This window comes from Podarcis gaigeae, assembly GCF_964106915.1.
Source record: "Podarcis gaigeae genome assembly, chromosome: 1".
Taxonomy (NCBI): Eukaryota; Metazoa; Chordata; class Lepidosauria; order Squamata; family Lacertidae; genus Podarcis; species Podarcis gaigeae.
Genome location: NC_139678.1, coordinates 94,575,896 through 94,720,074, shown reverse-complemented (window position 1 = coordinate 94,720,074; position 144,179 = coordinate 94,575,896). Strand labels below are relative to the sequence as shown.

General features: G+C 42.8%; 3 protein-coding genes across 5 annotated transcripts; 2 read left to right on the top strand and 1 right to left on the bottom strand.

Moving 5' to 3' along the window:
* The first annotated feature begins 51,313 nt into the window (after nt 1–51,313).
* On the top strand, nt 51,314–68,679 carry DDX18 (DEAD-box helicase 18). Its single transcript, XM_083708565.1, has 14 exons — nt 51,314–51,518; nt 53,161–53,346; nt 54,285–54,431; nt 55,229–55,364; nt 56,317–56,417; nt 56,527–56,726; nt 56,806–56,920; nt 57,424–57,563; nt 59,410–59,571; nt 63,117–63,269; nt 65,093–65,206; nt 66,100–66,156; nt 67,189–67,366; nt 68,007–68,679. Exons 1-14 carry the CDS (start codon nt 51,380–51,382, stop codon nt 68,150–68,152), a joined length of 1,974 nt encoding a protein of 657 aa, XP_083564691.1. The 5' UTR covers nt 51,314–51,379; the 3' UTR covers nt 68,153–68,679.
* An 11,240-nt stretch (nt 68,680–79,919) lies between these two features.
* On the top strand, nt 79,920–92,723 carry LOC310832112 (5-hydroxytryptamine receptor 5B-like). Of its 2 annotated transcripts, XR_014558140.1 has the most exons (3): nt 79,920–80,820; nt 87,757–88,582; nt 92,394–92,723. XR_014558140.1 is itself a non-coding variant. In XM_083713652.1 (2 exons), the coding sequence occupies exons 1-2, from the start codon at nt 80,104–80,106 to the stop codon at nt 88,087–88,089; spliced, it is 1,050 nt and encodes a 349-aa protein (XP_083569778.1). In that variant the 5' UTR covers nt 79,920–80,103; the 3' UTR covers nt 88,090–90,085. The 2 variants fall into 2 exon arrangements, 1 of the variants encoding a protein (XP_083569778.1); XM_083713652.1 differs by lacking the exon at nt 92,394–92,723 and having other exon boundaries at nt 87,757–90,085.
* Nucleotides 90,233–137,980, bottom strand: CCDC93 (CCC complex scaffolding subunit CCDC93). 2 transcript variants are annotated; one of them, XM_083708991.1, is made up of 24 exons: nt 137,688–137,980; nt 133,987–134,100; nt 133,296–133,390; nt 131,756–131,867; nt 129,599–129,697; nt 121,619–121,675; nt 119,594–119,694; nt 118,693–118,710; nt 117,161–117,197; nt 115,657–115,749; nt 114,801–114,851; nt 112,936–113,022; nt 107,054–107,170; nt 104,457–104,519; nt 103,490–103,563; nt 102,266–102,347; nt 100,531–100,602; nt 99,083–99,154; nt 98,662–98,770; nt 95,828–95,910; nt 93,357–93,394; nt 92,714–92,798; nt 91,242–91,355; nt 90,233–90,555 (listed from the first exon to the last, which is right to left on the bottom strand). In XM_083708991.1, the coding sequence occupies exons 1-24, from the start codon at nt 137,727–137,729 to the stop codon at nt 90,502–90,504; spliced, it is 1,869 nt and encodes a 622-aa protein (XP_083565117.1). In that variant the 5' UTR covers nt 137,730–137,980; the 3' UTR covers nt 90,233–90,501. The 2 variants fall into 2 exon arrangements, with proteins under 2 accessions (XP_083565117.1, XP_083565118.1); XM_083708992.1 differs by lacking the exon at nt 118,693–118,710 and having other exon boundaries at nt 137,688–137,922.
* Between the last annotated feature and the right edge of the window lie 6,199 nt (nt 137,981–144,179).

The window sequence follows — 144,179 nt, the reverse complement described above, 5'->3', positions numbered from 1 at the left end:
TTACTTAGTTTCTACAATTAGAAAAGTCATCCCCGGATGGGGAAACAATGTATCCTATTCCCAAGGGTTCAAAGGCTGCCTGGAATTACTTGACAGTGAAGGAAAAGCACTATACAGAAACTCAGAAGCACCCTGTTCTTTATCACTTCACATTTCTAAAGGCTAAGTCCTGGCATTTACTCTGAATTAATTTCACAGGAGTACTATTGATTAGTTTACTGGAAGCTTTATGCCAGGGTCCACAAGCACTAGTTGAGGAAAGGCATGATATACCGTAGTTTTCACAGTGAGGTACCTATCCCTTGCTTACACACTAGAAAACATGAATGGCATTCATAAAACAAAAACAAAGGCAACCATGTTGGTCCATAAAGGTGAGAAAGCCTCAGAAACGCTCAGTCAGTCAATGCCTTTATTAAGGCCAACCAAAGTGCAGCAATACAGCTCACAAGCTGGAGAACTTGAAAACTTTCACACTATTTTGAAACATTTTGGGTTGGTGCTAATAAAAAGAAGTTCATTTTGAAGAGTTTTTAAATATAAAAACCTGCACACAGCCATCTCATTTATAAAAGGAAAGATATGTCTTCTCTGTTAAGTGGTTTTTATTATAAAAGGTTCTTTTTCTTTTAAAAAATGCTCTAACAAAAAATTTCTTGTAAGTAAACTTATTTATGTCTGTAAACATCAAGCGATATAGAACTGTTATTAAAGCTGCGTTCTCGACCTTTTAGTTCTGTTGCAAGTATCGCTTTTCTGTGCATCTATGGTTAGATATTACAGTGAATGTCAACTTTGGAGTATGTCCAAAAATATATAAACATTCCTTCTCTCTTTGGCATACAGATATGAATGTTGAGCTGGCACCATTATATTTAGGTGGCTGTTCATGTTCACCAGTGTATTTTGTAGTTTTTGGATGCTCACAAAATTCATCTGAGAATGTCAACATTTACCCACCTTTTGACCTTGCGATGTAACATATGGAAATCTGGAGCCAGTGCTATCAAGGGTCCTCGTGTGCCTGAATCTTCTTGTGCCAAGGAAATATTCAACATTTGTTGATCATAGCAGCCAGGTGTTTATTTGACTTAGGCAGCATTCCTAGATACAGTGGTACCTCTGGTTAAGAACTTAATTAGTTCTGGAGGCCCGTTCTTAACCTGAAACTGTTCTTAACCTGAGGTACCACTTTAGCTAATGGGGCCTCCTGCTGCCACCGTGCTGCTGGAGCACAATTTCTGTTCTCATCCTGAAGTAGAGTTCTTAACCCAAGGTACTATTTCTGGGTTAGCGGAGTCTGTAACCTGAAGCGTCGTCTGTAACCCGAGGTACCACTGAAACTCATTCCAGTGTGGCATAACCTCTGCTACCTTCAGAATCCAGCAGGTGATTTGGTCTTTCACATAAGGCTGATCAAGTTAGCTTATCAAAAAAATCCACAATCAGTAGTCTGAACGACTACAGACCAGTTGCACTGACTCCAATCATCATGAAGTGTTTTGAGAAACTGGTGCGCCGTCACATTATTTCCTGTCTTCCATCAACTTTTGACAACTACCAGTTTGCATACAGGGCAAATAGATCCACGGAAGACGCTATCACTACCACTCTCCATGCTGCTCTGTTCCATCTGGAGCAGCCGGGGAGTTATGTGAGGCTGCTGTTTGTGGATTTTAGCTCTGCTTTTAACACTATCCTCCCCCATAGACTGGTGTCCAAGCTAGAGGCGATTGGACTCTCCAACTCCACCTGTCTCTGGGTTTTGGACTTTTTGTCAGAACGTTCTCAGAGGGTTAGAGTAGGGTCACATATGTCCACAGCCCTTAGCCTTAACACCGGCTCACCACAGGGTTGTGTGTTGAGTCCCCTGCTCTATACTCTCTATACGTATGATTGTACAGCCATTTATTCCAGCAACAAAATCATCAAGTTTGCTGATGACACTACGGTGGTGGGGCTCATTTCAGGAGGGGATGAGTCCGCCTATCGGGACGAGGTGGAGCGGCTTTGTGCTTGGTGTGGAGAGAACAATCTGGCTCTTAATACGACTAAGACCAAGGAATTGGTGGTGGATTACAGGAAAAAAAAGGCGGACATTCAGCCCTTGTATATCAACGGGGAACGGGTGGAGAGGGTGGCGGAATTCAGGTTTTTGGGAGTGACTATCGATCAGGGCATGACTTGGAGCGCAAATACTACTGCTCTGGTGAAGAAGGCCCAGCAGAGAATTTATTTCCTCAGACTTTTAAAGAAGAACAATCTGAGTGAGAGACTGCTGGTGTCCTTCTACCGAGGCTCCATAGAGAGCATTCTCACATACTGTATTTGTGCCTGGTTCTCCAGCTGTACAGCTAGGAAGAGGAAGGTGCTCCAGAAGGTCATAACCACAGCCCAAAGGATTATTGGTCATCCCCTCCCATCTTTGGAAGAACTGTACGGTTCCCGCTGTCTTAGGAAAGCAAACAATATCCTGCAGGATGCATCTCACCCGGGACACAGTCTGTTTGTACTACTGCCTTCTGGCAGGAGATACAGAAACATCAAGTCAAGGACAAATAGACTGAAAAATAGTTTCTATCCAAGAGCTGTGGCCTTCTTAAATGCAGTAACTCGATAGTGTGACCTGGGAGTTTGATGGGTGTGGGTGTGGGTGTGGCTGGAATGTGGTTTGTTTGGTTGTTGTTGTTGTGTTGCTTTTGTTGTTTTTAAGGGATGGCATCCAATTTCGTTGCACTTGTGCAATGTTGCACTTGTGTAATGACAATAAAGAATCTATCTATCTATCTATCTATCTATCTTATCAAGGTGGCCCTGTGCTGCATGTTTTGCAGAGGTGCAGCAGCTCAGCTGGCTAATTGACTGATTGGAAAGAATAATAGAATCATAGAATAGACTTGGAAAGGGCTCTGAGGATCATCTAGTCATGTAATGCAGGAATATGTAGCTGGTCTGAACCCATGACCTTGGCCTTACCAGCACTATGCTAAAGAAAAGTAATCTTCAAAATTTACTTAGGTAGAAGATCTGATTTGGAAAAATACTGAAGCTGTGCCAGCGGAGTACATTTGCGGTTGATTTCCAAAAGCGGTTGGAAGGTATTGAATCGGGGATAAATTAAGCCCAATAGTTTTTTCTCGTTCTTCCATTTTGTACGGAATACGGTTTCTTTACTATTCTTTCCCCACAGCAGAAAATCTGTAAGTAATTTCGAATGCTGGAGAAAAAAAATCAACTAAATAGATGGATAGCTTCACCCAGCAACTGCATTTAGTTATTGTTTGTACAGCAAAAGCAGATCTACAGTCCCATTTTCTTCCCTCCGTAAAGCTTTTTTGCCTTTCAGCACAGTCATTTACTGTAGTTTCCTTCAGCTAAACTCAAATCACCTCGCTTTATTGACTTTATCAGATGGTACTAAGTTTAAGATCTGCTAACTGAGCCATCAATGTTATTGTGTTGCATTTGACTCCATGGTGTCTGAGAGCTCTGCTAAAGAACATTTTCTTTTGGAACGCTACCAAAATTGTCATATGATGAAGGACACTGTGTTTACTTCCTCTGACTATACCTAGGCAAGCACTAAACATCTTTCCCCTTCTTAATGCTATCTAGGTGATGTCTAAAAGGAAATAACATGTAGTTAGACAGCTCACTGCACTGATTTTTTTGGAAAAATCCTTCTAAGCCCATTTCTAGTTTACATATCCAAATCATTTTACTTGGATGTTTTATGGCTTAAATTGCGGGTGGACAGATTCAATAGTCTCAGTAGTCACTTCATTCTCCAGTGTTTCAAAGCAAATATTGCTACGTACTTTGAGTCTCGTAGGGTGATGAGACTCTCTAATAAAGTCAGCACCATCCGGGGTTTCCCAATTAAGGACAATACACACTGGCCCAGCCTGGGATGGGTGAATGTTTGCAAGCTGGCATCTCAGCAAAGAGGCAATGAGGGAGGGAACTCACATGGTGGATCAGGTCTTTGAGCAGCTGGGTAGACAGACCAGGCTATGAATCTTCACAGGGCCAAAAATCATGCAACTGGATCCTTGCATTAACTGATCACTACCGAGCTTGAAGATGCAGTGCCAACCTCCTGAGGACCAAATTTAGTGTCAGGGTAAAGAAGGGAATCTAAGGAAATGCTCTGTGAATTGAAAATACACTGCTGTTTCACGTGTTTATGAGACATGGATGGCTCGCTGCTTACCAGCCAACGCAGATCCTCTATGCAGAATCCACACACCAATTGTGCACAAGCACAAAGCAACACTCGAAAAAGCCCAGCTGCCCATCACATCAGTGAAGAATACCACTGTATTAAGGAACTGAGCGTTTAGAAGACCCTCCAGAAAATGTTTATTCAGCCAGATAAACCATACATCGCTCCTTATCTCTCTTGGGAAACTACAGACGATAAAATTCAGCAAGAGTAGAAGCAGCTCCTTGCAGGGTTCTCTCTTCTGTGCAGCTGTGGACTATGTTGTCTGTCTTTGCAGCTGAAAGGTCTTGGCCAGGCATAGGCAAACCCGGCCCTCCAGATGTTTTGGGACTACAACTCCCATCATCCCTAGTTAACAGGACCAGTGGTCAGGGATGGTGGGAGTTGTAGTCCCAAAACATCTGGAGGACTGGGTTTGCCTATGCCTGGTCTTGGCTGTCTTTGCAGCTGATCACCCTGGGTCTCCCACACTAAATCTAGTGGCTCTTACCAGTGACAATAAGGAAGGTGTCCCTGACTGAGAATCTCCTGATGATTCCTATTTACAGTAAAGGCTTTCGTTAAAAAAATAAAAAGTTCCCATTGATTCAAATTAAGAACAGAAGCCTCCTCTCTCCTGCTAAGGTCAGGGGAAGTCTTTCCATTGATCTGATGTGTCGGAAGATCCCAAAGGGAGGTTAATTGAATATCTGCCTGGTGGAAGTTAGATAGGTGTGTTAATAATTAAGATCCTAGTTTTCAGTTAAAACCTCTCTCCTGTCTGTTAGCAGAAGCTTCGAAGAAATCTTGAGCACAATGTTCTGTATCTTATAATTGCTTGGGAAATATAATCACTGTTAACTTAAGCATTTTTCTTGTTTTGCTCCAGCTTCAAAGAGCCATTGTTGTGAGCACTGTTGTGCTCAGCTAATGCTATGCTTGCTAGGAAATCTGGACTGAATATAAATTAAGGCTGCAGTCCTAAACATACTTTCTGGGGGGGGGGGGAGGCTGCACTGATATAATGGGATTTACTTCTGAGAAAACGGTGCATGGTTTACATTAGTCTAAATGCAAAACAACAGACATACAAGCCAATTAAAAAATATAACAGCATATTAAGACCAAAGCAATCACCAAATCACAGCAACCAAAACAGCAGTGAGAGATAAAAAGATAAATATAGATATGTGTCTAGGGGGTGCACCTTTGTTCACATCACTCGCCAACCCCCTACCTGCCCTCATATTAACTTCCTAGAGCTTTCTCTTCCCACCCGACACAACCACTAAGCACTCATTTCAACTTCCCAACCCTATAATTGATGCCACTTCTCTCTTCCATTCAATAGCCTCACATTGCACCCACTTTTACATTCAACATGACTACTTCTCCCCTTTTCTGTAAACCCCGCCCCCCATTGTATACAGACCACTGCCATGGTAACTTCTTGCATCTTCCTCCTTCACATTGCAAATGCTAAGCAACCCTTTTATCTTATGCCCAGTTACCTCTGTGCCGTGAGAAAAGGCATTGAGGGGGCTGGGCCCCCTTCCAAAAAATATTGAGGGGGTCAAAAACAATTTGGCCACCTAGAGGTAGTGTGCCTGCCCATCAGGATGTTAGATTTAAACCTCTCCATGAGCCCCCAGAATTTTGTGTGTGTGTGTGTGTGTGTGTGTGCCTGTCTATCTATCTATCTACACACACCATTTTGCTAGCACTACCAAATTTAGTTGGATCTTGTGACATAAGGAGGAAGACACCATACCTCCAAACAGAGGATTAGCCACCCCTGACTTACACAACATAAGCTTTTCCTTGTGGTTGAATCTATCAAAAGGGTTGCCCCACTTGCATAGTTTCAGTTTTCTTCTGTTGAGGTTAATCTAAATGCCTTTTCCCAATTGTGTCTCACAATTCCATTTTTCTAAGAACTCCAGGCATGCAATATTATGTTGCTGGGAAAATGTGCTAGCATTTCCCTTTCTGCTCATCACCAGAATACTCTATTGCATTCTGTGAAATGTAGTCACACATATGTTATTGGCACCTATTGGTTAGTATCTGTGATGTCAGTGGTAATCAGCAGCACAACTTTCTCTTATGTATGTATGGTTTAGAGACCTTAAAAGCTGTGCAAATGTATCGTTGTTGTTACCTATATTACAGTTTGCCTGTGCAGAGGTTCTGGTCACAAGACCTGCTCAATTGCAGAGGTCAGAGATAGGATCTGCTGCACAATCAGTGTGTGTCTATTGAACAATGCGCTGCAAATTACTAAGGCGGCAACTTCTGGCCCAGAACTTCTTGGTATCCTTCTGATTAGAAAATAATTATGTAGCCAAGTCCTCATAACTGTACTATTAGGAAAGAAAGTGCAGAAGAGGCCTCAGACTAATCTAGTTTCCTGTTTATGCAGAATGCTTGCCAATAAGCTATCTATCTATATCCTTTTTTAAAAAAATGTATAATTATCATTCCAAGGGAATTAAATCCAGCTGATTGACAAGAGAGAGGAAAGAAAACTTGACAAGGTATTTTTGCATTACAAATCTGAAGCCAGAAGCAAACAAGGTGTTGTGTTCCTGATATTTACTACTCATCTGTGATCATAAATCACATGTTTTAATTAGGGATTTATGCCAGTGATTTAGCAAAAACAAAAACACACACAAAAGAGGCCAGAGAGTGTTTTCCTTCAAATGAGAAGGTTTGGAATAAGAAAACAGAACTAATAATGGCAAATAAAGGAAGAGCATAGAATTTCCATATGCCAGCCCTCAGCCCAGAGCAGCAATCTGGTTATGTCTGGCTAGCGTCAGTTGTTGTGTACCTGGGAATCCATTTGCCCAGCCACCTTTAACTGTTTTCTTTCCAGATCAGCAACATCTATCTGTGGTGCATGTATAGATAATATCCAGCTGTGTGGATGGTGTCCTTCATTGGCTTTCATTTGCCTAGGCTTGGCCCCTGACTACCACAAAACCATAATCTGCTAAGTCAACCAAATGCATGGCAAGAAAATACCATCAGCAAAAGGATCATTGAAATATGTGGCAAGGTTAGCTTTGTTGCTTGCTATAAGAATGTAAGGTGAGACCTGCTGAATTAGACCATCTAGTCCAGCATTGTCCATTCAGTGGCCAAAGAGATGCCTATGGAAAGCTCACAAGCAGGACCTATGGGCAGCTGCATTTTCTTCACTCATGTTCCCCAGAAAATGCTATCCAGAAGCACATTTGAAGTGGTGGTGGTTGTTTTTCTAATCAAGTGGTATATAAATTTTATGGAAGAAAGAAAGAAATAAGAATACTGGAGATAATGTAGCAATTAGGGCTAAGCACAGCCCCCTCCATCTGCCCCATGGCCTCAACCCAGGGATCCGGGTGACCAGCCCTGGTCTGACCTGGGAACCACTCACCCCATCCTAGATACAGTTCTGAAGTAGTGTGCAGGCAGGGTTTCTGTTTACTTGGGATACTTTTTCAAAAATAAAAACCTAATTAAACATACAGCTGGGAGTGGGGCTGGGGAAGGAGGCATTGTACTCTACACATACACACACACACACACACACACACACACACACACACTGAGGCCAGGCCTAGTGAGTACAGCAACTCTTCCTCTTAGATCTTGAGCCAGTGAGGCAGTTGTGACGACTGAAGGTCTCCACCTACCCACAGTTGTTGAAGCCTCCTCCTCCCCCAGATCCTTCCTGAGAAACCTGAAACTCTAGGGATACAACTGTCTCTGCTCCACCCTCTTCATACCTCTTCTGGTTCTGGGAGACCAGAGTGGAGGGGAACTTGTCACAGCAGGAGGGGGACCCTTCTTCAGCAGCCTGTCTTAGTTCTGCCTCTTGGCCTCCCTCCTCTCCAGCCTCCACTTCTGCCCCTGATTCTGAACTGCTCTCTGCCCCAGTGTCTTCCTGCTCACTAAGCCCTGTCACCTCTTCCACTACTCCTCTGCATTCAGTCAGTACATGACAAAGACAATGATCACGCTTCTGGCTCATGCATTCAGACACCACCACATATCCTCAAGATCTAGTGAAATATAATCATTCTGACCAGTCTCTTAGTCCTGGGCTCTGACATTCTTCTAAGAGTTCCATCAACCCTAAGAAACAAACGCACTGCCACCTAGTGCTTTTCATCTCTAAATGTCCAAACGTTTTTGGTTTTTTTTGAAGTAAATAAAATTCATGCCAGTTTTACAGATGGTGAAATCGAGGGAAATTGTTCCTCTGGCTGTTTCCAGAGAATTGCTCTGAGATACAACAATAGCTCTTTGTGGGTGACAGACGTTCTAAATCTGTGCCACTGGCACATACATTCCTCACGATGGCCCTGAGTCTAAATGGGCTGGGCAGGAACTGTGTGGGTGGAGAAGCTGCTAATCTAAACAGAGATGGTAGCACTAAACCCCCTGTAACAAGTGGGATATTTTATTTGAATTCTTTCCTCCACTATTTTCTACTCAGTGTTACAATCTGCAGGAAATCAGCTGTCTAGAACAGGGATGCTGTCCACCTCCAGGTGGTGCTGAACTGCAACTTCCATCATGACCAATGACCAGGGATGATAGCAACATCTGAAGGTCCACAGGTTAGAAACCCCTGCTATAAAAGCATCCCAGCACTCACCTGGTTGGTTAATAGACGAGTCAGTATGCTCAGGTCCCCACCAGGATAGTTATTAGAGGACATATGACCATTCATATTCCCATTACATCTTCCCTTTAGAAATTTCCCTATGCTCCCTGTTCAGCACTTAATTTTATTACTATTGGATTTTCACACTACGCTTCATCCAACACAGCCCAAGATGCCTGCAGAGATGTCCCACATGTACACACATACAAAAAGCAACAAACAGATGCATCAGATCTTCTGATTTCCAGAGAGCTAATTTAGAGATTTTTCTTATCCCCCAGGACATTTCTCAAAAGAAGTAGAAGAATAATTTAGCTGCAGTGATCTGATTGTTTGCTCTGAGCTTCAGAACATTTAAGCAAATATGGCAGTAACATGAGGACGATACAGTTACTGAAACGGCAATTCCTGCCATCCAAGATGCATTGTTGGGAGGATGTAAACAGGGCTGCTGCCTCCCATGTCATTCTTCTCCCAGCTTGCTCAAACAAAAACACCGGCAATCAGGGAATGATGCAATGGGACAGGCACAGCTGGGGAGTGTTGCAAATGCAAATCACAGCAGTTGCAGAAAAGGCAAGACTCTGGTGGGTCTGAGAGAAGTCCCAGAACATTTTGTGAAAAGGCTGCACAGGCACACAAAGAGACCAAAGGAGAAAACATTTACAGTTGAGACTCTGCAGTTGAGGGAGAGAAGGTGGTAGAGAAAGAAGAGAGGTTGCAAGGGAAGCCAGTGAAGGAAGGAAGAGTAAGAAACTAATTCTGGATTGGTAAACCCAGTGGTAAAGCAGAAAGGAAAGAGAGGAGGGTGGAGGATGGGAACCACCAGCTACAGAGAATAGCAAGGGGTGTGGGTAGAGACAAATAAGCTAAACAGAGGGGTCCACTGATGACATGGGGTTCCAAATCCTAGTGGTAAGGGTCCTTCCAGGATCTCTGTGAATTTCAGATGTCGTCTGAGGCTCTGAGGATTCTTGGGACCTTAACAGAGAATTCTGACATGTGTTAAAAACACACATTTTACCTTTAGAATTTGACATATCTCCAACAATTAAAATTGTCCCAAGAGAGTGCACAAATTTAAAAAGCACCTTCTCTATATCCATTGGTTGTGCCATGGATTCTAACATTTTCCTCTTCAAGACACTCTCTTCTCCATGACAGCACAGAAGATATGAACAAAGAACACAATGGCCCTTTGGTGGTAGGCATCCATCCAACATCTCCTAACTAGCCTTAACCATTAGAGTCATCCCTTACCCAATTTTCAGCATACCGGTACCAGCAAGCCAAACCTTCTTACATTGCCTTCTGCACCTATGTACATTACTTGTGTGAGCCAAATTAAAACCACCGGTTACATCATTCTGAATCCAATTGTCACATCACCATGCTCCCTCAGTTCAGCTTGTCCAAAGACGCAAGATTTCTGGGCTGGAATGTGGAGGGTGGGAGTGAAGTGGGGAGAGGTGGCTTCTTCTGCCTTGAATAAGCAAGCTTTTGGATTCTGCCTACCTAAAGATATTTAGCATTCAGCCTGAAGTCTCTAAATTCAGCATGGACCATCCTCAAACTTCCATTTCCTACAAATCAGTCTGTTGAACCTTTTGCTAACTATGAGCTGTAGAACCTACAAACACACACCAATTTCCCATTACAATGGCATAATATGATTATATCCCTCAACACAGAGCTATAATAACAACAGAACACTCCAATGGCCTTTGCTATGCCTCTGATTCTTTTCAAAAGCTTGCATGCACTCATCCATAATCTTGAAGAGAATGTGCTCCATCCTCAGCAGTGCTCATAGAACTGTCAACAACCTTGGCTTTCTGCACTTGGTTTGACATCCAGCTGTGATGCTGACAAAAGCTAAACTAAAACTAAACTGAAAATCTGAGAGATGTTGTTGCTCACTTGTCGACATTTTTTGTGATTAACTACTAGGATCCAGATCCTAAATGTGGCACTGTTTGGATATATTTCACATAAATATTGACACACTTCATTTTTTCTCCTTTGAATGCTGTTAATAATAATAATAATAATAATAATAATAATAATAATAATAATAATAATAATTTGGTATGCTACTAAACCCTGGCTTTTTTTCAAACACATTCATTTCATTAGCAGCACACATTGTACACTGTCCATTCCCATCACATATTGACTCAAAACAGCATGGTAGTTTGGTTGAATATTATTTATTACAGTGATCTAGTGAACTTAGAGGTCACAGAACCACCAAATAACACGTTCTCTTTTCCTCAAGGCAAGTAATTAGCCTTCCTATTGCTAAAGGGCTTCCTGGCTGCCCTGTCATTATTATCCCAAAGAAAGAAAGAAAGAAAGAAAGAAAGAAAGAAAGAAAGAAAGAAAGAAAGAAAGAAAGAAAGAGTACTCACACTTTACATTGTGGGTGTCCTTTGCGGGATCGCGCACAGTGCTAGAGTTCTCAGGGAACTTACTGGCAAACAGGGACTGGCCTGCCTCTCAGTGTTACTATTTGGAGGTTCACGCCCAGCCTCAGTAGTCAAGTTTCACTGCTGGGAGGTGGGGCCAGTCCCTTTTATATAGGGTGTGGATCCGACAGTAGCCAGGCAGTTGGTTCAGGAGATTCACCCACACTACTCTCCCTTAGTTTAATGTTTCCTTGTTTGCAGGTTAACTTTTTCTTCCTGTTTAGCTGATGCTGCTATGGTCTTTGACTGGTTGCTGTTGAAGGACCAGGAAGACATTTTCCTGCATTGGCCCAACTTTGGCGGTTTATAGCCTTAGGTGGAATCCTTTAGTCTTTTCTTCCCTGTAATGGGGAGGGGGAGGGGACTGACTGGAGTAATTTTGCATGCTGCTGTCCTTCAATCCTGGCAGGCTCATTTGGCTGTGGTGGCAACAGTCCCAAGAAGTGCAAGTGGGAGGGAGCTCTCTAGCTGACCTCCCCCAGCTCCACCCATAATGCTTCAGTGCAATTCTAGATCCAACTACCCGGCACCAACTCCTACAAGTGGTGGGCCAGAAAAATAATAATAAAGGGGAGAGCCATGGCTGTATCAATAGTGGGGCCTGTAGGGAGGGGGACTGAGGCCCTGGCAACTAACAGGTGATGCTTGGTGCTGTTACCAGCTACTTTTGTTCCTTGTGTGGCTTCTCCAACCCATCCTAGAACCAAAGCACAAAGGCAGCTTCCTATTCCTACCAGCATCACCAGCTGGATCAAAGCTTCTTTCTTCTTTTCAGTCTAACTTCAGCTATATCCAGCTGAGAACTCACCTTTGTTTTAGAAGGCAGCATGGGATTAGGCAGCATTTATTTATTTATATACCACGATGCACCTTGGAAACTCAAATACAGTAGTAGAATATACACAGTAGCAGAATCTACACAGCCTTCCTGTAACCTTGAATCCATATAATGATTCTATTGCATTAGCCTAACCCTAACCTTGAATCAAATTTCCCCATTCCAGCTCCCACCCCCCACCCCCGGCAGAAGTTCTCCTGACAGGTTCTCTTCTCCATTCGTATAAATCCTCCAGCCTTCAAACACAACTGTACCTAGCACACCCATGATTCTAACAGAGAAGAAATTAGTCCAACAGATGTCATCAAGCAGGCCATTGAAACCTGAAGACACCACTGTTAAAGCTGCAGAGTCTAGGAGGAGCTTGCTGTGGTGGTTCACTGTTTCCAAAGTCCAGCAATCAATCAAACACATTTCTTCGTAAGCTGAGTGGTAGAGACGTTTCTTTCATTCTGTCTCCTCTCTTCATGCTTCCTGCATTTGTTATAACTTCATTTCGTTACTTTTGCTCTTTAATTACTCCTTAAGTGCCTTTTTATTCATGTTCCATTTAATACAATTATACCCAATGCTTTATTTTCAGTATCGATTAGAAGTATCTGTGTCTCGTACATAATGTAGCAATTCTCAGACGTTCTCCTTTCTTATTTCAGGTTTTCTAGATTGCATGCTTAATGAGCTCATCTTTCCCAGCTTGCTACATTGAATTTGAAAACACTTTGACACTCCTTCCCTTTTGTCAGATTACACCTCCAGGTATCTGTTTGCTCTCCCACGCCATTCATTCTTTTCTGGTTCCAACCCATGCTATTACACATCCTTACTAGTAGGCTGCCATATAGACACAAAGACCTCAGGACCACAAGTATAAGAGGCAAGAACTTGAGCTATATGATCAAATCTCAGAACTCGGTCTTAGAAGGTGGCTGATGCATTTGTAAAGTTAGGAAACCAAAGATGATACAACATTCAGTATAATATCATACCTCTCTTTTAGGACTAGAAGCTTGGTATTCCAGCCATGGAATTTGGGCTGCATGCGATATCAACAATGTTTGAAGGAAATAAGTACAGTGGTACCTCGGGTCACATATGCTTCAGGTTACATACGCTTCAGGTTACATACTCCGCTAACCCAGAAATAGTACCTCGGGTTAAGAACTTTGCTTCAGGATGAGAAGAGAAATCGTGCTCCAGTGGCGCGGCAGCAGCAGGAGGCCCCATTAGCTTCAAGTTAAGAACAGTTTCAGGTTAAGTACGGACCTCCGGAACAAATTAAGTACTTAACCCGAGGTACCACTGTAAATTTAGGGTAGAGAAAAATGAAACAGAATTTGAATCTTTAAGCATATGGAAAGTGGGGAAAGGGAGAGTAAGGACAAAAAACTATTATCTATAGTTGCACGTCACCTCAGTCTCCAAATGGTGCGAGATTCCAGGGGTTCCAAGCATGTTTACCCAGGGTCTGTGTTTCCTTTTGGAAATGAGGCATAGCAGAGACTGTTGTATCTTTATTACATATGGTTTATTTACACATATATGCAACCTGAGCCTACAATGGAGGGCTTCATAGCATTAATATTCCAAGAAGGTCTTGCTTCTCCCATAGCTGCAACCTTAGATTCAAACTGACCTCAGCCATGGTTCTGACCCTCTCTTGCACTTGCTGCATTTTACAGACTGCCGCCTTTAGCAGACTGCAACCTTTTTTCCCTAGTTCACATCATGAGAAACTCCAACCCTGAACTGAACTCTAATACTTCAAAACTCTCCTTTAGCTTCCAGACTAACTCTGACTTGAGCGAGGAGCACCTCCCATTTGGCTTTCTTAATGGCTCATCACCCAGGTGATTACTAGGCTGGCCTTCCTATTCCCACAACTGAATCTGTACTGGATCCTGGAATTAAAAGGGGATCCAAGAATTCAGCCTAACTAACCCCCCCCCCCAAAAAAAACCCCTATATATCTGGGAAATTACTGTAGAATAGAGCAAAGCTGAGTAGTTTCCAAAATATATAAGCAATTAGTAAACATTCTCTTATCAATGATTAACAGAGAACTTTTAGGGTGCTTTAAATCAGGCCCTCCATTAACACCTTGGCCAAGCTGGCTGAGGCTGATGGGAGTCAGAGTCCAGCAATCTCTGTGAAGCTGTATGGTCCACATCTGTGTTTTAAACGTAAGATGGCTTCCTTAACAGTGAAAGTGGTGCTAGATAATGCATTCCTGTGGGACCTCCCAGCTCAATCAAGTTCTGATTTAGCTTCATAAAGAATCAAGAACTCTTCAAGACAGCCAGTGCCACCCTTCAGTCTTAATTGTGCTGATGTAATTCCACACAGTCACATTTTCTGGCACAAGTACACAGTTAGATTTAGACATTTGAAGGGAAAAGGCTGTCTCATTCAAAAGACTGCCTGAAAATAGCAGTTGATCAAACTGCACATTCTTAATTATTGACATTTTGCCATAAAATGTTAATCATGCTGGGGGTATTTCAGACTTCAAAGCATTTGATATTCCTCCTTCCATAATGCAGCTAACCTCTTTCCAATCCAATCAATGGATTTTATTCAAGTGCAAGACATCAAAGCTTTGTCAACATTTGCCTTGTTTCACATTAATTTAAATCACAACCCACCACAAATTAGAATAATTTAGCCCTGGGCTGCAACCCTATACACACTTATCTGGGAGTGAGTCCATGGGAAACAGTGAGTTTTACTTCCAAGTAAGTTCTCTTCACATTTCCCCCACTCTCAAATCTGCATCATTTCCAGAATAGGTGATAGGATGTAGGGATTCATATTCTCCCTCCCTCCCTCTGTTTTCTTTTCTCTATAAGGTGTTTCAGACAGGGGACATTCCCAACCCAATCTGGGCATGCAAGAGATGGAACCTGGAATTTTCTGCATGCAAAGCAGATGCTCTGAGCTGTGACCGATTCACAAGGAATGCTCAGATAATTACCTCTGTTTGAATACAACACACTGAGGACAATATTTCTAGGCCATTAAATGGAAGCAGTCAGGCCTCAAGAAGGACTCAAGAGTTTAGCATAGAAACAGGACCAAGAGCTGATTCTCACACTATACACGGTCGGGTTCCCTTCAGGTGTTGCCCAGGAACGACCAGGGATAGTGGGAATTGAGGTAACACAAAATTTGTTGGGCACAACATTGGATGCCCGTGGCTTATAGTTTTCCAGATGATAAGCTTTAGCAGGCTCATTCAGACTTTCCACGTTGAGGGACTCTCGCTTGTCTGCTGAGGAATATCTGTGCTCTAGAAACAATTCATTTATGCTCTAGGGCAGTGGTTCTTAATTAGGTAAGTACTGTGGATCCCTTGTTTTTCAAAAACGAAGCCATGAACTCCCTACTTTTGAAAAATTTGATACCTCTTTGGTAGTTTTCGTTATGTGAATAGTGACACTGGCCCCCGGGTTGGTGGGGTCCACGGACCACCAATTGGGAACCACTGCTCTAGAGAGTTATAGCAGGACAGTGGCCAGGGCTGTTGGCTCTAGGGATAACTAGATGTAAAAGAGTACAACACTCTTTAATTAGTGATGCCCTCTCTGCTTCTATGTCTACTCTGGCAAAACTGTTACAAGGCCCGATAATCTCATCTACAACATCAGAGCCGTGGGGAAAGGAGAGAAGTGGAATCCATGTTGCACTACCAGGATTCCTTTAACTGGTTTCCGCTAATGGAACCGAGTACTTGAATCCATCCCCAGGGGTTCTTTCACCTGATCATTTCCTAATGGGATGTATGCTCTCATATGCCAACAGTGCCCTTCTGCATTCTACGTAGGACAACCAGGCCGGTCTCTACTCAAATGGACACAAATCTGACATCAGAAATGGCAATCTCAACCAATGGGAGAACATTTGGGCCTCCCAGAATACTCTATAACTGACTGTAAAGTGGCCATACTGGAACAAGGAACTTCTGAGGAATACTGCAGTATGAAATCATGGAGTTATAGTTAATCAAGAGCTTCAGGGTTATAACTTGTACAGTGGTACCTTGGTTCTCAAACTTAATTAGTTCTGGAAGTCTGTTCCAAAACCAAAGTGTTCCAAAACAAAGGCGCACTTTCCCATAGAAAGTGATGCAAAATAGATTAATCCGTTCCAGACTTTTAAAAACAACCCCTAAAACAGCAATTTAGCATGAATTTTACTATCTAATGAGACCATTGATCCATAAAATGAAAGCAATAATCAATGTACTGTACTATAAAATAAATAAGACACTATTGTAAATGATAAAAACTAAAATTATTTTTTTCCCTTACCTGCACTGATAGTCATTGTTTGGATGGGGGCAATCAGTCAGTCAGTACCTGAACTGGGTTCCACACAGTCTCAAAAACAAAAATGCAAAATAAATAACAAAACAAAAGCGCCAAACTTAATCCATTCTGGAAGTCCGTTTGACATCCAAAATGTTCGAAAACCAAGGCACAGCTTCTGATTGGTGCAGGTGCCCCGGAAACAATAGCTGACAGCCACATCAGACGTTTGTCTTCCCAAAAAACGTTTGAAAACCAGAACACTTACTTCTGGGTTTTCGGCATTTGAGAACCAAGGCATTTGAGAACCAAGGTACCACTGTAACCTGAATTGAGACAAACAAATTTTATCAATGCTACGTTTGTTACTTGACCTACCAATTCCAGGAAGTCAGTGGGTTTAATGAATGGTGATTATAATGACAGCATTATTTTCACTGTCAGTACTTGTGCACTTATCTGTCTAACCTCACTGTTTACAATATCTCTCTACCTCTGTGTATGTGTGCGCACACATGCATGTGTGCACTTGTGCATCCGCACATACGCACACAGATACAGTGGTAACTCTGGTTACGTATTTAATTTGTTGTGGAGGTCTGTTCTTAACCTGAAACTGTTCTTAACCTGAAGACCACTTTAGCTAATGGGGCCTCCCAGTGCTGCTGCGCCGCCATCACATGATTTATGTTGTCATCCTGAAGCAAAGTTCTTAACCCGAGGTATTATTTCTGGGTTAGCGGAGTCTGTAACCTGAAGCGTATGTAACCCGAGGTACCACTGTATCTGTAACTCAGTATAAAACTTGAAGAAGACCGTAGTCTATGAAAGCTTATGCCAAAATAAATGTGTTTGTCTTTAAGGTTCTATATATGCATTGTAGGTTTTGTTAGAACAGAATAGTGCACCTCTCTGGGAATTCAATAATCATATAGAAGAAAGGATTTCAGCAGGTGTAGTTTGTCATACAAAATTTTTCTTTCTTGCACAGCTGGCCTGTCTTCTTCTGCATCTGGCAACCCTACCAGGCCCTCACTTTTAAAAACCAGTACTGCATCTCTTGAAAACACATCCAGCAGCCTGAACTCACACATTGCAGGGGAAGGTTGGTAGCTATGGAAAATATGTCTTTCATGGAATCTTTCGTGTCATTATCTCTTCTCACTTTTAAAAGGAAAAAAATATTTAGGCTTTATTGATTTTCACTTTACTTTGTATATCCAAACAGATGCCAGGAATACACATTAAAAACAGAGAAAACAAACACCTCTACAAAAAGAAAAAAAACAGGAATCTTTTTAAAAAGGAAACAGGAATCTATACAGCTCAGAAGACAAGCAGCAGTGGTGTAAATGGGTGACACAAAAAATCCAATAAAAAGAAAGTAAAGATAAAACCATATGGGATTAAAACAAACAAACAAAGGAAGCAGGACCTTTGGAATTACTTGTATAATGTGATGGAGGCTTCTATTATTTCCTTTTGTACTGATAAAACTAATAGATCATACAATGAATTGGTTCGATTTTGAAAGACATTTTAAGAACCTACGCTTCTGTGTCCATATCTCTACTAATTCTAGGTGCCCTACCTGGTGGTACCAATCTTTCAGTGATGCTCCCTTCAAATCCTTCCCAGGAGCACAGTTTTGGTTTATGTGAACAACCTGTAATAATCTGCAATATCAAATATACTTTCTTATCAGGGAGGCTTGCCTGGCGCCTTCATTACACAGCTTTAGGCGCCAGGCAAAAACCAGGCGTTCATCTGATTAACATTCTATGGATTTTTGAATGTGTTTGTGGGAGGCAGATTATGGGTTTGTTGTTAATTATGTATTCTGTATTCTCATTTTGTATTTTTCTTTTGTGAATCACCCTGGGATCTTTGGAGGAAGAGCAGTATACAAAAATTAATAAATGATTAAATAATTATTTTAACTCACATGGGAAGGCCCGCCGAAGCCATACGATGATCAATCCTTTTAGCAGATTTCATGATAATAGCTTCATGCAAAGAAGTCAGTACATGATCTGTGATTTGCCATGTGGAAAACAGTCAGTCCTCTCAATTAAACTGACCCTGTGAGTTGCCCCTAAATTTCATGCTGTGGAAATTTTAAGCTCTTGGTGTTTTGCCGAACAGATGGCAACATATTCCAATATACTACTCAGTAATTAGAAAATGGTTGAAGTTTATCCAGTTGAGAGGGAAAACAACATTAGGGAAAGAAAACCTCAACAATTTAGAAAATTGCGGAATTAAAAATAAACCTGAAATTCTATTTTAATGCTACTTTGGGAACTGGAACATTGAGCACATTTAATACAAACAAGCAAACGATTTCCATGATTATTAGTGTCCTTATCACTGAAATAAAGACGAGGGATTGGACTTGATGCCAAGGCTAACAGAAATGGTAGTTCCTCTCTTCTAGCAGGATGAGGGACTGCAGGTGGCAGAGGTGGTGAGAGGATCACCACAGTAATTCCAACTGGTAGGAAGTAAGATGGACAAATACTTAAAGACAAAGTCACAAATGCAGGCAATAAGTTAAAACTTGGAGTGTATCAATAGCTTCGTTCTCATCAGGGAGATGCATAGCTCAGAATAAAGCGCAGGAGTAGGTTCTGATAGTGCCAAGGCATCATATGTTTCCCAGGCTGCTTGACAAACTTTGCTCCGCTCTGCTAAGTGGCAGACAGAAGGCTCGTATGTTTGCTAGTACTTTGGTTGCACTCAAAGCACTGACCTTGTTGCTGTTCATGCAGCTCTGTCTCTGGTGTTAAGGTGTGCCAGGGACAAAGAGCATAGCCGTGCAAACCCAAGTATGTTTACTCTTAAACCTGTCCCATTGAGTTCAATGGGCCTCACGTCCAGATAAGTGTGTGTATAGAATTGCAGTCTATGTGTCATAATCCAGTCATTATGAGGGACAATTCTTCTTTCTTTCTTTCAAAATTTCTATTCTGCCCTCCCTTATAACTTTAAAACTCCAACATACATAGAACAGATTTTTGTAATGATAAATGGAAACCACTTATTGAATTTATGAAATATAAATATGACATAAATATGGACGAATACAATACTTTTGAACGGATGTGTCTCTTACTGCTTCTCTCGTTTTCTCTTACACTCTCTCCTAATAGTAGTAGTAGTATCCTAATTAGAAAAGCAAATGGTGTTTGGGTTATTAGAGTGATTCAGTCGAAGATTGATGCTCTAAACCATTTGTGTGAAATCTAAGCATAGAGTCCTTATGGGATGCACCACTTTAACTCTCAGAGTCCAAACTAGCAGCAGCAGCAGCAACAATTTCATAGGGCTAGCAGCTGTCCATGTCTTGCACAATGGGCACCTTCACCTGCATCCTTTGCCAGTTCCGCATCCTAATATTCCACTCAATTATCCTATGTCTTGATTGTTTGCTTGACCCAGCATCATATGAAAGCCACACATGGCCAGTGTCATGGTTGGATACCTGTCAAAGCTATAGAGCTCAGTTCCAGAGCCTCCTCCTCCTCCTCCTCTTGTCATTGTTGCCTGCTCACTTTCTCACTCACTTTCCTTTTCCTCCAGCCAGTGGTGGGAACCAGGTCCAGGACAAAAGTGAATGGGTGATGGCAGGTTGGAGGAGGTGGAACTCACTGAAGGAATCTTACCTAACAATTCCCACAAATCATGGAGCCAGCACTAAAGCCAGATATAAGAGCATCAGAAGAGTCCTGCTAGATCAAGCCAAAAGGTCCAGCTAGTTCAGCATTCACAGTCACCAACCAGAGGCCTATGGGAAGTCAACACAGTGGACCTAAGCCCTCTAGCAACTCCTCCCATTTGCACTTCCCAGCAACTGATATTCAGATACTTACTGCCTCCAACAGTGGGTATAGAACAGCCCATGTAGCTAGTAGCCATTGATGGCCTTCTTCTCCATGTTTAATCCTCTTTTACAGCCCTCCAAGCCAATGCTACATATTGTGGGAGTGAGTTCCATGGTTTGAACTAAGCACTGTGTGAAGAAATATAGACCCTCCAAGTGTCCCTATTTTCCAGGGACATTCCAGATTTAGAGAGGGTCACCCCGGTTTCTGATTTTTCCTTAGGATGTCCCTATTTTCATTGGAGAAATTTTCGTTGGAGGGTATGGAGTTATCTGACCTCCGAGCCGCCTGAAGGCAATCCTGTATAGGGAACTTGGTTTTTAAAATATTTAATGTTTTATTATGTTTTTATATATGTTGGAAGCTGCCCAGAATGGCTGGGGCAACCCAGTATGTGTGGGGTATAAATAGTAAAATTATCATTATGGAAGGGGATGTCCCTATTTTCATGGGGGAAATGTTGAAGGGCATGGAAGTACCTTCCTTTTGTCTGCCTTGAAGCTTCCAGCATTCAGCTTTCTTGGAAGGCCCTGGGTTGCAGCATTATGAGAGGAAGAGGAAAATGCTCACACACAATGGATGAGACCTTTCTCCTCAGGCTGTACCAGTACTCCAGGCATGTGCTTTTTCCTATTCAATGTCCTTCCCAACCTGTTTGAACCAGAGCAAAAGCTCTTTTCATATCCTAGCACGCTCTCAGCATTCCTACACTGGGACGCATTTCTAGGTGCTGTGCTTAATCCCAAGTGTATAACCTGGTACCTGTCCTAACACTGTCCCCTTTTCAGTGGCATAGGAAGGGGGGTGCGGAGGGTGCGGGTTGCCCTGGGTGTCATCACTGGGAAGGGTGACAAAAAATAACTCCCACACCCACCGCACGCCCCTTTCTACGCCACAGCAGGAGCACTCTCCCCTCGAGTGATTTCCAGAAACCAAAAGCATTGCTCCATCTTTGCAGGCAGAGTACAGCCTTTATGGCTAGTAGACTTCGACAGCCCTCTCTTCCATGAATCTGCCTAAGCTGCCTCCTCCTCTCCATCTTCCTCCCCTGCTCGCTTTGGCACAGTAAGTCTCTGCAGAGGAAAACCCTCTGCAGAAACCGGGAGAGTCCCAGCTCGGTCAGCCAGGCAAAGAGACAGGCTCCCCCTGGAGGTCAGGAAGGAGAGAGGGGATCTTCCTGCTAGGTTTGAGCCGCCTGGAAGATTTCCAAGGCTTGATCTGGTTGAAATGGGCTGAGGCTGCTTGGGACAGGTTTCCATGAGGGCTGCTTTTCTGTACTCTCGGGGGCAGTGTGGGAGTGAGTTAATACTTTTTGCTGGGTCTGGGTTGCTCTGGGTTTTATGACTGCATGGTGGAAGCTGCCTTTGGAGGTTCGTTGCCCTAAAAAGTGGCTTTTGAATCTCTGCAATAAGCCAGAAACCCACCACCCAACCCCATTTCTTCCCATCTCCATAAGCGGGCTGCATTCCTCTCGCCACCACCAACATATGTCCAGCCACAGGCCAGCCGCTGGCTCCTATGGTAGGAAGTAAGAGCAATGGGGGGAGGGCTCGGGGAATTGAGGGGGAAGAGTTTGGAGATCCACACTTAGGTAAGCATGAAGGCAGAGGCGTAACTAGGTGAGGCAGCGGGCACTGGGCCTACAGCGTGCCTGAGCCACACATCTCTCCTGAGGAGGCGGCAGTGGGCAGACTGCCTGCAAGCTCCACACTTCTTTTCCAAGGAGCGTGGGCCTTGCGTCTGCTCATTGCCTCATCCACCCTACAGCTGAGGAGCAGGCTTGGGAGAGGCTCCACGCAGTGCACTCTGCCTTGGCTTGCCCCACCTCCATGGGTGGCTCACTCTGCCCCCGGCTGCAGGGCGCGCACTGCCCCGGCCACCTGAGCAGCTAGCTATGCCACTGCCCCTTCTCTTCCAAAAAGATTCCGTTGTGGTGCAAACTCAGCAGCAACTCCAGGGAATCGAATTATTTGTCTGGGTTCTCCTTTCGCGACCTTTTCATGACAAAGGCTATGCTCATTTGCAAAGGACTCTGGGCTCCCGCATGCTTAAAAGAGCAAAATATTCAATAATGATAAAGCATTGTTTTTTCGCAAGCTGCAGGTGACAGCAACACAGTTTCCCCTCCAGCCATGAATCCTAACTACCCGAAAGAGGAAGCGTTGATTTAAATCCATACAATATCATTTAAACTGTTGCAAGTTCCTCTCTGAGCGGCTAGTTGTTCCATTCTGTGTTTGGTTTTCAAGGCAGCTGATGATAAAACTAATGCCTCAGGAGATTCTTTTGTAATCGCTGCTTTCCTATAACTATTTCTTTCCCCACTTGCTTAAAGCCCGCGTTTCAGAGCCACTCTGCATGCAGACTCTCGAGGAGCCAGGTTCACTTCTAAGCCTCGGATTCAAAGGCTCGAGATAAAGAAGGTTGCAATGACCTGAGAGAACACACTATATTTCCCTCTAATTGCTTTTTGTGTATGTGTGTGTGCTGTTCCTCTTCTCCTTGCCTCCCTCTCCCTCCTATCCGAATGTTTAGTGGCTGAGACCTGCTGGAATTTCAGGGCATGGAGATGCAGGAGGGCCAGAAGAGGAAAGTAATCACTTTCTGGCAAGGTTTTTTGTCAAGGCTGCTTAAACCCCCAGAGGACTCTTAGTGGCAAAGGCTTGGCAAGGCGCATTAGACAGCATTGTCACTGCTGCAGTTAATTCAAGCCTGAAGCAGGGGCAGGCTTAGTGGGGGGAAGAGCAGGTGCTGGGTTTCACTCACACCTCCAGATTCACAATGAAGTGAGGACAGGGGGGTAAGAGGGGGCGGGGTGTGAGTGCCTGTGCCAAAATATGAATGACAAAAGAAAGAAAGAAAGAAAGAAAGAAAGAAAGAAAGAAAGAAAGAAAGAAAGAAAGAAAGAAAGAAAGAAAGAAACACAGAAAGGATTGCTGTGTTCCATACCGCTTCCTCTCAGTTTTTCAGCACTCAATACAGCCATCCTTTGAAATGCACACTTGTTGTGCATTTTTGCAGTGTGTATCCCCAACCAAATAGCATGTACGGAAACGCATAGAATCATAGAACTTGAGAGCTGGAAGGGATCCTGAGGATCATCTAGTCCAACCCCCTGCAATGCAGGAATATGCAGGTGTCCCACATGCGGACCGAACCTGAAACCTCGGTGTTATCAGCACCACGCCCTAAGCAACTGAGCTATCCGACAGCATACTGCTAGGGCAAGCTGTGCATAAAAATGCCTATATAGGTGAAAATGACATTAAAAATGCATGGCATTGTGGGAAATGTGCATATAGGGCCAAAGCAGCTCTTTGTATTTCCACATCACATTTCCACATCCGCTTCCTGCACTCTCCTGGTTAAGCCTTGCTGCATCCATGTTTAATGGGGTAGGGAGGTTCTTCACAGAACACCTAGCTGTGCCTCCCCTTTAAAAAGTGTTGGATGAGCTGTGAGGGGAGGCACTTTGAATGAACTATCTGGGGGAGGGGAAAGGAGATGGGGGAGGTGTAGATGGAGGGAAATTGTCAGGTGGTGGGGAGGACGGTTGGCAAAGGAGTAGACAGGGTTCATGAGCAGAGCAAGGACAGCAGTCCCTAGTGGGTAAAGGACTAGGAAGGGTTGGTGACTGGAACAAACAAGGGTGGCAGCATCTGGTTTGTGTGTGTGTGTTCTGTAGTGAACCACAGGCAGCCAATGTAGTGCAAAGAGCGGGATGTCAGCTGCTAAGAAGAGAGTTCTTCACTGTTCGCTTCTCTCCTGCTCTTCCCCCATGACTTATTCCCAACGGCTGTGTAAATCTGTATGCGGAAATCTCTTGTAAAGCCACCCACTGCAGCCTAATTAATGGAACAGAAAAGTAGCCACATTTCAGTCTCTTCCCTAAGCAACCCTTATTAAATTACCCCTGACGGATAATTCTTCAGGTCTATTATGATGCCTCCTCTACAATATATAAAGCATGATGGCAACCTTTATGCTCAGCCATTAAATATATTAATTGATCGCCTAGCATTTACGCAATTACTCCATTAATTCTAAATAGCATATTGCAGACCTTCAAAGGAGGCGTCTTTTCTTTTTTTCTTTTTTTAGGGCGCCCTGAATTAGGGCGACAGTTAATCTTAAGTATCCTGGGACGACAAAATACGCTTTCTTCTACCTGAATCAATAATCCTTGCCCCTTCTGATCCCTCTTGCCTCATCCACCTTCAGAATATGATGCGACCTAGGAGGATTTTAAGCAGATGTAAGATCACAAACTACAGTGACTGGAGGCAGCCTAGCAGTGGTACATTTCTTTGGTTACAAATGTTCTAGCTTATTCTTAGCATAGCCACTTGGGTGCTGTTGAAAGCAGGCCTTGGACTTCATAGCATCCTATACCTTTTTAAATTTAAACTTGTGGGAGGGAAGTTATTGTTTTGCTGTTTCTGTTTTAACTGTATATTTGTGCTTTTATCTTGCATTTTTATCTTGTGAACTGCCCTGAGATCTTTGGGTGAAGGGCGGTATATAAATCTAGTAAATAATAATAATAATAATAATAATAATTTATTTATTTATTTATTTATTTATTTATTTATTTATTGAAAAAACACGGTGTCCCCTCCCCCCCCCAAAAAAAGGTTGTTGCATAGTGTGGTCCACAGTCAGAGAATACAGGAGTCCTAGTTCAACAACATCTGGAGTAAACTCCATTGGCTACACCAATGTGGGTAAATAGTATCATCAGTTTGCAGAGTTGGAAAGCACCACAAGGGTCATCTAGTCCAATGCTCTGCACCTCCCATATCCCATTCACCCTGAGGAGCCCCAGTTCCCCCAGCTGGGGGGCTGGGAGGGATACACGCCCAATGCCTAAGCCAAGGTCTTCCTACATTTAAAAGTTTCAAAAAGTTGTGGCCAAATTTTACTTCCATAACATGTTGTCATGAGTCATTATTCATTCTGGTGGTCCCTGGGGCCGGGGGGGGGCTCCAACTGGTCATGCAAACACCGGCCTGCGAGCGCTCCAATTGGAGAACAGCCTTTACCAAAGATGTCACTGGTTCTGAAGAAGCTCAAACTCAGGACGAAAGGGAGAAATGCGCTAAGAGGAAGGCATGTTTGGCAAACCCTCACCATGATCAACTCCCGCCCGGAAACCTATGTCCCCACTGTGGAAGGATGTGTGGATCCAGAATTGGTCTCCACAGTCATTTACAGTGGTACCTCGGGTTAAGAACTTAATTTGTTCTGGAGGTCCATTCTTTAGCCTGAAACTGTTCTTAACCTGAAGCACCACTTTAGCTAATGGGGCCTCCCGCTGCCAGCGCGCCGCAGGAGCACGATTTCTGTTCTCATCCTGAAGCAAAGTTCTTAATCTGAGGTACTATTTCTGGGTTAGCGGAGTCTGAAACCTGAAGCATCTGTAACCTGAAGCGTATGTAACCCGAGGTACCACTGTACTGTTAATACTGTGTTTATGGAAGGCAATCTTACTTGGCTATGAGTGATCGCCAAAGAAGAAGAAGAACAACTCCCATGAGCCCTAGCGAGCATGTTTATCTGCCAGAGATGATGGGAGTTGAAGTTCAGCAACATTTGGCAGGCTAAAGGTTCCCCACAGCTGCCATATATAATAGTGGAAGTGCTGCCTGCAGCAACTGAGGTGAAGATTGCGTGTTAAAAACCTCTAAGAGAGCTTGCTTAGGTACTCCACAGCATGGTACCCTGGCTCAATGATGGCAGAGTCCACCTTAAGAAGAGACTGACTTGAAGTGAGTGTTTCTAATAATGTCAATGAAATCGAGAGAAAGAATGATGGCAGAGGGTTGAATGGAGGGAAATGAAGTTATAGTTAATTCTTTCAGTGTGCAACATAAATGAAATGCCTCTTCAGAAATTTAACGGCAGCAGAGAACCACAAATGCGCAAAGGTGAAATAATCAGTCTGCATTTGTAACAGCTACCAAAGGGAAAAGGAAAGGAAAGGATGAAATGTAAAAGGATCCCTTTTCAGTTTTTTTAAAATGAACTGCATTACATATTTTAATGTCTGCATATCCCTTGGGGTTTGTATATTTCGGTCACATAGTTATCCAATTAAAATGAAAACTCAGTGTGTTATCCTTTAGGCGAGGACGGCTGCCAGCTGCAAAGTTTTATAAAGTCTTTAATCTTGTCCATAAATATTTAACAAGAATTGGTTGGTACACAAGCTGAAGAAAAGTACAAAATCAAAGGCAGGAGCTCGGCAATAACCCCTGCATTGTATGGGTGGAGGAAAAATTCTTAGCAATAATATTGCTCTTGTTTTTTAAAAGCAAATTAAAAATATTATTAATATGCATGCAGGGAATTTGCTAGGCTCATATATCCTTTCCCCTTTGAGCTTACAGGCTGCTAGAAGCATTTGCAGAAGCACATTTCCTGGAACAGACCTCCTACTGGTAAAAGTAGTTCAAGGATCATAGGCACATCCCTCAGTACTTGAGAACACCAGCACAAAAATTTAGACCTTTATCCATCGTGGCTGATCAAAGAAACCAGTGGGGAATAGTTGGCTAGCCTATTGGCCAAAATTGTTGAAGGATGGAATTCAACACATGTGTTTGTAACTTAAAATCATAGAGTTGGAGTGCAGTGGTGGCCAAACTTGGCCCTCCAGCTGTTTTGGGACTACAGTTCCCATCATCCCTGACCCCTGGTCCTGTTAGCTAGGGATGATGGGTATTTGGCCACCACTGATCTAGTCCAACCCCCTGCAATGCAGGAATCTCAACTAAAGCATCCATGATAGATGGCCATTCAACCTCGGCTCTAAAACTTCCAAGGAAGAAGAGTCCACAACCTGCCGAGGGAGACTGTTCCACTTAAGTGGCTTATATACAGCTCTCTGGCAAAGAGCCCCTTAAACCAGAAATGGGGAACCAGATGTTACTGAATTCCAGCTATCATCAGCTCTAGCCAACACTGTCAGCATTCGCACAATTGATGGGAGTTGCAGTCCAACAAGGTCTGGAGAGTCCCAAGTTGCCCATCCCTGCCCTAGGCCAAGGGAGGAGAAGGGAAAGGAAGGTTGGAAGCTGTGCTGCACTTAAGGGAAGGGGAGAGTTAATTCACTGTGCCTGAATATGTCACAAGGAGTGTCGAACATTATGATAAACTCTTTACCAAGAGTTGTGTTTTTCCTGCTTCTCCCAGAGCTTTGTAATCAGGGGTTGGTTTTTATTTCAGTCCACGATGCTGCATTATATACCAGCGTCAATTTTGCACAGGAAAGCGGTGGGAAAGTCTGCCATTGCAAGAAAATGGCAGCTGCAGTGAGATGAAAAAAGTTGCCCTTCCTCTTCCAGAGCTGTATTCCAATTCCAATTGTCTGTTCTTATCTGCCCAGAAAGTCATTAATATTTCAAGACTAAGAAGGTCATAGAAGTTCTGGGCTGCAATGTGCAATCTCCTATTACATCAAAGAACAGATGCACCAGTGGCATGCATTTGGGGGCCAAATGTTTTGAGATGTAATTTTAGAGTCCCTGCAAATATTACAAGCTGGCAGAAGGGTTTCTATTATAGCTGCATGCTTCAGAGTTATCAATAAAGACAAAAAGTTCAAGCAGGTTCACAATGGGAAATAGCATACTTGGATTCCATTAGATAAAGCGGAGAAAGAGCTAAAATTACCAGAGCTGACTTTGCTGCACTTTTAAATTGAAAATTTCAGCACTGCTTTGAAGCAGCTAGCAGGGGAGACTTGGGCTTCAACTCTGCTTTCCAGTTCTATGTGTGACCTTGGGAAAGTCCCTTGGGTATGTGTGTGTTTTACACTTCTCTTCAAGGTTGAGGAAGAGAACATTTGACATTCACAAAGGTGTTTTAAGGTCAAGGAGCTTCCTTGAAAAAATGACTTTTTAATGAACTTGCAGTTGCTGCATTCCACTACAGTGTCCTGTTCAACACACTCATACCCCACAAAATATTGGGCATCTGGCCTCCAGGAGGTAATACCGTAAATTGCATTTTAATAATAATAATAATAATAATACAGTACAAAAAAGATATAAACAGATTTAATATGTGTTAAAATGTCAACATATCCGATGCAGGGGTGGGTGTGGAGGGAGGAGATTGTTCTGCTGGAAAAGGCCCTGAAGGGGTCTTCACCTGCTCCCCTCTCTCCTAGAAGCCTTCCCATAGAGGAATTGATGGTAGATCATTGTGCTTTTTTGCAAGAGGCACGAAAGATGTTGGCGCTCCTGAATCTCCATCCTGGTGAACAAGCATCAAACTTGGATGGAGATGCAGTAGAAGATCAACTCAATGAGTTCTGTGGATGGTCCTCTCTGGAGTGTTGGATGGTTGCATCAACAGAGTCAGAACTAACATGGTGACAATGATGTATTGCAGGCAGTTGGTGCAATGGACATTATTTGTGACAGGGGCTCATTGGCTAGCTCACCATAATAATGTGAAATATGGCCCGTATTAACAAAGCACCTTTTAATAAGTGATCACTTCTCATCTATTTTAATCACCTCATCCATTTTAATCACCTGTGACCTGCCCTGAACTGTGTATGGGGGCAGCTGCTCACTATACATACTACTTGTTGATTCAGTGCAAATCTTGTCTCTTAAATCCGAAAGCATTTCTTAAAACACCACAAACCTAAATCTAGAAATGTGATCAATAAACTGTGAATCAAACAGAAACAAGGGATCATTTGTCATATTTAAAAAGGGAACGGAAATGTAATATAAATGTAAAGCCAGAGGCCCATGTCTCTATTTCCAATCTGCTAGTTTCCCAAAATGGTTTCTATGGCAGCAGAAAATGTGAATGTTTTATTTTTATTATTACTACTGTTATTCAAAGAAACTGCTGCACTTAAGAACAATCACTTATTCCATGAAATATTTTGTTTTCTTATGCTATGCCAGAAATGATACAATATCAGGCATTTATATACTGCAATACTGTATATAATTCGACTATAAAAGAAGACACGTCCAAATGTGTTTCTTTCTTTCCCTCTCCCCACATTTTAATTCCCTTTCTAGTTGAAACTTTTACCATTTGTGGAATGAAGGCAGGCATCTGGTTGTTGTCTTATAAACAGCTGGAAGGGAGAACCTAATTTAATTAACAATATTAAGTGAGGAGAAATGGAAAGAGCAAGAAAATTAGTCATGATTTGCCATCAACGCTTCCTTTAGATTTGCAGAAATGAGATTACATTTAGAATAAACAGCTGTGTCGTTGATCATCATCTCCAGCGTTCAAAATTATGAGCCTTTTAGATTCTCCTTTTTTGAGTCTGACAACAGAATTTAGTAAGGGCTACACATTGAGCAGACATGTACGACATCATAGTTGTGAATACATTTCCACTGAATGGAGACTCAAGGCTAAAACAACTTGTAATCACTGTTCAAAATCTAAATATCGCAGATCAAAAGCCACAAGTGACTGGAGATGCCAGGAAATGTATTTACTTAATTGAGTTTATATCTGGCCCTCCCTTGGAGGCTCAGGGCAGGTAACAGATTTTGCTATAAATAACGTAAACGAAAGTGAATAAACTGCAAATTACTCATCTCCATCTGACAACACAGGGGAAAGTCTTCTACCATTTTCGAAGTATGCTTAGGGTAGCACTCCAGCGAATCTTTGGGGAAGCTTATTTATGCAATGCAAATGTGGAGCACTCCTGATACCTCATGCGTAGGGGAATACTTTCTAGCTGGTAGGCCAGATCCTTAAGTCACCTAAGTCCATGGGCCAGTTTGACAGGTAGGTGGGGCTGCCCATCTGTCAGTCAGTGGAGATCACAATGGTGGCAGGTGAAGCCTTATTCTTTGCCTTAGGGGTCAGCAACCTTCTTCAGCCGTGGGCCTGTCCTCCGTCCCTCAGACCATGTGGTGGGCCGACTATATATGGGGGTGGGGAATGAACGATTTCCTATGCCCCACAAATAACCCAGAGATGCCTTTTAAATAAAAGCACACATTCTACTCATGTATAAACACGCTGATTCCTGGACCGTCCGCAGGCCGGATTGAGAAGGCGATTGGGCTGGATCCAGCCCCCGGGCCTTAGTTTGCCTACCCCTGCTTTGCCTGCATATCTGAAATCAACCCACATCAGCAATGACACAGGGCTTTGTAGGTGGAACATAGGAAGCTGTCTTATGCTGTTGGCACTTCCAGTTCCATATTGTCTGCACTGACTGGCAGCCCTGGAAATGCCACGGATTGAACCTGGGATTTTCTGTATGCAAAAACACATGCTCTACCGCTGAGCTACGAGCCTTTCCTGCTGAGCTTTGAAGCCTGGCCATGACACCAACCAGGACAGTTTTCCTTTTATATCTTGCATGTTCATTGCAGCATCTGTGACCCATCCTGAGCCTACTCCAGCTGAGGAATCACAAACCTCTTCCCCAAGCTAGCGAGCCCCACCGGGGCTGTGGGTCCTTGCCTGCCTTAGCCCCCTAGAGCGTACCTCCTGCAATCAGAATAATTCAACTAAAACAAACAAAACCAATGAGGTCCATGCCATGAAGTGAATTGATCAGGAGTGATGGAGTTGCAGTCCAATAATATCTGGAGGGCCACATGCTTCCCCAACCTCTAGAGTGAGTGTGAAATATTGAACAGAAGCAGTGGTCTCTTAAGGTATGACTTTAATGTGTTGTGAATATGTAAGGCCTTGAGATATATAGCCGGATTCCAATACAGATCTTGAGAACAGGAGGGCCAGGCTGGAAGTCTCTGCAGTAATTCCAAGTGGCCATCCTATGCAAAGAAAGGGGTGGGGCAAGATCTCGCCCTTTGGAATTCTGCAGCTGCTTCACTCTTCCTCATGGGTCCTGGGTGGCATCGTAAATTGGAATACTGTATTTTTCGCTCTATAAGACGCACCAGACCATAAGACGCACCTAGTTTTTGGAGGAGGAAAATAAACAAAAAAAAATATTCTGAATCCCAGAAGCCAGAACAGCAAGAGGGATCGCTGCGCAGTGAAAGCAACAATCCCTCTTGCTGTTCTGGCTTCTGGGATAGCTGCACAGCCTGCATTCACTCCATAAGACGCACACACATTTCCCCTTACTTTTTAGGAGGGATAAAGTGAGTCTTATAGAGCAAAAAATACAGTATATATTTAGAAATTGGTTGAAGATATTTTTGTTTAAGTCAGCTTTTACAAACTCAGGGTAGGCTGTTTAAATATATTGCCCCTTTAGTGAAGACTGCAGATTTGTGGGGAGGGGGGTGTATTAATGGTTCTGGTTTTACAGCTATTTTGCTCATCATTCCATTTTGTGGAATGTGTCTTTTGTTTTTATATTCTAATGTGCATGTACATTGCCCTGGGCTCGTCTGGTAGGAGGAGCAATTCAGAAATGTCATAAACAAACTGAATGATATGTCATAAGCATTTTGGCAAATATAGATTTGCCATTTGGAAAACTAAGGGAACCATCAGAAAATGTGGTGAAGGACACAAATGCCAGGAGCTGAGGTTTCTTGGTTGGAATGAGCTGCTTAAATGCCAAATACACATTCTAAATGGATTGGGGGGGGTAGGAGAGGGAAGGCTGATCTGATCTGAAGGAGAGTGCATAGTTGGCAGAGATGAAGACGTTGCAAGGAAGTGGAGGAGGGGAATACATAAAACGCAGCACTGATTTCATTTCCTCGCTTCATGTTACGCATATATATCTCCTGATGAATATTTTCCCACATGGTCTTTCTAGAAACCAGGAAAGAATGGTATTTTAAATATTACTGCAAGCTAAGCTTGACCTTTAAATATTAGCATTTAAATATTAATGAAATAGCAGAAGGAAATCGGATTGACAGGTGTAATACAAGTCAGACAAAATAGCCCAGCAAAATTATATGCTGCTTTGAAGTTCCCATTAGTGATAACGAGGGATGTGCATATACTCCGGCATGCCGATCTGAAAATGGACTTGGGGGAGAAAAAATCCAGGCTGAATAAATGAACAGGAAATTGACTTAGAAGTAATTATTCTTCCTCCATACCTTTTGGGGCAAAATTCTTTAAATTGCACAAGTTCCTTAATGCACATAAGTGGACCTGCTCTGTATTTTTTTTAAGGAAAAGATTGGCTTCTTGTCACATTCATTTCCTAAAATACTATACTCAGAAGGTCCTTTTCATTTCATAAATTCAGTGAAATCTCCATCTTTCACATCAACCCAGCAAACTGTCCCGTTTCTTGTTAATAAATGAGCACCTCTGAAATATGCATGGATCTCAAGTATAGTTTGGCTTTAGTGTTAATAAGGGAACAATCACTCTTGGTTCAATCCACCATACAGTTCAATGTGCTTAAATCCCACAGAAATCAATGGTACATAATTACAGTTAAGAGTGGCCTAGAATTACTCTCATTGGCTGCAGATGAGAAACAATAGGTTGAGAAAGAGAGTTTCATTATCTAACAGAGGTAAGCAATGTTTTTTTAATAATAATTAAAAAAATCATTTTTGGAGGTATCCGATTCAGATCTCACAAATTAACTTCCAGGTCCTGAGTCATTTGCTTGTCCAAGATGTTCATTTTCCATCTGTTAAATGCTCATAGACAGGGGTCACCAATGCAGCACCCACAGGCACCACTACCTTTTATAGTGCCTGAAAAAGGTCCCAGTAATCCACAATACATAGGGGACAGTTTGCTCTATCTTCCCAATTCTTGGTTGTGCTTGCTTGACTTCTACATTGTACACAGCCCCTTAAACATGACCACATTTCACTGAATGTAAAGGCTTTTAAAAGAGGAGAGATGCAAATTACTTTTGTCTGTGAGCAAGCACAGTGGTGGTGGGTGTAGGTGTGTCTCTTGATGGGGGACCTGCTTTGAGGAATGGGCATGTCTGTTCCCGTTGTGATCCTGCATCTTTTTCTCTTCTTTTAGATGTGACAGCCATTTTGTGCAAAGCAACATTCCCATGGCAGACATTTTGTGGCTGATGCCTATGGCACTTTCTCAAAAATCCAAATGTGCCCACTGGCCCCAAAGGGCTGGTGACCCCTTTTTGTTACGGATTTAGTATTGCTTACTGGTTTATTTAATCTTAAAATTTCTGAACCACTCTTCATCCAGACGGATCTCATGGCAATCGACAACAACATATAATAAAAACAAAATGTAATCCGTTCGTATGACAAGAAAAAAATAAAACAGCAACAGCTAAAATCCCCAAACAGACTACAGCCTGAGCAAATAAATAAGTCTTAGCCTGGCAGGGTAAAACACTGTAATCTTGACACAAGTGAAACCTCTCCTGGGTGCTTATTTTGGATTTTAGGTATGCATATGCCTCAGGCTTTAGTACTAAACCTTCTGCTCAGGCTCTCTGTGAGGATTTGAGAAAGGCTGTAATACACCTGAAAACCAAACCCCAGGCACAGAATAGTCCCTGTTGGCTTTAAATTCATGAACTGAGATGCTCCTGCTGAATCAGCGGACACTGAAATTGTGCAACATCTCCACAAATTAGATGGACCAGGTTGATCAGGTTATCTCGGGGCACATGCAATGAGAAACGTCATATGCCTCAATTTCATTCGTAACGTGGCACGTCTGAAATAACTTCCTTCATCCTCGCAATCTCTGTCATGGATTTATTTCTCTTGACTCACATTATTCCAGGCTCAGGATTATTATTTTTCTTTAATAAGTTGTCATCTCACCAATTGAAATGCTAGGTTCTTTTGGACTTTCTGCCTCCTGGCGTGCTATAAAATATTTATTCTGTTGCCGTTGAGAAGATGTGTGCAGGTTTGGATCTCACTTAATTTTGTTTTATTTAATGTCTTGAGGTTTTCCAGGGCATATCAGCTGCCTCCATTTCTAGCTTGCTGTTATTAAGGTCTCAAAGACTCAGTGAGTCCTGGAGGAAAGTATAACATGTCAGTTGCCTTCCCCGAACCTCCCAAAAAGTGAATTCCATCAAGAAATTATGTAATAATTAACCAGCAATCTTTTACATCACCCTTCTGGTTAATGCACATTTATAAAGAATTTTATGGGTATTGGGCACACTGTTGCTGTGGATATCAGGACTTCTGCTTAATGCACTTAGAACAGGAACCTGGGTTCAAATCCCACACTGGTTTTCTCTCAACAAAGTTCAAGTGGGAATACGCCTGGCTTTTTTTAAAAAAAAATTAACCAGCTTTTCATATATATATATATATTTCCTGAATGCTTTTCCTGAAGGCTTGCTGCTACTTAATGCTAGGAAAATCTCCCTCAGGACTGCTGCTCATGGCATATTATGTATAGATATCTGGAAGGTTCCTTTCAGAAATGGATTTAAATATTTAGAAAGCCCTGATTTGTATAGGAATGTGGTTTGTTTAGCCCACTACAACAGCCAGTGTAGTGGTTAGTATGTCCAACTGCACATAGTTGGGTTCAAGTCTTCGCTTACCTATAAAGCAGCCTCTGTGATCTTAGATTAACCAAGTTAACATACTTCACAGAGTTGTTGTAAGAATAAAATAGAACCTATGTATGCAATCCTGAACTTCTTGAAGGAAAGGTGGGGTATAAATGTGTATAATGAGAGCTTTGCCAATGAATGGAAATTGAAGCAGTGGATTCTTTGAATTGTTATTACCATTATAACTTCATTTCTTTGCACTGAGAGAAACCACTATGTTAGTTCTAGTGGGACCCAATCCTGTCACTTTATTCCAATGTATCTGTTCTTCAGCGTTCTAGTACAGTTGACATGCCATTTCTTTTGCTGTAGTACACTGCAAAGGATGTGTCTTTGGTAGTAATTTTCCACCTATTATTATCATATATGTAGCATGAAGTGTATCTGCAAACCCCCCTCCTCAAATTTCATATCTATCCATAGCATGTTCAGAGACATTGCGAGAGCTTCCACGGCCTCACTATGGATCCATTTGAATGAGTTCAGAGACCTTCTGAAATCTGGTGGGTTTTGTAAAGCAGTTTGCAACCCCATTAATCCCTGTATCCCCAGATGTATCAGCAGCCTCTGCTTTCCTTAAGGTAACCCTTCCCCTCATTGACTTGCAACTGTGGTGGCTAGCCCCAGAATTAATACGTCCTAAGTTGCTGTAGGAAAGCTTGCCCATGGCTCCATTGCTCTTTTCTTTACCTGCTACTCCTTCCCTGTCGTAACTCTCTTCATGCTTGAAACTCCGTCCAAATGTGCTATTCTCCATGCTTTTAGCCTCTGGCTCATTCAGCATATCTCCTTCTCCAGCAGAGCTGCCCTGTCTGGGCTCTTCCGGTCTGTTTAACTCACCTCTGCAGATGATCATCGGGCTGACAGTTTGAACTGAGCGTTTCTGCCCCGGCCACTATTGACAGATATGCACAACCAAAGACCAATCCAACATTCTTGGGGGTCAAACTAGAGGTTCACACGGCATACAGCTGCTTATCTTGCTTTTCCCCCTTCAATAACCACAGGTGTGGGGAGCTTGATTCTTACAGCATGTGAAGTAAGGTGTCCCCATGTCTTTAGTCCAAGCCTTCTAGCCACACTGGAGAGAAGAGCCAGCCCAGTATATTTTGGGACCTGAGACAAACCACAAAATGGTGCCTCCCCTCCACCAGGGAAGAAGGGGTGAGTGAAAATCTACATCAGCAACAAGGGTGGGAGGAGGCCAGCCGCACCTCCTATTCACCAAGGGGCCGCTGTAGAGTGGCATAGGAGTGTGCTGCCAAGGAGATGGTAGATCTAGCTTCCAAGGAGTGTGCTGCAATTATTCCCTGGAGGTCAGAATTGCTGCGCCTGTGAATTCTGCCACCTGAGGTATTCACCTCACCTTGCCTCATGGGTGACCTGGTCCTGCTGGGAAGATCTCCCTTTTGGGAGAATGATGTGATAAACCTCTGCATCATATGCTCTGCTCTCTCTCCCTATCTCCTGTCAATATTTATTTTTTGTTCCCTTCTCCTTTGGTCCGAGTAAAACCTATTAAGCAAGTGCACTTGCACACAGAGACACTGAAGCTGTTACAATTTCACCTCCACCATTCTCCTCCTGCTCCCTTTCTCCCTTGCATACACATTTGTGCATATAACACAAGAATGGACTTTTAAGGCTGGGTGGTCAGGAGAGAATTAATGGAGTCAAAAGATTGAAGTTTGACAGACGGTGGGGTGCTGGTCAGGACCTCACCCATGATGCGACAGCTACTGAGGGGGGAACTCCAGAACAGATTCAATGCTCTCCTCAGACCACACGTTGTGGGAGAACATTGTGATAGTTGTCCCTCATTACTGATTTTTTCTTCTTCTCATGGGCTAACCTCTGATAAGATTCATGGCTCCTCAGAAACCTGTTCTTTCATAGAAGTTCTGAAGCCATTGAAAATTACTGTTTTAAGGGGACTGTCCAGATGGTTCTGAATTTAGGGGCTGACATCTTCTGTTTCAGCTCTTTCAGTTGGGCAGGTTCTCCACATGGCTAACAACTGCAGCTATGGAATCAAAGTGGGCCATGCAGCCTACATGAATGGCTCCACTTGCTTTCTTCTCAGGAAGCTGCCTATGCAACAAACAGCCCACCCTTCCAAATCAGAGAAGCTGGATATATTTATTATTATGGTGTGTATATACTCGTGTGTGTGTGTGTGCGTGCGCGCGCACACACACACACACAGGAAATTTGTTGTGCCAGCGTGTAATACATAATAGAAGTGTCCTTTCCTACTGAACTGAACTAGACAGTTCATGAGCTTTTTTCCGACATAGTATTTGTATGATTTAATTTCTGGCTGGCTAGCTTTGTACTCTGTCTTGCACATCTTTTCTGAAGCCTGTTATCCCTTCAAATTCTGTAGAGTTACCCACCAGAACAAGGATTACTGAACAAGTTAAAGCTTCAGGTTGTATTCCCAGACCTGCCTGTCTCTCCATCCTGAATTTTTTAAAAATAAAATAAAATAATGTTATATATATTGCTCTCATCTATTAAAAAACAGTGCCATCTTCTGGTTTTGTCATTAAAGCACCTTTCTGTCAGAAAGAAGCGCTGCTTCAGTTAATGAATGTGTTTGATCTTGAAAGTTAAGCTTGCTTTGAACTTTTACAGGAAAATGCCATTGATAATAAAGCAGTGCACTGCTGAAAGTACATAGGCAGATTTATTATTGTTGTACTACATAGGTTAAGTTTAAGAGCAATGTTATTATAGTCATAGCTCTGCTCTGTACGGTTTTGACAAACTGAAGACACGGTTAGGTGAGAGTTACATAAGTGACTGAGCAGCAACATTACCCAACATAAGAGTCAAAAATTAATTTAGAGAACAGAGGGAGCTTAACATAAAGGGCAGAAACATTAACTAAACAGCTAAATTATGAAAGACTCATTCCCTGCTGCCAACACAATATCCATTGTTATTATATGGTGTCAAGAGCCTTGGTTCTCTTGATTATTTTGAATGGGTCTACACTATCGCTGTGGTTCTGCTTAAATGAGCATCATGGTTTGGCTTAGATGAGCTCAGGGGGTTGACAAAAAGAGCCTTCCTGTTCCTTCCTGGACCCAGGCTTTGGAAGTTGATAATAATAATAATAATAATAATAATAATAATAATAATAATAATAATATATTATTTATACCCCGCCCATCTGGCTGGGTTTCCCCAGCCACTCTGGGCGGCTTCCAACAAAATATTAAAATACAATATTTTAAAAGCTTCCCTAAACATTAAGTTGGAAGGACCAGAGAAAGAATTTGGGGTGAGTTTGCTGAGAGAATCAAAGCTATGCTAGATAGAGCCCCGATAAACCATGGTTTGATGTGGCTTAAAGTGGGTTTTTTATATCCTAAAAAAACCCTAGTCCCACTCACTACTTTGAACACTCGGAACAAGCTGTTAGGGGGCTGGATGCTTAATCTTTTCTTTCCACATATTTGCCTACTCTAAACTGTCTCCAGTGAAGCTGCTATATTTAAGTGCCTCTTGGGTGTTTCCAGGGCCAATGAAAAGCAGACACAAAGGATACTGATGTAGCTGGGTCCAAAGAGCCTAGAGGTGCCTGGCTCTGAGCTTTTAGAATTAAAGTTCTGGAACAAAATGTGTCACCACCTTTCATTGCTTTTAGCCAATGAGTGAAGACAGAGCTACGGTTAAGGAAAATGTAGAGCCCTACAAGCCCAAGGGAAGACACGTTTCAAAATGATCCAGGAAGACTAGGGGTCAGCAACCTTTTTCAGCAGGGGGCTGGTCCACTGTCCCTCAGACGTTGTGGGGGGCCGGACTATATTTTGGAGGGAAAAAATACAAAATGAATGAATTTCTATGCCCTGCAAATAACCCAGAGATGCATTTTAAATAAAAGGGCACATTCTACTCATGTAAAAACACGCTGATTCCCGGACTGTCCGCAGGCCGGATTGAGAAGGCGGTTGGGCCGCATCTGGCCCCTGGGCCTTGGTTGGCCTACCCATGAGGAAGATTCTTATCCAAACAATGGAGGAGAGGCTTCCTGGTTTATTTTGACGTCATTCTTTGATGCATCTCTCTCTCTCTCTCTCTCTCTCTCTCTCTCTCACTCTCTCAGTTTTTACCTCTAGATTCAGCCAGTGGAGAAGGTGCATTTTGAAGGCTTGGGTCATTCTGAAGCTTTTTCAGCTTTCCTAAAAGAGAAATGATTGTTGCCCAGAAAAGATGATTGAGAAGTTGAGGGTTCCATTATAGCTGTGACTGTGCAGTACTGTGCCCACCAAAAGGAAAAAGGTAGCAGCAAACACAGGAATTTCTGCTCCTTTTAACTCCGGTTTAATTTTATGCAAAAACAAAAAACACCCAAGTTATTTTTTTCTGATTATGTAATTGTTTTTAAAAATGAAATAAAATACACTATTGCAAAATTAAAGAAAATCTATAATTAGTATTGTAAAGGACACCACCACTGCTGCATCTGAGGTTTCCTACCTACTTTGATGCAAAATCAGAGCCTCAATTCATGGGGTGGGGGTGGGGTGGGAGGAGCACAGCTGGAGTTAGATCCAGCTGCAAGGAATGACCTTGGAAATAGATCCAGTTACAGATAGGTAGCCGTGTTGGTCTGCCATAGTCAAAACAAAATTTTTTTTCCTTCCAGTAGCACCTTAAAGACCAACTAAGTTAGTTCTTGGTATGAGCTTTCGTGTGCATGCACACTTCTTCAGATACATCTGAAGATGTATCTGAAGAAGTATCTGAAGTATCTGAAGAAGTATCTTCAGATGTATCTGAAGAAGTGTGCATGCACACGAAAGCTCATACCAAGAACTAACTTAATTGGTCTTTAAAGTGCTACTGGAAGGAAAAAAATTTTTGTCTTGGAAATAGAGTTCTCTATAAAAGGAGCTCTGGTGGAAGACAAAGGGGTCACACCAGAATAGCAGGCTGGAGCTCCTCTCAAACCAAAGATGGAGAGAAAACTCCCGGATACGAAGACACCTGGGTGTCCAGTGAGTAGCAGTCAATGCAGGAAGAAAGGTACCACTCTGAACCCCTGGAAAAAGTAAGCGTAGACAGGGAAAAAAATATAAATTAGTGGACCCTTTTACTTCAATGTCTGCTTACTAGGAAGCATGGAAAAGTCATGGAAGGCAGCTGGATGAGGCCCCCCCTTCTTCCTACCTGCCCCAGAAAACAGTTGAACTACCAGGAAAGGAACTGCTTTCCTGAATTAAGTAAAATAAGGACTATGCTTAATTCCTTGCAGTGGAGCTCTTGAGTGGGATTGCAGCCTAGATCAGAATATTTAGAGTTTGATGTAATGCTTAATGAAGGCTGTTAAGTTGCACTTTTCCTGTAACTGTGTCTATTTGTATAAAGAAGAGGAGGGCAGTGGGAATGGAAGCAGGCCCCTTGAGTGGCTTTTATCATGACTTCAAAGTGTCTGGAAATCTTATATACATACACACACTTGGCAGTCCTTGTCACCCTCGGGCCTCAGGTCAGTGGTTACAAAAATGACCTTTTAAACAGCTCCTTGGGGGCCAGAACTAAAAGGAAATATTGGGTCATTCAGTGTTCATAAGGCCTGAGAAGGTTGCTGAGACAACAGCTCACTCTTGGAGAGTTCTTAGCACCCCTAGCTAGAGGGTGCTCTCCAAGGTGCTACTCAGTGGTCTTTTGCACTGCACTGCTCAAACGGGATTTCTGGACTCGCCTCACTTGGTGCCTGCTCTTCAAGGCCCAGCAACCTCATTTAGACCATGGATTTCCCCAAACTCTACATGTTCAGCACACACCCCAGGTCCCCAACTCAAGGGAAGACAGGATGCCTGGTGGCTTTAGTTGTGAGTTTTGCAGAGGAGGCTACCCCATGCTTGTAGGCTCTCTGGATCAATTACTGCGTAGCAGGCACTTGAGTTTATCAGCTCTACATTTGTTCGCACAACACTCCTTCACAAAATGCTTCACCCACTGTTCATAACTACTGAAAGGAACAGCAGAAACACATTTGTCCCCATGTAACTTACCCACCTTGCCCATGTTCTGTGACATCCATAAATCTACAATATGTGCACTCATGTGCACGCTCTCTGTAATACAACACAATCCAATGTTTTTTTAATTGTAGGAGACTAGTCTGTATGTTAGCTGAAACAAGCCAGACCCTATCAAGTTCTATGAAACTAAAGTTTGTGTGCAGCTCTTATTATGAGCTGCCCTGAAATCTTTGTTAGGGTGGCATATGAACACTGCTAAAAAACAGCATACCATAAAAAGTCCCTGCACATTTCCCCCCCACCCATGGGGTGAGAAACAGCTTTCCTGCCTTTGCAATGGGGGAGAAATTTATGAGCCCAGGGAAATATACTTGCATGCAATCAAAGACTTATGAGCAATCAAATGCTGATTTTTTCATCTGTCTTACTCCCACCCATAACACTCTAGCAGGTTGCCTTCCTTTTTATTTTTAAAGCTCCATGTATTATGCATACATTTGGTGGTGTTGGTTTTTTCAGTACTGCCAATTTTGAATTTGGTTAAATACTGTTCTCGGTATACATGATGCAATGAAACCACAAATTCCAGCCCATGAGTGCTAGCTTTTGCCAGAAAAAATGGGAGAGCTATTGTCCTGTACAATCATCTGGTGGAAGGCTGTTCATACAGATGAAATATAAGCACACATCTATGGCAGCCCTCCAGTTCAGATTACATATGTTTTATACCTGTTTGGGTGCGACAATATGGGGTACAGCTCGGTGGTGGGAAATAAAGTAGCATCACAACTATTATATTCTAAAGTCCTGCTGAATATTGCTTTATATAAGTTGCTTAAGTTAAGTCTTTATTATGATTTATTTGGATTGGATTGCTATAAGATGTGTGATCTCGTATATGTTGTTGGGGTTTTTTGTTGTTGTTGTTTTTGCTTGTGAACCTCTTAGTGGTAATGTAGAAAGGTAGTATACAAATTAAAAGCAAAATGAAATGAAATGGAAAATCACCAGAGTACCATCTGATCCTATTCATGTTTATTCAGAAATAGGTCCCATTGAATATATGTATGTGTGCAGGACGGCAATCACAGAACACTAATGGTCTGGACTCTGGTCTGTGCCATCAATCTTGAAAAACACAGTGCTTTTAAGTCTCAGACAAAGGGGAAAAGCTATTGTGCTGACTAAGCCTGCACTGGGTCTAGCCTTTGAACATTAGGAAAAGCTTCTGTAGATGAATAGATATACACCACAAATTGGCAAAATTAGTACAGTTTTGTTGGAACAAAGAACAGTAATTCTTTCATTAGGAGATTTGGAAATGAGTACAGGCACCGCATTCTAGGAAAGCCTTTTACCCCAAAGACAGTTGTATTATTAAGGATCATGTACCTGCCAAAACTGTAAATTATGAGTTGGTTGCCGATTCTGCAGCTTTTGATTAACCCTCTCATTATTCACTTGACCCAACTGCAACAGCGCAGTCTGCACTAGGGGTGGTATCCTAATATGGGGGTGTTTAACTCTTTACGCACAGTGGAAGAAGGAGAGGCTTCATGGAGACAGTTGAAGAATACATTCCAAACAGAATCTGGTTTGAGGAATGCATGAGTCAAGCTGCAGGTCCGATATTTAAGGCAGGAGTAGCCAACATGGAACCCTCCAGATGTGCTTGGACTCGAACTCCCATCATCCATGATCGTGTGCTGGCTGGCACTAATGGGAACTGAAGTCCAAGGGCACATATCAATGGCTCTCACTGGCTAAAGAATGCAAACTTCCCCTCTTCCTGTTCTGGCATGGCAGCAGCTAGGGCTGGTTCACCCATGGGGCAAGGTGAAGTGACGGCCTCAGGTGGCAGGATGCCTCAGGTGGCAAGATCCACAAGAGCATCACCTGCTGCTCCCACACTGGCAGCAACGGCTGTGTTGCGCTCCTTGGGGGCCAGATCTGCTACCTCATCAGCAGCTTCCCCCACCCCCAGCGCTGCTTCCACAGTGGCTTCTTGGCAAATAGAAGTCATTGCTAGGGAGGAAATGGCAGGGGGTCTCCTGGGCTCTGCACCTTCCAGGCATGTTTCAGAGTATCCCACCCCGTGCAGAGACTGCTGTATTTGATTCCCATTTTGGGGTACAGTTGATTTGATTCCTGATGTAGATCTTCACTCACCCCTTCTTTCCCCAGGTTCCCAAATGCACCGCTGGGGGCAGCCTTCAAAGGCATACACATGACTCAAAAATGGCCTCTGTTGATGTGCCCTGTGTCCAGTACCAAAAGGAGGTGTGAAATAGGTCAGTCCTTCCCCTCCCCACTCCCAAAACTGGATAGAATTAAATATAATGATGTGCACTGGCAACACAGATTATTAGGAAGGCAGAATGCAAAAGTGATGAATGGAGCAGGAAGCACACAGGGCTTACCCTTGATCTCCATTTGATATTTCAGTATTGAGCTGAAAGTGTGCTAAGTATGTGTACTATAGGCCCCTTGGCTGCAATGAATGAGTCCAACATTTTAAATAAATCTGGCATGTGCATGCCCTAAGAATGATAGCAGTTATCAACATAGAGGGCTTCCCCCAGAATAATGCCAGCCAGAGCTGTCACTGGAGATGTTTATCATTCAGAATAAATGGGTAACCTAATTTCCTAATGATTATAATTCATAGCATTTATTACCAGATGAGTGTGTGTGTGTGTGTGTGTGTGTATTATTCATATAATAGACCTCAATATCCTATACTGCATATCCTAGTAATTTTAAGAGTCTGCAAAAGAAGCATACATAAAAAGCCACTGGCTGTTGCAACACAGATTCTGAAATCTAATCCAAAGAAATGAAGGGCAGAACCCTTAAGGCAGTGGATGGACTCTAATTAACTTTATCTCTTGCTACATTCTGAGCTGCTATTTAAACTGCCCAGAAGTGTAAGGAAGCTGCTGTTCAATCAAAGGAAATGAAGCTCCATTGTGAAGCCACAGTCCTTTGCATATGCATACAGGGGCGTAGCAGGTTAGAATATCTATTGATTTGCATAACTAGAATGAGGTGTACTCCTATTTTAGCCAGTGGTGGGGAACCTCAGGTCCTGGGAGTGAATTAAGCACTCCAGGCCTCTCTATCTGGCACTCAGAACAAGGCCCAGGCAACGTCACTCCCAGGCCACACCCCTCATTCCCAGGCCACACCCCTTACCAGCCCTGCTTTGCACCCTTGTTGTGTATTTCTGCCTGGCTGGAATGTGCCCTTGAACTCCGACAATGCTTCTTGCTTCCTTGGATGGGGGAATAGTGTGTGTGTGTGTGTGTGTGTGTGTGTGTGTGTGTGGAAACAAACCTACTGTACGAATATAACATTAGCATTCATTGGTTCTGCCCCTGCCCACTGCTGGCATGTGCCCACCCCCTCACCCCAAAGATTGTCAAGAATGGAATGCAGCCCTCAGGCTGACATAGGTTTTCCCTCACTACTCCCTTTTACACAACCCCCCCTTTTCAGTCATTCATTCTTTGTACGATGACTTTGTAGGATTTGTCTGCCTTGTAGCGCTAGGCGGGGTATAAATAACAAATTATTATTATTATAGGCTCCTTTTGCAGCCATCTCATGGTAGGATTATTGCAGATACCATATTGGCCCGAATATAAACCACACCAGAATATAAGCTGCACCTTTAAAATTGGGGGGGGGGGAGAGGAAAAAAGTAAAAATTCCCTAATATAAGCTGCTCCATTCCTCGCTACTCCTGGGTGCATACTGGGCATGGGGCATGTTGCATTGCCTGCGGCCTTTCCCCTTCCTTGCCCTCTCCCTTCCCAGCCTTGGGGGAGAGGACGGGGGACACCTGGAGCTGTTTGCCCCATGCTCCTGGCTGCATACCGTAAGGTCACGAATATAAGCCACACTTTAACTTTTCACGGTTGGAATTTGGGGGGAAAGTGAGGCTTATATTCAGGCCAATATGGTATTAAAATTGTGCAGCATGAAGCAACTGGATGCATAAAACTCCTTTTTGTGGGAAACATTGTCCATTGATTAAAAACTTGACTTGCAGAACTTTCTTCAAAACAGTATGAAAAAAACAGTAAAATTAAACAGTTTCATAACAGTAAATCCAAAGTTCTATAAGATCGTGTGCATGTCCAGCACACACTCAGCATCTTAGAAATAACTTCAAACAGGATTGAGATCAAAACCCTGTCTCTTCCCCATTCCAACCTGAGGCTCCTGGAGTGAGCTCCATTATCACATCTTATTCCCAATTTGACTGGAAACAAAAGACCAAGGCAACTCCCTTCAAAGTGGAGTGTTTGCAATTCAATACCGTAATCACCTGATCTAAGGTTAAACACCAAGTCAGACCTAGCAGAGAACAACTATATAGTGGTAACCCTAACCCATGGAAAAATCCCCATGTTAAACACATTCAGGTATTCTCCATTTCAGTGTGAATTAAAGAATTATACTTAACAAATCTTTCCAGTTTTGTGTGTGTAAAGAGCTCTCCCTGTATACAGATGGGCAGATGGGGTTTCCTATAGATGTTCTAATCAATATACTTGGTTGCATGTTATTCTCTGTGCATTCCTTCTACATGAAATGAATGACTGAAAAAGGCTTATATGAAAGGGCTTAAGAGTAAGTACACTTGATTCTAGAATTCTCATAGGAAAACCAATAAATGTTCTCTGTCTTGTGTATTCCTCCATTTCGAACAGTTTATATGTCTGCATTAGTCATGTAAATAAGGTATGGGCGTCCCTGAACATCACTGTGAATAATCGTGGAATTGCAAAAGCAAATGTATATTAAAACATTGGGTGTCTGGCAACCTTAAATCTGAATTTCAAACAATATCTTTAAATAGAGTTTAGTAGCAACCTTTCTACCTTATCAGCAAGTATAATTTCCAAGAGTCATTATTCTATTCAGTTATAGAAGAGAAAATATCTCCGGAAAGATTTCTGTAAGGGATAAACATTGGAATTCAAACTCATCAGTTCTGATTTGATAAATTGCTCTTGATTGGATTATTAACTGGCACATTTCCAATAAGCTAGAAAAATCAGGTCATAGGAGCAAAGTCGGATAAAGTTCCATCCCTGAAGACACTGGCACTTTCCTCCTGGTGGTCTGAAGGGACCAAATTTTGGTATGTTTACTCTCTCCCTGACAAACCAGGGTTGCTCCCATAACCAGAAATCCTGATTATGAATTATTCAACTGTTTAGTGTTAACATGGAATTAGAATTTACATGTAACACTAAACCATAAATTCAGGTAAACAGGGGAGCGGAAGGCATTTGTGCTGGAGAGGCCAGGAATATAAAAAGTAGCTACACATTTCGGGGTGGGCAATCAGCAAGTGATGGTTTGCAGTGAGTCAGTATGACAACTGCACTGGAAAAACTTTTAGACAGAAATTTAAGTAAGCTGTCCACAAAAGTATACCATGCGCCTGTCTTGACTTCAACATATTCATTCCCCAAGTGCATCATGTGCAGTTAACTAGACCTAAAGGATCACCTTACCCCATAGCTGCCCGCTTGACCACTTTGACGTGCAGAACTGGCACTTTTACAAGTGCCACATGTTTATTCTGCACTTGCACGAAATCAATCTTAAAATGTAGCAGCATCTGCTCTCTGGAATTCCCTATACATTGCCATTAGGCAGGCGTTCAATGCATGGTGTTACGACAGCTGCTAGAAACTTTTCAGTTTAGGCAAGTCTGCCCAGACATGTGATTTTATTGTGTGTATTTGTTTAAAAATGCTGGTTTTATTTTATAATTAATTATATAATAACAGAAATTAAAAGGGCATAACAAACACAATTAGGGGATGTACATCAAAGAAAAAATGTTGCCCACTGAGCAAGATCAAGAAGAGAACCATTTTTATAAATCATAAGGTTCAGATTTCACATATTGATACAGGTAAAGAACTCACTACTACTTAAGTGAGAAGAAATTATCCCCAAATGGCATGGAAATGTTCCAGGTCTTCAGATCATTTTGAGACTTTTAAGTTATGTATTATTCTCTCCCCTCCTCACCTGGTCCCCCCCCTCCCCTGTGTGTGTTTGTTTCAAAAGTTTGATTTTATTGATAATTTCTTACATATATTTTATATTGCTTTATAAACTGCTTAGAAGTTTTTGTTGATTAAGCAGCATATAAATAGTGTTAAATACTTGTTGATTTTATCCTGTTTGAGTCTTGGGGTACTGGCAAGCTGACAAATTAACAAAACAGGCTGAAAAAATACCAAGGGGATAAAATTCACCATCTAACAGAAATCACTGACATGTGTCAACTTAGATAAGATCTTCCAAAATATCATCATCCTTGGCCGTTGGCAAGTTTCCACAGAAATTCTCGATGTGTTGACAGCCACAGGGGAAGCTTCTCTACAGGGAATGTGCGCTGATAGGCCTGTTGGGAGGACATTCTGAGGCAATCTCTGAAACTTTCTAGCAGCTTGTCTTGCAGTTTTGCTGGAGGGCCACTTTGAAGCAGAAACTGGAGTCTGCGCTGAGGCTTCAGGCCCCGCCCAAAAGCAACCTGCTTCCGAAGTGAATGGCTGCAGACACTGTTCATCACCCTGCACTTGCCTCTAGAGATGGCAGCTAGAAGGGGCTGGGTGGTACCACTTAGGGACTTAGTTTGGTCCAGGGGATGCCTGGCACTAGCACTCAGTCAAAAGATGCTGCATTAAGACAGGGGCAGCCAATATGGTGCCCTTGTGGACCACAGGGTGGGGCAGAAGTCCTCACCTGACCTCCAGTCACCTGCACCGCTGCTGCATAGCAGGATGGGGAGCAGCAAAATGGCGGCCAGGCTGGTGTGCTGCACAAGCAGAAGTGCCAGATTGACATGTACACTGCACCAACCTTGTACCTTCCAGTTCTCCATCCTAATATGCTGCAGTGATGCAAGCGACCAGAGGTCAGGTGAGTACTGCTACCCTACCCCACTGCTACTCCCTCCACATATTGCTGGACTATAACTGTCGCTGGTCATGCTTGTGGGAGCTGGAATCTAACAGCATCTTGAAGGCATCTCATTGGCTATCTCTGCAGTAAGGCAGAAGCGAAAAAATGATCTCTTTATAAGCTTGACCTTACTGTGCTAAATTCTTGCCGCAAACTATTCACATGAGCTTGTTCAACAGCAATGAAAGCAACACAACAATATAGTCACAAAAGTTAGCTGGCCCTTCTGGGGTGGGGTTCACCTTTTTCAGGACGAAAACTGAAATTGGCCCAAAATCTTAAGCCAGCTGCACTCCCTCAGCCTGGATTTAGCATGTGTCTATCTCGGTTTAGAAAAATATGAAGACATAGAGTAGTTGTTGGGGGTTTTCTGCATGTGTTTTAGTAAGTGGTCTGGAGGGTTAGACATTACAGAAGGGTCAATTTCTTCAAGCCGACGAGGTTTACCGAATGGGCTTCCCAAGCCCTCCAAATAGAAGAGAGTCACTGCTGTAAGGCAGGCAAGGTTAAATTCGTTGACATCCTCCTGTGTTCCTTTGGGAAAGGATGCTTCAGCAAACTGTCAAGATTTAGAATCACAAATTGTGACAAGTGGTGCTTGAAATGTCTCTCTAAGCCAGATAGAATGAAGCCTGCATGAAGGATTTGCACCTCCAATTAGTGGCTTCTTACCTTCAGTGACAACTTGAAATGCATTCCCAAGGTTACTCTTACAAAGTTGTCACCTAACAAGCCTTACTCATTCCAGTCCTCCCAAACTTTTCTGAAGTCCCCCCCTCCTGCCAAGAGAAAACATTTGTTATGTTTTTCTTAAGTGATCTATAAACTCCAAGGACTTGGTACAAGTTTAAAACAGTTTTTAAAGCATTAATATATTTTAATCATTCATACATACTTTCCCAAATAGAAATCAGAATGCGTGGGAAGAAAAATAAACATGTATTGGGGCTTCATTAAAAAGAACCTGTTTTTTCTTCATTCCTGTACATTAAAACCATCGTCTTTCTGAATTGAGAAGTGGTAATATATAAAAGGTAGCAATAAATTATTCCGATTTCTAAGAACACATCACTGCTGTTGGCTAGTGACAGTGAAAGTATTACAGAATAACTGTTCTGTTTGCACCACCTACTGTCCAAAAACGTATGTGGAACATATTGGCTTGATAGGACTGATGGGAACTAAAAGAAGTGACATTAGAACAAAAGGTCACTCAGTGCCAACTGCTGAAAGAGCAGCTGGAAAATTCAGTTACTTGACCAAGTGAAAAGTAGCTGCTCAACTCTCATCCCAGGAATGCAGCCAGAACTGCTAAATTGATAATCCGATTCAAAGCTGAAAAGCTCGTGTTACAGGAGGTCTGCCTACCACCAGGCACTGACAGTGACACAGATCGGTCCTCTATCAAAAATACTGCAGTGAGACACCTCCGAGTCTGCAATGTCCTTGCATGCACTATTTGCCCAAATTTGCTAGAATAAAGATGCGTTTCTCCTATCCACAGCATGCATGCCTATATTTTGTGGTCCACTTTTCTGAGTGACTCACCTCTCTCGCTATCCTCATTCTGCCCAGAATCCCTCTGTGCTGTTCTCTTCCAACTTCCACTCTGCTATTTCCATGTATCCATGAGCTTTAGAGGGCAGCCCTCTGTTTGAAAGACAGGTTTAAAGAGATTATTTAAAAAAAAAATAAGGAAAAAGTGGGGGAAACCCTAAGAAGGGAGAGCAGGAGCCCTGAAGTTGCCTATCAATGCTTAGTCCCTAGACAACTGTGGAGCGATATACTCTACTTCTACTTCCACTGCAGTAGTTATTTCTAAATTTGATTCTGTACAGTATTCATAAACTGCAAATGTACATATGCACTTTTTATGGGAATCTGGGTCCTCTTTTTTATTGTGCTGCATTTCCTCTGTTTTGGAGATTCATATATCACTATCTAATGAGTTTTGCTTTCAAATCTGGAAATACTTCTTAAAGAGACACAGTCTATACCACATTCTGTGATCTGTCACTGCCTGGTGCTTTTGAAGCCTCATTCCTTAACTAAATAGACAGCAATTTCTGCATGACTGGCCTGGACAAGAATCTCTTCCTGGCTACTGGCACATTATGCCATTTCACTCGTGCCACTGATACCAAGCTGAAGAGGAATGCAGTCTACTTTCTCTGTATTTCTGTTTTCCACCTACCAAAACAAAAACCACCTTGCAAGTTTTGCCTAAGGATGGAGACTGATCTGGATAGCAGCTGCAATGTACACTTTCAAAATCAGAATCTACCACGGTATGTTTCTTTGACCCTGAGGTCTGGGATTCTTTAGCTGTGATTCCTTGAACTGCACGGGTTTGGACTAGATGACTCTAGGGGTCCCTTCCCCTCTACATTTCTATGAGCCTATGAAAAGCTTCCTGACTATTCTGTGATACTTTTGTTTGGTCCTAACAACCACAAAGTTCCCTTTGCTTTTCGGAAGGGAAGAAAAATTGTTCCTATAATAAACATAAATGATTCATTAGCCTGCATCAACTTTTCCATGAATATTAAGAGCGCCTCCTGCCAGTATATGTCTGAACTTTGAACAATATTGTCCTTGAACCAGTTTACATACCTCAGTGGCGTAGCGTGGGTTGTCAGCACCCAGGGCAAGGCAAGTAATTTGCACCCCCTAACCCGTGGATTTGCGCCCCCTAACCCGTGGATTTGCGTCCCCTAACTCCCAGATGTTGCGCCAGGTGCGGCCGGGCCCCCCTGCACCCCCCACGCTACGCCACTGACATCCTTCTCTGGTGCTTTATTTGCATACTGGGGCCTGCTTTGTTACATAGCTGGGGCTTGAAGATACGAACTGACACCTTGTAGCTGGGTTCATCTGCCTAGCAAAAACGAGGCAGTCTTGCAGATATTTATTATTTGGCATAATTTTTTTGTGGGTAAAAACCCACTTCATTAGATGCATTGAGTGTGATCTACGCTTACGGGGGCATAGAGAATAGAAAGGTTAAGGTTAAAGGGCATCGAAATGCAAAAAGCGAACGGCGCTCAGATTGCATGCAAAATGACCATTGGCAGCAGCAGCAGCAGTCGGGGATAGCACAGGGCATCTTAGCATCGCTAAGCAAACCGGCAATGCCGTCTTGGGTCCGCAAAAGCAGTCCAGTGCGTGTGTCTGTCTGCTCAGAAGTCAGTCCCGTTGAGTCCAACGAGATTTGCTCCCGGGTAAGTGTGTCTGTAGCACCAGGGACTTGAGCGGACAGGTGCAGAATGTGACTTTGCTCTCTGGTTCAACTGCCATTGAGAGACGGAGCTCTGAGGAAAAGGAGAAGCGGGGAGAACCCTGCGCGCTTTCACTTCCCAGCTGCCTGCGCTTCTTCCTCCGAGCCTCGAGAGGCCGCTGCAACCGGACCCTTTGGGGCGGAAGGAGGGAAGCGAATGGGCACCGGAAGCTCTCGTGCGCCGGCCTCCGCCGCTTCCGGCTGCTCCTTCCTTTTTCCTGCCTCCCTTTCCCTCTGCGCACGTGGGGTCGGCGGTGGCGTTCGGTCTCCGCAGCCATGGCGGCCAATACCGGGAACCTGCCGATGCGGCTGCTGCGCAAGAAGCTCCACAAGCGCAACCTCAAGATTCGCCAGCGCAACTTGGCCCGGCAAGCGGCGGGGGCGGCAGATGGCGCGATGGGCCCCGGGCCCTCCGGTAAGACGGCGACCGGTGGGGAGACAGGGACACGGGCGCCCCGAAGGGAAGCTAAATGGAAGGAGGGGAGACCAGGGACGGGCTTTTTCTGTTTCATCTGTGCGTTGGTGTATTGGGTTTCTACGCTGCCCTTCTTCCGGGGGTCACAGATCGGGTGGCTGTATAAAGACGCAAAAAAGTACATAACGGTGTAACGAGCAAAAACAGCAACCCCCTCCCCCAACAGCTTAAAAGGGTAATAGATTATTGAGTTAGCCAAAGGCCTGGGAAAAGAGGAATGTATTTGTCTGGCGACAAAAGGATCCCCTTTTGTGTGACGTGGCTCCGTCACACACACATGTATTGTGCCCAGATCAGACTCTCGTGCGCCGGCTCCGCCTCTTCCGGCGCAAAGACAGTGTGTGCCTTTGTATTTAAGAACGTGAGAATAGCCCGCTGGATCAGGCCAATGGCCCAGGTAAGTTCAGCATCCTGTTCTCAAGGTGGCTGGCCAATGGGCTGTGTGAGTAAGCAAGATTCGAACACAAGAGGGCCCTCCTGTGTTTTGGGGCAACTGGTATTCAGATGTTTGACTGCCTCTGACCATGGAGGCAGAGCATAGTCGTCATGACCAACGGAGGCAGAAGCAGATTCCCCCAGGAATTTGTCTAATCCTCTTTTAAGGACATATGGGTTGGTGGCCGCCTCCGCCTCCTGTGGGAGCAACTTCCGTAGTTCTAACTATGCACCGCATGAGGAAGTGCTTTCTTTTGTCTACCCTAAATATTCCAACATTCAGTTTCATATCATAAGAGCATAGGAAGACTGCCTTATATCAAGCCAGACCAGCTTGCTCAGTATTGTGTACACTGACTGACAACGGTTGTCTGGGGTTTCAGGCTAGAGTCTCTACCAACCCTACCCGGAGATGGTGTTGGGGATTGAACGCAGGGCCTTCTGCTTTCAAGGCAGATTACTCTACCCCTGAGTTACTCTACCCCTGAGCTGTAACCCTTCCCCAAGTTCTAAGAGTTCTAGAGTTGTGAGAGAGGGAGAGAAACTATGCACTTCCTCCATGCCATGTGTAATTTTATAAACTCATGTCATGTCACTCACCTTTTCTCTAAACCAGAAATATCCAACTCCCGAGAGACTGTGACCTATTTGCAGTATAAAAAAACTGGCAGTGATCTACCCATTGTCATTGGAGGCAGGAGGAGTGTACATAGGGTGGATGGATTGCACAGAGTTGTAGAGTTGTTGAACTTTTTGGGGGGGAGGATTGCACAGAGTTTTTTAGCTTTCCCCTCCGTAACTTTTTGTACACGATAAGGATCCCGTGATCTACTAGGATCAGCCAGGGATCTACAGGTAGATCGTCATACCGGTAGAGGAGTCATTCCATCCCCTTGATTGTATTTGGTTGGCATTCTCTGAATCTTTTCCAGCTCTACAATATCCTTTCTTTCTAAAACATGTGCACACTTTTTGTGAGCAAGAAGAGGTTGTCCATTGGGTCCAATAGAGAGAGTGTATGCACCAGTAGTAATTAACTAGAGAAGCTATGAATGTGATCTGGCTCTTAAAATTCATGTGTGAAGTTGTTGTTGTTTCTTAAATGGTGTCAGACATTGCTTTGATTTATTATTGTTTGTCTCATTAGGAGCAACAGTTGAGGGCATCGCAGAAGACTTTTCCATCTCAGAAGCAGCAGCTGAAGAACAAAAAACAGAGGGTGTGGAACAGACTAAAGTAACACCAAACAATGGTGAGGCTGGAAACACACAGCCTGAGTTGAAAAAGAAGAAGAAAAAGAAGAAAAGAAAAATTGTGGCTGATACAGAAAATGGTATTATATCTCTTACTTTTATCCAGTTGTAAAAATGCCTTTTATGGGGTACTCAAGTGCCCAACAGTTGCCTATTAGGTGCTTGGGAACCACAGTGCAAGGGGATTGCCAGTCCTATGTTTGTAAGTTGCCTTGTGCAGTTTCAAAGTTTACCTTGTCTGGTTTCAAAGTTTAAAGAAGTAGCACAAGTGCCTTGCAAGTGTGAAGCTTCTTCAAAGAGCAGCACTGGGAGGGAGAAGCAGCTTCTGTTGAATGGAAACCTTTTCCACCTCCTAGAGCAAGGCACACTCATCAGCTGATGGGCAGTTGGGAATGCACCTTGCCCCAGCAAAACAACAATCAAGCCCACTTTAAGATCTGATTGTTCCTTTGAAGGCAGAGCCTTACTTGGTCTGCAGCTGATGTCATGTGTAGGGCAGATGGGGAGGCCTCGTAGGCTAAAACTGGTTCTCCATGATGTGGGAATGCGGCCAGTGGCTAATACCATAGTGCTGTCTTGTTATTTTCTAAGGTGCTACTGGAAGGAATTTTTTGTTTTGTTATTTTCTGGGACTTTTTAGTTAGTCCATATTGGAAGAGCCGTAGATAAACTGGCTGTTCATCTGATTGGGCAACACAATTCTGCCTTCTCTGTTTTCTTCTTCGTTCTCTTCTGCTTTCTAGGTGACTACTCCACATAGTGCAGAACCCGCTTTTCCCTCCTTTTGCAGCTTAGATGCAGAAACGTTGGTGGTGGCTTATATGTGGCATAAGTACATTTTTGTCCATAGTTTAAATGCCAAAACCAGAGATCAACAATGTGGATTTTTCCCCCTAGCCCTTTCAATGAATGTACCAACTACACTGACTGCCGTATAGATTCTTGCTGCAGACTGCTAGTTCATATGTACATGTCCGGTATTGGCATTGATTGATTTCCGTGCATTGTGTATACACAGAAACCAAGAAAGCAAAAATGGAGGAAGAATGCACTGAGGAAGAAGACACCTTAAATGGGGAGCCAAAAGAAGAAAGTAGTGAAAGTTTGGATGAGAAAGAAGTGTCTGAAGATGCTGATGGACCTGCTTTGCCTCTAGGACTAACAGGCAAGCTCCTCACCCCACCCCCCCACTTCTTTGTTCTGTTTCTTGTTTAGTGAGATTCTGTATATCAAAATGTTCAGATGGTACTGGGTTTTCTCTTTTTTTAGTGAACGTTAAATCAATTGGTAGTTTCACTTACTGTCTGTGGACTGACCCTTGGGAGTAAATTTCATTGAACAGTGAGATTTATTGGACTGGGCTCCAGGGCTCTGGATTTTGATTTCTGTTCATCTTTGAGATCAAGTTATCCTTGCTTTGGCACCCGGCTGCAACACTAACCCCTGGTCAGCAGGCTTGATGGAGCAGTGCAGCCTAGGCTATGTCTGTGGCTCCAGCATTCACATTGGTTAGAGTGGAAGGTGGGGTGGGCAGAGGAATGTCCCTTTACAGTGCCAGTTCCCAGGCTATATGATTGTACGTAGCATTGTAGCCTTAAATTGCCCAGACATGTGGAGCTTTCCCATGTCAATCTGCACAACTCAAGCCAAGAGATATATGTGTAACTCTTTCAGGCATTGCTGCAATGTGGCTTTCATATGTGGAAAAAAATTAAACCACCTCAGCAATACGCTAAGCTTATTTGGTGTTCAGATGATTCCAGAGAAAGTTGTGTGTACTGAGGCTAGGAATGCTTAGGATAAAGCAGCTGGATAAGTTAGCTGTCATCAGAATTTTCTGTGGTGTGCAGAAACGAAATTTGATACTGAAAGACCAGTTTTATTCTACTTTAATAAGGGTTTGTTGCTATTTATTTTGGCATGTTGTCAATGGAAACTGACCAAGATCATTTCTGCCTTCAGGTGCTTTTGAGGATACGTCATTTGCTTCCCTTAACGGCCTTGTCAGTGAGAACACGTTGAAAGGAATAGCTGACATGGGCTTTACACACATGACAGAAATTCAGCATAAAAGTATTAAGCCACTTGTGGAAGGCAGGTAAGAAATGACTTGTGGAAGGCAAGTGTGTTTTGTATAGACTCTCTCTCTTTTCTTTTTTTTTTTGTAGTCGTATCAATGGCAACTAGCCACGATAGCTGTGTTCTGCCCCCACAACTGGACGCAGCAATGCTTCTGAGCACCAGTTGCTGGAGATCACAGGAGGGGAGAATGATCATGTGCTCGGATTCTGCATGTGGGTTTCCCTGAGGCATCTGGTTGGCCACTGAGAACAGAATGCTGAACTAGATGGCCCATTGGCCTGATCCGACAGGGCTCTTTGTATGTCCCTATGAATGCAAAGTAACTAAGGAGATAGTTCTCGGATAACCACAGAATGATTTCTCCTCTCTTCCCCACCCCACGTGCTGTTAACTGGGGTTGCTATCTTGTGCATACTAGCTGGATAAGAGCCCAGTGAATACAGAGGTAATCGTTAGCACCGACTCCCAAACACACCATATGGAACAGGGAAACACACATCTGTAAGGGAAAGGAGAGGAAGAGCAGGGCCTGTTTGCACAAGGAGCAGTCTGATATGCAAATAGGGCATCACAATTGGATATCACCCCATGGGACTTAATTTGAATAATTGCTTGTAGGATCAGGCTGCGTTTCTTTCTATCTTATTGCTGGGTTGTGAGCATTGTATTAAAGCATGCCACGTTAAAATCAGTTAAGTTTGTGGTGGAAAATCAAAATAGTGACAGCTGAAAGTAGTCCCACTTATGTATTTTGGAAAACAATTTTCTGTGTCATGTGTAATAATGTAGTTTAGGCTGCAACCCTATACCTAGAAATAAGCTCAGTGGGACTGACTTTTGCCCAGGCATGCATAAACACAAACTCTGGGCTTATTTATGTTTACCTTCAAAGTTATTCTTGTTTGACTTTAAATTGTTTCAGCTTTCCTGCTCCTAAATTCAGTTATTCGTACTTATTTTATCTGCAGAGATATTCTAGCAGCTGCGAAAACCGGCAGTGGCAAAACTCTGGCATTTCTAATTCCAGCCATAGAACTCATCTACAAGTTAAAATTCATGCCCAGGAATGGTAAGATTTTCTGCATGGCCTTCTCACTTGAAAGTCTGAAGATAAATTTGGGGATAATTGTTTGCCATTATGGTCTCCTTTCTGCCTCTTTCCCTCTGCCCCCTTCCAGGAACGGGCGTCCTCATCCTTTCGCCTACTCGGGAACTTGCCATGCAGACCTATGGTGTCCTCAAAGAATTGATGACTCATCACGTCCACACTTATGGCCTGATAATGGGAGGCAGTAATAGATCTGCCGAGGCACAGAAACTTGCAAATGGCATTAACATCATTGTGGCAACTCCAGGCAGGCTTCTGGACCATATGCAGGTAGGAAGAGGAGTGCGTAGCTCAGGGCTTATTTTGTGTGCCTTGTGATAGCTGGTGACACTGTTTAAATGCCTTGCAGAATACTCCAGGGTTTATGTTCAAGAACCTGCAGTGTCTGGTGATCGATGAGGCAGATAGAATCTTAGAAGTGGGATTTGAGGAAGAAATGAAACAGATCATTAAGCTCCTACCAAGTAAGCCAAACATTCAAATTGTCCTCATTCTTTCTTTCTTGAGATAGCAAGGAGAGCGGCAGTCTCAAAACACTTTATTTTTATTTTTTGCAGTTCTTGCTCACTTCTTCAGTGTCTTTTGCGTTTTCATTTTAAGCACTGTACAGAATTTTAAATGGACGTGCCTTCCTTACAGCTGGCTTAATAGTAACATTTACAGATTAATCCCATGCATATTTACTTGGAAATTACTTCCACTGTGTTCAGTGGATCTTACTCCCAAGTAGTCATTAGCACTTGCTAATAAATAAATAACGTTTTTGGTGTCCTTCTACTTCAAAACTGGACTGCTGTGAAACTATTTGGCTCTTAGTTGAAAAAAACCTGTGACTGGTTAATTTTAGAAATATCCAGGTTATACAAAGAGCAAGTGTGTTTCTCAAAGCATTCGTGTGTTTTATTTCATTCAGTCTGTTGCTGTAATCCATTCAATTGAAGTTGCTTCCTATTTTTCTCCCTCCCAGAGCGTAGGCAGACCATGCTGTTCTCTGCTACACAAACCCGTAAAGTTGAAGACCTGGCCAAGATCTCTCTAAAAAAGGAGCCATTGTATGTTGGGGTTGATGACAATAAAGAGACAGCAACTGTAGACGGGCTTGAACAGGTAACTATCAAGTGGTGGTGGTGGAAGTAGTAGTAATAATAATAATAATAATAATAATAATAATAATAATAATAATAATAATAATAGAAAGATACATTAGCTTCTTAGCAGAGTTTCTTTCATTTTTACTGCTGTCCTGGACACTCATTTCTCTGCTTTTATCAGATTTCACTTTCTCCAGGTGCCCTTTGTTTTTCATATTGTTCTGGTTCTCATGTAACTCTTAAGTTATGGTTTAAATCAATTGTCCCAACCCGGCTCAGTGCCTTAACCAGGATTTATTCACCATGACTAAACCACACTTTTAAACCATGGCTGCTTGTTGTTTCATAAGCTTTTATTGTTGACCACACATATAGTTCCACAGACATGCAACTAGCACAGGCATAGGCAAACTCGGCCCTCCAGGTGTTTTGGGACTACAACTTCCATCATCCCTAGCTAACAGGACCCATCAGGGATGATGGGAATTGTGGTCCCAAAGCATCTGGAGGGCCGAGTTTGCCTATGCCTGATCTAGCATCTTCATTGTACAGCTTTTACCATATGCTGAAGCTGTAACTTCACTCTGGACTTTGGACTGTTAATACCTGTTATTTCGTGGAACCCAATGTTTGCTGAATTTGTATTGTTCTGCTCTGGTTATAATGTTGTGCTTGTGTACTGTAGCATATATAATTGTATATTATATTGCTGTATCCTGCCCTAGGATCTTAGTAAATAAGTGCTACATGCAAACCCAGACATTGAGATCTGCATCCAAGTTCAACCAATGTACATAATGTTTCTAATTTTGGCTTACAGCTGATCACTTTTTTCAAATATTCATGTATTTTCCATAACAAACCTGATTCCTATGCACCTGCACTGGCATAATTACAGCTAAGTGCAGCTTTGAAATAGTGTGGACTCCATGCTGCTGCCTGAAGATATTAATTGTCTCCTATCTCACTTGGAATGGTCTCATACCAGATTTAGATTGGGCTTAGGTTTATTAAATTTGTATATTGCTTCCTACTAAAGTCTCAAAACAATTTACAATTAGGATAAAGAGGATAAAAACACAGTCACATTAAAGGCAGATGCTGTCCAAGCAATCGGAGGGGGAACCATCTTTGCCTGGCACCAAAAGGATAACAAAGTTGGCAGCGACTAGCCTTAAAAAGTCATTCCTACAAAAACTGCAGGAATAGATGAACATTAGTTGGGGTGAACTTTAATTGTACTCATGCAGATTCTCTTTATAGTCCTTTTTTTTAAGGAAAATAGAACTTAAGGGGCTTAAAAGTAAAACCCACATTTCACTGACATCTTTATTCAGGTGGCCTGACATTTTCTAAGGCCATCATTTTTGAACATGTTCACTGGAAAATCCCACTGAATTTAGTTGGATTGCTGGCAAATGTGCATAGGATGGAACTATAAGAAAACGTAACTGTTTTCTATGATGGGATGTCTTTCTTCCTGCAGCCCCCAGTCTTCTACAGAGGGTTATCCAACCCTCCGGAGCAGATTTTGCCATCACGGGGGGGGGGGGGGAAGCTGCAGAAGGAAGGGGGATCCATTCTGCCAGTGGTGCCTTTTCTACTGGCAGATGAATAGCATTGGAATCGGGTTTGTTTGTTTTTAAAACCCCTTTTTGATCCCTTTCCTTTAGTCGATGGGAGTCAACCACACACCTTCACTTCTGATCAAATTTTTTCACAAGTAAGAGATTAGGAAATGGGTTATCAGAACACACTTCTTTAGGTGCATTTTGGTACAGTGTGCTTCCATTTGGAAGTTGCTAGAAATAGTACTATAGAAGCCTATAGGTACATAAAACCGTTTTCCCAATCATTTTTAGGGTTACGTAGTGTGCCCTTCAGAAAAGAGGTTCCTCCTGCTTTTCACTTTCCTCAAGAAGAATCGGAAGAAAAAACTGATGGTGTTCTTCTCTTCATGTATGTCTGTGAAGTATCATTATGAACTTCTTAATTACATTGATCTCCCAGTCCTGGCCATTCACGTAAGTATATGTTTTGGAAATGACAATCTACTTTGAAACTGGCAGTGTTTATCCATGACTGTTTTGATCACTCAAGATTTATTTTGGGTTAATATACATAAAGCTGATAATCTGATAAACCAGAATCTAGCAGTAATCCGTCACTTGTGAGTTATTGCGTGCTCCCTTTTCACTGGCTGCGTTCAGATGTAATGCATGCTGATATATGCTGCTTGAGTACTCCCACAATCTATTGCCAAGGTTCGTTCGTGGCTTCCCTGCTCATTCATGGTTTCTTTGAGAGAAACAAACCAAAAGGGCTGGTTTAAGCAATGCTAAGCCAGCTGCTCCATAGTTTGTTTTTCTGCTCAACTAAAGGATGGTGCTGGTGTTCAGTTAAATGAAACATGTTTTAAGCAAACCAATAGCTTAGCGGTCATTATGATGTGATGGATGTTATAAGCCAGCCGTTCTCAACTTGTGGGTCCCCAGATGTTGTTGAACTACAACTCCTATCTCCCCTAGGTAGCAAGGCCAGAGCTCAGGGATGATGGGAGTTGTAGTCCAACAACATCTGGGTATCCACAGGTTGAGAACCACTGTAAGGCATTTTGACAGTGTTCAACCAGTACATTTACAAAAATTTTGGCCAGCTAAGTGCCATCTTTAACTGACAGCTGATCTCAGACTTATGGGACTTCCAGGGCACACTGTGAATAATTTCAATAGCCCCTCTTTTTGCCAAGAAATTTACCCTGCTCTATGGGACGCGGGTGGCGCTGTGGGTAAAAGCCTCAGCGCCTAGGGCTTGTCGATCAAAAGGTCGGCGGTTCGAATCCCCGCTGCGGGGTGCGCTCCCGTTGTTCGGTCCCAGCGCCTGCCAACCTAGCAGTTCGAAAGCACCCCCGGGTGCAAGTAGATAAATAGGGACCGCTTCCTAGCGGGAAGGTAAACGGCGTTTCCGTGTGCGGCTCTGGCTCGCCAGAGCAGCGATGTCACGCTGGCCACGTGACCCGGAAGTGTCTCCGGACAGCGCTGGCCCCCGGCCTCTTGAGTGAGATGGGCACACAACCCTAGAGTCTGTCAAGACTGGCCCGTACGGGCAGGGGTACCTTTACCTTTACCTATGCTATCATGGGGACGCAGGTGGCGCTGTGGGTTAAAGCCTCAGCGCCTAGGGCTTGTCGATCAAAAGGTCGGCGGTTCAAATCCCCGCGGCGAAGTGCGCTCCCGTTGTTCGGTCCCAGCGCCTGCCAACCTAGCAGTTCGAAAGCACCCCTGGGTGCAAGTAGATAAATAGGGACCGCTTACCAGCGGGAAGGTAAAACGGCGTTTCCGTGTGCGGCTCTGGCTCGCCAGAGCAGCGATGTCACGCTGGCCACGTGACCCGGACGTGTCTCCGGACAGCGCTGGCCCCTGGCCTCTTGAGTGAGATGGGCGCACAACCCCAGAGTTTGGCAAGACTGGCCCGTACGGGCAGGGGTACCTTTACCTTTACCTTTTTATGCTATCATGAGACCCCTTTTGCATCTACAGCTGGGTGTTTTGAGCCAACTTGCAAGCTTGAATAATGCATGTAGCTTTGAAGTTACTGTAAATTGCAGGTGGCCTTTTATGAAGCCTGAGAGTGCATAACAAGAATGTCAGCATCTCGGCAAGATTTCGGCAATGGAGTCATAAATTAACCTTTAAATGTCATCAGCAGAACCTTTCTCTTAAACCTGCCTTTAAAATGCTTATGTGAAGAACTCGGTTTTGTCAGCAAGGTTGAAGTTGTTTGTTAGAATGTTGTTAGCTGACAGTTAACCATTTTAAGTGTGTCTGCATTAATGTAGTAAAGTGATTTTCCCCCCAGTGCCCATACTGTGGAAGAAGCAAAGCACCCTTTGTTTCTTCTTAAATTAACACAAAAATGACTATTTAGGTAGAATTTACTAAATTAACTGCAATCCTGTGCACTTTTTAGAAAGCAAAAAAAAAAAAAAAACTTTTTCATTCTCTCCCATAAACGGACTTTTTTCTGTTTTGTTTTGTTTATGTTTACAACTGATGCAGTTCATATTCTGCCAGTTTACCAAACCTGGAAGGCCCTGAGTATTTCCAGTGAAATGTGTCATTGCAACAAAGAACATCAGGGCAGATTTGTGCAACAGTTTAACAACCATTCAATGGCAGAGGTTTTTTATTTGTGGTAGAACCCATTCCTGTGTATGGGTTTTACTATAACCTCTCTAGAATACAACTCCCATTAGCACGCCATGCTGGCTGAGACTAATGGGAATTGTAGTCTAAAACATTTGGAGGGCACTAGGTTGGTTAAGGATGTTTTATTGTATGAGCTGCTGCTGGTTTTCTTTACACCCCAAAACAGGTTCACCCAAAAAGGTGTACCATAGATTTATGTGGGGTCAGGGAGAGGAGAATGCAGACTTAACCATGCATTATTGGACAACGTCTCTAACCATCTACCTGGAGATTTTTATAGTTCAATACTTTTTGAGTTATTTTCCCACTGAAGTAGAAAGTGTGATATACAACATAAAGTCTTGAACTGCTACTCTCGATGGCTATGCTCTGCCTCCCATGTTGGAGTGTGGCTCTGAATGCCAGTTTCTGGGAATCGCAAGTGAGGAAAGTACTGTTGCACTCAGGTCTCTCTCACAGTCTTCCTACTGTAAGGTAAAGGTAAAGGGACCCCTGACCATTAGGTCCAGTCGTGACCGACTCTGGAGTTGCGGCGCTCATCTTGCTTTATTGGCCGAGGGAGCCGGCGTACAGCTTCCAGGTCATGTGGCCAGCATGACTAAGCCGCTTCTGACGAACCAGAGCTGTGCACGGAAACGCCGTTTACCTTCCCGCCGGAGCGGTACCTATTTATCTACTTGCACTTTGGCGTGCTTTCGAACTGCTAGGTTGGCAGGCGCTGGGACTGAGCAACAGGAGCTCACCCTGTCACAAGGATTCGAACCGCCGACCTTCTGTTCGGCAAGTCCTAGGCTCTGTGGTTTAACCCACAGCGCCACCCGTGTCCCTCTTCCTACTGTAGGCTGCTCTTCTTGCATTTTCTCATAAAAGCAGTAATTGCTGCCTTTTTCCATGCTGGACATTTCTTCTGATTTTATGTGGTGGCTAAAAGTGTAAACTGACAGCCAGCAATTCTCTGATCTAAATCTTGCCTTAGGCATGGATTTGCTGGAGTGTTTTTTTGCAAACTGCAGAGCCTTGGCATACTGGCTGCAATATGGGGATAGTAATGCAGGCCTTTCTTTACAGGATTCTTGTAAGAATTAAAAAGCACTATTTATTTCGCCGTGCATAATATATCACAGGTTATTTCCCACACAGTGGTGGTTCTGACACTTGTTCACACCTAGTTATGGCTTTGTAATGGATTTGGGGTTTGTTTGGCAGTATAAATTTTGACATAATTCTGATATATTTGTAGGCAGGTTGCTATTCATGCAGTGTGATGCATGTACATTATAGGGATATCTTGGCTTTCAGGCTCTCTGGAGAATCCCATAGTTGCTTATGAACCTCATCATGAACATCTCACTTTCTTCTAGGGCAAGCAGAAGCAAACGAAGCGCACAACGACATTTTTCCAGTTCTGCAATGCAGATTCTGGAATTCTCTTGTGCACAGATGTAGCTGCTCGAGGACTGGACATTCCGGAGGTTGACTGGATTGTTCAGTATGACCCACCAGATGATCCAAAGGTAGTACGATTTCCTGAAAGATGTATGTTTTCAGAGGAGCTGTGGATTTAACTCACCTAAGAAATTCCCCCGTGTTCCTGAAACTAAATGAGACCGCAAATCTTAATATATTTATTTATGCATATTTATAACATGCACTTATAATATAGCAAGGTGGCATACGGCGTATAAGAATAAAAATCAATAAAATCCCTGCTAAGCTTGACTTCACAATTTAACATTTAAATTTTATCCATTACATTTCCTCCAAGGAGCACAAGGTGGCATGCATACGTTTCTGTCCCATACAGTGATTATACCCAATTTCATTTTGCTTCTGCAGGGTTTCTGTATCCTGTATGTTCAGACTGTTTTCTGAGACCCTTCAGAATGTTGTCCCCCCCCCCTTTTTGGGGGGGGGAATTATTTGCACAAGATTGCTCTTCTAAGGAAACTTTAAAAAGATAAAGGAACTAGAAAATCTGGTATATAGTGAGCAGAGAGCACCATTCTGCATATGGCAGAGCTCCTCACTCCTCTGTGTCTACTCAGCTGTTCTTTTCCTTCCCTTCCATCATCAAATCCCTATGCTGAACCAAAGATCTGCTTAAGTAGCAAAAGTCACAATGCTAGTACCAATAGTTATTGGCATGTGGGGTGGCTTGCATCAGCGCAGAAACAGCAGCATCCCAGGAAGAGAGAGGCCAGACTTTCACGCTGCCTTCCAGTTAAATTGCTTGTTGCTGCATGATCAGTTTGCTGAAACATGCATGTAGCTTTCAGGATTGGAGCAGGATCCATGCTGCAGGTGTTTGCCTTCCGGTATGTGGAGACCAGTAACAGGGGGATGACCAGGGTGGGAGCAGATCTGGCTAGCATGTTCCTGTCCTCACACAGGCAATTCTATAATGGTGGGCATGGAATGCCTGAATAAGGCAAGAGTATTGGAATCATGGGACGCGGGTGGCGCTGTGGGTAAATGCCTCAGCGCCTAGGGCTTGCCGATCGAAAGGTCGGCGGTTCGAATCCCCGCGGCGGGGTGCGCTCCCGTTGCTCAGTCCCAGCGCCTGCCAACCTAGCAGTTCGAAAGCACCCCCGGGTGCAAGTAGATAAATAGGGACCGCTTTCTAGCGGGAAGGTAAACGGCGTTTCCGTGTGCAGCTCTGGCTCGCCAGAGCAGCGATGTCACACTGGCCACGTGACCCGGAAGTGTCTGCGGACAGCGCTGGCCCCTGGCCTCTTGAGTGAGATGGGCGCACAACCCCAGAGTCTGGCAAGACTGGCCCGTACGGGCAGGGGTACCTTTACCTTTACCTTTTATTGGAATCATAGCGATGTTCAAGAGCAAGTTAGAGTGGCATTTAGGTGAGACATTGGGAGCCCAGAAGGAAAGAGCTGGTTAATGTGCTGCTGGCTGCCTGAGCATGCAAATGGTGACAGTAATGAGGAGCAGCAAGAAATAAAGATCATGAGCAGTGGTGGGTCCAGGGTGTTGGGACCTTAGCAGCAGCCAGAAGATGCTAGCTTCCAGCTGCGTCGGCTCCAACCAAGAAGAGTCAAGCTTCCAAACTCCCCCCCCCCCAAAAAAAACCCCACAATGCTTTATTTTTCCCATTGTGTATACCTTTCCAAAGCATCCATGCTTTTCCTCTTTTTTTTTTACTAATTTATTTTGTCAAAGCTAAGTCCACAACTGAAGTAAATAAAAATTTCATTTGGGGAATAGGAGACTTTTATGTAAGTTTAGTTGCGGATCTGTTTATGTATGAGCGCCCTTTGCTGTGCCTCTGTTTACTGTAAAAAAAAAAAAGTCAGTTACTCTTGCATTGTTTCTTTTTAAAAAGGAATACATTCACCGTGTTGGTAGGACTGCCCGGGGTATAAACGGAAGAGGACATGCTCTGCTGATTTTACGTCCGGAAGAACTGGGTTTCTTGCGTTACCTAAAGCAAGCCAGGGTAAGTCAGTGTGGAGCAATGCAGCTAACCTTTAATGATTAATCAAATAATTTCTACCTGCCTTAATTGCCTAAAGAGTGTTTAACTAAATAACCTTAGTAGAATTGCAGAGCGGCTGCTGTAATGAAACTGCATAATTTAGAAGAAGCTTTCCATCATATGCATGTGGAGTTTAAGGGAGTAGAGAAAATTTAACACAAGCTATGGATGCACTGCTTTGATATCCTGGTTCTTGGTCCCATCGCATATCCAGCAGTATCAGAGCAAACAGAATCAGCTTCTAATTCCCATGATGCCAAGGATGGTCATAAGTTGTCAATAAAATTGTTTGTTTTGTATGTTTTGCATAGAATGGTGGGGGCTTTGATGGAGGCAATACCACCGTGAAGATGTCAGGGCAGTGCTGCTGCATATATTGGTGGTAGCCCACAGGGGGTTCATATAAGCTTGTTTCCCCACCATAAAATGACTCACGAACACATCTTTTGCAGGAATTATGCAAATACAGAAACTTCCATGACACATTTGCACAGGAATGCATCAGAGTAATTGTCCCCTGTTGGGTATAGAAATGTGAAATGTCTTTGGTTATGGGGGTGTTTCAGAATGCGATTACAAAACAGCTGCTCATGCTGTGTATGAACGTCCATTCCTCTCTGAAACATTTTTGTGTTGAAATTGCTCTCTGGATTTCTGTCATCACCAAAAAAACCCTGCTTTATTTACACTAATTTAGCAAGTGCAGAAGAATGGGATTTGGGGTGAACCTCCATATGTTCTAGACAGCTGCTATTTGTTTTTAGTGACAGTTCTCTGAACTGATGTTTGAGCAGCACCTGCCTTTTCAGTATCTTCCGCATATAATGTAACAGTTTTCTTAATTATTCTTTTAGGTACCATTAAATGAATTTGAATTTTCTTGGTCCAAAATTTCTGACATCCAATCTCAGGTAAAATACAAATAAAAGTGTTTCTGCCACTTGCATTCTTAAGCTTGCTTCACCTATTTCTTTGGAAAAATTTGTACCCCACATATCTAGGTAACTAAAAATAAATACAAAAAGCAAACTAATGAATAAATCATAATAGAAGAACACACAGTGCACAAATTTGAAGCTATTGTGAGGTGTGAGTGATACTAAATTTGGATGAATTTTAATCCTGCTACATTTAAAGTAACCATAGCAACCTACTTATAAAACGAACATAGCACAGTGTGTGTCTTATGTATGTTGAGGCACCTGAGTGGTACCCTTATGGTCTTTCTTATTAGTGTTTATTTGTAGCCTTTCAGAATATTTATACGTCCTCATGGAAGGATTTCTAATAGAAAAGAGAGTAAAATAATAACAGTTCCCACAGGGCAGTTGACAGTATATGGCCTGAGGGACTCAGGGCAGGCAGAGGAATGGGCCATAGCTGGAACAGACCCTGGTGTCGTTTTGCACTTCCTCCCACAAGAATTTCACTATGGATAAAATGACAGCATGTGAGTTTAAACTGAGTTGACTGCAAGATGTTAATATCAGAGAGGTTGACATTGGGGCTTGATTTTAGAAGCCTTTCCTCTATGGCATTATATATTTTTAAAAAACCTGGAAGTGGAAACATGCTGTGTATATTTTTAGCAGTAGGTAAGATGGAGACCAGGATATATTTTTTTCAGAGACCTGGTAAAAAGTCCCACTGTAGAATGTGGAGTTTTCACACTTTATTCTATGAAGGAAATTTATACCTAATTTTCAAATTCTATAGCCACATATTTTTGTTAAAAAAAAGGAAAAGAACAGTATTTCTTGATATTGAGCTTGCATTGTTAACTCTGAAAACTACAATTTGATAAATGTGTGTACTATTCCAACTGTATTGCTCTATTCTTCCAAATGATAAATGTCAATGTCAGTTACCTGCAAAATGTTCCATTTCCTCATTTATTAGATGACTGTATAATTGAACGTTCCCTCTGCCTTTGTAATTTTCAGCTGGAAAAATTGATTGAGAAGAACTACTTTCTTCACAAATCTGCCCAAGAAGCTTACAAAGCCTATATAAGAGCTTATGATTCCCATTCTCTGAAACAGATCTACAACGTCAATAACTTGGATCTGCTCAAGGTTGCACTCTCTTTTGGCTTCAAGGTCCCACCATTTGTGGACCTTAGTATCCTTTTGTTGCAAAGTATTTCTTCCCCTTTCTATGATTCAGATGTGTTGGGGTCGACTGTTCACTTGTCAGTAAACCAGTTTGTGGGCTGGTAGTAGATCTGGTTCAATGGCAGTTTCGAAAATTCAGAACTGCAGGTGTATATTTTAAACATGACATTTTCATGTGTAAAAGAAGGTGGAGGGCATGAGCTTTCAGCGTGTAGCGATAGCACTACTCTTAAGGAGGGCCTGCCAGGGCAAATGATTATGGTCTGCTTTTGTTGTTTCATTCCATCTTCTTTGCATCCTAAAATGCCCATTGACTTTGTGTTTACATGGACCAGTTATTCTATCCTTTGGAACACGACTGCTTCAGTCACAAGCTTGACATAATAATGGTATCTAATAGAGGGCTAACTTTGCTCTCCGTAGAAAAACTTAATTGGAAAACTTTGAGTGATGGCAGTCACTAGATAAATTTCTACAGGTGTTTTCTTCTCCCTTGCCACACTTGCAACCTAGTTTTGAAAATGTACTGCTAATGCTATGATTCCACACATCCCCCCAAAAGAGGCCTTGGTGCCATCCTTAGAATTTTAATAGCTTAAGCTAATTACATATTTATGAACTTGCATTCCTTGACACCATTTTCTCAGATGTAAACAGCAGCCACGGGAAGAGATTGCAAAAAAGAGGTGGCGGTGGAGGGTTTGGCTATCAGAAATCAAAGAACGTCCAGAAATCCAAAATCTTCAAGCACATTAACAAGAAACAATCAGATAGCAGGCAGTTTTCCCGCTGAGGTGCTTGTTCCGTGTTCACAGAAATGGCTTTTGATCCTTCAATTAATTACTCTGTTCTCTGCAAAGCAAGGTGCATCCAGTATAGAATTTGGTATAGACTTTGAAGCACACACTTTTAGGACACAGTCCAGTCCTCTGTGATCATTGTACCTATGTATGGAAGATTCCTTTTAGCTTTTCCCACTTCTTCCAGCCTATGCTCACATGAATTGGCTGCAGTTCTCTTACCCGGGAAAATAGAATGCCTCTTCCTGTGTCCCCTATTCCCCTCTGCAGTGCAGGATATTAGTATTCTTGATATACGTCTTGGCTGACCCTTTGCGGGTCCTCCGGGAGCTAACACTGTGGCTACAATGGATTGGAGCTCAAGTCTCTATCCACTGATACTATGTGGCACTTTTAAAGGGGTGCTCTATTTTCTTCCACGGACTCCCAAGTGATTTGGCATCTCTCGGAATTTTTAGGCTGTATGTACACAGATTTTGCAAGAGGTGATTAATACAATTCTTTTTTATGTACTCTTTAAGTTTTTGTACTCAGACTCTTCCTTGTGTTTTCTTACAAAGTAAACGTAGGTTGTCTGCCTGCTATGCTCTTTAGAGGTTTGACAGCCCACTGGGGCCATGCTTAGAAATTGTAGGTGATTATTCCCCCCACCCCACCCGGTCCCAAGTGGCAATTCCTTTTTCCTCCAAAGCTTCAAAAGCCTTTTTGTAACTTTTGGAAGTATAAAGGATGTTTGAAGAAGAGAGAACCTTTATCTGAGACGTGTATAAAGTGATACCTTACCTTGAATTGAAAGCTTTGAATAGGTTTAGGGGTATTGCGCTCTGTATGAATTTTTGAATTGAGTTTAAATGGTTAGAATTCAAAAGGTCAACCAAAATTATATATCATCGTGTCACACGAATAAACCCCTTTGGAGTTCTGGGCGCATAGCGCACTTCTCAGGCTATTGGTTCTGCCACCAAAGCGGATTCTTTCCTTTTTGTCCCTTTTGGAATAGGCTTCAGGCCCCACAGCCATGTTCCATTAGGGCATCCAGCTTGTGCATTTTAACTGCATGAACTGCCTTTTTCACATGGCAGCAGGAGAGCAACATCAGAAGCAGCGAGGTACTTGTGAATCCCAAGTGGTTGTGTTTGCAGTAACATTGAAAGTTTGCAGTAACATTGAAAGCCAGGTTTCCTACTGATTTGTTGCTTATATAGTAATATATATTGTATTGGAACAAGCAAGTGGGAGTTGTCCTAACCACACTCTCGCAACTGGAATGTCAGTTTTGAAGGCTCACCCAAATGCTCCGGAGAGTTGTGGGAACCCCTGATCTGGAGTTGTGATGAACATTCCATTGTGCAAGGAGAAATCCTTGGAGCGAGAAGACATTTGCTGTAGAGCTATGTTGACTTCCACCCTTGGGATGGAATTCAACAAAGCGCTAAGTGGAGGAACAAGGTCTGGTCATGCAAGAAGACTTCCACCTTCTCTTCCCCCCTGTGCCCTCAAATCTATTCTGGTGGCTCCCCCAACCCAGTTTTAAGTTGGGGTGGGGGGAGAATCCTGCTGAGTAAGTGAACCTCATTCCAGTCACACAACCGTTGAGTCTTCTGAGGGATGCTCAGTTGTTAGAGGTCTAATAAAACCATAGCTACCTGTGTGGGAGATGGCTAGAATAGCAACAGAGGGTGTATGGCTGCTCAGAGAGCTTGTTCCAGGTAAGAAAACCTGGAGAGTATCTCCAGGCAAACTAGCAGAGCAGTTCTGCAGAGTTAGGGTGTTCGCCCTCTCAACACCTATTCCTGCCTCAAACAAATGGGCTAGAAATACTTGAGGGTTTAATTTGCAAGGCTGAGCTACTGTAAAAGTGTCTTCCTATTTGGAAGACTTGACTCCATAAATTCACTAGATTCACAGGTGCCTCTCACTTGATTGTGCAGATGCATTTGACTTCACCTCTGCTTTTTACTTACGGGACGATTTACAAAATTCTGAAAACAGTTTCATGAGTCCCAAGGGACTTTTAGCTTTTATTGAACGGCTTCTTTCCTCGTGCTGCATGGCAAGCTGCTTTTGAAATGGAAACCCTTACATTGAGAGTTTCGGCTGCGATTCAGTTGTTTGAAGAAGAAAAGGAAAAGGGTCCACTGGGCAATTGTAAGCCTTAAGCAGCTCTTTGAATCCCACTTAATGTATACAGTAGCTTGCAGATAGGATAACAGCTTAGTCTGTTGAGCTCTGGCTCTCATATGAGTAGTATCACAGGAAGTTGTAAATACTATAAAAATGGACTGGAAATGTAAGGTTTCCTGTGCACTTTTCCCATAATCAATCTTATGGGTATTTAATAGACCTCGGCCATCGCGCACTCAAGGCTTGTCTCATAAAGGTGACTGATGGTTTGCACACTAATACTGTATTTCTTGAGGAATTGCCTCCCACTCAGAAAACCTTGACGAGGAAATTGGACTTTGTAAGCCGGTTAAAGGGAGGTTATCAAAATGGCTGTGGGGAGATTTTAAAAACAACCCCACTATAGACCCATAAAAGAAAACACAGTTGCTTTGCTGAAGCTTCCCATAATAGGAATTGAATAAGCCAGGCATGATGCAGGCACATCTTATAGAATGCTACAGTCCTGTGCTGCTTTGTGCAGATATAGAATAGCAATTACTTTCAAAATCATTCAAGATGAAGTGATACAGATGGGAGATTTATTGACCATGCAGCCAGAGTTTATCAAGTTGAATACTCTATGCCTCTCTATGGTTTCACAATAATAACTGGGGGGAGGGGGGGCTTTAAGGCCATTGCAGATTACCATGACACACAGATTGATAGTTCACTTTTCCAGATGAGCTAAATTACCATATTGGGAGGTCTGATTATGTCGATGGCTTGCACCATCTGAAACATTTCTTTAACCGCTCCCCACCAAAAAACCCTATTGAAATGTACTTCTTATGGGTGCATCCAAACAAACAAGAATTTGAAAAGATCTACCACTCACTTGTTGGGTTAGTGCAGTTTTCAGCATATTCTGTAATGTGAAATTCGTTCAAAAAATTCTACTTGCACGCTTTCATGTGAAAAAGGGCATGTTATTAGAATTGTAGAGTTGGGAAATTCTATTGAACCATAGAATTGTGAAGTTGGGAGGGACCCTGAGGGTCATTTAACCCAGTCCTTTGCAATGCAAAAATATCAATATTTGGGCCCCCATCCAATTTGAAACCGTATCAGACCCTGCTTAGCTTTTCAAATGTGCTAGCAGTTTTATTGCTGCGCCACTAAAGGAATACAAACCTTTGTGACTAATTTGGTTTGAAATGTCAGGCTCATCCCTTTTCCTCCTGTTCCACTTGGTTGTTCCACTTGATTATTGGAGCCTGTTCCCTATTCTCTTCACTGCTATTTTTGTAGTGCACATCCACTTGTTAAGCACAGGTCTATTTTTAATGACTTTCAGGGGAAGCTAAACTTCATCCCAGAAGTTAGTTATCCTATGAAGAATTCTTGGGGTTCCCTCATCCCTCCAGTTAGAAAAGTTACATCTTGAAATTTCTGTTAGCAACGACTCACAAATAAATACTTCCCTCTCATGTCACATGTGAGAGTGAGCCATTCACTTGAGTAGTTAGTTGTGATGTGAACTGGAGCTGACTCAAAGAGTGTAATAACTGGCTCTGTTTTCACAGTGGAATACAAGATATCACAATAACATGGTGGAAGCAGCCAAGTTCAACAGGCCCTTTATCATGCTGTCTAGCTTATCTGATTGTATTTTGCAGAGGCGCTACCAACAGGAGAGATTTCTGGTCATATTCAATGTGCTAAGGAGATGGTTTGGTCAGCAGAAGCATTTCTGCTTGTCCAACAGAAAGGTCTCCCCCCTCCGTCCTCCACCCATTGTGCTGGGGTTTCTCCCAGTGTTTCCCTCTATCGCCTCCTCATGCTTCAGTCACTGGACAGCTCCTAACCATAGTGGCAAAACGGCAGGAGTCAGCATTATTCTTCCCACTGATTTGATTACATTTCTGTCATTTTGAATGAAATGTGTTACAATAGTTTCTATAACCATATACTGCTGCATGTGCTGGTCAGTTACACACCTCTAATACACATATGCACTCTGTGCTGGTTGTAGTTCTTCATTAAGCTGAATTCTGTGACGTATACAGTGTGCAAATTGGCATAAATGCATTACAGGCTTGTTAATATTTAGAGAGGCAAAAACTCAGAAACCCACCTAAAGCTTTATTGAGCCACCTTTCTGGGATTTCAGCAGCTGTTGCCTAAGTAGATTTTTTTTTTTAGCCATAAGAGCTGGTGGCTTTCTGTTGCTTTTTGCCTTAAAAGAAATCTGAGGTTCTCATGAAGCAGAATTATGTGCCTACTACCTCAAACACTCTTGAGGAATATGCAGCACATACACAGATTCTGACAGTGGGCAAGAGATCCTGACCTGAGGCTGAGGAGTAGACAACATGTTGAGATGCTCTGGAAGGCTATGCTTTGAGAATCAGCACAACCTTCAAAGGCAATTTTGCTAAGAACTCTGCTTAGCAGAAAGCGCTTGGAACACTGTTTCAAGGCTGGAACACAAAGAAACACTTTGCCTGTTGTACAAGTAGGATACTTCCTATTGGCTAATACAGGGGTGGTCAACCTTTTTATACCTACCACCCAATAATGCATCTTTCTTGATGGTAAAATTCCCTTACCGCCCACCAGTACTCGATGGAAGGAGGATTCAGCTTGTCCCGTAGAACCCCCTACCGCCCACCTAGAATCCTGAAACGGCCACTAGTGAGCGGTAGGGACCAGGTTGACAACCCCTGGGCTAATATGTTACAGACCTCTTTGCCCCTTCAAAGTCCCCATTCCTCAATTGATACTGTGAAAAGTACCAAATAGGAGCCACGTTAGATTGAAAATTAGGTCGCAATCTTCTTTGGGCAGGAATATTTGGTTGTTACTCTTAAGTACTGTGTCTCTCTAATGTTGCAGTGTCTCATCCAGTCTAATAATAATAATAATAATAATAATAATAATAATAGCAGCAGTTGGAATTTCCTTATACCAATCTTTAATTAATATCACTGATTTGAAGCCTAAGATGGGCCCTATCCTGTCCACATATTTCCATGGCCTGGTCTACTTTGAGGCTTGCTTTCTAATACTGGAGGTTTGTATCTCTGGTGTAGATTTCCACTCCATTCTGGTGTTTCTGTGAGACATGAATAGCTGGGGGCAGTAAACCCAAGCATTGCACCCCTGGGAGCAATATTGGCTGAGAGAGATTAATCCTTTGGCACATGACGTTTCCGAAGAAGATCCAGTCATGTCCTAATTTTTTTTGCCCCCAACTTGTCTTCATCTGCTGGATCCTCTTCAGCCACACCTTGTAATGCCGCCTCTCTAGATGACAGGGCTGCCATAGTGCTTCCTTCCAAGCCAGCTCTCCCCTGATATAACCAAGTCTGAAACACACTTGGCTCCTCTTGCACCTGCCTTTCCTCCCATTTACCCTCTACAGCTCTTTTGCACAACCTGTCTTCAGTGGTGTAGGTTGTTGCTGTTCGGCCTCAGGTTACTCTGTGATTTGTAACCATAAAACAGTTGGGGAATTTTTTTTTTCAGCCAAAGATCCATTGGTGGGAGAGTGCACATGCCAGTAGCGAGCAGGGCTGGAAGCAAAAGTGGGTGGGACAATTAAAGTAATTTCTACCTATGTATGGTAGGCTAGGGACATGGGTGGTGCCGTGGGTTAAACCACAGAGCCTAGGACTTGCTGATCAGAAGGTCGGCGGTTCGAATCCCTGTGACGGAGTGAGCTCCCGTTGCTCAGTCCCTGCTCCTGCCAACCTAGCAGTTCGAAAGCACGTCAAAGTGCAAGTAGATAAATAGGTACCGCTCCGGCGGGAAGGTAAATAGCATTTCCGTGTGCTGCTCTGGTTCACCAGAAGCTGCTTAGTCATGCTGGCCACATGACCCAGAAGCTGTACGCCGGCTCCCTCGGCCAATAAAGCGAGATGAGTGCCACAACCCCAGAGTCGGTCACGACTAGACCTAACAGTCAAGGGTCCCTTTACCTTTACCTATGGTAGGCTAGTTTCTACACAGTCACATACTTCTCTCTATCCTCCATCCAGGGAAGCAGGAGTCAGTATCACAGTTCTAGGACACCTTTCAAGCAGGCAAAAGTGCCTGAGGTCATGAAGTTAGGCTGGTGAGGGTTCATGGCCTGCAAGAGCCTGTGGCCTGGGGACAATTCCAAGAGATACATTTGGCCCCCAAAGCCTGAGGTTGCAATTGGCAAAGGGATCTATTATGATGCTAACAACATTTAAACAGTGCTTGTCACATTAGTCTCATCTTGCATCCCCCAGAACCCATCTATAATGCTGAGGAGTTGGGTACGTACACTCCTGAGATATTTGTTACACGGTTGATAAGCTTGAATGTGCTTTCTCTCCAAAACGATAGCGTTAGCAAAACTTTCTCTGATTAGAAACAAACAGAGCTCTGCAGAGTCATCAGTTTGATGAGAATAGCCTGTTGTGCACTGATGGCTTTTTAAAGGAAATTCCCAGGGGGGATTTTTTAACACACCCTTGTATCTGGCCTCAACAGCAGTAAATGGGCTGCTTAACCGTATCCTTAAACTATGCCGATTTCCACTTAAGTGAATGGGCACCAAGAGAAAGCCTTAGCTTACGAAGAAAGCTATTCCACCCTCCCCCAAACTTATATTCTCATTGTCTCAAGATGCTGGAAAGTTTTACACTATCTATAAAAGCCTTGAAGGGTAGTTTTCTGGTTGTATATGCACTATGCCTTTAAAGCACATTCCACCCCCACAGAATTCTGGGCACTGTAGTTTACCCCTCAGAGTTAAGAGTGCCCAGCAACCTTTAACGAACTGAAGTACCCAGAACTTTTTTGAGTGGGGTGGTGGTGTTTCAAACGTATTTTAAAGGCATAGTGTGCAGGCCCCTGAAGCTACCACCTTGCAGAAGCTGAGCTTGTCACTGCAAGGAACCGCATGTGTGCCATTTTGGGCACCATGGGGGAAGAAAGGCAGGACATGAATAAAAACAAAATATATGTATTACATTTATAAACATTTCCCACCAAGGAGCTCAGGATGGTGTACACCAGGCTTCCTCAACCTCACCCCTCCAGATGCTTTGAGACTACAATCCCTGACCACTGGTCCTGCTAGCTAGGGATCATGGGAGTTGTAGGCCAAAAACATCTGGAGAGCTGAGGCTGATGAAGCCTGGTGTACATGGTTTGACCCCTCTTCGTTTAATCCTCACAAAAATTCCATGAGGTAGGCTACACTGTGAGGTCATGACTGGTCCAAGGTCACCCAGTGAGTTTCATGGGTCACTCTGATGACCAACGCTGATGCATGATGGGAGTTGTAATCCAAAGGCACCTGAAGGGCCACAGGTTCCCCATCACAGATTTAATTCATTTCCCATTCTTCCATAGCTGAACTGGAAAATAAACAAGTGACAAGGAGGAAATGTTCGTTGGTTTGTTCATTTTGTGTGCCACCCTTCATCTGTAGATCTTGAGGCAGTTCACAACATAGAAATAATAAATAAAAAAGAAAGAAAATGAAATGCATAATAAAAAAGAACAAATGAGACCCACAAACAAGTAACCATCTCTTCTGTCTCTCCCCCCATTTATTTGTTATTTGTTAGAGAATTTATAAACTGCTTCCCAAGAAATGTTTCCAAAGTGGTGCATGGCCACTTTTTAATTTAGAAAAATACCCACAAACCTATATAGCAAAAATGAAATAAAGAAAACAATATTAAAATGGGGTGCTGTGAAGCGGTATCTTCAGCAGATTTGCTGATCTTGTTCTAGTGCATGAAGGTCAGCGTAATGATCTTCAGAGGGCAGAAATTGGAGATTAAGAAGGCAAAGATAAAACCCCAGTGAAAAATATTGACTTGGTTGATGAACTGCATGATTTTATCATGATTTGAAGTATTTCCCCCACAAAGCTTTGCAGGTTGGGTTCTGAAAGTGAGAAAAGAAGAGCAATCCCATGTTTTCGAACTATGTGGCAAATAATATCTCAAACCAATGATTCCTTATTTTAATATTACTTCAGTACCTTTCTCAGAATTTCAATAAACGGTGGAACATCTCATAAGTCGGTTCTCAGCCTTCCCAACATGTTATATGCATTTTGTATCTATGTTACCTTCTTTGCCCTAGCACTACATTTTCACACGCACCAACTCACAAAAGGTTTTTTTTTAATGAAGGTACCCATTTTTCATATATATTTTTCTCATGAACTGATGCTATCTCTGTCATGCCTCTCCCCATTATCTAGAGAAACATGGGTTCCGCAGAAGGCATGCTCCTGCTCTTTTGCCTTCACTGTTCATTCTTAACACTTCCCACCTTTCAACAAAAGAAATGATAAACAGTAATGAAAAAGTCGATTGTATCAGCTGCCAAGGCACCAAGCTCCTTTGGACAGACCGGAAATTGAAGTGAGGCTGTTCCACAGATTATTGCTTCAGCCACTGCAGAGAAAAAGCGAATTCAAACTGTAATTCTCCTGTGCCTAATAAGAGGCAACATTTTGCATAATAGTAATTGCAAATGCAATGCGAACAACTTATTTCCTCCCTTCTTTTTCTTAATTGCTTTGTGGAAGAAGTAGGACCCACCTCTCTGTATTTCCCCCCCCCCCCTTCCATTGCCATTAAGTGGGCCAATTTGCTTTTCCATTACTTATAATTTATGAAAATCTGGACCTCATCTAGATCTGTCTTCTCTCTCTCTAAATTACAGCCTTGCTCTTGAGATGCTGAAGCCGGTTGCCATAGCAACTGCAGCATGATTATCTATGACGATAAACGCAACTTTCTCAAAGGACATTAAACAGTTCTTATCGAGAAGAAAATAACAACAGTGTCCTGTGAGATGGCCTCTCACGTAGAAAACCAATTGGGAGACTGAGGGAGAGGTGACTTCCACAGATGCAATTACTTCATCCCACTCACTACAGCTAGTGCTGTTGCTCCTGTCTCAAAAGTCAACCCTATTAAAACTGTTCTTGCCCTTGTTGTTGCTATCTGTCCCTCTAATAACCAACTTCGGTGGTTGAATGCCAACCAAGTTGGAGTCAGAACGGGGCTACTGAAAAACAAGATGGAGGGATCAGCATCTTGTGAACATGAGGTGTGCAGAAGTACAGGGCAGCTTTTTTAAAAACAACAACCACCACACACCACCACCAGAAGCAGGCAACTCTTTCCCCATATAAGTTCTATTGCCTTACTGTCTTCACAGCTTTTGATGGCAACGGGCTTTACAATTTTTGCTTCACCATTGTGGAACCTCTTCCCGCAAAAAGAAGAAATAAAAGGAAAACAATCTCTCTTCATTGTGTGTGTGTGTGTGTGTGTGTGTGTGTGTGTGTGTGTGTGAAGGTGCCTTGCCTCTAGCAGGCACTGGGTTGAGAAAAAGACTGCTTCATATAGCTGTTCATGGTCTTTGGGGGTCTTGTGTTAACATCATATGGTGCTAGTTTTGAGAATTATTTCTTTTGTAATGGAACTTTTTCGAAAAGCAGCATAAATATTTAAATGTGAAAAGTGGTGATAGCAAAATGGCTCTGGCAGTTCAAAAGCGGATTGTTTGGATTATTATGAATTACTAAAAATCAGCTATATTTGTAGAAGTGACTTAACCTAACTGCTTTCATCTATGGTCCTGCCAATGTTCCAGCTGTCATTAGCCCCAACCCGGAGGGGCAACGGCCAGGGTGGATGGGAATTGTAGCTGGATTCTGATGGGTTATTGAATATTGCTTTATTTGATATAAGTTGTTTATTTTAAAGTTATTGTAACTTTTATATTGGGTCAGATTGTTACTATTAATACTTCATGTTTTATTATTATTTTTAAATGTGTTGAAAGCCACCCAGCCTGGAATAAAGACACTCCATGGAATTCCCACCATAACAGGTGAAATTACTTCTAATGTTGTTGGCATCCGTCCATCTCAGGAGACAATGGAGGAGTGTGCCTTTGGAGGGGTGAAGCCAAGCTGTTAGAAGGTTGCAGCACCTGCTGTAGAGACTAATACAGGAGAGACATGTTTTGTTGTAGCTGGGGCAAATTAAGGCATCCAGTTTTTGTAGATCAGCATGGGATTGCACTGCAAATCCCCCAAGAGTCTAATTTAGGAAGAAAGGAAGCATAGGTATAGCCCAGGATTTATGTAGGGGGCGGGGCAGGCTTTATGTTGGGGGCAGAACCTCAGTTAGTTTAGTATTTTTTTATGGATTTCCTTGATTTATAATCAAGTAAATTTAGTCCCCTGCCTCCCCCCACCCCCGGCTACGCCAATCAAAGAAAGGAAGGATTAAACTAATAAGGAAACCATTTTCTTGGATGTCTCCCTAGCATCTGAAGGCAGCCTTGTTTAGGGAAATTTTAATGTTTGATGTTTTATTGTGTTTTTAATATTCTGTTGGGAGCCGCCCAGAGTAGCTGGGGAAACCCAGCCAGATGGGCAGAGTATAAATAATGAATTATTATCATTATTATTAGCACAAAAAGGCTGCACTAGTTGAATTTCTTCCTGCCTATCACAGTGATTAGGCACTGGGGCCAGGTCAGGTGCTTTACATTACTGTTATATGACAGACCCATAAGATAAGATAGTGGAGGCGGATGTGTAGCATGTGGTGGGGTGTGTGTGTGCTTTGCCACTCCCTGCAGCTGGGGAAATAATCTTTTGCCAGGGACCTTGGAGAGCTCTCCTAGAGGCAGTGCAGTCAGTTTGGAGACTGCTCTTTTCACCCGCTCCTTTGCATCCCAGTGCCGGATTTACGTATAAGCTAAACAAGCTATAGGGATGCGGGTGGCGCTGTGGTCTAAACCACTGAGCCTTGGGCTTGCCGATCAGAAGGTCGGCGTTTTGAATCCCTGTGACGGGGTGAGCTCCCGTTGCTCGGTCCCTGCTCCTGCCAACCTAGCAGTTCAAAAGCACATCAAAGTGCAAGTAGATAAATAGGTACCGCTCCGGAGGGAAGGTAAACAATGTTTCCGTGTGCTGCTCTGGTTCGCCAGAAGCGGCTTAGTCATGCTGGCCACATGACCCGGAAGCTCCCTCGGCCAATAAAGCGAGATGAGCGCCGCAACCCGAGTTGGCCACAACTGGACCTAATGGTCAGGGGTCTCTTTACCTTTACCTTAAACAAGCTATACTTTAGGGCCCCAAGTGGGGCCCCCAAATAAATTTAAAGAAAAAACTGGATGTACATTTCCAAAATATGAGATAAACATATAAAATAAAACCTACATACAGCAATAGTGTTTTGTGTTGTGTAGGCTCCTATGGTCTAAGTAATGGGCCCCGCCTGCTAGCCTGCTCCCTCAAATATCACTGGTTTGCTCATTTCTATATCAATTACTTTGATAAAATGCATGCTTTGTTATGTGCAAATGGCTTTAGATACCTATTAGGTTCATAAATTACCATACAGCATATATTCAACACACAAAAAACCAGCGGTACTTTGTTGTTGACAAACTGGACAGCTAGACATATAAAGGGCCCCGTTACCTTCAGTAGCTCAGGGCCTCATCAAACCTAAATCAGACCCTGCGCCCCCCCCCCCGTAGGAAAAGCAAGGCGCGCGCAGCAGCAGCAATAGCACGTGGCGCTGGCAGCGGGAGCGGCCTTTCCGAAGGGGGCGGAGCGAGCAGCTGCTGCGCTGTGCGCGGCTCGGCTGCCGGCCACCTGCCCGCCGGCGGGAGTTTCCCAAGCACTTCGGAGGAGCGAGGCGCGTTGATTGGACCCGCCGCCTCCTCCGCCCGTTCCCTTTTCCCTCAGTTTGGCGCGCCGGGAGCTCTATGCGGGCGGCGGCGAGCGGCTGCTCTTCCCGCCAAGCCGGCCATGCCGCTGAACGGCTCCTCCTCCTCTTCAGGCGCCGGAGGAGCCAACCGCACCTCGTCCTCAGACGACGGCGAGCCCCTGTCCCTCTTCCGCCTGCTGGTGCTGAGCCTGCTGGCGCTGCTGACTCTGGCCACGCTGGTGTGGAACCTGCTGGTGCTGGCCACCATCGTGCGCGTGAGGGCTTTCCACCGCGCGCCGCACAACCTGGTGGCGTCCACGGCGGCGGCCGACGCGCTGGTGGCGGCGCTGGTGATGCCTCTCAGCCTGGCCAAGGAGCTGTCGGGGGGCGGGCGGCGCTGGCGCCTGGGCCGGGCGCTGTGCCACGCGTGGGTCTGCCTCGACGTGCTCTGCTGCACGGCCAGCATCTGGAGCGTGGCCGCCATCGCCCTCGACCGCTACTGGTCCGTCTCCAGGCACCTGCGCTACACCCCGCGCGCGCGACGCCGAGCCTCGGGCGCCCTCATCGGCGTGGCGTGGGCGCTGGGCGCGCTCCTGGCGCTGCTGCCGCTGCTGCTCGGCTGGGGAGGCAGCTCGTACAGCGCCGAGCAGCAGCGCTGCCAGGTCAGCCCCGAGCCCGCCTACGCCGTCTTCTCCACCGGGGGCGCTTTCTACCTGCCCCTGGGCGTCGTGATCTTCGTCTACTGGAAGATCTACAAGGCGGCCAAGTTCCGCGTCGGAGTCAGGAACGCCGTCGGGCCCCTCCCAGAAACGGGGCAGGTAAAGCACAGCCGGGGGGGGAGGATTGGTGCGCAGGGAGGACGGGACGGGGGTGCGACGTGATATGTGAGGCCACCCTCGGATCTGTCAGGGGGTGGGCTAATGACCTTCCAACTCTACAGTTCTGTGGGGGGAGCAGGGGGTCGCACGCAGCATAGACAGTAGGGGTGGTTGAGCAATAGGGCGAAAGGTGGGTCCGAGAAGTTTAACAAGCATGAATCTAAATCTGCGTTTCACCAGCAGGCATCCAAACAATTCAAGGTTTGATTGTTGAACTTGGCCGTTGAGCAGGTGTAGACAGCAGTAGCTGCAAGCCAGGGTTATTTCCAACCAGCGCAGTTCAGACTTTGGTTTCATAGCTCCGGAATTTCAGATCTTTTCAAAAGCAACTGAGGCTGGGAAGGAGAGGCATTCATTCGCCCTTTGGAAAAGTTGCTTCAAGCAGCCTGAAACTTCTATGCAGCCTTGAATGAAAGCTGCTTTTTTTCTTTCGGAATCAAGTTTTGAAACTTGCAAGCTGAAAGATGCAAGCTGGAAATTTGCAGCTGGATGCAGCTGGAAATTCAGGGGGCCACAGTGAAAAGGGGAGGAAGTGTGTTTATGCAGAGCTTTTGCTTAGCTTCTTAAGTGTGAAGTGTAGGTTTTCCAAGCCTGCTTGGAAGTTCTCTCTGCTGCGGAGAGTATCTACCTCTAATCCCAGGTGTGTGGGTTCTGGAGAAAGTTACTCAGTGTTATTTATGCTCCGGGGTTAGCTCTAACCTTGGAAAGAGTTTCTAGAACAGCTGTCGGGGCTTCTGGGTGTATTAGAAACAGCAAAAGTGAACATCAGGACAGAAAGGTTCAGCTAGGAATAGCTGGAGGATGAGAGTGGAGTGGCACATCTGAGATGGAAAGTAGATAAATGCAGGCATTAGACAGCCAGTGTGGCAGGATAAATGGGGAGGTGCAAAATTACACAGCTGGTTTGAAATCTGTTTTCGTCTTATGCGTTGCTTTTTTTTTTTTCTTCTGCTGCAGCCTCAAAAGGTGATGCTCATTGTGTGAAGAAAGAAACCATTGTAAATACAAATATTTGGTGTGCAGTGCTTCTAAGGTTTTACAATGCTTTAAGATGAGGCAAATAATAGTTTCCACCATTTTATCCTTTGGCACAACCCAAGTGGAAAAGAGCTAATATTTTTATTTATACACATGCAGCCCAATTATGTACGTGTTTACACAGAAGGAAGCCCACACCATGTTCAATTAAATTGAGTCTGCTGTAGTCTTCATCTGCAATCCTAAACACACAGTGTCACTGAAGGCAGTAGGAATAAATTTATGAGTTTAGGATTACGCTGTTAATCCTCAAGGGTCTTTAATAGTGTCTGTCTCCCCTTTCATTTTTTTGAGGGGGTGTTTTTTATTATAAACCATCTTGGGACTCATTCTTTGGTAGGAAGGGAATTACAGTGGTACCTCAGTTTACGAACTTAATCAGTCCCGGAAGTCCATTCTTAAACCGAAACCATTCTTAAACCGAGGCGCACTTTCCCAAATGAGGCCTCCCGCTGCCGGTGCCCTTCCACCGTTCAGCTTCCGTTCTTAGACCGAGGTAAAGTTTGCAAACCAGGACACTACTGCCGGTTTTGCGGAGTTCATAAACAGGGCTGTTCTTAAACCAAAGTACCACTGTATCAATATCGCTGGCATGCACACATCTCCCCCAGCTCTCTGCACTGTTTTGGTGTATTACAGAATGGTTTAACTATGTATTGAATTATTCTGTCACGCATGCTTGCTTGTGGCAAAGAGTTTGTAAATGAAGTCTTTCTCTTAGAGTCATCATTTGTCTGTCCATCTATGCATCAGCAGCTACATAACCAAATCCACCTGCGTGCATTTCCTAACTCACAGCCACTTGTGAAGATGAATTGTGGGGGAGGTAGAATATGCAGGAATGAACTTTGCATGTCACGTAAAGGAGATAAGAGAGGAGAGTGGGTGGTCAGGCCTGTTTAGTACAGCCTCCTCTTTCCTAGCCAGCCAGGTGCTTCTAGAATGTCTACAAAGGGAGCTGACTTGCTGCATGGCTCTTTCGCTGCATTCCTTAAGCGCCTGGTATTCAAAGGCACACTGCCTCTGAATAAGGAGGTTTTATTTAGCTATCATAAGAAATTGCTGTTGATAGAATTGTAGAGTTGCAAGGGTGCAATGCAGAAATCTTTCACCCAATGTGAGGCTTGAACCCACGGCTCTGGGATTAAGAATCTCATGTTCTGCCGACTGAGTTATCCATATTAATATGTACTACCATTTCTCATGCTGGTCACAGTCTCCATACCATTGAAGTCAGCAACAAAAGTTTACATTGTCTGGGCTTGATCTTCAGTGCCTGTCATTTCAGTTCATAAATGATCCCAGTTGATTTCCCTATAGCTTCCTTGCACGGCTTGATGTGAATGATTGTGACAGATTCCAGCTTTAATTCATTCAAGTGTGTCCAAAATCCATGGCAGCAATTTGCAAGTTGGGGGGGGGAGGGGTTAGCCATGCTAGTTGGTTTCAGCAAAAAGAACAATGATACTTGTAGCAAATTAAAGACTAACAAATGTATCCTTGCATGAAGCTTTTGGTAACTATAGTCCACTTCATAAAATGCATGAAGTGTTATCTTGAGTTACAGATATATATAGATATAGATATATAGATATATAGATATAGAGATACACACACACACACACACACACACACACACACACGGTATTGTGTGGGGGGCAAGAGGATGGAATTGTTTCTTTCCAGGGGGCGATGACTGTAAAACCAAGAGGATTTTTATTTTGTTTTGTTTTTTGGCTTACTGGTATAATGATGCAGTTGTTATCAAGAACAGTTTTGGGAAACTCCCGCTGTTAATTACAAAACTCTCATTGCACTTTTCTGCATTACAGTCCCACCACTACATGGGCAGCCCAGAGTAATACTGCATTCATGTGATAACGTGGCTGTAGTCCACAAAAGCTTAACCTTCTGACGTTTTTTAAAATTGCATTTCCTATGTTATTGGCTCCATAATTTTCAAGTTTGCAATCGTTTGCTTTTTTTGTAGGCAGAGAAAGAACTTTGATAGATACCATTTTTGTGATATTAAAAATGAAATTTGTATAATGCTGTGTCTGGAAATAAAATACACAGACACAAGAGAATGTTTGTGCGCACACATACTGAAATTTGTGGGTGCAGTTCTTGGGATTAAGCCCCATTGAAAAGTAGTGGGACTTATTTCTGAGTAAACATGCACCATGTTACTAATGTTTTGGTAAGCTGCAACTTGATGTGTGGGACAAAAGTCTTCATTTCTTAAGGCAAGTACTTAATAGTACTTGAAAAAAAATTCTTATCATATTAAGCAAGGGCGGAGGGAATTGTGGATCGTAAACCCCAAGGGGCCCTTAGATCTTCATCATGTCACCACGTCGGAGGGAAAGGTGCAGCAAAGATAATGGTTCTGCCTTTATTAGATTAGTGTATTATCATGGTAAAGCTGTTGCGTGTTTTGCAACTTTCAATTTATCTGAATGTGTGAATTGGCACCTGAATATAACGGTTACATTTTGGGGAATGCACATACTGTATAGATCTAGTTGTTGCAAGCACATAAACTCACATTTATGTCAAAGTAACCCCAGTTGAATTAAATGGGCCTTCTATGTAAATGTGGATAGGATTACAGCATAAGTCTCTTAGCATCCTTGATTAGGAAAGCGCTCCACTACCCCCAGTCCAGTTTCCTTTCTTGATAGGCAAAAGGTCCTTATATACAGTCCCAACCCAAAATGAATTTCTTTATTTTAAGCCTCTCTTTTTATTTCATCGTGTGCACACCATTGTCTTGAAACCTTTTTTTCGTGCTTGGCTTTACAGTGGAGCAGTTTTAATTATAACTAACAATGCCAGCTACTAGTGCTACTGATGCTTCAAGTGAGCAGAGTGATAGTCATTGCATTCTCTTCTAGTGCAATCAAATTTGCCTGGGCAAGGACTGCGAAGCTGGGTTCTTCATTTTCCTGGTATTCTGATATGATCTACGAAGGAGATTGATTAGTCACATTCCAGATAGAAATAGGTTATTGACATTCTGCACATTTTTGCAAATATGTTTGTTGGAGTTCTTTATTCACTGTGTCCTTGTTTCAATATTGAAATAAAACATAGAAGGAATGGACAAGCGATAAGAAACATTGAGCCAATGTTATCTTTTTGGGAAAGGAAGAGGTGTTGTGCAGAGTTAACAAGACTTGGGGTACCTGCAAGCTATCGCTATTTCACAGGAGTGGTTCAAGCACACATAGGAACTTTAGGCTTGCACGTTTTAAATGGATTAAGGAGTTCTATTGCCCTAGTGCAACAAATCCACTTAAAAAATAATAACCCCCAGACTTTCTACTGTTAGGAAAGTGACAGGGAAACACAATGAAAAGTGTTAGATGAACAATTGATTAATGGGGTGATGTATAAAAAGCCTGCCAGCAAATCAGGAATACAGGACATATGCTCATTGCAGCAAACAAATCAGAATGAATACTCAATAAAGACAGGATATAATCTAATCTCCTGATTTGTGCAAGCAAATCATGATGAGTGTTCAATAAACAGGTTGTCTGGAGGGGCCCCTAATCTTTGCACACAGAAAATCGATTCAGTTTTTTGTTTGTTTGTAACTGTGGCTTCAACCCTGTATCTGCTTGGAGGAATGGGGGGGGGGGAAGGCCCCCTTAAATTCAGTAGGACTTGCACATGCAACAGAATTAGGACATAAAATGGACAATATATTTTGTTTTAATGTAGTCCCACTGCCATCAATGGGATCACTACAGGTAAGGTTGCTAGCAGGATAAGGTTTGCTAACATTCCTGGCAATTAATCATCTGCAGGGCCAAGCCTTTTATGTTAGGATCAAAGTAGACCAGGGTTCTCAGTTCTGGTTGCCAGGACTTTTGATGCAGGTAGAAGCAAATACAAAGGAGAGGAGGCTGCAGAAAAGGGTCCAGGATGACAGGAAACACCTGAAGCAGCAGGAAGAACAAATCAGTGAGGCAGACTATATTTACTGCATGTCCTGGAGGCAGTAGAGTCTGAAGTGAAACTGGCAGGTATCCTCCCAGCCCCACTTACCAATTTCTGTTACTATAGCAATTTCGTTTTTTCCCTGTGCAAGTTCAACAGAGAAGCATTTGCTTAGGCTACTAATATAGATCCAGGAGAAAGATCTGCAGTCATTGATTTATTGGTTGAGAATCATGAGAATATCAATGCAGAGGAGGAGGAATAGACAAATAAATGCCCTTCTATTTCTTAGCATAGGTTTCAGAGTCATGCCTCTCACCTGTAGGGAAAGACTGCACTATCCACCCTGATGACTGATAAGTGACTTTTTGCTCACACTTAGCCTTTCTGGGGCTGCTACCCTCCTCTCATACTATAGAGGTACAAAACAGCCAGGCCCTTACAGATGGAACCCTGAGTTGGGCAAAGCAACATTAAATGCCTTTTAATTTCTTACTTCAGTGATAACGATTATGTTTTGTCCATTCCTTTGTAGTTGATGACTGAATAAAGCTGAGGACAGACAGAGCATTCTTTAGGCCAGAGCAGTCCCAAAACGAGCTGTACCTCATGTTGGGTCTCTGCTGTTTGTCAGTAAAGCCTCATACAAAGAGTAAGATCCAAAAAAGGCTTCTCCTTACTACCCTGCTGCTTCCCCTACATGGGAGCATCTCCAGCTGATTTGGTGGGGCTGAAGTGGGAGAAAGACCAGATGTCCCATTGCAGGAGTGGATTTCTGTTGCACAAGCAGGTGGAAATCATTGGATGTCACCCGGAAGCCCTTAATTGGAGCTGGGTTCAGCACCAGAGCTTCTCCTCAATACTGTTCGTCAACCAGTATCAGGCAAGTCCTGCAGTGCTGCTGCTGCTAGTGGTGGTGGGTGTTATAGCTTTCCAGTAACATTTTCCAGCAATAGTAGCCATTCAAAGAGCAAACAGATGGGGTCATTCCAGTGTTGTGTGTATGATTCATGTCAGAGGGTGCACCGTTTTGAGGCAGACTGGTGTATTCTTTTTTTGGATGGGGGTCCACAGGGAAGGGTTAATTGATTTTAAAAAAAATCTTTCTGCTTTCTCCTGTAGATGTTAGCCTCTGCTAGATCAAGCCACCCTGGGCTCTCATGTGATGATGGTCAGTTCAAAGACATCTAGCAGTGGAAGAACTGGATAGAACCCATTTTGTTCATTCTATGTTTTATTCCATTGGTTATTGATGCTGCTGTAGTACCCTGTCAGTGGGGTGTGTATGTGCTTTGGACGGGGGATACATTTCTAAAGGCTAGAGGAGAGAGGGCCAGTTTTCCTTTGCCTCCCCAATCTAGCCAAATGTTGGATCACTGTAACGAAAGTGCCAAACAATATGACTAGGATAAAAAAAGCCCATTTATGTGCAGATGTTCACCTGGGGACATTGCCATTTTTGCTTTTCTTGTGCTGCGTCAGATGTTCCTTTGCATTGCTTGAGAGCAAGGGGAATAGGTTTAGGGCAGAATGGCTTTGAAAGGCATAAATCCATGCACAAGACCTCACCAGCCTTTGGATTCAGACTTATTTGAGGTAGTGACTTATCTGAGCAGTAGTTTGTGCTGTATGTTGCAGGAGTGAATAATGGGGCAACGTAGTTCTGTCCTGATCTGTGTTTTTATTGCCTCCCTCCACCCCAGCAGAAGTCTTGCAACACACACACACACACACACACACACACACACACACACTGGTTGAAGTCTAGATTTTGTGCTTGGACACAGCTGGTCTGTCATTTGAAAAGCAGTGAAGGGCTGTGTGTGTGTAAAAATCCTTTACTTAAACAAAACTGTCTTGGTAATGATTCCTGTTTGCTTTTATGTCAAGGTGAAAGAAGCTTCTCATCAGCCGCAGATGGTGTTTACAGCTCGTCATGCGACTGTCACTTTCCAGACAGATGGAGAAACATGGAGAGAACAGAAAGAGAAGAAAGCGGCTATGATGGTTGGCATTTTAATTGGTGTGTTTGTACTTTGCTGGATTCCCTTCTTTGTCACAGAACTAATAAGCCCCCTCTGCTCCTGCACCATAGCACCAGTCTGGAAAAGCATCTTCCTCTGGCTTGGTTACTCCAACTCCTTCTTCAATCCTCTGATTTATACAGCTTTTAACAAAAACTACAACAATGCATTCAAGAACCTTTTTGTGAGGCAGAGGTAAAAAGAGCAATCGGGGGGGGGTGCATGGCTACCAGACCTATTGGATTGTACTAAGCTCATTTACGCAAATTTTGTTTGCTAGGTAATTCCGTTTGCATATTTTGCTTGACTGTGGGAATTAAGCAATAAGAATGGGTGATACAGTATATCAGAAACATAGCCCATTACACACCCTCCATTGCAATGCAGCCCAGTTTTCTAGAGAAGAAATCTCTAACCATTGCAAAAGTCCTCCTGCCCAGTTGGCTGCAGCTCCCTATATGAAAGGCAGCAAATAATTTCAAGAACCCCACTCCGATCACAATTAAGCCTGTGCAACAAGCTGTCCTGTGTTGCCTTGTAAAGGCTAGACCGTATTTTAAAAGTTGTTCTGCTCATTTGCCAACGGCCAGTTTTAGTGTCATCAATAACTTTTACTATGAAACATTTATGGCGGGCGTAGTAAGGCACCAAAAACAAGAATTCCAAGGCACTACAATACACAGAGCCTGGAGGTAAGTAAAGTGTCAGCAACAAATAAAACCCCTAACAGTATTTGTTTGCTTTAGTAATTCTTCAGATATGAATCAGGATAAAGATCACTGACTGCTAAGATACAAGAATCATTGAACTTGGGTGGCCGAACTTTTAAAACTTCAATTGCAGCAAAACTAAGCAAAAATAATCATGTGAAATGACACAAAGGAAGTGTTGGGTTAAGTAGAGGATGGAGGCAATTTTCTGAAGACTACAGCAGGGGAGCATTGAAACTAACCTCCCAGATCACAAATCCAGAGCCTTCCATTCAAATCAGTTGTTTTGGGGGAAATATAGATATGTGGAAACTTTCCTTTAGTAGCTGCAAATGACCCTATTAACTGGACGGGATTTTCCTACATGCAGCCAGCATGTGTTTTATGTCTTAGCCCTGTTACCATAGTGCTAAATGCATTTTATGGGGGAAATCATAACTCTGAACATTGAATGGTAACTGGGGAGGACAGCGTATCGCTCTGCAAAGAGCGGAAAACATATTGCATCAACTGGTTTCCTTCAGAGTCATTTAGTGGTTACCACCATACTTTGGCAAACTCTTGGTGTTCTTTTCTTCCAGAAAAATATTAATGTGTATTTAATTAACAATAAGTGCAATCTTTTCTTGCAGCATCACACATATGTTTTACTATGCTGGGATAAATGTGGTAACGTTCTTTTACTCAGCTGCATGTTCAGCTATTACCTCAGTTTTAAGATCAATGCAAAGTTGGCATCAGGCTCTTTAAAATGAGTCTGATAGCTTAGTCAGTATAAAATAACTTAATTGTCAAATATATTTTAAACAACAACAGCATGCAATATATACTTTGGTGACATCAATGCAGACCGAATTCTCAAGCTTTAAACTATTGCCTAGAGGTTCCAGGCTACCTCAAGATCCTAGTCTCTCCAGGAGCAGAGACTGGGAGGTTTTTGTTTTGTTTGTTTTAAATCAATTTACTGGTACAGGAAGAAACATCTGCATCAGCTTGGTTTGAAAACTATGCCTATATCAAGTCCTCCCACCATTACCTGCTGCAGACTCTCAATATCCACACGTATTAAGCTGCTTGTTGGTCAGACAACCCTTCAAAAAGGCATATTACGCAATGTAGGGGACTGCAGGCAGGTGTGTCCCTATCGTATGAAGAATACAAGGAAATACAGAGATCTAGTGTGTGACTAGAAGTGCTGTCTGCTTGTTCAGAGGGAACATCTGATTCTCCTGCTTGTATTGTTTGGTACCCCACATACACCACCACCCCATTGCAAAAGGAGCCCTACTGCCAACTTTGGAAGCAGGGGCGCTTGGATTCAGTCAAGGCATTTGCACTTTTTTCAGCCCATTTATCTCTGCAGTCTGGGTCCCCTTTCAGTCTTCAGCTAGCACACGTGTTGTTTCTAGAGTGAACTCAGGATTTAGAAAATTCTAAAAGAGAGATCAGGTTCTGTCATTTGTGCTGAAGGTTTCTATGCTTTGGGCAGAATTTCAGATGCCAATGTTGTAGCTTGTCAGAGAAATGGGCAAAACATCAATATCTGCACTCATCCCTGTTAGTGAAGAAGTTTTTTTTATCATGAATAGAAGAAGAAAAAAGTTTAGAAAGCAAGTTAGTCAGCCAAACAAATTTGGAGCTTTTGATTTATACATATTTATTGTTTAACACATAATATATGTTTTCTAGTGCACATGAAACGTTAACTAGTGCAAAGGTAAATCATTTACAAAACAGTGTCACTTTACTTTCTATGTGTGTGCATATATAAAAAGACAATCAAATAATATTTCTGAACTGCTATACTGCATTAAATCTCAAAAAGGAATACATCTAGTTATTGGGCTGGATCAGATTGAAAATGAATTCAATCATATAAATGAATTGCTGTCTGAAGTTCTTCAAGAACACTTGTCTTTCAGCTTGGATAAAAGCATTTCATTTTTGTGGCATTCCTGTTGATAAACAAAGAGAAGGAAGATTTAAAATATTAAACAAGACATGTCAGTTAAATGATGATACTAACAGTGCAAACCTGCATGGCTACAAAGAAGCAAGGGTAATTCAGTTCAATGGGTCTTATTTCCAACTAAGCATATAGGATTACAGCCCAAATCAGCTGTCTATCTTTTAACACATGCTGTAGGTAATACGGAAGGCAAGGCAGGTGGAATTTACTGTTAAAGTGAAAAGGTGCTGGATGGGATTGGTTCGTATGAATTATGCTGGAAAATAAGAATATCTGAAAAAACCAGACGAATGCATCTGATTGTTCTTAGCCTTCTGCTACCAACTATATTGCCTAGAATCATTCACACCAGCTCTTCTGAACCTCATGCCCTCTGTGTTTAGGACTAACTCTTCAGCCCTATGGCTAACAGAGATTATGTGAGTTGTAGCACCAAACACCTGCAGGGTACCAGGTTGTGAATAGCTAATCTGCATTCTGCCCACAAACGTACAGCGCTAGATGACTGCGGGGGGGGGGGGACACGGGACACTGTGGCATCACAAAGTAGTGCTGAATCAGTGTGTGTGTTATTAAGCCACCACGTCATGGTCAGAGCTTTTGAGACAAAGTATCTCTGTGTGCATGTTTTTTCTCTCTCTCTCTTCCCCCAACCACCACTGTCCCATTTACCTCTTTAAATTCTTTGACCGTTTTGAAGTAGAGTCTTTGTTTCTCCAGTAGCTCCAGATATTCGTCATTTAGCTGGTCCCTTCTCATTTTGTTTTCTTGCTTCTTCTTTTCCATCTGTTGGTAATAAGGGGAAAGTATTATGGTACCTTGGAACGCGCAAGACCAAAAACGAAATCCTCCAGCATTTCCGCCCACCAGATAAACAAAAAGTGCTCCCTGCATTTGCACTTGTTCCAACATTTGGTAGTTTACAACTAGGAAAGAGCAGAAATATAGCAAAGGATTAAAAAGTGAAATCACTATGAAACCTTTAGTGCCACAAGTCAGTTATCTTGTGGTGAAGTTTTTCCAACACCCCTTTGCTTAAAATCTCAAAGGTAAGGTAACTCATGAGGCCCCACCTTCATGGTTTGCATTCATAAATGAAAATCAATTTGCCTTTCTGCTCATGGGATGTTTCTTTCCTACATTATCTTGTTCAAGGATACCTGCATTGTGGTTTCAACAGGTGTACTGACTCCCTACTGGACAAACACACTGTATATGGCCCACACTGGTGCTTTGTGCTAGAAGTGCTCGTCTCACCCCAATGGGATGAGTTTAAAAAATGGCAGGCAGGAAGGAAACACCTTCTACTCTGTTGAGTGAGAGTGGCTGTAGCAAAGAAGCTTGTTGGGTTTTTTAAAAAAGGTTCAGCATTTTCCACAGGAGAACATCTACAAGGGGTCCTTTCAATGCAGAGATAGCAAGAAGATCAAACTTCCCTTGGGTTTATTTTTCCTTTTGCTATGCCATCCATTAGACTAGAGAAACTTTATAAGCTTGACTAATTAATTTAAATCCAAGTTTAATTTATAGTCGGAGATGCTCTGTGCTCAGATACTGAACTGCCTTTGCCAGAGTCAAGCCAAATTATCAAGTGCAGTAGTACTGCCCACCCTAAATAATAGTGACTTTCCTACACCTTAGGTTATCCCTTGTTCTATTCAGCACATCTTAGTTACAAATCATAAATCTAAAAACTGAGAATGGCCATTTATTTGAAGGAAGGATTTCTGTGAATGAAAGAAAAGGTGGTATTTTAAAGAATAATGCAAGGGAATTTTGGCAGATATGTGATCTGGGATAAGAACTGTGCATGTGTTTTAACAGGTGAAGGCTGCATGATGGAGGAACACAACACACACCAAATTATGTTCCTAGGCAATTGCTTTCAGGACCAAGACTATGAATCCAAATCATTTCCATTGTGCTTGGTATAGAGATCCATCTTGAACCTCTGGGTTCTATTTCAATTGCTAGAATGTTGCAGTATGCTCACAGGGTAATAATGAGCATATCGTAGCAGCGCAGGAATGAAAGCATATTCCAGATGTTCTGTAGGTTTGTATTTCATTGCACAAATCATAAAGGTTATATTGAGGTCTAAGAAGAAACGCCATCAAAACTTATGTGAAAAATAATAAACCAACCTTCATTCGATTCTGTTTAATTCCTTCTACAATTTGTTCCATTTGCCGCAGAAACTGGTCTCGAGCTCCAGAAGAAGCCATGGCTCTGAAATGAGAATGGGGTGCACATGGCACGAGGGCATTAGACAAAGGAGAATGGGTACCAAAGTCACTTGAGGAAAGAGTGAGAGTCCACGCAATATGTCTGCAGCCTAAAGAAGTCAAACTTTGCTTGCAGTTGACAGAAAAGACAAACTTGGCCTCTTTGGATCCCAGTGATGCTTATTCAAGTCCCACTGATTTCGACAGAATTCTTAGGGCTAGCCTATTAAAGTGTACCTTTGTCTGACAAAAGAAATTATAATGTAGGACTGTTTTCTAAATTTCTCCTTCAAAAACAAGAAGCAGCATACTGTCATAGTTTCAGAGAAAAGGCACTGAAACAAGTATTACATGAACTATTTAGGAGCATAACGTGACATGCATAATTTCTTGAATGGGATACATGATTTAAATTTTTTTCTTAAGACTATTGAAACTTCTGGAAAGATTGTAAAGACATGTGACTCTTTCTTTAAATCAAGAGCTGGTCATCGTAAGGGAGGTGAAATGGCCAAGCTGTGTTAGTAAGGGCTGTACCCACAAAAAAGAAAGGACTACTTACTGCTGGAAGTTGTCATGAATTGAATTCAACAAGTTAACCTGGGAAAGACAAACACAAGGATGCATTTTTATGCAAAGTTTTCCATGTAAAAAAGCAAAAGCCTTTTAAGCAATAGGGCTGGTTCAGAAAATGATGCGGCTTGGCTAATGCTTTGCTGCACTAAATTACTTGATTTGCAGTTTAATGTGTGTGAACCAACTCGTTCAAAAACAGTGTATCTGAGGCCTCATTGGGTTACCACAAATTTCTTATTGTATTCACACATACTTTCAGACATGAAGTAATGAACATGCATTTAATGAACCAGTAATATGTTACCCTAAGACAGTACTTGAAATACAACAGTGTGAGGGTATTCAGAGCATTACACACAAACATGTGTTGGTAGGGAATTTAGATGACTGCGGACAAATTGTGTACCTATTAACTTTTATCTTTTCAGGAGCATATATTCAGGAGGAGTTTTGTGCTCCTCACAGCTAGCATATGTGTTCAAATAAATATTAGGCTGCTGCTAAACATTATCAAAGCCATCTCATAAGAAATTGAAGTATACCATGTACAAAGGGATATACAACCAGAGTTACAAAACCCCAGTGAATTCTGGGCAGCCATGGTTGTACTCTTGATTTTGTGTTTTGCCACACACCCCATGGCATCCGCTATTTGAAAAAGGGTGACAACCCTGGACTAAGCTGTAGACAAAAAATTCTCCTTGCCTCACACAGTGAGGCAAGCATTTTTCTTGCCTTGCATTAGCTGCTGAAAAGAACACAATCGGTTTCCTATTTGTGAGGCATAACAATGCAAACCACAGCAGGTCTTCCAAGAAACCATGGGTCTCCCCCTCCACCCCGGCCCTTTATAAATAACACTTGACACGAGACAACACATTGCCAAATTCAACAGGGCAATCAATCACATGCTTCACTTTATTCAAAGCAAAACCCTGGAGAACTGCTGCCTGTCAGAAGAATCAAAATCAGGATAGATGGACCAATTGTCTCAAGTCAGTTTGAAGGAAGGTTCATAATGTATTGACCTCTTTTTAGCAAAAGCCTTGAAGCAGTTGCATTCTGACACGATTACCTGAGGAGGCCCGCATTAGAATCCACTGCTTGATTTAATCCATGCACTTCAGACCAGCCCCCTATAATCAATCTCTGTGACCTCCATCCCCACTGAATTCTTCTCAGCTCATCCCATACAATACCATTAATTAGGATCTGCTGGCCTTCTTGGAGGGCTGAAGCAGGAGATGGGAAAATCCTCTTTGGCTAGGAGAATCCCATTCAGGAGTCAACCTGGGGCTTTAATTTATTTATTTGACAAGATTTATGTACACCACTTAAAAAAATATTGTAATTGGGTTACAAGCATATGGCTTCCTTGTCCATGCATTCACACAAAAGCACACAAATTCTTCCAATTCACTTGTTTTTCTCCATGTTTGCTTTAGCCTTTAAAGACCACAACTTTTTGTGTAATCAATAAGCAAATTTAGCAGAATCTAGCTGGCCCACAATTCCATGACATCTCAATTCACCATTGGGGACAGAGGAAGATGCCTTAGAGTCAGACTACTACAGTCAGACAATTGGTCTACCCAGCTCAGTATGGTCACCAACTGGCAGGGGGCTCTCTAGGACTGTAGGCAGGGTTTTCTCTCTGCCCTTCCTGGTGATGTTAGGAGGGACTGAGCTGCTGCATTCTGTGATCTTCTGCATGAAGAGCACATGCTCGATACCACTGAGCTCTTGATACACAGTCAGGCAGTATTGATCAATTTAACACTTAGCATTTTAAAAGACGACTTTTAAAATAACTATATTCTCAGCGCTGTCATAATCATGTCAAGGAAAGGAAAAGATAATGAATATTTTAACCACACATCGGTTATAGAAATAATGCCTCTCATTAAGAGGCATCTCTGAATTTATGTCTGGTTTCGCTCTCATCAGTGGAGGGTGAGAGTAATATAATTACACCTTGCCATTTAACTTTTTGGCAAGAACTCCTATGTGGAGGAGACAGAGGAGACACTCTACCCACGCTGAGTTACATTAGAACTAATTAACACTATACGGCACACAAAAGCATTGTGCAATTCTTAAAAAATAATAATCCCGTGTTGTCCCCCACTAATAATTCCCCCCCCCCCCACTAAGAACCTGCTGGGAGAAGAACCTGCTTCCCCCCCCCAGATGTCGTTGGACTCCAATTCCCATCAGCCCCAGTCATCATGGCTAATGGTCAGGGGAGATGGGACCTGTAGTCCAACAACATCAAGGAGACCATGGGTTCCCATCCACTCCTGTCTTAAGAAAAACCCTTTTACAGAACAGACCAAAAAAAAAAAAAAAAACAGGAACCCAAATATATTCACCATAGTACCCCTTATTGCAAAAATAACGGCTTACACTGCGGGTGGGGCTTTGTGGTCAGCTAGAACATCTGATCAAGCAACTTACCTCTTTTTCCAAATACACCTTCTTATCATCCAGTGTGTTGTAGAGGGTAAAGAACTGCTTCGTTTCTTTGTGTGTTGCAGAAACTGCAAACAAAGGGAAGATTCTTATAGCGTGATCCCAGACATGCCTTCTTAAGTAAGTACAAGAGAGTCCAGTAAGACTTACTCTGGTTAAGTGAGTATAAGGTTGCAACCTTAGGCTGCACTCCTAAACACAAGCTTCTGGAGAAGAAGTTCCAGTGTCACCTGCACTCAAAATTGGGTGACTGAGAAAGCTGGCTTTCATGATAATTTTTAACTTAAATAAGTTAACAGTGCACAACATGAAAGGTGTACAATGTTAAAGGTTAAAAGGTGAACCTGCTGTCATATGTAAGGCTGGTTCTCCACCTATTAAGGAGCAGAATCTCTCCATGGCTCCTATTAGCTCTGTAGGAAGAAATGTAAAGGCCTGAAAGCTAACAGAATATAAGACTTCCATTTATGCACAGTATCTTTCTCACACCCCTTCCTACTCCCCTTCCTGAAAAACCACCCCCAAAACCCAGGGGACCTTTTGAGCTGGCATTTTATGGGAAAAAGAACTGTCTCAAACATCCTCCAAGGGTAGGGAAACCCTTTAGGACTCCTCCATGAGCCTATTTGGATCCCAGCCAAAACCTGGAAATACAATTTTGCAAACATTCTTTTCAACTTTTCAGCATTGTCATAGAAATCCAAGGAGGGAAAGAACACACTCCCAAGTACTCAGCCAACCTATAAAAGGCTGGCAATATATCTTAACATAAAACCAACATTCTGTGAATTGTAGCTCACATAAATTTATTGGGAGTGACAGTATTTCAGCTTGTAAAGCAAAAAGGGTTATTCTAAATGATTTGCAATGCTCATTTAGCATAGATCAGGCAGGCAAAAGGTAGAATTCTCCTAAATCATCAATTCACTACATTAAGTGTGGCTGGGACAGTGATACAACGATGGTTCCGGTCTAAGGAGAGGTAATGTACTTTCTGACACAGAACACTCTTTATAGCCATTAATGGTACTGAATAGCCTGAAGAGGCAGAGCGGTAAAACCCATATATTATTTTGCTTTGGCTGCTGATAAAGCTTCAGTGCGCGTGCATGTATGTGCACCCCCCCCAACAGATGTTTTGGAGAAAAGCCAATGAGAAATGACATTGCAGATGAGTACCCTATTCCGGGAAAAAATCAGAAGTATAATAAGCAGCCATGGAAACCACTTGTTCAATATAAAAGATCACATTGCTAATTTTGATGAGCACAAATTTGACATCCCTGTAACTATAATAACTAGACATTTGTTTTTACAGAGACAATTAAAAACCCCTCCTCACCATGGTTTGAGCAATTTTGGGGGTAGGCGGGTGGGATACAACAATTACAACATGTTCCATGTGGCGAGAAGTTGCCTACCTGGGAGTTAAGAAATTCAAGTCCTTGAATTATCTAGAGTCTGCGTCAAAGTGTCAAATGCCCATGTGGGCTTGCTTACCAGTGCACCCCCCTAACCTTAACCTATCTCCCCAAAGAGGGTGCAGCAGGTAGACATTTCCTGCCCTGCAGATTTCACCTAGTGTAAAGGAACAGTTTCCCCACGATCTCTGGAAATGGCAGACAGCCAGGCATAGAGGATCCAGAGCAGAGGGAGGTATGTGGAAGGGAGGTATGTGGAAAAACTAAGTGAACAACTGGGGCAGACAGAAAATGAGGGCCAAGGACAATAGGAGGAGTTTACCTCTGGGTACCAGAAAACGACAGGTTCCTATGGAACGCAGTACCTCTGATTTTCTTCTTCTGTCACCTTTGTCTTTCCCCCCTCGTTTTTTTGGACAGCCCACCCCATTTCTCCAAGAACAAAGAATTTCACCAGAGGACGAGCATTTGGGAAACAAGCAGGCTTTCGTTGGTGGACTCGTAATCTGGTGAACCGGGTTCGCGTCTCCGCTCCTCCACATGCAGCTGCTGGGTGAACTTGGGCTAGTCATGCTTCTCTGAAGTATCTCAGCCTCACTCATCTCACAGAGTGTTAGTTGTGGGGGAAGCAGCGAAAGGAGACTGTTAGCCGCTTTGAGACTCCTTAGGGTAGTGATAAAGCGGGATATCAAATCCAAACTCCTCCTCCTCCTCCTCCTCCTCCTCCTCTTCTTCCTTAGGCTTACTTAAACCCCTAGCCAGTGCTCCATGAGCAGAAGAGCTGTTGCTGCTGTAGGGGTTTCCACTGAAGTAGTCTGCCACTAACAAGCAGATGAAGACTACGTAGTTTGCAGCAACCGCGTTACAAGTGCACTGGGATCATGGGCCTGGAGAAGGCTTCCTCAGCTTGCACTGCATGCGTATGTATGAGCGTGCACCTATTTGTGTGCATGCACAGGCCCCACACACATTGTTTCTGAAGTGGAAGAACAGCAGGGATTGGAAACAAATATGAATGCTGCACATCACACATATTAACTGGTGTATTAGTGGGGAGGGCAGCCCTGACGTATCCATTGCATGTAGTGGGTTGGTTGTTGCTATTGTTTTCCCCCCTGTCTAGTGTCATAAGGAACAGTGTCTTAATATATAGACTGTGGAACTAAGTGGCAGAACCAGCTACAAACATTCAAGAACCTACCCCCAAAGCTCCAAATCTTTGGCCCTGAGGGCATTTTAAAATCCATGTTTTGGAAAAACCCTGCTTGTCTGAGAAGGCATACGATGTGAATGTCAAACAGACAGTGATACAACAACATTAAACAAGAAGTGGTTGCCATGCTCCATAGGTTTATAGTGCTTAGCTGTGAGGAATGCATTTCTGCCTGATATACGTACCCTGCCCGTAAAGTTCAATAAATCTTTTCTGGTACTGTGTTAACTCAGCTCTGCTGGGAACCTCATCAATCTTGCGTTGTAAAATGGCTATTTCTCTGTTTCGTCGGGCCTGAGGGGAGTTGAAAACAATATACAAAACAAAAACTGTGACTAGGTTTCTAAAAAACAAACTGACATTTAGAAACAAACTGATAACGGAATCAACTGCTGCCATGCGGACCCCCTGCCCTCTTGGCTCCACTGCGAAAGGTGATGTTTTCCAAATAATTACCCCCAAACTGGTATTTCCAACTTTTAAAACATCCATTACAGAAGAATCCGGGAGTCTCGCGTGAACCAGAAATTTACATTGCACAGGACAGGAAGACATTTAGCAAATACATCTGCCAACCCAGCGAGACTTACGGTTTGGAAAACTCACCAGAAGCAGTCTGATCTTCTGCAGCTTCTCTCTCTCAGTTTTGTACTGCTGGTCTATAATTTTAGCGGGTTCCTAACATTGGAGACATAAAACAAAACTGATTTTTAGCTGACCAAATTCAGTCGAGACTATGATGACAAAGGGTCACTTATTCATACTGGGCCCAGGGTTTATACTGGTTCTGCACCAAAGTTAAAAACATACCGAGGGGAAGGGGTTCAAGAAAGCTATGTTCTGCCACCTTTTACTGGATCCAACCAAACATGTTAACTTGTGCAACTACATATGTAGCGTATTCATCTAAAAACAAGCTGCCTAGAGAAGCAGAAGAACATTCCCCACAATGAGTCCATCCGGGGTAAAGTTGAATCTGTTCAGGTTCTGCTTGTTGTACAGCTTTAAAAAACACACACTAGCAGGTGGAAGGACAGTGGGGTTTGGGGAAGCACACCAGTCAGAGTATCAGAAGACTATTCAACATAGTTCTCCTTGTGGAGAATACAATCCTGGGTAAGCTACCCTGGAGTTCTGATTTGCTGCAGGAAAGCTCAAAGTACCTTTTTGTTCATTATTTGGACATTCAGTAATGAGCTGCAGGTTTACAGATGGCTTGCTTTTTCCTGTTTAACACTAACCCCAGTTTGCCATGGCATCCGAATCGGCAGACCATGGTTAAGGCTTGTCCTCCAAACCAGAAATTAGAAGCCAAGGTCTGAAGTGGGTTTTTCTTGGAGTGCAAGAACTCTGCAGTTTGATTTGGACACTGCAACCAACTATGATTAGTGCAAAACAAAAGAGAAGTTTTCTGAAAGAGAGGATGGACTGCAAGGTTTCAAGAATCATCTGAATTGAGCAATCTTCTTGAAGGTGGAGTCCAAACTCAAGCCTCATGTACTTTTAAATTGGGCAACAATTTAGAGGTCCTCTAATGGAAAACACCTGCATGCCACATCCATTGTTAAATGTCCGCCATGTGTCCTGATGTTTCTTTTATTAAAATACACAGGCAAACAGAATCAGATTTGCTATTCAGTGTACATAAAGGAACAAACTACCCCCCTCCAAAAAATACACACACTTTTGGGAACTGACTGTGTTCCAGTGTTCCAAGTCCCAATTCTTGTGTATAAGAGATTGCCTTCGATAAGAAAGACATGAGTTCAAATATATAATGTTTTGTTAAAATGAAATGAAGTGTTCATTTTAAGTAACCAGAGAAAGTGAATCACATCAAAAGACACACACACACACACACACACACACACACACACACATTAGCACCTTTAATTAACAGACTGGCAAAACAAAAAATTCAGGCAGCATTACAAATGAGGGCAAACACTTCTAAATGGAGCAAAGGGACCGCAAGCATTTTAAAATTCTTTAAAAATATATATGGGAAGAAGATTCCAAAGCTCAGTAAGAATGCTTAAATATTTTCTGTTTACCTTCTCTTCTCCATTTTCAGCTGCTTCTGTTTTCAAACTTTCAATGTTTTGCTGGAGGCGTGCCATCTCTTCCTAGAACAGCAAGAAAGTAATAATTGTTTCTTTTCATTAGCAATCAACGTGTGCTCTTTATGGAAACAGAAGCCAGAGAAAGTGTTTTCTTTTCGTAAAATATGCATCAGAAAGAGCCCAAAAACGTATAGACATTCTGTGCTTAGGGCTCCAGAGGAGGTGAATGTTCTTCATTATGTAAAGTAGCACACTCTATTGTCAAGGGGGTGGGGGAGAGAGAGGGGAAAACACACAGTCTGACTCTTATGCAAATGAACCCAAGTCAGAAGGGCAAGGGAATAAGTTCGAGTTTTAAAAAAAAATCAAAATACAAGCACCACCATGACTACAGCATCTTGCACAAGCCCTACTGTCCCTAACCATTTCGAAAGCGCTTTTGCAGAAGCAACACTGAGCACACTGCATCCTATAATGAAAATAGCCACCCCAAAATATTAAGTTACAGGGGTTTAAAATTCAATTTGTATTCTTGTATTCTATTCAATTTACACATTTTATAACTCCTGATATTGATCACTTTTTCAAGGTACCTCGCAACAACCACTGATTATGGTTTCAGTCCAATTCTTACATTACCTTGGCACCTAGGTGGTGGGAGCTCCACACGGCAATCGTAACAGATGTCAGTGTTAAGACACTGCAATGTTCATAGGTTCCCACTGCACAGGTCCACCTGGGAACTGTGGAATGGGAACCAGCCAGGTGACCAAGGCAAATGGCATTTTTTTAAAAAAAAAGATTATATTCTGCTTTACTACAAGGTACCCAACAGCGGCTTAGCTAGACGTCTGGGGCATCACATGCACCCTGCACCTGGGGGCGGGGTGAGCTGGGGCCTCAGCTGTAGGGCAGCTGAGCCTGAGGGGGAGGCGGTGGGCAGATGCCAGCCCCACGCTGCTGTTTCGGGTAGCAGGGAGCCTGCAGGCACCCAAGCCACAGCGTCACTCCCAGGAGACATGTGGCTCAGGTGCACTGTAGGCCACGCCCCGTGGTAAGTGTGGGTTCCCCTGCCATGATGTGGTGTTTAGTGCATTGTCGTGGTGTTTAGTGGTGTTTAGTGCGTCCCCCACTACACCTCTGGTCCTCATGTTGGCACGGAGCCCCTAACCACATGGAAGTAGTTTTTCCAGTTACTGCGTTGCAAAAGCATTCCTAAGCAACAGGAATTAGTAAACATGGTCCATACATGTACAGTGGTGCCCCGCAAGACGAATGCCTCGCAAGACGGAAAACCCGCTAGACGAAAGGGTTTTCCGTTTTGGAGGCGCTTCGCTAAACGAATTTCTCTATGGGGTTGCTTCGCAAGACGAAAAAATCTTGCGAGTTCCCGCGGTTTTTTCCCGCTCCCCCCCTTTCCTAAGCTGCTAAGCTGCTTAACAGCTGATCCGCTGATAAGCCGCTTAACAGCTGATCGCTAAAAGCCGCTAGACTGCTAATAGCGTTAATCCGCTAAGCTGTCAATGGGCTTGCTTCGCAAGACGAAAAAACCGCTAGACGAAGAGAATCGCGGAACGGATTCTTTTCGTCTTGCGAGGCACCACTGTATTCTGCTGCATATACAAAGAAGCACAGGAGTACATCTGGATTATGGATCCTCAATCTGGATCCTTAAAAAGAATTGTGTGCAGGCACTGACTTGGAATGGAACATCTAAAAAACTTACTCTGCAATGTGCTCTAAATTCTTGCTCTTGGCTTTTGAGGTTCTCATTCATTGCCACCAGTGCCCGAAGCTTCTGCAATACACTAAAACAACAACAACAACAACAACACATAATTTATTCTCGAGCATTTAGAGACATTTATTCTAAGAAAAATGAAGCATTGGGGAGTGGGGAAAACAAAATATCTTAAAGAAGCAATTTAGGGCAGCAACAGAGCTGAATAAAACAGAAAGGTAGAATCTCACAGAAGAAACGTTCTCCTATATTGCTGCTCACAGTTTGGATGACTCCATTATCAATCGAGTGCACCTGTTTCTCATGGGTTAATTTTGAAGGAAAAAAGAGAGACCGGCAAATCTTAGGGTCTTCCAGTTTGAATATATACCATTTTCATGGAAGGATACAATGGACAGGATTCAATCCAATTTAAACATTTCTTAATACCCACTGATTTAAAAGGCAGAAACATTTTTATACTGCTCATCATAATGAAAAATTCCAGCTCATTACAGAATCTACATAAAAGCCAGTACATTGAAACAATAAAACACACAGGTGGATTTCAGTGTTGCACTAAGGAGATCGTTCTGTCGGTGCAAGCATTGCTACTTGCTCTTCCTTCCAGTACACTGCTGGGAGTAAGGCCTATTGAACCTAACGAGGCTTACTTCCACGTAGACCTGCACAGGACTGTGCTGCTAAGTCTCCCATCTGGAAGAAAATACGCTGACTTTCCTTAATAGGGTTATTTTAAGGCTCAGTGAGCAAACAGTAATTCTTAAAATAACCTTTTTTGATGCTGGGTGTTTTTGAACATTCAAGAAGTGCCAGATGTTTTCCCCAGCCCCTAATCCTTGAAAATCAATGCAAGTCTTAATTTGAAAATGATGTTTAACCATCATTTTGCAGTGACTGCACCATGTCAAGAATTAACGTGAGACTTCAACCAGCCCTGACTGTTGGTTGGGCTGATCAGAGTTGTAGCCAAAACCATACAGGGTCACCAAGCTGAGGAAGGCTGACAGAGTTTCCAGCATAAAGAACATTCTGCCATGAAAGGAAACATTTGGACTAGAATGTGTGTGTATGCGTGCGCGTGCGCACACACACACAATATAAACTATAGGTACAAAAACCCCACCACCACCAACAGGGACTACTGCTGAATTAACACAATTCATTGCAAAGGGGACAGGGAAGGATGGAGAGGAACTAGACACATACTTTGAATCTGCTTGGGATTCCACTGTTTCTAAGGCTGCCAGCTCCTTGTCCAATTTTTCACTGTGATTCTTAACCTAAAGGATTGGAATTAATAACACATGGTGTGAAAATGTAATAAAAACCAATTTAACCCAAAAACAAAGCTTTAAGCAAAGCCCTCTAAGAATGATAGGGTTCTATTTAAAACTCTGGCAAGCTCTACCTTTTTTTTACTCAAATAGCATGACCAATTGTTCTCATAAAGGCACCAGGAGTAGCTCACAGGGCCCTTGACCGTCACAATTGGATGTAACCCTTGGCATTAGTGTTGAGATGTGAGTCTAGGCTCGGTACAGTTCTGCTGCACCAGCGCTGTCTCCTCCAGCTGCCTACAGAGGTGAGTACTGGATTGCACACTTGCCTACCAGGATAGTGCATGGTCCCCTCTCATACCAACTTGTACAGGATTTGTTAAGGTTTCCCCCCCTTCTTTTTTTTTGCAAGGGATAAAACACTGGTACACCTTGTGCACAAGTTTCTTTCATCTTTCCTATTTCTTGCTGCAGCATCATTGCAAGACAAAAGTCAATATGGCATTATGCTTGTCTGGGACAGATTTGGATAACCAGCAGGAGGCAGCTTTTACTAACGTAGCAGAACCTTCCCTAACAAGCAACAATGGAAAATGTGGTATTCCGGGCTGCCTCTTACTCTTATTTGCATAGGTGCGGGTGCACATTGTTACAATTATTACAATTACAATTGTTCAAGTTCATTTCGATCCAGGTGGTCAAATGAAGAAGGTGACAGGGCTCTTATGCAACAGAGCAGAAGAATGAATTTCAGCAGGTGTAGCTTGCATCACATCCCAAAATTCTCTTCTGCACAACAATTAGATGTAGAGGCCTCTTTTGCATCTGGCCAACACAGAGTTGACAGAGACCAGTCTAAGTAGAAGAGGGGAGGACAAAGGGAAGAACGAGCTTACCTCATTCAATTTCTTCTTAGCCTCACTACATCCTGCTTGCAGGTCAGCACATTTTGCCTGCAACTGTTTTCAAAAGAAGAACACAGGGGGAAAGTCAAGTTAAGTGATCAACCAATCTGGTATTTGAATCAAAGGCAGCAACATTTCCTAACAATGGCATGCGTATACACACATACACACCAATAAACATGCTGGAACTATACTTAATGGTTCTTCTAATATCTACAGAAGCATTGCTCAGGCTGGATTGTAAAGAAAATTTATAAAAGTAGCAGTGAGAAACCTCAGAAACGAGGCTTTTGCTTATGAAACACCCCATCTGAGAAATAGGTCTATGCAAACCATATACACTGCATGGTGAACTGTAGCTATTCATAATAAAAAGGACAATATTTTACAACCTCTTTATCAAAAACATTTCATGCCCACTTCCCAGATTCATGTTTTATGTCCTGAGGAATCAATTAGCAATGCAGCAGGTGGATAACATTTGTTTTACAATGCCCCAGGCAAATTCTTTAAACCTAAACATGTTGGGCTGAATCAATCTTAATTTTGTGCACCTTTGAGGTTCTTTGCTTGTCCCTGCACTGGCAAATTTATTCCTGTCCTTCTTTCTTCTCTACAGTGCGGTGCTTTGTAAGAGTTTCTGATCACATGGAGGTTTCAAGCAAACATGGGTAGAAGCTCCCTTCAGACTTCCCCCACTCAACACATGAAAATTTGGAAGAAATAAAGCAGGGCTGGTGTCCACAAGGTGTCAGGGGTCAGTGCTTCCAAGATGGATGAAATGTTTCCTGTTTCAGCATTAAGCGTGAACAGGGCCATAATTTTAACTATTTTCTCTTGCAGTATATTATTGGAAAGTGTCTCTTATAGCTTCCTTCGGTTGCTTATCCATGGACAGAAAGAAAAAACAAAGGCACTGATTCTCCTGAGGTCTAAACTTACAGTAAATTTCCACTTTGAGAGTCTGGAAGGTTTTAGAAGCAAGTAATGTGTGAGAGATAAAGTTTACACCCATGTATTTATGTATATATCAACAAAGTTCTCTGGACAGCTATCAGCTGAACAAGAACGGAATGTAGCAGTTCCAGGATACCCTTTTTTGGGGGATCAAAACATCTGGATTTAGAAGAACAACAACAGATGAATTATACTGTGGGAGGAATTCTATTTACAGAATGCTCCACTAGAGGAAATTGTGCATGAGATAGGCCTTTTTTGCTGGCTTTCACTTCCTGCAACAGGCCTGTACCCTCCAAAAACTGTTCTGGGCTTCAGGGGACTCTCGTCAACAATATGGAAGGTGGCACTTGGGACAGTTGGTGGAAATCAAGTGAAAATCATCCCCCCACCCTTCTTTGGTGGGAGCCTTTACTGGATCGTAGCTGACACCGCAGTTCATCTTTAAATAAAATTCACTGACATGATGCACAAATATTGGAAAAGCATCAGGAAATATAACTCAGGAGAACACGTATATTAGAAAAAAACCAGGTTGATTCTAGGAAATTGTATTCCATTTGGCTTCCTTAAAGTACAAAAGGGGGTGGGGAGGAATGGCAGATAGAACGGAACAGAAGGCAATTAAATCAGCGAATCTGCAAAGATTTTGACAGGCAAAACAATAATGTTAGCAGCAGCCAAGTGAGCGCCAATGTAATGTTTACAGGAGCTAAGGACTGGATAGCTCAGTTGGTAAGAGCATGGTGCCACCAAATTCTCAGGTTCAATCCCCACATGGGACAGTTGCATATTCCTGCACTGCAGGGGGTTGGACTAGAGCCGCCTTTCTCAACCTGTGGGTTCCCAGATGTTGCTGAACTACAACTCCCATCACCCCTAGCTAGCAAGGCCAGAGCTCAGGGATGATGGGAGTTGTAGTTCAACAACATCTGGGGACCCACGGGTTGAGAACCACTGGACTAGAGGATCCTGATGATCCCCCTTCGAACTCTTTTGATTCTATGATTTGTGGACCTTCCAGTATTTGGAAAAATAAAAGAAAAAGAATCACAACTTCTTTGAAAGAGTCTGTTAACGATGCAATTCTGTGCAGCTTTAAATGCCAACTATTTTTATTTATTTATTTCAGCAATTTATAGTACACTTAATCACGGTTGTCTCTGAGCGGTGTGCAGGAGATCCAGTACAATACAGTAAGTCTAAAATGAGTTAAAACTATAATATCAGAATGTAATTTTAAAAACCTGCTGGAATTAAGAATCCCTAGTAGGCACTGGGAGTAGAACAGGGAGGGCACCTGTCTGATCTCAACATTTGATATTCTGACATTGGATAATTTAAATGCTGCCTTTGCCTGTACATAAACACAGCTCACAGCTTTAATTCGGAATTGCTGGCAGTCAGTAAGCACCTGTTGCTTCCGTAGAGACAATCAAGGAAAGTGTGCAAACTTATGTACAAACCCTACAAAAAATTCACGTAACCAATGCTTATTAAGACCCAGGTTACTCATATTGTAATTCTCCTAAATGGATGCTGAAGTTATAATCTTCTCCATAAGTGCAGAGTGGCAAAGTGGTTTACAAACCCTCAAAATAAGGGAACAACAACAACAAATCCCCACATACTTCATCCAGCTGCTTGGTTTTCTGTAAGATCTGTTTGTTTAAAGATGCCACCTTCCTTCTGTGCTGCTGGGCAGCTCCAAGTCTCTCTGGACGCTCCTCTGCAGAAAGTCCTGATTGCTAGAAAAAGATGGGGCGGGGAGAGGACACAATGAATGGAACACCCCCTCAGCACTTTGTCAGACGCACAGGAATCATTACTTGCCTAATCTGTGCATTAAGACTGTTCCATAAACCACTGGGCAGCCGCATACAAGTGGGCAGAGGTCTGGATGCTTGCATGTCCTGCATTACAGGGAGTAAGCAAGTGTGGAAGTTGGCATAGCTCTTCTGGAGGCAGAAATGTGAGGGGAACTGGGCCTGTTCCACTTTGACCCGCAAGGCTGACTCAACACATTTCCTCCATCCTAGAAAGAGATACGGTGCTGGGAGCAAAGGGCAGGTGGATAACACTGTTAAAATTCAACAGCACATCATTATATGGGGATGGGGTGAGAATTCGCAGCATTACTTTGAATTTCAGCACCAACTTCCCAGGACTGGACTGCAATGTTAAGTGTACTTAAGTCCCATTGAAACCAATGGGGCTGACTCTGTAATGGGCGCTTACAGACGCCGAGCACCTCTTTGTCTCTCACCCTCTTCGTAACTGGGAGCAATGTTCGCCCGGCACTGGGAATCTCCCCTGCCACTGATTGCCACTAGACTGACTTCAAAGTAAACACAGATAGACTATGCTGCAAGACTAATTCTCCCTGCACACATAAATTGACTGGAATTTAATTACTGTATTTAGCTGCTACCTCATTCTGTGTTTTATGTTCATGGAAAAATACAACAAATGTGGAAGGCAGCAATCAAGATCATTTTGATCATGATTAATATGATTATGATTATTATTTCTGTAATGCTCCTTCACCCGCAGGAGTCCAGAGCAGTCTGGTATGGTAAAAGGTAAAGGTAAAGGACCCCTGGACGGTTAAGTCCAGTCAGTAAAATACAACAGTTATCCATTTAAAAATAACAACAACTTTCTTGCAGTTTTTGCTGCAAGCCACTGCTCCGTGATTTATTTTTCCTTTGTACTCATAAAAAACATTCTGTTGAAAGAAGGATATAACATCTGACCTGTTAAAACAAAGTTTTGAACAATATCATCTATTTGTGCTATTTACGAACTGAAACATGAGGTATAGCAAGTAGGGCTATGGAAGACATATGTTATAACACAACTGAAGCTTCTTGGCTCTTACTTGAAATTGAAGTCCAAAAGGTTTCTACTAAAGTAATTTATTTTCAAAACCACACTAGACGTGTAGCAGTTTTAAGTGAGAGCCGACACATTCTGTTATCTTCAGATCATAAACATTTAGTTGAAAATTCTCTTGCATACTACAAAATTGCATTCACAGATGGATGGCAAAACCCAGGAATTGTTTTTAAATTTGTCAATTAAAACATTCAGCAGTTGCTACGGACACCCACCTAAGTTCTTTTAAACTTGCCATTCATTTGTCAACTGAAGAGAAAAAGTAGCAGATCAATGAGGTGCCAGAAAATAGAAACAAAGTTATCTCTATTTCAGAAAAATAAGCATTTTAATTTAATTTTTTAAACTTATATACCACCCTTCATCTGAAGATCTCAGGGTGGACATTTATTTCCAAAATGGAAAAAAGACTATTTAATTTTTGTGGGAGCAGGTGGTTCTGCAATTTGTAAGGTACTTTATGTGCAAGGCACTTGACCCCCTGCCCTTATTCGCTCTCACAACTCTTCAACAACATCCCCATGCATGAAACTCTTTCCATTCCCATAACACTGTTAAAGTTAACACAGTTAACTTATTAGTTATATACTGTCAAAAAGAATCCCAAAAGGAGTCCCCAAGTAGTTGGTATATTTAAATCAGGGGAAATAGCCAAGATGAGAATGGTAAAGCACTTTGAACATTTTATGTTATTTTATTTGGCTGTAGATGATGGACTTGGGTAGGTTTTTTTTTTAATAATATTTATTACTTTCCCAACAATTTAAACAATACAAAAGAAAAAAAGTTAAACAAAACAATACAGTACAATACAAAAACAAAAACACTACATAACACTAACACTAAGACATTAAACTAACAAAACAAAACAGAAACAATTTAAGACACATCAAACAATTTCAATATCTTATCTTTCATTCACTTGTTTCAAGGACCTCCTCACACCTCCCTTTTTGTATTCCACTTCAGTTAATTGTTTCAGCAATTCCTTTCCATCTTCCTCTGTTTTCTGTCCTGTAATTATCTTAACATATTCTAACCTTATGCACTTTGAACATTTTAAAACTGCTACCAAAGTTAGAAACTATATTCTTTTCCCTAAGAGCCTCTCGATTCAGGCACAGATTCCAGATTCTAAGCCTAAACACTGCAACTGCATAATTCCCTCTCAGTTCATGCAAGACTATGTGCATCTTTCTCCTTTTCCTCCCAAACACATCACTCATCTCTTTAGACCCAAGTACAACCAGGAAAGCCTGACCTTCCTGAATTTAAGACGCAATTAAGTGACTGCTCTATAGCAACCACTAAACTCAAGGGCACACAAACACACACCATTGCTTTAAGCAATCTTCATTGTGCACTGACAGGAAATCTATTATAAAAGCCCAAAATAGCCAAGCCAGATTTTCAAAAAAAAAACAACAACCTATAACTAGCAGAAAGGTAAGAGGAATGGGCTGAGGAAATAGATAAAGAGGAAGAAATCAGGATGGGAGGGTTTGTCTTCTTGCAAACAAAACACAGCTTGACTCCAACAACTATGGGTGAAATTCAAATAATGCACCCCATCAGTGGAAGCCCAGGCAAGGTCCTCCACCTGAGCAATGGGGTTTATCCTCCGCTGCTCCCTCACAACTGGCCTGGGGGTGTGTGTCAGGAGGACCCCCAAAACAGCTCCCTGGTGGGGGGAAGGAGAGGGAGAATTGCTCCATCTGGTCTGACTGAATGATCAACATAGCACGACATCGAATAGCTCTATATTACTTTATCAAACCTTTATTAGGCATTATGGAAATAGAACCTTAAAAGAGAAAATAACATATAAAAGCCTTGAAATATATATAAAAAGGCAGCAGTTTGCTAAATGCATATATATATATATACATATAGAGTCAGTGGTTTTCCTTGTTATCCTGCTCCTTGGAGGACTGCTACCAAAAACTCGGCTACCCCCGCCGTTACCCTTTGGTCAACGTCGGATAGGTAGAAACCCACACATTCACCTTGCTGCGGTTCCAGACCACCCAAAAGAGGGGACAGCACGCGTTGACGGAGCGTACTGTACAATGGGCAATGAAGGAGAATATGCTCTACAGTGTCCGGGGCATTCATAGAGCATCTGCAGAGTCTCTTGTTTCTAGGAATGTTTTGATATCTTCCCCTGACAAATGCTGAGGGAAAAACATTCAAACGGGCCAGCATAAAAGCCCTACGTTGGGCTGGGATTATTAGTTTAGTGACATAATTGGCTCTGCTATCTAAGATATTTAATTCATAGAATATGGGGGAGCAAATTTTGTTTACAGCTGCCATAATATTTTGTCTCTCGACATCCTTTAGTCTAGTTAGGATATTATGGGAGATATATTGCTCACTAGAATTGTACAGGGGCTCCAGCTCGATGCCTAAAGATTCAATCTTTTTTTCGAGGTGCTGATACCATCTTGATTTATAGGAGTCTTTGAGCAAATCAGCGAGCAGACTTGATGGAGGGCAGCGAAAGTGGCAGCGTAACCAATACTTTATTGAGGTGGACCATGCCCAATATTCCATTGTGTGTATGCCTATTTCTGCACACATTGTTTCATATTTGATCATAGCTGGGAGTCCAAGAATACGTCTCAGAAAGCTAGAGTGAATCTTTTTTAAATCATTGTTATATGCTTGGACCCATAGCGGGATTCCATAGAATATCTGGGATTGCACTTTTGTTTGAAATATCTGATTTGCCGCAGGAATAAATTGATTACCTTTCTGATAATGAAAACGGGCAACTGCTGATGAGATGCACTTTGCCTGTTTTATGGCATTTGTGCGATGGGTTGCCCACCCTAAATTGCTCTGGAATAAGATTCCCAGATACCTATAGATTTTCACTTGTTGGATTTCTTGCCCTCTTATTTTCCATTTCTCTAATTTCCAACCATTCGAGAAGACCAAAATTTTTGTCTTCTCATAGTTTATAGAGAGTTTGTTACATTCGCAATAGAGGATCAGTGAAGATATAAGACGTTTCAAACCCAAGCTCGTTAAGGATAGTAGGACAGCATCGTCTGCGTATAGTAAGAGAGGAACTGGTTTCTGATTAAGTTTAGGGGCATGTGATTCTATTTTTTGAAGGTAATCTGGCAAGTCTGATAAAAATAAATTAAATAGAAAGGGGGCAAGAATACACCCTTGTTTTACCCCTTTCGAGATTGGGATGTCTGATGAGAGGTGACCTTTGATGTTAAGTTTGACTTGACAGGTATTGGAAGAGTGTAGATTTTGCATTAGAATCAATAGGCGCTGATCAATTTTTAATTCTGCGAGTTTCCTCCACAACTTTGGGCGGTCAATTGAGTCGAATGCACCACGAAAATCTACAAAAGCAGCGTATATCTTAGATTGCCTTTGGGATCTGTATTTTTCAACCAGATGCATAAGTATAAGACAGTGGTCTAGTGTGGAGCAACCTTTGGAGAAACCTATTTGTTCTTTCCCTGGTAAATTTAGATTTTTCATCCAGGTAAGGAGTTTAGATAAGAGGTGCTTAGCGTAGATTTTCCCTATCACTGATAGAAGGCTTATCGGTCTATAATTCCTTGGTTCTTTTGGGTCGCCATTTTTAAAGATTGGAATAATTATTGATCTTAGCCATATCTCAGGTATGATCCCATATTTATCTATAAGCGTAAACAGTTGGGCTAAGGGTTCTGCCCACCAATCGATATAGGTCTTAAATAATTCTATTGGTAGACCGTCTGGCCCAGGAGATTTCCCCGATTTGAAATTTTTAACTATCTCTCTAATTTCCTCTTCCTCTACCCTTGGCCACTCCTGGAGTTTAATAATTTTATTTTTGGTGGTTTCATTTCCTTTAAGTTCACTGTGTAGATTGTTAAATACAGATGTAAAGTATTGGAACCATTTGGATTCTGCAATTGGTGGTAGAGTTAGTTGGTTTTCGGCTTTCAATCCTCCATACACTAGGTTCCAGAACGCTTTGTTGTTTTTGCTCTGAATTGAGTCAAATAATTGTAGCCATTTTTGGGTTGCGTATTTCTGTTTCTTTTCGGCCAGAATGTAATGATATTTTCTTTTTTCATCAAGATAAGAGGGCTCTAGTTTAGTGCGATTATTTTTAAATGTTTGGCGCAGTTTTCTTTTTAGCTTGAAACATTCATCATCAAACCAAGGGCTAGCGGTATGTTTAAGTACCCAAACTTTAGGTGGAGTACTAAGCTCTACAAACATTTGAAAGATTTCATTATAAATTTTCGGAATATCACTGTAGAAATTAGTGACCTAGCTCTATATATTACAGCTGTAAAACTTCACACACTGTTTCATGGCGCACAAGGACGTGGGAGAAACTATTCCTCTACAAAGTCATATGCAACTTTTAGCTACTTGTTTAGAAGACACAGAGACACAGGAATCTGATTTTTATTGATGACAGCACAGATTTGTATGCCTGCACAAAGAAGCATTGGCACACCAACTACCATCACTATTGTAGATATTGTTCTAAAGAATATATATTTTAAAACTGAAGCTTCAAAATTTGAAGACTTAATAGGCAATTGCTCAGGTATGGTTTTCTTAAAATAGTTTTTAAAAAATCACCTACCTTTTCAGCATATTCTGATACTATCTGCTTGATCTCATCAGACTGAAGTCCAACTATCTGCCCTACAGTGCTTGCGGTCAGTCTGCCCTGAAAGTAGAACACAAGTCTTATGAAGGCACATGACATAGCTTTTTGAAAAAGCAGGGCAGTTTGAATTGATGTAAATGCAATGTCTGTTTCCATGAAGAAGTACCACTGTCCTCCATGAAAGCAGCAAGGCTTGGATGGAGAATAAGCAAGCAGAGCTGGCCGGGGCAGTGGGGAGATACTTGGAAGAGTGGGCATCAGCTAGCAAGCCTTTTCACCCTCATCATAAAATCCGGCTATAGGAACGGGAACAGGACAACATTTGCTACCTTAGCAAGGCTTCCATGGCATTGGCTCAGTTACATCAAGTCAGTTACATCAAGCTATGAAGGTTCCTTGCTTAAAGTATATTTGAGAGATAAGGAGCATTTTGGACTCATATCCCAAGAATGGAAGAAAGGGCTGTGTATGTAGATGAGGCACCCTGCAAATGAGCCAGGTGGGAAGAGAATTTGAGTGACATCTGCTGGTCACTGAATGTAGGTAGCAACAGCAGAAAGTTTGCATGTGTGCATAGAAGTGATAAGCATTACTATGAGTGAACGAAGACCTTGGCTTTGCTGAGGTATGTGTGCTGTGGGACAGGGGAGCAGAAAAAAAATTGTGTACAGGATGATAGTGGACTCCATTAGAACCTAGCCAAATGAGAAGGCTCTTCAAAGGTTCCGCAGTCTTGGGAGACAGAAAAGATGAGCAAGAAGTACTTTTCTCTTACTGCTGGTGAGCAAACGAATCAGAAAGTCTTCAGCAAAAATATTAAGTTATGTCTTAACAGCCTGGTTTGTTGAGATGCTGTTAAACCAGGGGCCAGCAGACTTACTGCGCCTTGGGCAGGTGTCTCCAGCGCCAAACGCGCAGTGGGGGAGTGCGTGCCCATATGTGTGTGCACATGCTATTTCCGGCACACTTCCGGGTCGGAGGAGCACTGGAAATAGCTTGTGCACATGTGCACGGGCCTCCTCCAACCCGGATGTGCACCGGAAATAATGCTTGCGCACATGCTATTTCCGGTGCTCCTCCGACCCGGAAGTGGGCAGCCGCGCAGCACCAGTAAAAGCGGGCGGTGGTGGCAGGGGTCGCTGCAGGCTGGATAAACAAGTCCCTCAGGCCTTAGTTTGGGGACCCCTGCATTAAACCATAGTTTCGTGGTTTGGAGAAAGAAGGGAACTGGGAGTTTTGGAATTTTCCTCATTTGTTTCTTCTTTTCACAAAGCGAGGAGTGTAAATGCTGTGAGCTGTCAAAGGCCTTGCCTGTATCTTTGCTTACTAAGCAGAGATAACTCTCCTTATGCTTTTTGTAGGCAAGGACACAACCAACAAAGGCTAAACACCTTTTGAAAAAGACCACCTTTCAAGCTTAGTAGTCTTTTCCTTGTGTCAATTTACACTGCAATGTAAGGCCTCAGGCAGCCTGACTCCATTTAACCCTATTTCATGGGTTGTGATAGCTTTCAAGTCAATCTGCAGGTGCAGGAGGAAAGAACAGGGATGTGAATAACTTTAGTTGTATATACTGCAGAGTTTGCTTGATAGGTACAGAGTGCAGCTAGGCAATGAGAAATATGCATCCTTTCTTTCTCTACTGAATTGCAGTTCACTCCAGTTTCAATTCATAGCCCCATGAAGAAGGGAACTTTCAGATATCAGAAATCAAGATGGAGTGATATCTGGAAAGAATTTTTTTTTGGCCTGTGCTACCCTGTTAATAATACCAGAGTAGTGGTTGAAATAATACTTTTTTCCCAAAAAAACTATGACTAACAAAAAGAACTGCTTACCTCTTCTGTTCCCATTGCAGCCATCTCAGTCATCAATGTTTTAATACGAAGCTGATAAAAAATAAAAGTGCTGAGATCAGAACAGTTGTTTCAAAACATGTAGCACATGTTTTAAATTTTATTTATAGAAAAAAATGTGACAAGGCTTGGAGGTTAGCAAAACAAAACAAATACACACACTCTCCCTTCCCTTTTCATACAAAACTCCTTCTCAACACTGTGATGGCAGCCTGGGAGCTACTGCAAACATGGCTCCTTAGTAAGAAGGCAATGGATATACCCTGCCCCTTTTTGCTCACTTGTTTATTCACAAACAAACATAACACAAAATGCTGTGTAATAATCTGATGTCTCTGCTCCTCTACTTTGGTGAAACACAAAGCAAAAGAAAACATCATTTTCTTTAGGCCCTCACAGCATCATTCTTCTTGGAACAGTCACACTTTACTTTATTTGAAAACATGTGCATATACCCAAGTTTATATACGTGTGGTGCACCAGCTGCCAACAGCACTCACACATTTGAATGGCTGAGTTTCCGTATTCGATGCAGGGTTAATCCCATTTTAAGGCACCATAAGACGTTTAGAGGACACAAATGCAATACATAAAATAAAGCTATCTACTGAAAGGCAAGTGCACCACTAAAACTCTACCACATGCATTTTGTAGCACTATGTATCTGCACCAAACTCAATTTCAAGTAAGAGTGCATGTTGGTTCTGAGAATGCAAAATCTACAGATACAAAAAGGGAAGTGGGGGAAACCTCTATACCACCAGCTTTGTTTCATTTCGTGTAGTAGGAAGTAGTAACCCTGAACTGAGCCTTGTCACAAATTATCAGTGAATTCCACCTCTTCTGCAGCTTGGAGGTCATCTTCAGTGTAGGCATCAGCTTTCCCAGATGATGGAAGCCCAGCAGGCAGCAGCGTTTTCTTGTCTTCAACCTATTGAAGAAAAGGATGTTGTCTAACATTAAGAGGAAAAGGTGCATCTACAAAATCACAAGGCGGGGAGGGGGGCGGAAATAAAAAAAAAGGAAACGAACAACGTATGCTTTTAGAATATATTATAAGGAAATGCTCCAGAGAGCCTTTCATGGACACATTAAAAACACACTACTGTAATAATTCAGACACAGACATGTATCCAACACTGCTGCTCTGTTCATGCAGCAGACCTCTGCTTGTACAATTTAACTTCCCACCTCCTCTCCCTTGCAGCCCCCCCAGCACCCCCAAAATCTGCTCCAGGGGGCTGGAGGACATTGAGAGCAGATTTTGGGCATGTGCAGGAGCTGAGAGGGTGGAGGAAGTTTTGCCGCATGAGCAGAACTCCTCTTGCATAGCATCGGATGAAGCCCAGAAGAAGGAGAACGGTATCCTGAACAGGACCTCCTAACCTACTTTCCCTCTCAGTGGCTAAATTTTAACGAAAGCATTTGACAGTCTTAGGCTAAAAGCATGCAAGGTCAATAAGATATGATGAAGCGTTGCAGCCATATTTTGTAGAAGTCAACAAAGGGAGTGAGATGCAGCTTTAGGAACAGCATTCTTGCTGCATGGAACTTTGGGGCCTTCCACAACATTGCAATGCATGTACATTTCTGCAAGCGGAAAATAAGCTCCATCGGCTTAATTAACTTCACTGGCAACTTTCTTGGGTGAAGTGCTCTTCGTTCTCTAATACTAATTTAACTCACATCCCCCACCAACCAGAGTGTAGCTTGAAATGTTAGGAAACATTTCTTTCCAACAGCGTGTGCTGAAAGTCTGCCAATCTGAAACTGCTTTGCAGGCGCCACTGGGCTACATCATGGTTGCTAGCAGTTCCCAAGAAAATAACAATAACAGAGAGGTTTTCTTTGTTTGTTTTCTGTTGCCTGTGAATTGCTAAACTGCATTATGCTGAGTTACTTTTGTTTTAGTTTTATTGTTAGCAATGGTTTTAATGTTTACAGTGTGCCACCCTGGGATCCTTGCATGAAGGGCTAATTACAAACATTGAAAAATAAAAACAAACAAAAATAAAGACTGCTGAGTCCCTTTGTCTGGAACAGGCAGTGACAAAAGTCAAACTGGCTCTGAATTTAACCCACAGTGAAAAGGATCATGAACAATTCTAGCAATGTTTCCCCAGAATGTGTTGAATACAGCAGCATCAGGGTGGTGACCACAACACAGTAAGATTGGGCGGCCTAGAAAGAACAAGCAAACAAGTAGTTTTCAATATTATGAAAAATAATAATCAATTGCTGCATCACACTTTTATATATATATAAAAACCTGCTTTGATGTCTAGTATTTTTGTCCAACACATATTTTTTCAGCTGGATTCCAGATGAGGAAACAAGCTTACCTTCTCAATTTTCCCTTGTCTGCTGAAACCATACCTCCTAGAAAAAGTAAAAAGGGAGGGGGAAACAAATCAGAATATGCAGCTGGATTCACTTTCATTGCAGAAGATGTGCTTTTTGCAAACATGCCAAGACCAGCTCTCAGTGCTTTTTAGAAAAACAACAGCAGCCGCAGCAGCAGTTTGGGGTTAGTTATATTCACCATTTTATTCTGAGTGTACATTTTGTCATTTATATGCCATTAACAAGTAAACCATTTTTCCTGTTGCAACACTGCAATTCATCATCAAAGTCTTCCCAGTGCATTCTAAACCTCTGCAGTACAGCAGGTTCCAGGGGGGCTGAAAGGGGGGAAGGAGGGGGGTTGCCTTATCGTTAATGACAGTGGTGCTCCGAGGCTGAATTGCTAATGAAAGCCCGTTTTAATTCCCAGAACATTTCACTTTTGCCCCCCAAGGCATTAATCTGCCAGCCCTCCCTAGCTTTATTTGCTTTCTCTGAAAATGCCCTTTCCACTGAAGTTCTAGTTTAAACATCTCCTTCTGCTGCAGCTGTATTTCACTCTCCCACTAGGGAGTAGTTCCACTGCACTCAGGCAACCAGGTTTTAATATGCTGCTACACAACCTATAAAGCAGAGGATACTGAGGAAGGCACGCTATGCATGCCGTAAGGTCCCAGGTTCAGTCCTGGTCATCTCCAGGTTGATCTGGTGCAGGGGACCCAGTCTGAAAACCTGAACAGCCATTCCCAGCAAAAGGGAAAGTTGCAGGAAAAGGGGCTGGCTGGAGCAATTTTCTCTCCCATGAGAAAAGTTCACAACATTTGGAGCTTTTTAGATCAGGGGAAAAGCTAAGTAAGGGGCAGGGCAGGAACTGATATGAGGGTTCGAACACCATGCACAATGTGGCAAAAGTGGGCATGGTGATAGAGTGGGTGTTCCCCTCTCTCTCATGCAACACTAGACCCCAAGGTTGTCCATTGAAGCTAACTGATGGATGGTCTACAGAAAGTCCTTCACAGTGCAGTTATAAACTGTGGCTACCAACTTTGATGGCTTTGAAAGGGGATTAGACTTATGTTCTGTAGACTGCTATATACCAATGGCTGCTATATTTGTTGTAACTAACGAAGCCACGTAAAATCACTCTAGGCTCCATGATACTGCTGTGTTTAATCACTGCCGTCTGAGATCAGCTGGGTTCACGTGATAAAGGAGTCCTTTAAAATATTTACATATAAAGGAGCAGCAGATCAGGGAGGTAACAGCTAGGAACCTATTTTCCTGGGGAATATGCGAAAAGAGTGGAAGTTGGGATTTTTTTCCTATGCACTCTTCTCTCTCGCCCCTAGAGAAAACTGTGACTTTTGCGCTGAGAAAAAAAGACAGTCCCCGTGAACATTAATTTAACAATGCTGTTAAATACCAAATGTGGAAGACATGTTAACGTGAAAGACGCAAATTCAAGTGCCAAGAGCCAACTGGAAGGGGGGGGGGGTCCACACCACATGTACACAGAAGGAAAAATACTCACAAGAAATAACCAGTGATACTAAAGAGGGGGGATAGGAAAACAAAAAGATGAAGAACTTGAAAAAGTGATCTGGCTTGCCATAGGGAGTAGAAGACACACTTAGGCCACAGTTTCAAACACACTTAGGCTTATTGTAAGTGTGCAAACCACCTGTATGACTAAAGAACTGCAGTGGAAAAGCTAGTGAATCAAAATGTCAATACATTTTATATTATAACCATTTCACCAGTTATTTGTGGCAAGCAACACATTGCTTTTGTGCTCTGTACACACTTAGATTATTCCAGGAGAGTAGCTATGGGAATCTGCTGTCACTAACCCAGAGTCTTTTGACACTTAAATGTGTTGTGGAGCAATATTTCCCCCCAAGAACTTGAGCAGACGGCATGATTAATTACATTACCATCCTGTCTTTCTTCCAAGCTCAAGATGGCATACGTGATTAGCACCCCCCCACCCCCATCATGAACCTAGCATGGAGCATAGAGGGCTTTAGCCTTTTCCTTCCCAATCAGGATCAGGGCCCCTGCAACTCCATAGCGAACGAAGGCTCCATCTAAACATATGGGGCCTTTGCTGGTGGTGCAAACTGCAGCTAGTGAGAATGGGTGGCAAAAGATTAAAAGCTCCCCTACCCCTTACTGTACAGTTCTGGAATGGGTCCTCTAGCCTGATAATTTGCAAAAAAAGAGAAACAGCAGCAACAGCAAAGCTACACTATTAGCATCCCTTCTTAGTTGGCCCCTAGAAGACATTTAAGGTTCTCCTGCATCTGCCTACAGGGAAGAGAGAGCCACAGCATGCTGTCTTTCAGATCTTTTGTCTGCCATTATTGGAATCCTTCAGATGCCCCCAAGAAATCCTGGGTTCCCTGGAACACACTTTAACAAAATGAATATACCTGCCATATTCCAGAAGTGTAGCATGAACTTTAGACTCCTCGTCGACTAACTTTTCTGCTCCTGCTCGTCGCTGGTATTTCCTTTGTGGCTTGTAAACTTCCTGAAAGCCAACAAAATGAGCATAAACATGTGTCAAACTACAAATGTTCAGTAAGCAATCCAATGTCAACATTCTTTCTCCATAGAAACCTCCTACCTGGACCTTCTCAGGGCTTTTGTGGCTCCATAATACAACACAACACAGTCTGTCATAACATAATATCCTTCACTGGCTGCTCATTGATCTAGACTCACCCCTCCCCCTCCCTTTTGCACTTTTCCTAGATTATTATTACTATTATTAAGAACATGGCTACTCCAGAACATATGAATCTATTCAACCTGATCTCAGACATATCTGCAAAACATCTTAAACAAAGTAAGGAAAAAAATACTATGCATAATTAAAGAGATGATTAATTCCGAGTCACTGCGGTTAGTGTTCATGCATTCCACTTCTAGCCTCTTATTGAATAATTATGCTTAATTGCTACTCTCTTCATTATGGCTACTTTAGCCAGTCACATAGGAAAAGAAAATCGATTTAACATAATTGGGGTGGTGGTAAGAATGTGCAAGAAAAAAAAGTTGCTGAACTAAGTTCAAGGAAATCTCCCCCCCCCCCTTTAAAAAGCAATGCTTCAATACAGCCAAGTTGTTCTTGTACACGGCTACAGTTAAAAAGGAAGAAGCATCAATGCCAGACACTCTTTGTTAAGAAGAACTCTCGGAAAAAGCAGTGTCTTCAGATGACATTCCACACTTTCTTCCAGACACAATGACAAAGGCAGTTTACTCTCCCTGAGATACAATGACAAACGAGATCATTGTTTCCACGACTTGGCTTCTCTACTCTGTTGACTCTGCCAGAGGAAGATATGTCAAGAGCTTTTTACCCTCCTTCCTTTTTTCTTTTAAAAATGTTTTGATCAATGTTGGCAGTTTTGCAAGTGGGAAATCTTTTTCAACTATAGCACATCAGTTGAGATGCAAGGGAATCCATTCAAACTCCCGCGTTTCCGAATTCACAGCAGCGCAACGTTCTGTTTTGTGTGGCGTTTTAAAAGTGACATTGCACCGGACAAAGAGAGACAAGGGAAGGAATACACAGAGCTGGTATTCAAAAGATGAGCACAATGGGATATCAATCTATCAAGCCTCCAAGAGCCACATGTCAACTCTAACTAAAATTAATATGGTATTATAATGGAGCAATGCAATCTATAGAAACAGAGAAATAAAATCCTGTCACAGTAAACCCTCTGCAGGTAGGAAAGGAGCTGATTTATTGCACAACACTGTACACATTTTCTTATGCGGTAGAGTTGCAATGTTTAATGGCGTTCCTGATTATTTCAGCAGGGTTTTTTTTACATAAATAAACACACGTATTTATACAAAAATATACATATATTCAATGGGGCTTATCCTCTAGTTAATGTGTCCAAGAAAGCAGCTTTAAAATATTGTGTTTCTGACTCAACTTGCACCCGACTCAAATACAGACTCTAACTAGGGCTGCCACTTGTACTAACCTAGCAGAGAGAGTCATTTGAGGGCTGAATATGCCAAAGTGCTGGGATTGTTGTTGGCATTCAACAACTAGACCAGAAAATTATCATTTAGTGTGTTACCAATGATGTGGGATGAAACATTTTCTAGCCCCCTCCCCACCGCCATGAACCCCAGGGGAGATCAATTTCTAAAAATGCATTCTTTTATAAAAACTAACTAGGAATGTAGTGACTGGATACCACAATGGATAAAACTGAGCACCTTTGAAGTTGCAATTCATTTGAAGAAAAGTTACTATCCCCAGGAAGCAGGTATGCAGATATATCATACAAACATGATCTATGCATCTTTAAAAGGGAAGGGGGAGTAAATTAAAACCAAAATATATACATAATCAAAACAACGCTAAATCCAATTATTATTTATTTGTAAATTTTCTGAAAACCCACACTGCTGAATGCCACACTTACAGAGATTTCACTAACTGCTTTGACAGACTTTTCTTTTCTTTGCATGAAGTCATCATCCTGCAAAGCAATTTAGATAGCTTTAAATACCAGCATACCAACATATTTAACCTCAACAGTGTCAACAAAGATTGGCCAGTTGTTGTGTCAACTTGTCCAAAGCTGTGATGTTAAAATGTACCAAAAAATACAACTAATCCTTCAGCAGAATACAAGTAATCAAGGGCCATGTACACACTTCAGAAGGCCTGACAGATTTTTACAAATATGTTTTAAGCTGGTGAAGAAAACTGACTAATGTAGGTTCCAGCCTAATCTCATGTTACACAGCTAGGAGGCTACCACTGACAAAGTCCTATTCCAAGTTTGGGAACTCAAGGCGTTGTTTGATGACCATACCAAGCTTACCTGGCAGACTTCAGATAACAGGGAGGAATATATCAGGAGGCACACACCTTCAGGTAGCTGGGTATTAATTTGTTTACATATTTACATTATCATCATCATCAATATCATTTTATTTATACCCTATCCATCTGGCTGGGTTTCCCCAGCCACTCTGGGTGGCTTACAGCATCTCTAAAATCATAACAAAAACATCAAGCATTAAAAGCCTCCCGATACAGGGCTGCCTTCAGATGTCTTCTAAAAGTTGTGTAACTCTTTCTCTCCTTGACATCTGAAGGGAGGATGTTCCACGGGGAGGGTGCCACTACTGTGAAGGCCCTCTGCCTGGTTCCCTGTAACTTCGCTTCTTGCAGTGAGGGAACCAGAAGACCCTTGGAGGAGGATGCTCCCTCGGGTATACTGGGGTGAGGCTGTTTAGGGATTTAAAGGTCAGCATCTGAATTGTGTTCGGAAACGTACTGGGAACCTGTGAAGATCCTTTAGGACTGGTGTTATATGGTCCCGGCGGCATCTCACAGTCACCAGTCTAGCGGATGCATTCTGGATTAATTGTAGTTTCTGAGTCACCTTCAAAGGTAGACTAACCTAGAGCACATTGCAGTAGTCCAAGCAGTAGGGCATGCACTACTCTGGTGAGACAGTCCATGGGCAGGTAGGGTCTCAGCCCATATACCAGGTGGATCTGGTAGACAGCTGCCCTGGACACAGAACTGACCTGAGCCTCCATGGACAGCACTTTGAATGGGACATGGTAGCAAATAATCAGTGCAGATCTTTCTGTGGCAATCAATACCTGTCCCATTAAACTTTAATTAGTTTAATGTAAATGCCCAGTGCGCTTCCATCGTCACAAGTCCTACTACAGCAGAGTATTTCGCACAGCAGTTGAAGAAGGGCAGGAGAGGCAGTATCTTTTCAAAGAGGAGTCTTGGAGCATGCGGTTTGTAACTCAAAGATAAGGTTTATTTACAAAACAAAAACAACCCTGGCGAAGAACCACACATCTCAGCAAACATGCCCAAAAAAGGGGAGAAAGGGGGGAGAACAAACACACAGGAGACTATTTATACAAACTCATGTTCCTGGAAGCCTAATGACCTCCAGCTGCTCAGTGATTAGAGCGTTTCTGCTACCTTTTAACCCTTTGATAGCAACACCCCCTCTCGCTCGTAACACTGAGCTGTACCAACCTTAATTCAAATTTAAACCTGAACAGAAACATTTATGAGATTGCGGACCCAAAGCTTTCGTAAAACCGTCTGCGAGATTTTCTTGGCTTGGACAATACTTTAGTTCAATTAAACCTTGTTTTACACTTTGGCATACATTTTGATAACGGATATCCATGTGTTTTGTGTGGGCCTTGAATTGACCTGATTTAGCTAGTTTAATACAAGGTTGATTGTCTTCCCACACTCTGATAGGTAGGGAACATTCTCCAAACAATTCTTGTACCAGTTGCTTATAAAATTCCAGTTCTCTACATACATCTGATAATGCATTGAACTCAGATTCAGTTGAACTTAAAGCTATAAGTGATTGCTTTCTTGATCTCCAACCAATTAGTGCATTTCCAAATTTTATCGCCATTCCTGACACTGATTTTCTATCTGGTCCAGCATCTGCCCAACTGCTGTCGGCCCAACATTCAAGTTGTGTGCTGCCCTCTGCTGATAGTTTTAAGCGAAACCTTTTGGTAGTTTGGAGATACCTTAAAACTCTTTTTACTCCTTGCCAAGCATGCATTGATGGTTTTTCAGCTTGTCTACACAGCATGTTGACAGCATATGTTATATCGGGCCGAGTCCACTGTGCAATGTGGAGTAGACTGCCTATCGCTGACTGGTAACCCCCGGGATTACTGAACTCTGTCTGTTGCTCGGCTTGAGCATCCTTTATGTAACTTAGCTCCATTGGGGTTTTAACACCAGCACAGTTGTCCATTTTAAACCTTTCCAGCAACTGCTGGATCTTCTTGGCTGAGCCAATAGTTCCCATTTTCATCTTGCTGAATTTTAACTCCTAGATAAACAGATACATTGCCTAGTGATTTTATCTGAAACCTTTCTCCAAGCTTTGTGGCAAATTGTTGTGCAAGTTTATCATCCTTTCCACTGTATAATAAATCGTCAACGAATATCAAGACTGCTTCTTGTTCACATCCCGAGCCTTTCAGATAAAGACACGCATCTGCTGCGCTCTTTCTGAACCCCATGCTCTCTAGAGCATCGTTTAAGCAGGAATTCCAATTACGGGCGGACTGTTTCAACCCATAAATGGATTTGTGTAGGCGCCAGACCTGGTTTGGCTTGTCTCCTTCAAAACCCGGTGGTGGTGTCATATAGACTTCCTCCTGTAAGTCTGCATTTAAATAAGCCACATTGACATCAAAATGAAACAGCTTATTTCCCTTCTTAGCTGAAGAGGCTAAAAGCATTCTTAATGACTCCGATCTTGAAGTAGGTGCATAGATTTGAGAATAGTGAACACCTTTGCGCTGCGAAAACCCTTTTGCAACTAGTCGGGCTTTATATTGCAACTCTTCAGTAGTTGTGGGCTTTAAACGATATACCCATCGACAACCTACAGCTTGTTGCCCTTTCGGAAGCTCTGTACTTGTAAACACACCGAGAGACTTCATTGAAGCCATCTCTTTTTCCATTGCTTCCTGCCACTTTACGGCTTCTGAGCTTGGAAGCTGTTGTACTTCCATATAGCTATCTGGCTCACACTGTGCCATATTTACGTATACACTTGTCACCTTAAACCGCTCTGGCGGCTTGCCCTTTGTGGCATGATTTGACCTGCGCAATTGTTCCTCTTGTGCCCCCTCTGACCGTTGGCTGTCAGAATCTGTCTCAGACTTTATACCTGGATGTGCCTCTAGGGATAAAGACCTCCGTTTAGATACCTCCCTTGGGCTTGGTGTTGCAGGCGACCTGCTTCACTTTTGCTGTCTGCTAGGCCTACTGACTGGCGATGTTGGAACACCTCTAGATTTTGGCTTTTCTACCTTAGGAGAAGGACCTTGTGCCTGGTCAGAATCTGCATCTGAACCATGTGCACCATCCTCTTCTGGCTCACTACTCTCTGGACTTTCATTCTCAGCATAAATGCCTAAATCATCTCTCAAAATGTCAGGGTTAGCATGTAAGTGAGTCCATCCAGATTGCTCACAAAATTCAGCGCTGCTACTGAGGACCACTTTTGTAGTATCCCCATTTGGGTTCACGAACCTCCAAGATTTGGCGTGTGGTTCGTACCCACAAAAGATGAGTTTCCTAGCCCTTGGACCTCCCTTTTTCCTTAACGCTTTTGGGATAAGTACATAGGCTGGACATCCAAACACCCGAAAGTAATTAATTTTGGGCTTCTTCCCATATAAAGCAAAATATGGGGTAGTGGCAATTACCGAATTATATACTCGGTTCAGAATATGAGTAGCCGCCTGCCAGGCTTCCGCCCAGTAACTTTGAGGGAGTTTAGCATCAAACAACATAGAGTTTGCCAACTCTTGCAGAACCCTGTTTTTACGTTCGGCCACGCCTCCTTCTTGGGGGGAATAAGGTGTAGACAGACGATGCTTAATTCCCTTTTTCTTAAAGAAATTCTGCAACACAGACCCGGTAAATTCTGACCCTCTGTCTATCTGAAAAGCAAGTACTTTAGTACCGAATTCAAGTTCCACTGCATGAACCCAATTTTTACCTGTTTCTGCAGTATCTGCTTTTGTTTTGAGAGGAAAAAACCATGTAACCTTTGTTTTGTCATCCGAGAGACACAGTGCATACCTCGAACCTCCCATGCTAGCAACTGGCATTGGGCCACATAGGTCCATATGCACAAGTTGGAATACTTTGTCAGATTTCCTATCTGAACTGGGATAGCTGCATCTATGAACCTTCGCCCTTTTGCATGCAGTACAATCCAAATACTTAGTACATTTGTTCATTTTGCACCCTTCTGATAATTCAGGTTGCCTTTTAACATACTGAAAATTAATATGTCCCAAACGGCGGTGCCATAAATGGACACAAGAATTATGCGTAGGTGAGTTCACACAACCAGCATGAACCTGTTCAACTTCATCTGGAATTGTCTCAAAATAATATAACCCATCTCTGCATTCCACCTGCAAAAGAGATACGTTATTCTTTGAAATAGTGCAAACCCCATTTTCAAACACAGTTTTAAACCCATTTCTATCAAGTTCTGACACAGACAAAATACACCCCTTCAATCCCTTTAGCACGTAGGCATCAATTTCTGTTTGCAAACATTTCAAGAACACTGTGCCTATGGTCTCTAAGGAACATTTAGTTGAATCTGCCATTGTCACAACTTTAAGGGTTTGCAAATGTCTGCAATTCTGCAAACGGACACTAGATGGTGCCACCAGGTGGTGAGATGCACCACTGTCGATCAACCAGCGTAGATTGCTGCCTTGGCCACGCCCTTGCATCAACGCCATTGCTGAAGCCATGTGCTGTGTGCTGTGGGAGTAGCCATGACCTCCTCCTTTTCTTCGACGTCCCCTGGAACTCCTTGTCTGGTAACTAGGGGTAACGGCCTTGGTGCTGTCTTGACCAGGTTCACGTGTGCAATTCCTAATTAAATGGGAAGGGGAACCACAGCGAAAACAGTGTCTAGCTGCAAAAGCATTTACTGTGTGCTCAAACTCAGCATCAACACTCTTAGGCACAGCATAACTCCCCTTTAAAGACAAACCTCTTTCTCTTTGCCTTTTATCCTGTTCATCTGCAAGCCGAGATGAAATGTATTCAAGGGTTAATTCAGTTGAAGGCATAGCTTCCAAAGTTAGAGCTAGAGTCTCATAGCTTTTATCAAGAGAAGACAACAATATGTATGACTGCTGCTCCATAGAGAAAGGAATGCCCAGCTGTCTTAGTTGATTAAAGGCAGACACCATTTTGGCAATATGTTCTTTCACACACGCTCCCGGTTGGAGACGTAAATCAAACAAACATCTTGTAGCATGGATCTTGGCCCCCGCAGTGTTTCTGGAATTTAGCCGCTGCAGAACCGTCCAGACCTCATGCGTGTTCTTTAACTCAGAAACGTAAGGCATTTGCTCTGGTCCCACTGCCAAAACTAGTAGACCTTGGGCTTTCCTGTCACGTTTCTGTGAAGCTGCTGCTGTTGCTTTGTCTTCTGCAGACGCGTCTGCAGCTGCCTGTAAAGGCGGTGCTTCAGTACAACTCCACAACTCTTTTGCTTGCAACCAAACCCTCACTCTAGCCTTCCAATCTTGCCAATTTTTCCCATTGAGTCGCGTAAACGGGACAGAAAAACTTTCCTGGGACTCTGCCATCCTCCCTGGGGCTTAGGAACGATACTCACACACCTGTAGACCGTCTCCCAGCTGCTGAGGTGGCTCCTTGAAGAATAAGATGTCTTCCAGCGAGTACAAACTGCGCAGTGCCTATTTAAAACTTTTCTAGGCACGTTGCAGGACTCAAGCTGCTTTGAAGGCTTTCGTTGTCGGCAACCGCTTCTGTCTTCGCTCCAGTCCTTTCATAAATCACTCTGAACTGCACTCCTTATCTCCTTCTTGACGTACAAACATCCATAACCTGTCCCATTAAACTTTAATTAGTTTAATGTAAATGCCCAGTGCGCTTCCATCGTCACAAGTCCCACTACAGCAGAGTATTTCGCACAGCAGTTGAAGAAGGGCAGGAGAGGCAGTATCTTTTCTAAGAGGAGTCTTGGAGCATGCGGTTTGTAACTCAAAGATAAGGTTTATTTACAAAACAAAAACAACTCTGGCGAAGAACCACACATCTCAGCAAACACGCCCAAAAAAGGGGAGAAAGGGGGAAGAACAAACACACAGGAGACTATTTATACAAACTCATGTTCCTGGAAGCCTAATGACCTCCAGCTGCTCAGTGATTAGAGCGTTTCTGCTACCTTTTAACCCTTTGATAGCAACAATACCCAGTTGCCACATTTTGCACCTGCTATAATCTCTAAACAGTCTTCAAGGACAGCCCCATGTAGAGCATATTTGTTGTTTAGTCTTTTAGTCGTGTCCGACTCTTCGTGACCCCATGGACCAGAGCATGCCAGGCACTTCTGTCTTCCACTGCCTCCCACAGTTTGGTCAAACTCATGCTGGTAGCTTCGAAGACACTATCCAACCATCTCGTCCTCTGTCATCCCCTTCTCCTTGTGCCCTCCATCTTTCCCAACATCAGGGTCTTTTCCAGTGAGTCTTCTCTTCTCATGAGGTGGCCAAAGTATTGGAGCCTCAGCTTCACGATCTGTCCTTCCAGTGAGCACTCAGGGCTGATTTCCTTCAGAATGGATAGGTTTGATCTTCTTGCAATCCATGGGACTCTCAAGAGTCTCCTCCAGCACCATAATTCAAAAGCATCAAGTCTTCGGCGATCAGCCTTCTTTATGGTCCAGCTCTCACTTCCATACATCACTACTGGGAAAACCATGGCTTTAACTATACGAACCTTTGTTGGTAAGGTGATGTCTCTGCTTTGTAGAGCATATTACAAAAGTCTAATTGGGAAATTACTAAAGCATGGATTACTGTGGTCAGATTACCTCAATCCAGGAATGGCTGTGGCTGAAGAACCAACCAGAGCTGTAAACAGGTACTCTGCGCCTCTGCAGCAACTTTTAAAGGTGGGAACCAGGAATAGCCTCAGGCTACATAAACCACACTACTGAAGCTGCAATCCTACCTACTTTACCTAGGACTAAGCTCCACAATGCAATTTACATCTTAGACATATGGTGTTTATAGTAAAACATTAGCAGGAACTTGGCTCATCAGACAGAAAAATTCAGAGTATCTTCCAGCACTGACACCTTTAACATCACTTTCCATTTATTGACAAATGAGGCAGAGAAAGGTGCTCACTAGTTTGCAGCTGCACAAGTAATGAAAGGCACCAACATACACAGGGAGATGCAAGAATCATAAGTTGAACTTTCAACAACGTGAGTGAAAACCCCCAAAAGACAGCCTTAAAAAAAAAATGAACTATTTTATTTCAGTGGGCAGCTGTCATGTTAAGGTATAGCATTATCAACTGCTAATCACCTTTTAATCATAGAGAAACAATACACCTGGACTTTCCTTCTCAAGGAATGGCTCATTCTGCACTAAGAATAGGTGGGCAATGTATTTTTAAGAATGGGAAGCGTTTTGGTGCTTGCAGAGTGTAGGTTTGTGTTGCCACTGCACAAACATATTCAAATGCAATTTTGTGAAAAAGATCTTACAAGAAAAAAGTGACTTGTGTCAAGAACAGCTTCCCAGAGCATCCGATGAATGCACTTGGATGCACTGCAAATTCATCTACCTTTTTTGATGCGCAACTGGGCATTTAATACTTAAGGAGTTGGACTGAATTACTCTACTCATATTTTCTGCTCCAGTGCCAGCTCATAACGTGTGATCTATCCGCTTATGTCCTAAAACCTATGAGCCAAATCAGCTGGTACAGGTTTGCATCAATCCTATCCATTTTAGAGACGGTTAAAAGAATCACTTCTAGTTCTGAATTACAAAAGACGCAGCCAAACATTTACCTCAGGCAGACTGTGTGTCTTCTGAAACTGAGATATAGAATATGAGCGGATGTAATCTCCCATTTCTTCACGGGTTTCTATTGCACGTTTCACAAGCCACTGGGAGAAAAGAAAAAGGGAAACCCTTAAAGCAACACCTTGGATGGATATATATAGGACAGACATGGATATCAAAAAGGGAATAAAAAATAAGGAAAATCAACACTCTGTAAACAAAGGGTTACAGTTATTACAGCTACTTACCTTTCATATTTTGAAACATTTAGACAATGAACATGGGCATCAGTGCATGTTCATCATCTGAACCAAGAAACAGAAAACCCACTGAGTCTCAGCATGACATAAAAGATTAGTGTGTCTGACTGAGACTAGATTCAGCTAAGCGTTACACAGAATAAAACCACTGAAATTAAAGGACATAGTTATGTTGGGTCCATTAATTTCAATAGGTCTACTTCAAGTAAAACTCAGTTGAATATCAACCCAGGATTTAAATTTCTGACCAGCTGTTGTGGCTGATGTTGACCCAGCCACTCCCTGTCAACTCAGCCTACCTCAAAGGGTTATTAGGAGGCTAAACATGTTGAAAGAACACAAATATGATGGAAGACAGGTTAGGCCCTTGTTTTTCTCACTTGTAATATTTCTGGCATGTTTCACTCAGCCTTTGCTGTGCTTTTCCTCTGAACAGTGTGAGTTAATCTGTTCTTCATGAGGCCAACTCTGCCCCACAGGGACTAGAGGCAGGAGTGGCCAATATGCCGTCCTTCTGATGCTCCCAACCTTGTCAGCCAGTATGGTCAATACTTTGGATGATGTGAGCTATAGTCCGGCAACATTTGGAGACACCTGGACTGGGCGGTATGAAACTCCAATTCCTGCTTTTCCATGACCATATCACAAAGGTGCATAGCAGCAAAACCTGAGTAGTCACAAACGACAATCTGCAGGCCCAGATTGGATGTGTCACTTGCTTATCAGGTTGCCCGAAGACTTAGCATGCCAATGGACATAACACAGTACTGGTGCACAGGCACAAGGCTTGAGACGTGTGACCTAAAGGAAAATCTTAACTCATGTTGTCATTGTAGATCAGGAGTCGGCAACTAGAAATCTCAGGCTAAGTTCAGCACCTATTTGGTGCAACCAGGTCGTTGCTGCACTTAGTTGAAAAATACAGAAACAAACAAGGGCCATGGAAGAGTAGCAGGTGCTGGTCTCATTTTGGCTATCAACCTACTTCTCCCCACTTTGTCAAACTGACAACCAGGCAAAAATATTTGCTGCCTTGCTCTTACATCTGCAGCTCTCAACTCTACTTTGGTGTGTGTGTGTGTGTGGTGATGGTGGGGAACCCATGCTCTCTATTTAAGCAGCCAGCTTTCCAGGCAAAGAACTCATCCCTGTTCACTTGCAACAGAAACACCTTCCTGGCTTGGTTTGGCTGAAACGTCAATTTTGCAAATGACGTTCCAAGACAGAGAAAAACAAGCACATATAAAACTATAAAGCAACAGTATTCCCATTTACATGGGCAATAGCAAACCATTTGGACACTCCGAGTCTTGCTAATAATTGACTCAAATTTGGAAATGGGTTAAATGCTTTGAATTATTTTTATTTCACAGAAGATGGTATAGAAATGATTACATAAAAGACTCCGAGATCCCAAGTTAAACACTAGGTTTAGAAGATGCCTCTAACTTGCTCCTTGTTCAGGATCTAATCAGAGACGGAACTATGCTTCCAATACAGTCTCTGCAAGCAACAGCGATGCAGTATCTCTTTCCATACACTTTTTGGTTACGGGAAATGCTGCAAGGCTACAAAAGGGATTAATCAATGGTGCAGGGATGGGGAATGGGTAGCCACCTAGATGTTGCTAGACTCCCATCATTCCTGACCACTGGTAACACTAGCTAGGGCTGAAGGGAGTTTGAGCCCCACAGCATCTAAAGGGCCTCCTACCCACATTAGTGGAACCATTTGTTTATGATTAGGAACACACATTCTACTTGGTTGTTTCCTGATCCAAACCATGCCCCAGTGGCTATTAGAGTTGCAGGGAAGAGAGAAAGAGGGTTACAATATGGTTTTTCATCAGCAGGCCTACTATACGGAGGTGTTGGGGGGAGCAACTTTTCAAGGAGCACCTACCTGCACAACAGGAAATATGTGGATGAAATCCAATCCCTGTATTTGATGAGGCTCCAAGCGATGAGGGCATTTCATTCTCGGCAAGACGGATACAATTTTCTCAGTCAAGGCACTGGAAAGAAGGTGAAGGATGACAGAGCTTAAGGTGAAACTTGGTGGAAGCAAAGCCTTGACTAGCCTGAAACTGCCCTCTAGTGGCTGAAATCAAATATTAGATTTTTAAAAGTGAATACACAAGCAATTTAGAACTGTGCTGATAAATGCTGATCTGTAGGACTGGAGGCACTTCTTTTTTAAAAATCATCTTTAGACAAGCTTGCAAACTCTTATTAAAAACTGAGAAAAAAATTCAAAGTTGTTGTTTCTTTTATAAACCTGTTGTTAAAAGCTTCTTATCAAACAATCAATCTTTACTTCATAAAATGTTTTCAGTTTCAGTCCAGGGAATGGTCTGTGATTTCCTTATTCTAGAATGAAGCTCAGCAAGTGTGAATTCGATCCAGTGCGCCAATGGGATGCACATCTAATCAGTTCTGAGCTTCCCAAGGTAGCGCATGGTAAAGTAACAACAGTTTAAGACATTCATGTGTTAATAGAAACACTCTACAGCCATACCTTGGTTTTGGAACAGTTTAGTTCCCGAACGTTTTGGCTCCCGAACGCTGCAAACCAGGAAGTGACTGTTCCAGTTTGCGAACTATTTTTGGAAGCTGAACGTCCAACAGGGCTTCCAATTGGCTGCAGGAGCTTCCTGCAGCCAATCAGAAGTCGCAATTTGGTTTCTGAACATTTTGGAAGTCAAATGGACTTCCGGAACGGATTCCGTTCTACTTCCAAGGTACGACTGTAATTGTCACTGTTTTATTTAAAAGTCCTAACATTTAAATAGTGCAAAAAGAAGGAGAAGGCAGCAGAAAGTAAGTGTGGGCTTCTACATGTTCCTGCTGTACTTAAACATTTCACTTTATTTTCATGGCTGCTTTCAGGCTTAGGATGAGAAGAGATTATATTACTGGGAGGGCACATCAGGAGCAGTAAGACCAAAAAATAGAGAGCAGAGCAGATTTGAAGGACCGCCTCTCCCCATATGAACCAAACCAGACCCTGCAAGCATTCTCTGAGGCCCTTCTTCGTGTGCCTCCTTCATAAGATGTCAAGAGAGTGGCAATATGAGAACAGGTCTTTTCTGCAGTGGCTTCGTGCTTGTGGAATGATCTTTCCAGGGAGCTTTGGCTGGTTCCTTCATTACATATCTTTAGGCACCAGGCAAAAGCATTCCTCTTCTCCCAGGCCTTTGGCTAATTAAACAAATGATGGCCTTTTAAATTGCAGTTTATTGTTAGTTATAATAGTATGCAAGTTTTGTGTTTTTATATTGTAAACCACCCTGTGATGAAGGGTGGTATAGAAATTCAATACACCATAATAATTCTTAAGGCTCAGGTGACCACTTATGCAAGCTTCAATTACAAATATGACTGGTACTGAACACAACACACAACTGGAAAGAAAGATCCCTTTCTGGCAAGCTCCCACTTACATTTTTTGGCCGATGGTAGAGTTTTCCTGAAACAGTAAGTCCACATCAATGTCGAAACTGCATGTTGTGATGCACCACGTCATGCCGCCTACCACCTAGAACAAGGCAAGCACACTCGTTTTATCCCTCGCAGATGTTTGGTGGAAGAACACAGAAGTTAACACAGAAACATCTTGTGCATTTATTTAAAAATGAAACACAAAAGACAGCCCCCCAATGTCACATTTTCACGATGGCTATGTTCTGCCTCCAGTGTTAGCTGGAGGTAGTATTGCGTCTGAATGCCAGTTCCTTGGGCACTGTATAAGGGCTTCCACTCACACTGGGCAATCCTCTCCATCACCCACAGAACCCCACAAAATCGGCCTGGGGTGGTCAGGGGAACCTCCAAACAGTAAACATCTGGAGGAGAGGGAGGTTTATTCCCGCCGGCAAGCAACAATGCTTATGCTGATTGCACATTCTGTCAGTTTTTGAACTATTTTAGCTGTTTTTATGGTATCTTTGCAAATTTCAATGAAACACATATAAAAAGAGATTCATTTTTATAAAAAAAACCTTTAAAATTGCACTCTTAATTCACAACCATCTGGATAACATTTGTACTCATCTGTACAAATTAGCCCTTGCTGATATGTATATATATTTACCAATTAAAGCATGCCTTGTGCATAATTTGTTACACTCTCACCTTGTCAAAGGGGGACAGCCCTTTAATTCTTGCCCTGAAGTATCCAGCTGCCACCAGCAGCTCTAAGATTTCACTCAGCTTAATACTTTGCTCTTCATCTTCACGGGTTTCAACCTAGAAGAGATAGTAAACTGATTCTATGTTCAAAAAAACAAAACCGTGTTCTAAGTGTACACACTACAAATTTATTTGCAAAATATTTCCTTTTAGTAGACACACTGTTGACTACATTGTAAAACAGTTTTAATACTTTTATAGCCGGTTTCGTCCTGCGGAACTGGCTATAAAAATATCAATGCACATAGCCCCAAAGAATCCTGCAAAAACAAGATGGTGGAAGTCCGGTGTATGAAAACTGTTCAACTATTGCACAGGTTTTTCCTCCAGTAGTATATGCTGAGATTTCTGATTCTGTCAGACACAAGAATAATGAAGTAACCAATGCTCCAAGGAAGACAGGCACATTTGTCACTTATAAAGACAATACAACCAATTTCCAAATTCTTTAACAAAACATTCTAAAACTTCTACAGCTTAGCCCAACCATTACATTTCTAATACCACCATTGCAGTGTGGCGTTACTGATGTTTACAATGTTTTATATCTCTTGAGCTATTTGGTATTTTTTCAGAGTGCTTGAGGGAAATTTCCACTGAACTAATAAGAGTCTTTGCACTAGCTTCTGCTAGCTCACCAGCTCTAAGAAATGTAAAGTTTGAACCAAAGTTGTTATTATCATGTGTTTTGAGGCACTTCTGACAGAAGCCCTAGCACTAATGAAGATCAGATGAATTTGGCTGATAAAACAGTCATGTCATTTGGAGAGAGAGGGAAATACCATCTTAAAACACAAAATTATGTGCAATTTATGAAAGTTTTATTGTGTTTTTAATATTCTGTTAGAAGGTGCTCGGAGTAGCTAGGGCAACCAAGTCAGATTGGTAGCATACAATTATTATTATTAGTAGTAGTAGTAGTAGAAAAAAAATGCATGTACAGTGGTATCTCGGGTTACATATGCTTCAGGTACCCAGGTAACCCAGAAATATTACCTCGGGTTAAGAACTTTGCTTGAGGATGAGAACAGAAATCATGCTCTGGTGGCACGGTGGCAGCGGGAGGCCCCATTAGCTAAACTGGTGCTTCAGGTTAAGAACAGTTTCAGATTAAGAACGGACCTCTGGAATGAATTACTGTATTTTTCGCCCCATAGGACGCACCTTTCCCCCTCCAAAAATGAAGGGGAAATGTGTGTGCGTCCTATGGGGCGAATGCAGGCTTTCGCTGAAGCCTGGAGAGCGAGAGGGGTCGGCTCTTCGTGCAGATCTCCGCAAGCCGTGGGAGCCCGCGCCGGGCTCCCATGGCTTGCGGAGACTTGCCTGCATGCCGAAGGCTGGGCGCGTTGAGCTCAGCGCGCCCAGGCTTCGCGCAGCTCTCCGCAAGGTGTGGGAGCCTGGCGCTGGGCTCCCACGGCTTGCGGAGAGTTGCCTGTTCTGGGGGCTGGGGTTGGGGGAAGCTTGGGCTTCCCCCGCCCCAGCCCCGTGCCTGGGGAAAAAATAATAATTCCCCCCCTTTATTTCCCCCCAAAAAAACTAGGTGCGCCTTATGGGACGGTGCATCCTATAGGGCGAAAAATACGGTAAGCACATAACCAGAGGTACCGCTGTAGTAAACATCATATCCACTTCAGACCGGTGCTGATGTTACAAGTTGGTCTATATTTGCGTACAAACTGGATGCTTGCAAAGGTCACAAAGCCATGCTATTCATACATCATAACAGACAGCCCTCCAGATGTTGTTGAATGACGAGTCCCATCAGTCCCAGCCAGAACAGTCAATGGTCAAGGATGATGGGAACTGTAGTCTTTGAAGAGGAAGAAAATCTGTAGAGCTCCACAGTGACTCCCCCTGTATACAGAGCTGTACTTTGACAGAGTCAAAAAAATGTGTATGTTGGTAGACATGCAGCTCCACGTATGTGTATGTTGGTACTAAAGCACATTATGGGAGCAAACTGCTAGAGAAAGTGTCTCTCTGCTGCCACTCCCCGCATCACTCAGAACCTGTGAGATGTTCTTCAAAAGGATGACAAGCAACTACATTCCTGGGACCAAGTAACTACTGAACACAGTGGGCCTTATTTCTCAGAAACCATGCATAGGATTGCTCTGCTAGACAAGAAGCAGAACTTTACTTCTAACAATGATTTACTGTTTTTAATTAATGTTTTTCTATGTTTTTATCAGTTCTCATTTTATATGTAAGCTGCCTCGAGTCACATCAGAGTACAAATAAATTTACTAAGAACTTTTACCTTCTAGATGTGGTGCAACATTGTGGACTGTCCGTTCACAGTACAACATATAACTGCTCTATAGAAAATGCTCACAGAAAATAAACACAGCTATCCAGTTCTCTGTGACAAACATTTACCATTACCGATTTCTGAACAGCAAAGGAAATGTGGTATTTCTATCCCCCACTCCCACCTCCAAAGGATCCACAGGGTATTTCAAGCGCAAGACATGACACTCAGGGAAATATTCTCTGGAACAGAGAATATGCCACTCCAAGCAGCCTCCTATCCTCGGGTACACCATGGGAGTTTGGAGGAGAGTTTTATTTCAGTCTGCACTCACCCAAATGAAGCTGATGTACTGCCTGCCAATACAGTAAGCCTGCATTTAACTTGCTTGCATTCATCCACTGGTTCCTTCCCAACCTTTTTTTGGCCATACCCCACCTAAGCATCTCTAAAAACCTGATTCACCCCCCCCCACGGAGCACTACTCCCCCTGAATGCGCCCAGTGTATTTTCTGTTTAGATAAACTTTTCTGTTTAATAATAATAATTATGATTTTTATTTATACCCTGCCCCCCTCAGCCAAGGTTTAGATAACCTTTCCACTGTCACCAGTTGACATTCTGATTTCAATTTTTAAAATGTGTATGTCACAATATATATTTGCAGTATATACTATATATGAGGCTCCTAGGACCACAAGAAATGCAAAAAAATCACTGTTAGTAACTCATTATTGAATTGTCCCCTGTGGGATGTGTGCCTAGTTGGGAACCACAGCATTGCCCTTTATGCATGTGGTAAAAAATATATATAAATGAATAAAAATGTGGTAAAAAAAATATAAATGAATAAAAATGCACAAAGTGGGCAGGGCGTTCGGGGGAATTTACTTTGGTAATCCCACTGTCCACTGAACCCATATGCGATTTTTACTTTAGGCGTGATCCCTCGCGTAAATTGAGGGCTTACTGAACTAAGCACCCGTCCAGGAAGACATCTGAGGTAATAGCAATGATGTGCGCCTTGAGCATGTGCAGAGTGTGACACTGGCCCAGCAATTTATCCCCTCGCTGAGTTCTCCTCCCCGTCATACAAACAAACACCGGTCCCAGGACTAACGTTTCCTGGAGAAGCCTGCGCTGTGCTTAGCCTATATACACGCTTCCTTCCCCAGAAGCGAACCTCGACGTGTTCGGGGCGCGTTTCTTGCAAGGCAACAGGACTTGCGGGCTCGCCTTGCAAAGCAAGCGCTGCCCGGAAAGCTCCCGGCCCCAAGAGCGCTATGGGGAACGGCAGCCCATAGACAAAAGCGGGGCAGGGAAGCGCCATCCGCAAGGGAAAGGCCAGCCTGCCCTGCCAGAGGGAAACACAGCCCCGCCGCTTCAGCCTTACCTCCTGAGGAGGCTGGTGCTCCTGCCCTCTGACGGCGCCCATGCCAGGTTCTCGACTCCCAGCTCGCTAATATCCCGCAGCGCGCAAAGGCTACAAAACGCGTTTCACCTTCCGCAAACTTGCCCTCTCCCCTTTCCCGCTCATTGGTTTGTTCCGCCAGCAACCCAGCTCCGCCCCTCATCCGTACTACGGCACGCAGCATAACGCGGACCGTTCCATTTTGTAAAAAAAGGGGGGGAATAGGGGGGAGAGTGAGCACAGACCACTCATGTGACTTGCCTGGAACGGAAGACGCGGAGCGGGCGGCGTCGCGGTTCATCCGAGCGGGGCCGGTCTCCGAGCAGCATTCCCGGGAAGTGATCGTCAGCATGGAGCTCTGCGGGTGTCACTGCAGAGCGAGGCGCCCCGGATTTGAGCAAGAAGCATTGCGGCATAATGCTTCCGTGCACTGCATTTGAAAACGTTAAGCCACGGTGAAGCGGAGATGTGTCCATTGGATAACGTTTGAAGGAATTGGTTTATTAAATTTGTTAGTCGCTTGTCACCCAAAGGTCTCCAAGCCACTTACAGCAACACACCCACACCCACCCCATATGGGGAAGGGGGAAAGGGGGCTCATCAATATATTGTCTAACCTAACATGAAAAAATAAAAACAACACACAATATAAATAACAAACAACATTGATGATTCTCAAATAATAAACAATTAGCCCGCTAAGTAGCATTCTAATTTCCCCACCCTGCAGTCTGGTGTCAAGGCCAGCTGTAGTAAATCAGCGGGTGGGTCCTCCACATAGCTGTCAACTTTTCTCTTTTCGTGCTAGGAATCCTATTCGGAATAAGGGAATTTCCCGTCTCTGGGTCTGGGGGGAGCAATAGCAAGGCAAAGCAGGAAGATTGTAGCAAAAGTTCCAGCTGTTTTGCAGGTCTGGCTACTGCTCCGCTCATGCTGGTGGGGGTGCAGCAGGGAGAACACATAAAACCAATGTTGTTTTTATTGGGGGGGGGGTACGTAAGGGTATGCATACCCCTAAACAATTTGTGAATCTTTGTGCTTTTGTCCATTTACTGTATTTTTCCCAATTTGAACTATAAAATGGTGATTTTCTTGAGTCAAAATGAGAGTACCCCTAACCATTTTTTAAGAAAAAAAAGCATTGCATGAAACATCAGAATTTCTCAAGAAACAACAAGATACCTATAGATTGCAACTAACGTCACCTGTAATTCTGGCTTTAAACACCAGTGGTGAGAGTGCATTTGAGCCAGACTAAATGGCAACATGTGCACAGTTTTGGTATCCATGGAGCACTTTGAGGGAGCAGTGTTGTTGTTGTTTTTTCAGGGTCAAAAAGCCAGGTTTGATGGTGCCCTTACCCCATGCTGCCTTCCACTCTTAGGCAAGGTGCTGGATGAGGCAGGAGTCACCGATCGTCTTCATTTCTTCAGAATATCTCTGGGTCCATTGTTCATGATGGCAAAAACAGTTTGCAGGCATCAGGCCCATCTGCTGCAAAGAGAGGGAATCGGACCCCCTTTTGCAACATTTCCTTTCCAATACAGTATGTGGTGTAAAAGAATGAAAGCATTTTCACTATAAATCCTAAACACATTTGCTAAGGAAACTGAGCTCACAGTTCATGACTGTGATGTCAAGTGGTAACTTTTATGTCTGAAACAGCCATCACATGTAACCGTGCAGAATATCATAAAATGTATATACTGATAGTGGAACGAGCTAGATAAGTTTTGGGAGGACGGAGCTTTATTTTCTCTTTTCCCTACAACAGTCTGTGCTGCCAAAGAGGCAGACCACTTGAAAGAACACACTTAACTTGAGGCAGTTCATACGTCCACTGCAAGTCAGTGTATGCTGTGGATTAATCCAGTGGGGAGCCATTGTATGGCAAGCTTGCATTTGTGACTCTGTTCTGAGTCCCACTTATTTCAATGGAACATCATTTTCAAGCGTTGCTGGGAGCACTGCCTTAGGTTTCAGAGGACTTTTCTCTTAATTCATTTACAGATAAACCAAATCTGAAAACATCCTGTGATGCAGTCCCATTCAAACCAGCCTCCATCTCACTTAAAAACCTGTGTACACGTAAGACATCCATCACATTTGTGCAGGTTACAGCTTCTTTGAATAGAAGTTGGGAAGGTTTCAGATGCGAGGAAACAAATCAGGTCATGGGCATTGGGTGAATATTATTATTATTATTATTATTATTATTATTATTATTATTATTATTATTAAATTTATTATTTATACCCCACCCATCTGGCTGGGTTTCCCCAGCCACTTTGGGTGGCTTCCAACAAAAGATTAAAAATACATTAAAAGCATCAGACATTAAAAATTTCCTAAATATTCCCCCCCCCCCCATGGTGTGTATAGCAATGTAAAGATGCAATTTGAAACACAGCTGTGTTTGTGTGTGCAGAAATGACCTTGTTGCTGTTTAAGTTGCTGCATAACCTATGATGCAAATGGTGTATGGGTCATGGCCATGCACACAAAATCACACCTTGTATTAATGCATGCAGAATGGGATTCATTGCCTGGATCCTTAGTCAAGATCACTGGTGAAGAGTAGACCCTTCATTTCATCCACATTGAAAGAAGTGGGGTGACAATATGTACCCTTTCCCACATTCTAACCATGCTGGTGGCGATTTCAACAAGAGAAGTAGTGAGCTTCAGGTGTTAGTAAACCTGCATTGTCATAGTGAGTGCAAGTTCTTACATACATTATAGAACTGGGAAAGAAGGAAAGAAGGAAAGAAGGAAAGAAAGAAAGAAAGAAAGAAAGAAAGAAAGAAAGAGATGTTTTATTCTCTGAATTAGTATCAGATTATTAGGCTGCATCTACACAGCTGTAAAAAACACTCTGAAAATGCTCCGGGGAAAAAACTGCTTTAAAGCTCACAATGGAAAATTTCACAGAGTTCTGATTTCAGCTCTACAACGCCATCTGGCGTCAGAGTGTTATAACGCATTTATAACATTTTATTTTTACTAATGTAGCTGAGTCCTTAATTTGGGTTGCAATCCTACACACTCTTCTCTGGACCCATTGACCACGTTGGGATTTATTTCTGAGTAAATATGTAAAAGATTGCACTGTTAGGATGCGAAGGTTGCAATGTTTTTCCTTTGCAAAAGGAAAGTGGGGAAAGGAATCAAACCAAATCAGAATGTTGCTTAGTTTTATGAGTACAGAAATTTCTACTTGGGTACTAGGCTTATCTGAAAGCAGCTGAATATCATTTCTGCTTCCCATAGTTATGCTCCATATTCACATTTGCTCATTTTGTAAGATTATTTCTAACGACACCAGAAGCAGAACTCAGCGTGGTATCTGAGAATCGAGCCATGTTCTTGCAGCTTCATGGCTCAGCGCTCGCTATCAGCGGCACCTGTAATTCTGATTTGAAAATCAGCAGCACGATAGCACTTTCCTTGTTGGTGTATGGAAGAGGCATGATAAAATATCTCCCACTCTTCTGCAATGATGCTGACTTGTGTTCTCTTTGGTAATAATAATTACTTGTTAGTAAGCCAAGCAGGTAGCGCGAACTGTTCTGTCAGATCCACCTAACATCTCTTGCACCTGGCAACAGTTGATACTTGACATTTCAAAGGAAAACAGGCAAGCAAAACAACATACATAACAAATGTAAGACTTGTTCACGCATGGATTTCCCTTTGAGGGTTGTAACCTCAGGTGCTGTAATCTTGGGTAACAGTAGCATCAGCTAATTTGACTGCAGGTAGAATATCTGGGTGCCTTCACAGATAGATATTCAAATGAAAGTGACTCAAACTTTTAATGTTTGACGTTTTCCTATGTTTTGATATGTACTGTAAGCTGCCCAGAGTGGCTAGGGAAACCCAGACAGATGGGCAGGGTATAAATAATAACATTATTATTATTACGATTATTATTATTAATGGTAAATTGGTGTGGACTCAGATTATCTTGCTGACATTGAAGTTACATTATTTCTCAATTGCATGTACAGATACCATTCCCCCCCCTTTTCACAGAAAGGAAATTTTCATAGAAACATAAATTTTGGCTGTGTAGGGTACGCCAGACCTTTAAAGCACATTCAAAGCATATTCTTTCTCTCAAAGAATTCTGGGCAGTTTACCCTTCATAGAATTAGAATTCTCAGCAACCTCTAATTAACTACAGTGCCCAGAATTCTTTGAGGGGTGGAATCTTTACAGCACCTCATGTAGAAATGTCAGCTGGTTGCCAAGCTTCAGAATGTGTTATGTACTGGCAAGTAAATTTTGGATTTGGAGGGGGCAGTGAAGAGGCAAATGGCAGCCAGAGCCCATTGGGACTGGCAGAGCAGAAAGCAGGGAGACCAAGAGTAGATGAAGCCAGAGAATGACAGCCACTTTTCCCAATTTTGTCCTCATCCTGCACCCTGATGAGTTCTTAAAGAGCAACACTGAGCCTAAGGAGGAAGAATTGACAGGCGGTGCCACCCCCCTGGACTGATTAAAAGGCAGGCAGGTGGAAGCTAGCTGGAGAACGAGGTTGGTGCAGAAGGGCCTTAATGGATCAGCTACCATTGCTCACATGAAGAAGAGTTTAAAGAGTTTGGATTTGATATCCCGCTTTATCAGTTACCAAAGGAGTCTCAAAGCGGCTAACATTCTCCTTTCCCTTCCTCCCCCACAACAAACACTCTGTGAGGTGAGTGGGGCTGAGAGACTTCAAAGAAGTGTGACTAACCCAAGGTCACCCAGCAGCTGCATGTGGAGGAGCGGAGACGCGAACCTGGTTCCCCAGATTACGAGTCCACCGCTCTTAACCACGACACCACACTGGCTTCACATGAGTGGCATGAACATTGCACAACGGTGTCCTGAAGTTTTTTTTTAAGGGTTGGCATTTTTGCTTATGGACTCTGACCCTGTCTCACAAAGGATAAGGCTATCAGTAGCTACTAGCCATAACGGCTATGTTCTGCTTCCATGGTCAGAAGCAGCAATGCTTCTTTGAATGCTAGTTGCTGAAAACCCCAGGAGGGGAGAGAGCTCTTGTGCTTGGATTCCGTTTGCAGGCTTCTCACAGGGATCTGGGTGACCACTGTGGCAACAGGGGGCTGGATTAGGTGGGCCATTGGCTTGATCCAGCAGGATTTTATGATGTTCTTGCGACTTTTTCACTGTAGCCTGGCACACACAAATCAAACTGGTGAGACGCTTCACCTGCCAAATATTTGTGGGTCTGTCCGCTGTTAAAAACACAGCACTGCTTAAAAAAGGTGACAACTCCATTCACTTTAGGAAAGTAGGATGTCACCTTCAGCCAAGTCTGAGGATTTTTCTGTCTGGTTCAGTATTCTCTATACTGACTGGCAGTATCTGTCCAGAGTTTCAGACGGGGGTCTCACCTAGCCCTACCTGAAGATGCCAGGATTGAACCTGGAACATTCTCGTGCAAAGCAGATGTCTTCCCACTTAAGGGAGTTCCTTCACCTCCACTCCTGAGAAACATGGTTTTCTGTGCCACCATTTATGTTCACAACAGAAAGTTAAAATTAATATTTCATTATCTATTGGTGTGGCTTCCCTTTGGATTTGGCCATTATTTCCCCGGAGTTAACAACAGATGGCGCTGGAGTTAAGCAAATGAAGGAGCCTTAAAAAAAAAGCTAGCAACTGAGTTTGGGCTTGAAAACAGAAATCCATTCTTGCTAAATATTAATAATAATTGTGCATGCATTTGAAAGAAAATAAAATATAACCCAGTGTCTAAATGACTGCACATTTGGCATTGGGAAATAATTTTCACATGTTTGTTCTTGTTGTTCTTGGTAACACATACTTTCTGCTGCTTGAGACAGAATTGTAGAACTGTAGAGTTGGAAGGGTCTCAAGAGTCATCTAGTCCAATGTAGGAATCTCAGCTAAAGTATCCATGACAGATGGCCATCCAACCTCTGCTTACAAACCTCCACGAAAACAGAGTCCACCAAACTCCAAGGGAGTCCGTCCCACTGTCAAACAGCTGTTACCACCTGAAAGCTATTCCTGATGTCTCCTTTCCTGTAACTTGAATCCATGGGTTTGAGTCCTATCCTCCAGACCAAGAGAAAACAAGCTTCCTCCATCTTCCATGTGACAGCCCTTCATATATTTGAAGATGGCTATCATATTTCCTCTTCATCTCCTCTCTTCCAGGCTAAACATACCCAGTTCCCTCAACTATTCCTCATAAGGTTTCCAGACCTTTGATCATCTTGGTTGCCCTCCTCTGTTTTAGCATGTCAAAATCTTTCTTAAATTGTAGCACCCAGAACTGGTTACAGTATTGGTCTGACCAAGACAGAACAGAGTGGTACTATTATTTCCCTAGATCGGGACACTAAATTTCTGTTGATGCTGATGTGTGTTTACTCTTCCTAAACTTGTCCTGTGGGTAACAATTTTTTTTTTTTGCTTTTGCACTATTACATGGCTAAG

What these genes read in the sequence shown, in the direction of transcription:
- CCDC93 (XM_083708991.1), bottom strand. Translation starts at nt 137,729, where the DNA reads ATGGGCGCCGTCAGAGGGCAGGAGCACCAGCCTCCTCAGGAG. An exon ending in ACCTCCAAGCTGCAGAAGAG is followed by an intron (nt 114,852 to 115,656) that starts GTGGAATTCACT and finishes ATTTTTTATCAG; the next exon opens with CTTCGTATTAAAACATTGAT. An exon ending in AGAAGATCAGACTGCTTCTG is followed by an intron (nt 98,771 to 99,082) that starts GTGAGTTTTCCA and finishes AACTCCCCTCAG; the next exon opens with GCCCGACGAAACAGAGAAAT.
- DDX18 (XM_083708565.1), top strand. Translation starts at nt 51,380, where the DNA reads ATGGCGGCCAATACCGGGAACCTGCCGATGCGGCTGCTGCGCAAGAAG. An exon ending in AAGCCACTTGTGGAAGGCAG is followed by an intron (nt 55,365 to 56,316) that starts GTAAGAAATGAC and finishes TTTTATCTGCAG; the next exon opens with AGATATTCTAGCAGCTGCGA. An exon ending in GGCTTCTGGACCATATGCAG is followed by an intron (nt 56,727 to 56,805) that starts GTAGGAAGAGGA and finishes AATGCCTTGCAG; the next exon opens with AATACTCCAGGGTTTATGTT.
- LOC310832112 (XM_083713652.1), top strand. Translation starts at nt 80,104, where the DNA reads ATGCCGCTGAACGGCTCCTCCTCCTCTTCAGGCGCCGGAGGAGCCAAC. An exon ending in CCCTCCCAGAAACGGGGCAG is followed by an intron (nt 80,821 to 87,756) that starts GTAAAGCACAGC and finishes TTTTATGTCAAG; the next exon opens with GTGAAAGAAGCTTCTCATCA.